The sequence below is a fragment of the Phyllobates terribilis genome, unplaced genomic scaffold (assembly GCF_046119375.1).
Source record: "Phyllobates terribilis strain yellow unplaced genomic scaffold, ASM4611937v1 Scaffold_3__8_contigs__length_932513732, whole genome shotgun sequence".
NCBI classification, from domain to species: Eukaryota; Metazoa; Chordata; class Amphibia; order Anura; family Dendrobatidae; genus Phyllobates; species Phyllobates terribilis.
The window spans coordinates 322882177-323026355 of NW_027362763.1; the positions used below are offsets into that span (position 1 = coordinate 322882177).

A 144179-nucleotide genomic window follows, 5' to 3' on the forward strand; every position below is an offset into this window, starting at 1 on the left:
CTGTATAGATGGATTAATAGAACAAGTCCCACACACAGCTAGAAGCCCAATATTTTTTCAGAGGTAGATGCAGAAAAAAAATATATTCAGTTTGCAACCTGATGGAGGTCAGTATAGATGGACTAATAGAGAAAGTCCCACACACTGCTAGAAGGCCAAATATTTTTTCAGAGCTAGATGCAGACAAAAAATTATTTTTAATTTGCAACCTGATGGAGGTCAGTATAGATGGACTAATAGAGAAAGTCCCACACACTGCTAGAAGGCCAAATATTTTTTCAGAGCTGGATGCAGATAAAAATTATTTTTAATTTGCAACCTGATGGAGGTCACTATAGATGGACTAATAGAGAAAGTCCCACACACTGCTAGAAGGCCAAATATTTTTTCAGAGGTAGATGCTAAAAAAAATTATATTCAGTTTGCAACCTGATGGAGGTCAGTATAGATGGACTAATAGAACAACTCCCACACACAGCTAGAAGCCCAAATATTTTTTCAGAGGTAGATGCAGATAAAAATTATTTTTAATTTGCAACCTGATGGAGGTCAGTATAGATGGTCTAATAGAGAAAGTCCCACACACTGCTAGAAGGCCAAATATTTTTTCAGAGCTGGATGCAGATAAAAATTATTTTTAATTTGCAACCTGATGGAGGTCAGTATAGATGGACTAATAGAGAAAGTCCCACACACTGCTAGAAGGCCAAATATTTTTTCAGAGCTGGATGCAGATAAAAATTATTTTTAATTTGCAACCTGATGGAGGTCAGTATAGATGGACTAATAGAGAACGTCCCACACACTGCTAGAAGGCCAAATATTTTTTCAGAGCTGGATGCAGAAAAAAATTATATTCAATTTGCAACCTGATGAAGGTCAGTATAGATGGACTAATAGAACAAGTCCCACACACAGCTAGAAGCCCAAATATTTTTTCAGAGGTAGATGCAGATAAAAATTGTTTTTAATTTGCAACCTGATGGAGGTCAGTATAGATGGACTAATAGAGAAAGACCCACACACTGCTAGAAGGCCAAATATTTTTTCAGAGCTAGATGCAGACAAAAAATTATTTTCAGTTTGCAACCTGATGGAGGTCAGTATAGATGGACTAATAGAACAAGTCCCACACACAGCTAGAAGCTCAAATATTTTTTCAGAGGTAGATGCAGAAAAAAATTATATTCAGTTTGCAACCTGATGGAGGTCTGTATAGATGGATTAATAGAACAAGTCCCACACACAGCTAGAAGCCCAATATTTTTTCAGAGGTAGATGCAGAAAAAAAATATATTCAGTTTGCAACCTGATGGAGGTCAGTATAGATGGACTAATAGAGAAAGTCCCACACACTGCTAGAAGGCCAAATATTTTTTCAGAGCTAGATGCAGACAAAAAATTATTTTTAATTTGCAACCTGATGGAGGTCAGTATAGATGGACTAATAGAGAAAGTCCCACACACTGCTAGAAGGCCAAATATTTTTTCAGAGCTGGATGCAGATAAAAATTATTTTTAATTTGCAACCTGATGGAGGTCAGTATAGATGGACTAATAGAGAAAGTCCCACACACTGCTAGAAGGCCAAATATTTTTTCAGAGCTAGATGCAGAAAAAAATTATATTCAGTTTGCAACCTGATGGAGGTCAGTATAGATGGACTAATAGAACAAGTCCCACACACAGCTAGAAGCCCAAATATTTTTTCAGAGGTTGATGCAGATAAAAATTATTTTTAATTTGCAACCTGATGGAGGTCAGTATAGATGGACTAATAGAGAAAGTCCCACACACTGCTAGAAGGCCAAATATTTTTTCAGAGCTAGATGCAGAAAAAAAATATATTCAGTTTGCAACCTGATGGAGGTCAGTATAGATGGACTAATAGAGAAAGTCACACACACTGCTAGAAGGCCAAATATTTTTTCAGAGCTAGATGCAGACAAAAAATTATTTTTAATTTGCAACCTGATGGAGGTCAGTATAGATGGACTAATAGAGAAAGTCCCACACACAGCTAGAAGCCCAAATATTTTTTCAGAGCTAGATGCAGAAAAAAATTATATTCAGTTTGCAACCTGATGGAGGTCAGTATAGATGGACTAATAGAACAAGTCCCACACACAGCTAGAAGCCCAAATATTTTTTCAGAGGTGGATGCAGAAAAAAATTATATTCAGTTTGCAACCTGATTGAGGTCTGTATAGATGGATTAATAGAACAAGTCCCACACACAGCTAGAAGCCAAATATTTTTTCAGAGGTATATGCAGAAAAAAAATATATTCAGTTTGCAACCTGATGGAGGTCAGTATAGATGGACTAATAGAACAAGTCCCACACAAAGCTAGAAGCCCAAATATTTTTTCAGAGGTAGATGCAGATAAAAATTATTTTAATTTGCAACCTGATGAAGGTCAGTATAGATGGACTAATAGAGAAAGTCCCACACACAGCTAGAAGCCCAAATATTTTTTCAGAGCTAGATGCAGAAAAAAAATATATTCAGTTTGCAACCTGATGGAGGTCAGTATAGATGGACTAATAGAGAAAGTCCCACACACTGCTAGAAGGCCAAATATTTTTTCAGAGCTAGATGCAGACAAAAAATTATTTTTAATTTGCAACCTGATGGAGGTCAGTATAGATGGACTAATAGAGAAAGTCCCACACACAGCTAGAAGCCAAAATATTTTTTCAGAGCTAGATGCAGAAAAAAATTATATTCAGTTTGCAACCTGATGGAGGTCAGTATAGATGGACTAATAGAACAAGTCCCACACACAGCTGGAAGCCCAAATATTTTTTCAGAGGTAGATGCAGAAAAAAATTATATTCAGTTTGCAACCTGATGGAGGTCTGTATAGATGGATTAATAGAACAAGTCCCACACACAGCTAGAAGCCCAATATTTTTTCAGAGGTAGATGCAGAAAAAAAATATATTCAGTTTGCAACCTGATGGACGTCAGTATAGATGGACTAATAGAACAAGTCCCACACACAGCTAGAAGCCCAAATATTTTTTCAGAGGTAGATGCAGATAAAAATTATTTTTAATTTGCAACCTGATGTTGGTCAGTATAGATGGACTAATAGAGAAAGTTCCACACACTGCTAGAAGGCCAAATCTTTTTTCAGAGGTAGATGCAGACAAAAAATTATTTTCAGTTTGCAACCTGATGGAGGTCAGTATAGATGGACTAATAGAACAAGTCCCACACACTGCTAGAAGCCCAAATATTTTTTCAGAGGTAGATGCAGAAAAAAATTATATTCAGTTTGCAACCTGATGGAGGTCTGTATAGATGGATTAATAGAACAAGTCCCACACACAGCTAGAAGCCCAATATTTTTTCAGAGGTAGATGCAGAAAAAAAATATATTCAGTTTGCAACCTGATGGAGGTCAGTATAGATGGACTAATAGAGAAAGTCCCACACACTGCTAGAAGGCCAAATATTTTTTCAGAGCTAGATGCAGACAAAAAATTATTTTTAATTTGCAACCTGATGGAGGTCAGTATAGCTGGACTAATAGAGAAAGTCCCACACACAGCTAGAAGCCCAAATATTTTTTCAGAGCAAGATGCAGAAAAAAATTATATTCAGTTTGCAACCTGATGGAGGTCAGTATAGATGGACTAATAGAGAAAGTCCCACACACTGCTAGTGTTAGAACCTTGCTCTTAGGTTTTTTTCCTTTGCTGGTCACATGACCTTGTTGGTCTATTTAATCCTGCTCCACCCTTCTGGCTTTGCTGGACTTCATTGTATAACTACTTTCTAGCTAGCCTGTACTCTGTATCTAACTCTGTTAGTTTGCTTGGTCTACGGAGCTCAGTGTTCTATATATTTTGTTTGTTTGTCTGTCTGCTACTATTTCTGTTAGGAGGTGTCCCATTTTCCTCCCAGTCCTTAGTACTTGTAGGGATTCCTTCCCCACATCTATAGGTCTCCGTACAGACTAGCTTAGGACTTTAGCAGGTCTGATTGCAGGATCAGGTCCCCTGTTACATCGTAGGGATAAAGCTGAGTTCTATCGTAGGGACAGATCTCCTCTCTTTCCTTAGCTCTGGTAGCAGAACATAACAGTAAGTCCAGCCTGCAAATTCTCTAAGGAAAGATTTTTCTGTTCCATCATGGTGTCGGTTCAGGATTTGGCTCATCGCCTGCAGGGACTCTCTCTGGAGGTGGCCGAGCTCCGTCAGCACGTGAGTAACTGTCCTGGAGCACATTTCTTGGAGCCTAAGGTATGTTTGCCGGATTTATTTTTTGGTGAACACCGAGAATTTTTTTCATTTAAAAATGCTTGCTTATTGTATTTTCGTTTGAGACCCAAGTCCTCTGGGGATGAATCCCAGCGCATAGGGTTCATAATGTCACTTTTGCGCAAAGAGCCTCAGGAGTGGGCCTTTTCTTTGCAACCTAGTGATACATGCTTCAGATCAGTGGATAGTTTTTTTTCTGCTTTGGGGCTATTATATGATGATCCTGACCGTGTCGCATCAGCTGAGACTGAGTTAAGAGGTTTGAGACAGGGATCAGGTAATGTGGAAAAATATTGTACTCATTTCCGTCGATGGTCTACTCAAACAGGGTGGAACGATTCTGCTCTGAAAAGTCTATTTCTTGCTGGGCTCAATGAAAGGGTTAAAGACCTGCTAATTGCTTATCCTACACCTGAAGATTTGCAACATACTATGCAATTAGCTATACGGGTGGATAGGAGACTGCGTGCAAGGGTTAATGAGAGCAAATCCTCTGCTATGTCAGTTTCTGGCTATGAGAATGTGTGTACTAACAGTGGTGAACCGATGGAGATTGGATCGGTGGCACCTCGCTCTCAAGAAAGAGACCGTAGATTTTTTGAAGGCTTGTGTTTCTATTGCGGAAAATCTGGTCATTTGATTAAAGGCTGTGAGCTTCAAATGAAGAAAGAAAAAAAAATGGTCAGTCATGCCCGTATTGCCTGTTTAAATTCCAAGGGTGTATTTTTAGCTGCTTCCACGATTGCTCAGGAAAAATTAATGGAATTTCGGGTGTTTGTTGATTGCGGGTCTACTTTGAATGTAATTGATGGGGGATTCGTGGAAAGACTCAATTTAAAACCCGAACCTTTATCATCCCCCATTGCTGTGGTTTCTGTGGATGGTTCCCCTTTGAAGAATATTACTCTCAAGGTCTGTGAATTTCCTCTCACTATTAATGGTGTTCACCATGAGAAATTGCATTTGGTAGTTTTGAATAACTTGCCTTCTCCAGTAATATTGGGATTGCCCTGGTTAAAATTTCACAATCCTGTACTGGATTGGTCTACAGGTGAAATTAAATCCTGGAGCCATAAATGTTATGACAAGTGTTGTAACGGGCGTATTGCAGCTTTGGATAGGGGAGAATTGCCTGTTCCTATTCAGGATTTTTGGAGAGTTTTTTCTGAGAAGGAATCGCAGGTTTTGCCTCCCCATAGAGACTATGATTGTTCTATTGAATTTGTCCCTGGAGCGACTCTTCCTAAAAGTCGTTTATTTAACCTTACTATTCCTGAGAGGAAGGCTTTGGAGGAATACATACAGACAAGTTTGGCCGCCGGTCACATTAGGCCTTCTAAGTCTCCTGTGGCGGTTGGATTTTTTTTTGTAAAAAAAAAGGACGGCGGTTTACGTCCTTGTCTGGATTTTCGTGAGATTAACAAAATTACTGTATGCAATCCTTACCCACTGCCATTGATTCCTGATTTATTTAACCAGTTAATGGGGGCCAAGTGGTTCTCTAAAATTGACCTTAAGGGGGCATACAATCTGTTGCGCATGAAGGAGGGTGACGAATGGAAGACTGCTTTTAACACTCCTGTGGGTCATTTTGAGAATCTGGTTATGCCTTTTGGTCTTACTAATGCTCCTGCGTTTTTTCAGAATCTTATTAATGACATCCTTAGACCTTTGATCGGCAAAAATGTGGTTGTGTATTTGGATGACATTTTGATTTATTCGCCGGATCTGGAGTCTCATTGGCGGAGCGTACGTGAGGTATTACAGTTATTAATGGACAATTCGCTTTTTGCTAAGCTGGAGAAATGTGAGTTCGCTGTACAGAGAATTAGTTTTTTGGGTTACATTATCTCCAGCGAAGGTTTTGAGATGGACCTGGTTAAAGTTCAAGCTGTACAGGAATGGCCTAGGCCTATTGGTTTGAAATCGATACAGAGGTTTTTAGGTTTCGCCAATTATTACAGAAAATTCATAAAAAATTTTTCTAGTATTGTCAAACCTCTGACCGATCTCACCAGGAAAGGTGCCGATGCGGTTCAGTGGTCTTCTGAGGCTATTGAAGCTTTTGTGTATCTCAAGGAGAGGTTCACCTCTGCTCCCATCCTTATGCAGCCTGATGTGACTAAGCCGTTTTTGGTTGAGGTTGATGCTTCCTCTGTGGGGGTTGGCGCAGTATTGTCTCAGGATAACGGGGATGGATTACATCCCTGTGCCTTTTTTTCAAAAAAATTTTCGGAGACTGAACTGAATTACGATATTGGTAATCGGGAATTATTGGCTATTAAACTCGCATTTGAACACTGGCGCCACTTCTTGGAAGGTGCGGAATTTCCCGTTCAGGTTCTTACGGATCATAAAAATCTGATATATCTTGATGCTGCCAAGCGCCTCAATGCCCGTCAGGCTAGGTGGGCACTGTTTTTCTCGCGGTTTAATTTCTCCGTTACTTACATCCCTGGTACTAAGAATGTTAAGGCGGATGCCTTGTCTCGCAGTTTTTCTCCCATGGATGGAGGTCAGTATAGATGGACTAATAGAGAAAGTCCCACACACTGCTAGAAGCCCAAATATTTTTTCAGAGCTAGATGCAGAAAAAAATTATATTCAGTTTGCAACCTGATGGAGGTCAGTATAGATGGACTAATAGAACGAGTCCCACACACAGCTAGAAGCCCAAATATTTTTTCAGAGGTAGATGCAGAAAAAAATTATATTCAGTTTGCAACCTGATGGAGGTCAGTATAGATGGACTAATAGAGAAAGTCCCACACACTGCTAGAAGGCCAAATATTTTTTCAGAGCTAGATGCAGACAAAAAATTATTTTTAATTTGCAACCTGATGGAGGTCAGTATAGATGGACTAATAGAGAAAGCCCCACACACTGCTAGAAGGCCAAATATTTTTTCAGAGCTGGATGCAGATAAAAATTATTTTTAATTTGCAACCTGATGGAGGTCAGTATAGATGGACTAATAGAGAAAGTCCCACACACTGCTAGAAAGCCAAATATTTTTTCAGAGCTAGATGCAGAAAAAAATTATATTCAGTTTGCAACCTGATGGAGGTCAGTATAGATGGACTAATAGAACAAGTCCCACACACAGCTAGAAGCCCAAATATTTTTCAGAGGTAGATGCAGATAAAAATTATTTTTAATTTGCAACCTGATGGAGGTCAGTATAGATGGACTAATAGAACAAGTCCCACACACAGCTAGAAGCCCAAATATTTTTTCAGAGGTAGATGCAGAAAAAAATTATATTCAGTTTGCAACCTGATGGAGGTCTGTATAGATGGATTAATAGAACAAGTCCCACACACAGCTAGAAGCCCAATATTTTTTCAGAGCTAGATGCAGACAAAAAATTATTTTTAATTTGCAACCTGATGGAGGTCAGTATAGATGGACTAATAGAGAAAGTCCCACACACTGCTAGAAGGCCAAATATTTTTTCAGAGCTAGATGCAGAAAAAAATTATATTCAGTTTGCAACCTGATGGAGGTCAGTATAGATGGACTAATAGAACAAGTCCCACACACAGCTAGAAGCCCAAATATTTTTTCAGAGGTAGATGCAGATAAAAATTATTTTTAATTTGCAACCTGATGGAGGTCAGTATAGATGGACTAATAGAACAAGTCCCACACACAGCTAGAAGCCCAAATATTTTTTCAGAGGTAGATGCAGAAAAAAATTATATTCAGTTTGCAACCTGATGGAGGTCTGTATAGATGGATTAATAGAACAAGTCCCACACACAGCTAGAAGCCCAATATTTTTTCAGCGGTAGATGCACAAAAAAAATATATTCAGTTTGCAACCTGATGGAGGTCAGTATAGATGGACTAATAGAGAAAGTCCCACACACTGCTAGAAGGCCAAATATTTTTTCAGAGCTAGATGCAGAAAAAAATTATATTCAGTTTGCAACCTGATGTAGGTCAGTATAGATGGACTAATAGAACAAGTCCCACACACTGCTAGAAGCCCAAATATTTTTTCAGAGCTAGATGCAGAAAAAAATTATATTCAATTTGCAACCTGATGGAGGTCAGTATAGATGGACTAATAGAATGATGCTATGCCCAAAAGATTTTACTTCACTAGGTGCAGTAAAAAAATTGGTATTCTATACACAGGTGGTATATCTTGCAACACAGATAGGCTACTCCACTGACTAACACACTCTGCAATAGGCCAAAAAGGATTAGCTTTGCTAGATTCAGCCAAATGCTGTGAAAAAAACTTGCACAGCACTGGCACAGACCTGCCTGGCAAAAACTGATAGGAACTGATGTAACCTAGTCCTGAAAAGGACTGCAATTACAATTAGTCTTTACTCCCACAATCTATCTATTTAAGAGCACAGACCTGCCTGATAAAAGTCGTAGGAAATGCTGTAACCTAGTCCTTAAAACGACTGCAATCACAACTATTCCCTACTCCCAAGCTATCTGTAGATTTGTGCGAAAATTGGCTTGAAATTAACAAGGTATAGCGCACACAGCAACAGCGGTGCCGTCTAACATGCAGCTGCAGCAGTGAGAAAATGGTGGCGACGGGGAAAATGGCTTGGTCTTATAGGGCAAGGACATGTGACATACACTGCCAATGACACATGCCCTTGCTTGTGTGAAAAAAGCACTTCGCTCCGTGTGTGCGCTGCTGATAGGCTGACAGATTGCACCTCCCCACTGTAAATGCGGGAAAGAGAAAAAAAAATGGAGATCTTCACTATTCCTGCAGAGATCCATCCCCTGCCCCTTCCCCCACCCCGCTGTACACTCAAACTGCGTATTAACATTAATTTTCATCATTACTGAGAAAAAATCCAGTTATGATTTTGGTGCACGAACAGTTATCGAACATAACCTCGAACAGCCGAATTTTTCTCAAATCGTTCGTGTTCGCCGAACGGCTCGAACACCGCCCAAAACAGCTCGAATTTGAGATTGGCGAACAGTTCGAGTAGAACAACGCTCATCTCTACTAAGAACCTCATGTTCAGTTTTATATATTTTTGCCAAGAGGCATTAGGTCAACGTATGTTTTTGGAGGTGCTATCCATTCTCTTTTTTTAGCTCAAATGGATAGATATGCATGTGTTTGCTGCAGCAAAGAAAACAAATGTGCGATGCACTGGTGCATTGGTTCTACAATTGCGGCAATATTTTTCTAATCTCCAGAACAGATTGACATTTTTCTCGCTTGGCAAGTGCTGAACTATTATGATGTGACTGCAATGTCACTAAAGATCCCGCGCCCCTCTTAATTGTGGTACTAACATGTTTCCGCCTTCATATTGGGAAAGCAAGGTTCTCTGATTTGTGGCAAATGGCACACACCACTAGGGCCAGTCCTGAATGAATATCAGGCATTGTTGGGTTTAAGCATTCTGATCCTTTATCCTGCCAAGACATAAGCTATCATTTTCTCCCCTCTAAGGTCTGGTGCAGACAATTGTTTTTCTCTCAATCTGAGAAAAACGGTTCTGTTATGCTGATCAGACACTGATTAGAGTTTGATGAGAGTGGGATATTTTTTTTCTTTTAGTTTTTCCACCTTCTCAATTCTGTCATATTGTGAACATTGGATCGGATGTCATCTGAGTGAGGTCCGATGTTTTCCACGGTCTCATAAACTTGCATTGCCGATTTTGATCCAACACTTGGATCAAAATCCGACATGTCACCGATTTTTTTCCTCGGACTGCTCATTCACAGGAAAAAATTGGACATGTGCACAGCCCTACTGAATATCATGGTCATGGGTACGAGTGGTATCAGTGAAAACTACGGATAGCACTAGTCCGATATTAATGGTTGTGTGCATTTGCCCTCATAAAAATGCATGCTTAGTCAAACAGCTGAATGATTGGAGGTGCATTGAGGTAAAGGGTGCATTGCTGGAAAAGGGAAAAAAAAAAAACTCTTTAAATCTCTTAGTTTGCGAGTGTGAACGAGCTGCGTGTGTCCGGAGCGTAAGTGCGAACGAAAGTAAGTGTGTGACTTGTTTTTCAGTGAAGAGGTATTGGGAATCCTGCGGAAAATACCTGTGTGAATTGCGGTGAGTGCTGCATTGTGACCTGCTGAGTGCTTTTCTTCCTGTTTAGATTTATTGGGCTTTTTAAAACCTATTTTCTCACTACAGTTTTAGTTTCTTAGTTTACTACCTGTGTATTTAAGGGTTAACTACATTGCACTAAAATCCTGAGGTGTAGCTTTACTCACAAGGGGTTAATTAAGGGGAAGGGGTCATAATTAAGGGTTTATAAAGGGCAGCTGGTTGGGCATTCAGTCCTTTGGAAGTGCATGAAGGGTGCATTGCTGGAAAAGGGAAAAACAAAAACAAAAAAAAACCTCTTTAAATCTCTTAGTTTGCGAGTGTGAACGAGCTGCGTGTGTCCGGAGCATAAGTGCGAACAAAAGTAAGTGTGTGACTTGTTTTTCAGTGAAGAGGTATTGGGAATCCTGCAGAAAATACCTGTGTGAATTGCGGTGAGTGCTGCATTGTGATCTGCTGAGTGCTTTTCTTCCTGTTTAGATTTATTGGGCTTTTTAAAACCTATTTTCTCACTACAGTTTTAGTTTCTTAGTTTACTACCTGTGTATTTAAGGGTTAACTACATTGTACTAAAATCCTGAGGTGTGGCTTTACTCACAAGGGGTTAATTAAGGGGAAGGGGTCATAATTAAGGGTTTATAAGGGGCAGCTGGTTGGGCATTCAGTCCTTTGGAAGTGCATGAAGGGTGCATTGCTGGAAAAGGGAAAAACAAAAACAACAAAAAACCTCTTTAAATCTCTTAGTTTGCGAGTGTGAACGAGCTGCGTGTGTCCGGAGCGTAAGTGCGAACGAAAGTAAGTGTGTGACTTGTTTTTCAGTGACTTTGTATTCAGGGAGTTTGGAAGGGAGGACTTTGGACTGAATTGCTGACTGTATTTCATTAATTTCTTTACTTTACTTTTTACTTAACATTCTGTATATTGCAATCCCCATTAGGAAATGAGCTCCATTATTGACAATGCTATCCAGTGTACATCTTGCCACATGTATGTATTCCTTGAACAGCCGGTCGAGGTTGCTTACTGCTGCGCGAGATGTGTGCACGTTGTGCGTTTGGAAGCCCAGATGCTGGATCTAAATGAGCAGCTGGCAACACTGAGATCCATTGACAATATGGAAAGGAGTTTGCTGCTCACTGAGCAGCAGCTCACTGGGGTAGATGTGGGGGAGGGTGGTAGTCGGGAGCTGCAGGACAGTGAGGTCGCTAGTTGGGTGACAGTTAGAAGGGGTGGTAGAGGGAAGAGTGCCAAGGAGGCTAGTCCTGATCTGGCACACCCCAATAAGTTTGCAAAGTTGGCAGATGAGGGGAGTGATGGTACAGGGGTAGCACTACTGCAGCAAGGCATGTCCCCTGAAAGCCGGAGGAATGTCAGCTCCAGTAAAGAGGGAAATAGGAGAGTAAGGCAGGCCAGGCAGGTGCTGGTAGTGGGGGACTCAATTATTAGAGGAACAGATAGGGCAATCTGTCACAAAGACAGGGATGGTCGAACAGTGTGCTGCCTACCTGGCGCTCAAGTCCGGCACATCGCTGATCAGGTTGACAGATTACTGGGAGGGGCTGGTGAGGACCATGGTGAGGTCATGGTGCACATTGGCACAAATGACAAAGTTAGAGGTAGGTGGAAGGTCCTTACAGATGATTTCAGGGAATTAGGCTGCAAGCTGAAAGCATGGACCTCCAAGGTGGTATTCTCTGAAATACTACCGGTACCACGTGCCACGCCAGAGAGGCAACGGGAGATTAGGGAGATAAATAAGTGGCTCAAGAACTGGTGTAGGAAGGAGGGATTTGGGTTCCTGGAGAACTGGGCCGACTTCTCAGTTGGCTACAGACTCTATGCTAGGGACCGACTGCACCTTAATGGGGAGGGTGCAGCTGTGCTGGGGGAGAAGATGGCTAGAAGGTTGGAGGAGTGTTTAAACTAGGGATTGGGGCGGAGGGTATTCATTTTATAGGTGGGGAAGATAGTGCAGATAGTGCCCTGGGCACAAATAAAGAAATTGGGGGTGGGGTTAGAACAGTCAATAAAGTAAGAAGGAATAGAGGTACAGAGAGATACATAAAATGCATGTACACTAATGCCAGAAGCCTCACCAACAAAATGGAGGAATTAGAATTAATTTTGTTGGAAAATAATTATGACATGGTAGGGATATCTGAGACGTGGCTGGGCGTGAGCCATGACTGGGCAGTTAATTTACAGGGCTATAGTCTGTTCAGAAATGACCGTACAAACAAGTGAGCGGGGGGTGTGTGTTTATATGTAAAATCATCCTTAAAACCTGTCTTGCGGGAGGATACAGTGCCTACAAGTAGTATTCAACCCCCTGCAGATTTAGCTGGTTGACACGTGCGGAATTAACTTGGCATTGTGACATTTGTACTGTAGATCAGCCTGGAAGTGGGAAATGCACTGCAGCAAATTTTGTTTTTTGTTTTTTTTGTTTTGTTTTTTTTAAAACGTAAAAAGTTAATTCAGAGTGTCATTTATTATTCAACCCCTCAAACCACAAGAATTCTGTTTGGTATCCCTAAAGTATTAAGAAGTAGTTCAGGCACCAAGAATAATGAGCTTCACATGTGTGGATTAAAGATCTCTTTTGCCAGCCTTTTCTGACTCTCCCCAAACTTGTGAACAGCACTCAGACATGGTCAACATGGGAAAGACAAAGGAGCATTCCAAGGCCATCAGAGAAAAGATCGTGGAGGGTCACAAGGCTGGCAAGGGGTACAAAACCCTTTCCAAGGAGTTGGGCCTACCTGTCTCCACTGTTGGGAGCATCATCCGTAAGTGGAAGGCTTATGGAACTACTGTTAGCCTTCCACGGCCAGGACAGCCTTTGAAAGTGTCCTCCCGTGCCGAGGCCAGGCTTGTCCGAAGAGTCAAGGCTAACCCAAGGACAACAAGGAAGGAGCTCTGGGAAGATCTCATGGCAGTGGGGACATTGGTTTCAGTCAATGCCATAAGTAACGTACTCCACCGCAATGGTCTCCGTTCCAGACGAGCCCGTAAGGTGCCTTTACTTTCAAAGCGTCATGTCAAGGCTCGTCTACAGTTTGCTCATGATCACTTGGAGGACTCTGAGACAGACTGGTTCAAGGTTCTATGGTCTGATGAGACCAAGATCGAGATCTTTGGTGCCAACCACACACGTGACGTTTGGAGACTGGATGGCACTGCATACGACCCCAAGAATACCATCCCTACAGTCAAGCATGGTGGTGGTAGCATCATGCTGTGGGGCTGTTTCTCTGCCAAGGGGCCTGGCCATCTGGTCCGCATCCATGGGAAGATGGATAGCACGGCCTACCTGGAGATTTTGGCCAAGAATCTCCGCTCCTCCATCAAGGATCTTAAGATGGGTCGTAATTTCATCTTCCAACAAGACAACGACCCAAAGCACACAGCCAAGAAAACCAAGGCCTGGTTCAATAGGGAAAAAGTCAAGGTGTTGGAGTGACCTAGTCAGTCTCCTGACCTTAACCCAATTGAAAACTTGTGGAAGGAGCTCAAGAATAAAGTCCACATGAGACACCCAAAGAACCTAGATAACTTGGAGAAGATCTGCATGGAGGAGTGGGCCAAGATAACTCCACAGACCTGTGCCGGCCTGATCAGGTCTTATAAAAGACGATTATTAGCTGTAATTGCAAACAAGGGTTATTCCACAAAATATTTAACATAGGGGTTGTATAATAATTGACCCACACTTTTATGTTTAAAATTTAATAAAATTCAACTGAGCAACATAACTTTTTGGTTTGTAAGATTTATGCTTCTGTTCATAAAACCTACTCTCGTTTGCAGTTTGAAGGCTCTAACTTATTTGCATCTTATCAAACCAGCTAAATCTGCAGGGGGTTGAATACTACTTGTAGGCACTGTATATGTGAATCTAATGAAAATGTAGAGTCCCTGTGGGTGGAGATAAGGGGAGGGGGAAAAAATAATAAATTACTGATAGGAGTTGGTTATAAGTCTCCAAAAATAATGGAAGTAGCGGAGAATATCCTCGTAAAGCAAATAGATGAAGCAGCGACTCAAGGAGAAGTCATTATTATGGGAGACTTCAACTACCCTGAAATACATTAGGGGACAGAAACATGTAGTTCAAGCAAAAGAAATAGGTTTTTGACTACTATGAGAGACAATTACCTTTCACAACTGGTTCAGGACCCAACAAGAAGGGGGGCACTGCTAGACCTAATATTAACCAATAGGCCAGACCGCATATCAAATATACGAGTTGGGGGTCACTTGGGTAATAGTGATCACAAAATAATACGTTTTCATGTAACCTTTAATAAGATGTGTAGTAGAGGGGTTACAAGGACACTAAACTTCAGGAAGGCAAATTTCCAACGGTTAAGAGATGATCTTAGTGCAATAAACTGGGACAATATCCTGAGACATAAAACTACACAAAGCAAATGGGAGACATTTATTAACATCCTGAATAGGACCTGTGTACAATATATACCCTATGGGAATAAACATGCTAGAAATAGGAGGAAACCACTATGGCTAAATAGAGCTGTAAGGGGCGCAATAAGTGACAAAAAGAAAGCATTTAGAGAACTAAAGCAAGTAGGTAGTGATGAGGCATTAAATAAATATAGAAAATTAAATAAATTATGTAAAAACCAAATCAAGACAGCAAAGATTGAGGCAGAGAGAATCATTGCCAGAGAAAGTAAAAATAACCCCAAAATATTCTTTAACTACATAAATAGTAAAAAACTAAAAAATGATAGTGTTGGCCCCCTTAAAAATAGTCTGGGTGAAATGGTGGATGAGGATGAGGAAAAAGCCAATATGCTAAATGATTTTTTTTCAACCATATTTACACAAGAAAATCGCATGATAGAAAACATGATTAGTGATAACAAAAATTCTCCAGTAAATGTCACTTGCTTAACCCAGCAGGAAGTACGGCGGCGTCTAAAAATCACTAAAGTTGACAAATCCTCGGGCCCAGATGGGATACACCCGTGAGTACTGCAGGAATTAAGTAACGTCATAGATAGACCATTATTTTTAATCATTAAAGATTCCATAATAACAGGGTCTGTACCACAAGACTGGCGTATAGCAAATGTGGTGCCATTATTCAAAAAGGGGACAAAAACTGAACTTGGAAATTATAGGCCGGTAAGCTTAACCTCCACTGTGGGTAAAATCCTGGAGGGTTTCCTAAGAGATGCTATACTAGAGTGTCTGAAGAAGAATAACCTCATGACCCAATATCAACATGGGTTTACGAGGGACCGTTCCTGTCAAACTAATCTGATCAGTTTTTATGAGGAGGCAAGTTCTGGACTGGACCAAGGAAATGCAGTGGATGTTGTGTATATGGACTTTTCAAAAGCTTTTGATACGGTTCCACACAAAATGTTGATACATAAAATGAGAACAATGGGGATAGGGGAAAATATATGTATGTGGGTTAAGAATTGGCTCAGTGATAGGAAACAAAGGGTGGTTATTAATGGAAAACACTCAGAGTGGGTCTCAGTTAACAGTGGGGTACCACAGGGGTCAGTATTGGGCCCCCTTCTTTTTAACATATTTATTAATGACCTTGTAGGGGGCATACAGAGTAATATTTCAATATTTGCAGATGACACTAAACTCTGCAGGGTAATCAATACAGAGGAGGACAATTTTATATTACAGGAGGATCTATGTAAACTAGAAGCTTGGGCTGATAAATGGCAAATGAGCTTTAATGGGGATAAATGTAAGGTAATGCACTTGGGCAGAGGAAATAAAATGTATAATTATATGCTTAATTGTAAAACACTGGGCAAAACTGTAACTGAAAAAGACCTGGGTGTATTGGTGGACGACAAGCTCACGTTTAGTGGCCAGTGTCAGGCTGCTGCTGCAAAGGCAAATAAAATAATGGGATGCATTAAAAGAGGCATAGATGCTCATGAGGAGAACATTATTTTACCTCTATACAAGTCACTAGTGCGACCACACTTAGAATACTGTGTACAGTTCTGGTCTCCGGTGTATAAGAACGACATAGCTGAACTAGAGCGGGTGCAGAGAAGAGCGACCAAGGTTATTAGAGGACTGGGGGGTCTGCAATACCAAGACAGGTTATTACACTTGGGGTTATTTACTGTGGAAAAAAGAAGGCTTAGGGGTGATCTTATTAATATGTAGAAGTATATGAGGGGTCAGAACAAAGACCTTTCTACTGATCTTTTTACTCTGAGGCCTGAGACAGGGACAAGAGGTCATCTTCTACATCTGGAGGAAAGAAGGTTTAAACATAATCATAGACGGGGATTCTTTACTGTAAGAGCAGTGAGACTATGGAACTCTCTGCCGCATGATGTTGTAATGAGTGATTCACTGTTAAAATTTAAGAAGGGCATGGATGCCTTTCTTGAAAAGTATAATATTACAGGTTATAAATACTAGATTCCTTGATAGGGCGTTGATCCAGGGAACTAGTCTGATTGTCGTATGGAGTCGGGAAGGAATTTTTTTCCCCAATGTGGAGCTTAGTGTTTGCCACATGGTTTTTTTTTGCCTTCCTCTGGATCAACAAGTTAGGCTATGGGTTGAACTAGATGGACTTAGTCTTCCTTCAACCTTAAAAACTATGTTACTGTGTATGTTACTTCACAACTCCCCTATGTGTATGGCCAAGTTTAACCCATTTACAACATATGATGTACTGTTATGTCATATGTCTGGTGTCCTATGTTTCGTATGTCAGAAGCTGAAACTACATTTTGCCGGCAGATTGTGGCTCAATTCAGCCCTCTTTCCCCTTATTCAAAAAAAAAATATATATATATACACTTGGTAACTTCCATAAAAGTCTATCAAAATATATAATTATATAACCCGATCAGTGAAGGTGATGATAAAAAATTTAAATTCCATAATTGAGTTTTTTTGGTTGCCAAAATACAGCAAAAATACATTAAGAGAAAATCAAAATTGGTATCAATAAAACATCAGCTAATGGTGAAAAAAACAAGCCCTCAAACAGCTCCATTGCCCAAAAAATGAAAATGTTATGGGCCTTGAAACATGGTGAAACACACAATTTTTTTAACTTTCAGATAAAATAAAAAATACAGAAGTTTGGTATCACAATAATCATACAGACCTGAAGAATCATGTTGCCAGATCATTTTAATCGCACAATAACTACTGCACAAACAAAACCCCGTAAAACAAGTGTGGAATTGGTTTTTTTTGTGTAGAATTTCACCACAATTGTAATTTTTCCAGTGCATTGAATGGTAAAATGATTGGTGCAGAACATTCCGCAAAAAAACAAAGCCCTCATATGGCTACAGTATATGGAAGGAAAAATAAAAAAGTTATGACACTAAGGAAAAGAAGAGGAAAAAAACAAAAGCGCAAAAATAGAATATCACCATGTTAAGAAAGGGTCAATCACAAGAGCTTTATGATCAGAAATGTATTGAGAAGAATGACCAATGCTGTGCTATTTTCTCACGCTCTGAGCATTGCTCATTTTTCTCGCATTCTTAGCATTGTGTACAATCTCTTCTGAAACACTGCAATTTAGTCCATTTGTAAAAGTATACATCTACGTGTATAGTGCTTTGACCTTTTAAAGAAGATACCTGATTTTTACTTAGTCTGGAATTCCTGGTGATTAGATGTTACTGATATATATGCTCTATCAAACTCTGGGCCAAATCAAGCCCGCAGGGTGATTATATTTGGCCCGCGACACCAGAACCATCACCCCTATGTAGGGCCATTATTCTGTATGGAGGACTTTGTGGGACCCATTACACTGTATAAAAGGCTATGTGGAGCCCATAATACTGTAAGGAGGACTATGTGGGGTCCACTATTCTGTATGGAGGACTATGTGGGGCCCATTATACTGTATGGAGGACTATGTGGGGCCATTATACTGTTTGTAGGACTATGTGGGGAGCAGTATTCTGTATGGAGGACTGTGTGGGGCCATTATTCTGTACGAAGGACTATGTGGGGCCCATTATACTGTATGGAGGATTATGTGGGGCCCATTATACTATATGGAGGACTATGTGTTGCCCATTATTCTGTATGGAGATCTATAAGGGACCCATTATTCTGTATGGAGTACTATGTGGGGTCCATTATTCTGTATGGAGGACTTTGTGTGACCCATTATACTGTATACTTGTTGGCCCGTGACTTTGTCCAAGTTTTTTATTTTGGCCTTCTGCGTGTTTGAGTTTGACATCCCGGTTCTAGAGGAAAGGGCTTATGAATACCTGTTGACATCAGTAGGCGTTCCATTTAAAAAAAATGGAAGGGACAAAGATAGATTAGAGATGTTCTGCATAATGGCTTTCTGCTGTAGGTAAGCGAAGGGTATACAACAGGACACCATGTTTATAAGCTCATATTCCATACTACACTACATCAAAATTCTCTAAACCACAATGTTAAAAAGTTGATTTACTCCAATCTAAAAATTAATATTCAATTTGATCACAAGAGTTCCCTACAAATGATGCAGATTTTTTTTTTGTTTTTTATTTCTCAATGGAGCCAATAATAACTTACCGGCAGGTAGTTGCTAATTACCTGCCTGTTCTGCTCTGCTCTTTCGAGGGGTGTCACTGCTGATTTCATGCTGATTGACAACTGGCTCCCCTTTGCCTACCTATAGGGAGCTGGCTGTCAATTAACATGACGTCGGTAGTGTCGCTTCATCGACAGAGCAGACTGAAAGAGAAGGAGCTGCTCTGTTGATGTGAGATCAAGTGAAGCCAGTCAATCGCTGTTTGAGCAGGGAAAGATGTCACAGGGCACAACAGCCAGTTAGTTCGCAAATTACGAGCCAGTAAGTTCTTAGTCACATCAAAAAAAAAATCCCAAAGTCCCACATAACCCCTATAAAAGAATGGTGAAGTTGAGATTGCCCTCATTGCCCTTTCAAACTCTGGGTAGTCAGTGTGCTGTTTCTTCTTCTCCAAGAAACTGACATTTTGAGAAAGAATTCAATTTGTATCAACATTATACTGTTTCTTTCTTCTAAAAGTTGTATTGAAGATTATTTTATTATTAGTAATATAAAAACCTGAATAAACCTGACACAAAAGAACATATACCCAATAAAAATTAACTTTTAATGATTACCCTTAAAAGTGTATTCAATAGTACAAATAGGACAAAAAATAACTACACATACAGTTATATGAAAAAGCTTGGGCACCCCTTTTAATCTTAAGCTTAATGTTTTATAAAAATTGGTGTTTTTGCAACAACTATTTCAGTTTGATATATGTAATAACTGTTGGACACAGTAATGTTTCTGCCTTGAAATGAGGTTTATTGTACTAACAGAAAATGTGCAATCTGCATTCAAACAAAATTTGACAGGTGCATAAGTATGGGCACCTCACCAGAAAAGTGACATTAATATTTAGTAGATCCTCCTTTTGCAAAAATAACAGCCTCTAGTCGCTTTCTGTGGCTTTTAATGAGTTCCTGGATCCTGAATGAAGGTATTTTTGACCATTCCTCTTTACAAAACAATTCCAGTTCAGTTAAGTTTGATGGTCGCTGAGCATGGACAGCCCTCTTCAAATGATCCCACAGATGTTCAATGATATTCAGGTCTGAGGACTGGGGTGGCCATTCCAGAACATTGTAATTGTTCCTCTGCATGAATGCCTGAGTAGATTTGGAGCGGTGTTTTGGATCATTGTCTTGCTGAAAGATCCATCCCCTGCGTAACTTCAACTTTATCACTGATTCTTGAACATTATTGTCAAGAATCAGCTGATACTGAGTGGAGTCCATGCGTCACTCAACTTTAACAAGATTCCCGGTGCCGGCATTGGCCACACAGCCCCAAAGCATGATGGAACTCCACCAAATTTTACTGTGGGTAGCAAGTGTTTTTCTTGGAATGCTGTGTTTTTTTGCCGCCATCCATAACGCCTTTTTGTATGACCAAACAACTCAATCTTGGTTTCATCAGTCCACAGGACCTTCTTCCAAAAAGAAATTGGCTTCCCCAAATGTGCTTTTGCATACCTCAGCCGACTCTGTTTGTGGCGTGCTTGCAGAAACGGCTTCTTTCGCATCACTCTCCCATACAGCTTCTCCTTGTGCAAAGTGCGTTGTATAGTTGACCGATGCACAGTGACACCATCTGCAGCAAGTTGATGCTGCAGCTCTCTGGAGGTGGTCTGAGGATTGTCCTTGACTGATCTCACCATTCTTCTTCTCTGCCTTTCTGATGTTTTTCTTGGCCTGCCACTTCTGGCCTTAACAAGAACTGTCCCTGTGTTCTTCCATTTCCTTACTATGTTCCTCACAGTGGAAACTGACAGGTTAAATCTCTGAGACAGCTTTTTGTATCCTTCCCCTGAACAACTATGTTGAATAATCTTTGTTTTCAGATCATTTGACAGTTGTTTTGAGGAGCCCATGATGCCACTCTTCAGAGGAGATTCAAACAGGAGAACAACTTGCAAGTGGCCACTTTAAGTAGCTTTTTTCATGATTGCATACACCTGGCTATGAAGTTCAAAGCTCAATGAGGTTACAAAACCAAAAAAGTGCTTTAGTAAGTCAGTAAAAAGTAGGTAGGAGTATTAAAAACAAGAAAATGATAAGGTGCCCATACTTATGCACCTGTCAAATTTTGTTTGAATGCTGATTGCACATTTTCTGTTAGTACTATAAACCTCTTTTCAAGGCAGAAACATTACTGTGTCCAACAGTTATTACATATATCAAACTGAAATAGCTGTTGCAAAAAAAACAATTTTTATAAAACATTAAGCTTAAGATTAATAGGGGTGCCCAAACTTTTTCATATAACTGTATCAATAAAAGCACCATATGAGGGAGGGATAATAAGGGTGGTAGGTAGTACAAACAGACTTGCCCTAAGCAGCCCTAATGGAGTATCTCTCCCTACCTAACAGCGGAGTGTTTTCACCCTAATAGTGCAGGTTGGTGTACCAGCTCCTCGGAGGCTGTCCCTTACTTATACCTATATACCTAAGTATCCCTAAACACACACACAAACAATAAACATATTGACCAGCAGCATATACTAGTCATAACATAATTGACATGCTAGACATCAAAAAATCACACAACATTTATGTCAGTGGGAAAAACAATAAATACACAGAGGAATGGATTCCATAAATAATTTGTCAGCAGATAAGGACCACTCCCCCTAATTTTTGCTCATATAGGTAGATAAATAAAAGCAACAATCACCCACTTGTACAAATAAGTACCATTACATGACAAAAATACTGGTCAAAACACCAAAAAGGAGAAATGGACTTATCTGATCTCTAGTCCATCTGAAGTCACGGTAGATGCCTTGGGCGATGTTTCTTTTAGACCCCTCAATAGGTAACTGTCCAGTCCCAATCCACAAAGGTTCCACAATACTTCAAAGTATGGTTCCAAACACACCAGGCATCCGCTTTTTCAATCCCTCAAAGAAGTATATAGCCATCAGCAAAGAACAAAAGTCCCTTCAAAACTGGTCCCAACACGTTTCACCCCCTCCTCGATATGGGGCTCATCAGGGGACAGGGAAGTGTTAGAGGAGAGAGACCATAATAGGTGCACCAAGGATAAGTGCTTCCATACCGGAGTCCTGCCGTGCATGGAATAACTGACAACATCTATTTATACCCCCCTCCTCCAGATAATGTGCGCCACAATGTTCAAGCACAGCCCGGAAGGGATTCACCTATAGCCATTTCTGGAGTAAGCTAAAGTGTGGAGCGCAGACTGCGTTCCAAGAGTGAGGTACTCCCCCATCGTCGCGTCATGCATATCACTTCCGGTATTTACTGGAAGGTGGAGCGCAAGCTGCGTTCCAAGGTACATGACTTCCCCCTTCGCGTATTTTCATATATTACATCACTTCTGGTTGTGCAACTACCGGTATTACACGGGATGTGGAACGCAAACTGCGTGCCAAATTTTATCCCATGACACACACAGAGGAAGTGAGGATGCGGAAAGGGTTAGTGATAGCATCAAATTGCACACGCTGTAGTATATATCACATAAGCTCATGGAGCAATGAAAGTCGATCAAAAACCTAATCATACATATTATGATGACCACATTCATGCCACCAGGATATGATAGAAAGACGCCCTCAATATTAAATTTCTTTTTCACCCCCAAAAAATGTTTTCATATAATTCAAGATGAATCATATCAGATCCATCTAATTAAGCCTTTAAAGTGGTGAAGAAATAGCCAACAATATGACACAAAAAGCTAGAGCGTTAAATAGAAGGGGGAGGGGGAAGGGGGGGGAGATAACAAAATGATGATAGTATTAAATATGCTGAACATTAAATACTCCACCAAGCAAGAGTGTGTATAAACCCATATAATAATAGGTCAAGGGATATTGATAGGTAGCATATTATATTTAAAATTCTAATAAAGAATCCATTGTTAACCAGATAGACAAAAGTGTCCCAAATAGCCAGTGTACAGATACTGCACACTAGAAATCTGCTATAAATATGTTACATGTAATAAAAGGGGCCAATCATGATTTTGACCGTAGAGGCTAATAAAAAAGAAGGGCTACACAAAGCTAGAGAAGTTTATCTGTTCATTGATTCCTCCAGTGTTCAGAGATTCGAGCCAGAAAATCCATCTGGACTCCCGCTGTAAAATTCTCCTGTCCCAGTCCCCCTGACGAACTGCGGGACTGACCACTTCAATTGAGCGAAACATAATAGAATTTAAATCTCCTCCATGGTGTACATTAACATGTTTTGCTAGTGGGTGATTGTTGCTCTTATTTATCTACCTATATGAGCAAAAATTAGGGGGGGTGGTCCTTATCTGCTGACAAATTATTTATGGGATCCATTCCTCTGTGTATTTATTGTTTTTCCCACTGACATAAATGTTGTGTGATTTTTTGATGTCTAGCATGTCAATTATGTTATGACTAGTATATGCTGCTGGTCAATATGTTTATTGTTTGTGTGTGTGTTTAGGGATACCTAGGGATAAGTAAGGGACAGCCTCCGAGGAGCGGGGACACCAACCTGCACTATTAGGGTGAAAACACTCCGCTGTTAGGTAGGGAGAGATACTCCATTAGGGCTGCTTATGGCAAGTCTGTTTGTACTACCTACCACCCTTATTATCCCTCCCTCATATGGTGCTTTTATTGATATGTGTAGTTATTTGTTGTCCTATTTGTACTATTGAGTACACTTTTAAGGGTAATCATTAAAAGTTAATTTTTATTTGGTATATGTTCTTTTGCATCAGGTTTATTCAATATCGTATACCCTTGTTGCAAATTTGTTTGGTGTATTTTTTCCGGTTTTTCTATGATATAAAAACCTGCTATGGTATGAATAATTATAACATTCAGTAATTGATTAGACCCAATGTTGCATGCATTTGCAACTTTTCAGTTGCTTAGTAGCATTAACATTTAGAAAATTCTTGTTTGGCTGATTAGTTTCTTTTTCAAAGGTTTTGATTTATTCATATTACAACTCCATTGGAAATGAACTAAAAGTCCTAATGTGCAGCAACATGGCAGATCAGCAGGAAAAGCAAAGAAATGAACAAACCTTAAAGCATACATCAAATTAAAAACATTTTTCTTCTGCTTCACAGCTATACAAAAGTAATGAGCTGTACAGATGTTCTTAAAAAATCTTGATCAATTAAACAGTATTGTTCTATGTTTTTATTGTGCTTTGTTTCAGTTTATTTATTCTACGTCAATATTGTCCTTGTCTTGATTTATTTTGAAATATGCCAAGAAGTGAGAAAGCTCCAGCAGCTGCAGTCACAAACCCGATGGCACTGATAGCTCTGTTGGCCTGAAAAAGAACACATGTTCATGTAAGAATATGTGACTCTGCAGAATTTGTTCTTTTTTATTGTTCCTCTTGGTCCAACATGTCCCTGAATGCTCATCACAAAACAGACAAACAAAAAACCATAACATTGTGAAACTCAAAGTAGAGACACTGCAAGATGTTTATCCTATTAGTGGCTATGTGTGGCCACCCAGTGGTTGTGATTTGGACTGCAGCCTCTCAAGGGTTTTGCTACCTTGCAGAGATACTGAATTTATTTATTGAGAAACTGAAGTCATTAAAAGGGTTGTACAGTATATAAAATATACTAATCTCTTTTGGAATTTCTTTACTTGAAAATTCCTTACTGTTCTCCCTATGCATCTAATCCCAATAATATTTTTTCTCACTTTAATTTCTATGATGTTCTGATTGAGTCCCAGCATTCACTGGGGATCTTCACATGGGACTTCATCAGTTTGATGGACCTGCAGCCACTTACACACAGGTTTGATCATTGTCCCTGAAACAGGACATCATCAGGGGCGGCACTTTGTTCACTTATCACAGCTTATTTCACAGCTGAGCAACATCCTGAATAAATCGCAGTGAAAGAAGCTGAGAGAAGTGATCACTGTCACAGACCTGAAACTGATCATTTATCAGGAGGCGGTGCTGCGATCACTGCCCCCACTTCTAGTTCCCCTGCCCCTGTTTACCATCCATTTGAGGTCACTTCTCTCTGGTTCTTTCAAAGAAATTGTTTTGAGACATCAGTGGGTGGTGATGAACGCATCATTGCTCACTGATGATGTCTTGGATCTGGTGGGTTGGGGGGTGATCAAAGCTGTGGGGAAGTGACTGCAGGCCCACCCTCCTGATGATATCCTGTCTGAGAATCCCCAGTGAAGGCTGAAGCTTGATTGGAACGTTACAGGACGTAAAGTAAGAAAATTGATATAGGGATTAGCTGTGCAGGGAGAAAAGTGAGGAATTTTCAAAGAAAGCGAATCACAAAAGTGGTTAGGGATTAAAATAAGATATTTATACAAGACATTTTATCTATCAGACAATTCTTTTAACCAAATTCAAGATACAAATCTGTGTGTCACTTACTAATATGAGCTCTGTCAAAAATATAATAACATTTCAATGTATTGAACTTAGTAAAAAAAAAGTAATAATTTAAAACTTTAGAGACCAGTTTTTCTCTGTTGACATCAATAGGGAGCAGGTTAAAAACAATAACAAAAATGTGCATTAGTTAGCTAATTGTCCATTGACAATGGCTTCAACTGATCTGACTTTGTACAGACAGAGAAAATGTACAGACATACAGCACTATTCAAAAATTTTAGGCAGATGCCAAAAGAATGCTGCAAAGTAAGAAGGCTTTCAAATTTAAAAGCATTAATAGTTTATGTTTATCAATTACAAAGGAAAGGGAAAGTAGATTTAAAGAAAGAAATGTAAATATAAATCATTGATGCTGTTTTGAATATTTGGTGTGACCACCCTTTGTCTTAAAAACAGCATTTATTCTTCTAGATTCACTTGCACAAAGTTAGGCATTCTGCAGAAGTATAGTCAGATATACGAGAGGCGTTCATTAAAGATTTCCTCTGACCCACTTCAAGGGAACTGAGAGCAATTAAACTTGGCACAGTTATTAGTCCTTTTAGCCACCTAGGGACATACACTTCTCCTATCTCTTTAAGCAACTGTAAACACCTCGCTTGTAGAAGTCGACAGATTGCTCCAAAAGTCACGTTGTAACTTCGAAAATCAGAGTCTTATCATCTGGAAAATGCTTGCCCTTCAAAAATAACTTCATTTTTGGAAAGAGGTGGAAGTCCGATGGTGCCAGGTCAGGTGAATAAGGGGGATGCGATAGAATTTCAAAGCCACAGGAGCATGCTTCCATTTGGGCAACATTTGAGTTGTGAGCTGATGCACTGTCTTGCAGAAGGTGGACAACTTTGATGAGCATGCCACGTCTCTTGGTTTTGATGGCCTCCCACAATTTCCGCAGCAGTGAAGCATAGTATGCCCCAGTGATCATGGTACCCTTTGCTAGGAAATCAATCAATACTATTCCATGCTGGTCCCAAAATACTGTGAGTGTGACCTTGTCTGCCGAGGGTTGGGCACATACCTTCTTTGGAGGCAGTGAGTCATGATGCTTCCATTGCATAGACTGGACTTTAGTCTCTGGATCATAGTGATGGACCCAGCTTTCATCCTGTGTGATCAGTCTGTTGAAAAAGTCCTCCTGGTTTCCATGGCACATAGTCAATAGAGCCTGAGAGCATTTGACTCGTTCCTGATTCTGGAAAGGGGTGAGCAGCCAGGGAACCTAGCGAGCGGATAACTTATGCATGTGAAGATGGTCTTGGATGATTTTTTCCACGGACCCCACACTAATCTTGACATTTTGTGCTAGGTGGCGAATGGTTACGTGACAATTTTCCAAAATGGCGACCTCCAATTGCTGGATGGTGTGTTCATTAATAGCAGAGTGTGGTCACCCTGGAATTAGAGCTGTTTGCACCGAAGTCCGACCATATTCCAATTGGCGATGCCAGTTCTTGACTACATCATATGATGGGGAATCATCACCATAAACCTCTTTCATCTCATCGAACGTCTCCTTTGGTGTGCGGCCTTTCAAGTAAAGGAACTTGATGACTGCTTTGTATTCCACTAGGTTCATTACCACACCTCACACCACTTTAGCACCTGTAAAATCAAGACCGTTATCAGTTCTGGGTTGCAAATTGGCATGTAACCTATAGAGACTTATATCATTACACATGTGAAGTTGCAGCGTCCTGTGATAAATAGAAGTGGGTCAGGGGAAATCTTTAAAGAACGCCCCTCGCATGAATAACTGAATTCATACCAGTTATACCAAACACGAGATAATGATCATAGTTTTCACGCATAGGTTGAAACACACTCATTGAGTAAAACAGAAGCATAAAACTGAGTGAAGAACTGCCAAATTCTGCTACAAAGGGCTCTGGAAGATAGGTTCATGTCATAAGTCATATACCATGGCAAGACTGAGCACAACAACAAGACTTGCGGTATTAATATTGTATCAGCGGGGTTTCTCCCAGATTTTATGATTTAAGATTTTAAGGCAGAATAGGGTTTAAAGATGTACTGTTAAGGGTCTTTTGAAAAAGCAATGGAAAATGTTGAAGACCATAAATGCAGTGGACAGACAAGGAAACTTAGTTTAGCAGAAGAAAGACACATCATGCTTATTTCCCTTTGAAACTGAAAGTAGTCCAGCAGTGCCATCAGCTTAAAACCAGCAGCAAACCCAGCAACACTGATATACTGTATAGAGAAATCTGGCCAAAAAGTGGTTTTCATTGAAGAATTTCAGCCAAAAGCCATACCTTCTACATGGAAACAGGGTCAACTGACTTAACTAGGCACAAAAACATAGAAACTGCATGGGGTGCAGAAAATGGCAGCAGATGCACTAGACGTATCAGTCAAAATGTGAAATATCTGGCTACAACAGAAAGCAGTTTATTTGGCAAAGGGCTGTAGAGTGGTATAATAATGAGTGTCTACAGTCAACACTAAAATATGGTGGAGGATCTTTGTAAATTTGGGACTGCATTTCAGAAAATGTAGTTGGGGATTTGAGCAGGATTAATATTGTCCTCAAGGCTGAAAAATACAGACATATACTTATCCATCATTATTCTGCAGCAAAACAACAACGTCAAACATACAACCAATGTCATTAAGAATTATCTTCAGCATAAAGAAGAAGAAGTTCTGAAAGTGGTTATATGGACTCCACAGAGTCCTGATCTCAACATCATCGAGTCTGTCTGGGATTATATGAGGAGACAAAGGGATTTGCATAAGCCTTCATCCACAGAAAATCTGTCTGTCATGAGTTCTCCAAGATACTTGGAAAAACCTCCCTGTTGAGTTTCTTCAAAAACTGTGTGCAAAAGTACCTGAAAGAATAGATGCTGTTTTGAAGGCAAAGGGAAGTCGCATCAAATATTGGTTTCATTTAGATTTTTCTTCTGTTTAATTTCATTACATTTTGTTAATTGAGAAACAAAAACTAATAACACTTGTATTTATAAAGAATTCGTAATTTGCTGCATTTTTGTACAACTGCTTAAAACTTATTCAGTATTGCACCTCCCACCTTTGAAGGATAAAAATCATGAGAAACATTCTGCTTCACGAAAATAATTTTACGCTAAGCCAGTACCCTAACGGCATCCCAGTCTGTTATATGTCTCCACAAAGAATTTCTCTTACTGAAGGACATAATTCTTCTCACACTATATTGTACTCTTTTCATTGCTCCCACAGTGACTCCCATGCACAGTATGATACCCCACAGTCAGGGCCGGCGTCAGCACCTGGAAAACCAGGGCAAGTGCCGAGACCTTGGACCACCTAGGGAGGCCCACCCGCTGTCGGGGCCCTGGCCGCTCCCCCTCATCTGTGCAGGGCCGCCTGCGCTGCTTGATTGCCGGCACTTCACCAGACATGGCCGCGCAGTGCGCTGTGCCTAGTATTAATGACATGGCAGGGATGACACTGTGCCTTTAATTGTGCTTATGTGTCACCCCTGCCACATCATTACTACCAGACACAGCCATACAGCGCACTGCATGTGGCCATGTCTGGTGAAGTGCCGTCAATCAAGCACCGCCAGCGGCCCTGCACAGGGGATGGGTAAGTGGCCTGGGCCCCGACAGCAAGTGGGGCCCTCTGATGGTCCAGTGCCATGCCTGTGATGGCCATCAATGGCATGCCAGTGACCCTGCACTGCCACATACCTGAGGGCTGGATGGGAGATAGGTCGGGGGCAGGTGAGCAAGGCTTGTTGCCAGCTTCCCCAATCCCCATATTAAACATTTTTCTAATGTGTGTGTATGTGTGTGTGTGTGTGTGTGTGTGTATATGTGTGTGTGCATGTATGATGGCAATAACTATGTATGTCAGTGTGTATGACTGTGTATATATATTTATGTCTGCTTTATATGTGTTTTTAAGAATTTGTATTCAAATACGTGTCTGTATGTGTATATATCTGTGTATGTGCGTATATCTGTGTACCATGTGCATGTGTGTATGTGTGTGCATACCTGCATGTGTGCACATGTCTGCATACTGTGTGTGTGCAGGCATGTTTGCATACTGTGTGTGTGCATGTCTTCTTACTGTGCATGTGCGGGCATATTAATATACTGTGTGCGTGCATATCTGCGTACTGTGGGCGTATGTTAGTGCATGTCTGCGTACTGTGTGCATGTATGCGGGAATGTCTGTGTACTGTGTGTGTGTGCAGGTCTGCGTACCGTGTGTGCGTGTGCATGCATGTCTGCGTACTGTGTGCATGTGCATGTCTGCGTACTGTGCGAACTGTGTATACTCTGCATACTGTTAATGTCTTCGTAATGTTTGTATGTGTGCGTGCATGTCTGCGTACTGTGTGCATGTCTGCATACTGTGTGTATGTGCGTGCATGCATGTCTTCCTACTGAGCGTGTGTGTGCATGTCTGCCTAATGTGCATGTCTGCATGTCTGCATATGTTAAGGAGGAGGGGATAGCCTGGGCCCTGTGTTGTATACCTAATTTCTCTGTCGTATCTGTGCATCATGAATGGTGCTTTGTATTAAAGGGGCCCACTGAGACTTTTTTGCCCTGGGCTCACGAAAACCTGGAGCTGGCTTTGCTCACAGTACCCAACATACAATATGATTCCTGTAAAGCACATTCCCGCACACACAGTATGGATCCCACTTGCTTGTGTACTGCTTCTGTGCTCATCCAGTCTCTGTTGCCTTTTACGTGACCTGAGAATGTCACTCAGAGACCCTGTAGTCTCTAACCAGATTGCACGGTGGAGTAGGGTTTTAATAGATCACTTACCCACCATTGTATTCAACTATATGATATTTGTGTCCCAAGGACACATATAAAGTTGAAGTAGGGACATAAACCCAACTTCCCAGGATAGTGGTAAGGCTCCCTTAATTTGTGACTGTCCTGCTGGACCCAGAATTGTTAGAAGGTATGCGTACTGATGTCAAATTATTACCTTTTCTTAAGACTCGCTATACAGTACTTTGAGATAAGTGGTGCAACATCGGGAGATGTGGCCTCCCAGCGCTTGTGATGTAATTTTCAACCTGTCAAGTATTTTGCTAATATGTCTTGATAATAGCCTACAGAAAAAAAGGGGAGTGAATAACCCCAAGAAACTAAGTAATAATGATAGAGACTAGTGATGAGCGAGCGTGCTCGCTATTGCTCGATACTCACCCGAGCATCCCACTGCTTGAGATGCTCGGCGCTTGGTGAGTATTTCTGGCATGCTCGAGCGAGAGCTGGGGTCCCCGCTAGAGATGAGCGGTGTTCGACTAGAACTGTTCGCCAGTCTCAAATTCGAGCTGTTTTGGGCAGTGTTCGAGTCGTTCGAAGTACGCAAACGATTTGCAAAAAATTCGAGGTTATGTTCGATAACTGTTCGTGCACCAAAAGTGTAACTAGATTTTTTCACATCATGCAGGGATTGTCTGCCACTCACTGTAATGCCACAGCCATGGTGGTTGTGGCATTACAGTGATTGCCCAAATCGATGGGAACAGTGCTCACAGTGAAACATGAAAAGCCGGCAAATCAGCAGCGGCATACACCGGTCCCCGACAATTTAGAACATCAAGAATAGAGCATCACACATAGATTAGATAGATAGAAACATGTCAGTCACATATATAAGAAGTACAGTGACAGTGTTGGTTACTGTACTTGTCATTTAGTGTTAAAGGATTTATTAAAAAAAATAATAGTGTTTTCATGCACCGTCTCTTTAAAAAAGCCGGCCGGCAATTCAGCATCGGTACCTGACAATTTAGAACACAAAGAATAGAGCATTACACATAGATTAGATAGATAGAAACATGTCAGTCACATACAGTTATATGAAAAAGTTTGGGCACCCCTATTAATCTTATGCTTAATGTTTTATAAAAATTGGTGTTTTTGCAACAGCTATTTCAGTTTGATATATGTAATAACTGTTGGACACAGTAATGTTTCTGCCTTGAAATGAGGTTTATTGTACTAACAGAAAATGTGCAATCTGCATTCAAACAAAATTTGACAGGTGCATAAGTATGGGCACCTCACCAGAAAAGTGACATTAATATTTAGTAGATCCTCCTTTTGCAAAAATAACAGCCTCTAGTCGCTTCCTGTAGCTTTTAATGAGTTCCTGGATCCTGGATGAAGGTATTTTTGACCATTCCTCTTTACAAAACAATTCCAGTTCAGTTAAGTTTGATGGTCGCCGAGCATGGACAGCCCTCTTCAAATGATCCCACAGATGTTCAATGATATTCAGGTCTAGGGACTGGGATGGCCATTCCAGAACATTGTAATTGTTCCTCTGCATGAATGCAGTAGATTTGGAGCGGTGTTTTGGATCATTGTCTTGCTGAAAGATCCATCCCCTGCGTAACTTCAACTTTGTCACTGATTCTTGAACATTATTGTCAAGAATCTGCTGATACTGAGTGGAATCCATGCGTCCCTCAACTTTAACAAGATTCCCGGTGCCGGCATTGGCCACACAGCCCCAAAGCATGATGGAACCTCCACCAAATTTTACTGTGGGTAGCAAGTGTTTTTCTTGGAATGCTGTGTTTTTTTGCCGCCATGCATAACGCCTTTTTGTATGACCAAACAACTCAATCTTGGTTTCATCAGTCCACAAGACCTTCTTCCAAAAAGAAATTGGCTTCTCCAAATGTGCTTTTGCATACCTCAGCCGACTCTGTTTGTGGCGTGCTTGTAGAAACGGCTTCATTCGCATCACTCTCCCATACAGCTTCTCCTTGTGCAAAGTGCATTGTATAGTTGACCGATGCACAGTGACACCATCTGCAGCAAGTTGATGCTGCAGCTCTCTGGAGGTGGTCTGAGGATTGTCCTTGACTGATCTCACCATTCTTCTTCTCTGCCTTTCTGATGTTTTTCTTCGCCTGCCACTTATGGCCTTAACAAGAACTGTCCCTGTGTTATTCCATTTCCTTATTATGTTCCTCACAGTGGAAACTGACAGGTTAAATCTCTGAGACAGCTTTTTGTATCCTTCCCCTGAACAACTATGTTGAATAATCTTTGTTTTCAGATCATTTGACAGTTGTTTTGAGGAGCCCATGATGCCACTCTTCAGAGGAGATTCAAACAGGAGAACAACTTGCAAGTGGCCACTTTAAGTAGCTTTTCTCATGACTGCATACACCTGGCTATGAAGTTTAAAGCTCAATGAGGTTACAAAACCAAAAAAAAGTGCTTTAGTAAGTCAGTAAAAAGTAGGTAGGAGTATTTAAAACAAGAAAATGATAAGGGTGCCCATACTTATGCACCTGTCAAATTTTGTTTGAATGCAGATTGAAACATTACTGTGTCCAACAGTTATTACATATATCAAACTGAAATAGCTGTTGCAAAAAACACCAATTTTTATAAAACATTAAGCTTAAGATTAATAGGGGTGCCCAAACTTTTTCATATAACTGTATATAAGAAGTACAGTGACAGTGTTGGTTACTGTACTGGTCATTTAGTGTTAAAGGATTTATTTAAAAAAATAATAGTGTTTTCATGCACCGTCTCTTTAAAAAAGCCGGCCGGCAATTCAGCATCTGTACCTGACAATTTACAACAGAAATAATAGAGCATCACACATAGATTAGATAGATAGAAACATGTCAGTCACATATATAATAAGTACAGTGATAGTGTTGATTACTGTACTTGTCATTTAGTGTTAAAATAAAGGATTTATTAAAAAAAAAAATTGGCGTGGGGTTCCCCGTAATTTTAGTCTCTAGCGGAGGTTAAGCAGACAGCTGGGGCAGATGTTTGAAGCCTGGGAAGGGGGTAATACCCACGGAGCTTCCCAGGCTACTAATATCAGCCCCCAGCTGAATACCTAGCCTTTTCTAGCTATTAAAATGGGGAACTCAAAAAAAATGACGTGGGGTCCCCCCTATTTTAATAGCTAGCAAAGGCTAGGCAGACAGATGGGGGCTGATATTGATAGCCCAGGAAGGGTGCCATGAATATTGGCCCCCTCCCAGGCTAGAAACACCAGCCGTCAGACGTCCAAGAAATGGCGCATCCATAAGGTTCGCCAATTCTGGCACTTAGCCTCGCTCTTCCCACTGCCCTGTAGCGGTGGCAGTGGGGTAATAGGGCTAGGGTTGATGTCAGCTTATAATGCCAGCTGACATCAAGCCCAGGTTAGTAATGGAGAGGCGTCTATAAGACACCCCCATTACTAACCCCATAGTCAAAGTTTAAAAAAAAACACAAACACCCAGAATAAAGTCCTTTAATTGAAATAAACACACAATTCTTTAATTTTCTATATTAAACCATACTACACTGTGTTCCAAATTATTATGCAAATAATATTTTCTCAGATTTTCCCAAATTACCTATATGAATTGCAGTGTATACACAGTGTATAACAGGCAGGAACAAGCAGTGTGGTAGCCACAGGCACAAGGCAGTCAACCGTTCCACAGAACACAAACACAATGGAAGTTGCCAGTACGACTGTTAGGTCTTCTGAAGTCTGGTTGTTTTTTAAAGACTCTGCAGATAACTCCAAAAATGCCATTTGCACCATCTTCCAAGTCAGCATCAGCAGGGGTAGCAAAACTACTAGCCTGATGCTCAGCATGCTCAGGCACTTGACAGCAAAGCACCCAACAAGGTGGTCTGAACGCCAGGGTCCAAAAACAGTGTCTGCAGGTGACACCACTGCTTGTTCCCCTTTTGTGCGTGCACGTCAATCCCCTATGGCGAAGATGCCTCCTGCCCTACACCTGTCGTTGCACACTAGCAACTACCACCATCAGCAACCACGTCCACGTACTTGTCTCAGAGCAGCGTTCAGTTGTCCCTATCCTGGTCCTTGGAATGCAAGTGCAAATACACAGCCAACGCCCCACAGACCACCCTACTAAACACACACATTTTGCGAATGCTTGAGCTCGAACTGTTGCCTTTTAGGTTACTGGAGACGGAAGCTTTCCACAACCTGATGTCGGTGGTCATTCCTTGGTACTCGGTCCCCAGCAGCCACTATTTCTCCCAGTGTGGCGTCTCCGCATCACACAAGCACGTGTCCCAGAACATTAGCAGTTCCCTCAACAATGCAGTCACTGGGAAGGTCCACCTAACCACAGACATGTGGACAAGTGCTTGTGGGCAGGGACGGTAAATCTTGTTAATGGCATACTGGATTAATATAGTCGAAGCCGGGACCCAGTCGGACCATGGGATGGAACATGTCCTCCCAGCTCCGAGGATTGTGGGCCATGGGTCAATCAAGGTTGCTCCAACATTCTACAGCTCCTGCACCTCCTCCTCTTCAGCCTCCATCTACAAAATGACCACATTAGTCACAAACTGGAAGCACTGCAGCACTGCCTCGGCCAAGCAGCAACAGGCTGTGCTGAAGCTAATATGCTTAGGTGACAAACCGCACACCGCTGAAGAAGTGTGGACAGCTCTGAAAGAGCAGACAGATCTGTGGCAGTCGCTGCTGAACCTACAGCCAGGCATGGTCGTATGTTACATTGGTCAGAACCTGGTGGTGGCTCCGAACTGAGGCGAGCTCACACACGTACCATGACTGGCCCATGTGCTCAACCTCTTGGTTCAGTGGTCTCTTAAAACCTAATTGGACCTGCCAGATCGGCTTGTCAAAAAACGCCACGTGTGTGCCCATTTTAGAACGTCAGCTACAGCTTTTGCCGCCCTCACTATGTTTCAGCATAGTTTGCAGTTTCCAGCTCAGCGACTGGTGTGCAATGTCCCCACCCATTGGAACTTAACCTTACTGATGTTGGGAAGGATTTATGAGCAGCACAGGACAGTTGTTGACTACCAGCTTCAAAACGCCTGTCGGTATTCAGGTCAGCCTCGGGACATAAGAGCTCAGGAGTGGGAATGGATGTGAGACATCTGTGCCATCCTACAAAACTTTGAAACAAAGATGATGAGCGGTGATGACGCCATGATTACTGTCACCATCCCTCTTCTCTGTCTTCTGAAACACTCTCTGCTCTCAATTAAACAGAAGGCATTGCAAGCGGAGCACTATTAGATGGAGCAAGGAACCATACAGGGTGATTCCACACAGCCCAGCCTCATCTCATCCCAAAGTGGATTGGGTAACCATGAGGAAGCAGAGGAGGAGGAGGAAGAACAAGAGCTAGTTTCTTGCGCTATAGACAGTACTACCCACACAACTGTCATACCATCTGTTCAGCGTGTATGAGGAGATGGAGGAGGAGGAGGATGAGGAGGAGAGCATGGTCAGTCGTATTCTTGGTGAGGACACAGAAGTCTTGCCTGTTAGCAGTCTGGCACACATGGCTGAGTTTCTGTTACACTGCCTTTCCCGTGACCCTCACATTGTCCAAATTTTGGGTCACAGTCATTACTGGTTGGTGACACTTCTAGACCCATGCTACAAGGAGAACTTTCTATCTCTCATTCCCACGGTGGCCTGGTCTACTAAAATGGTGCAGTATCAGAAGGCCCTTGTTGCTGAATTATTTAAAAAATTCCCATCTGAAAATGCTGGCGGCAGAGGTCACAGTTCATTGGGCAATCAAGGAGTACAGGCGAGAGAGACAAATACGATCCAGCAGAGGCAGGGGAACACTGTCAAGGGTCTGGGAGAGTTTTTTCAGACCCTCCCATCGCACAGGCCCAAATGTGCGGGGTACTCTCACAAGGAGGGATCATTTTACAAAGATGCTGAAGGAGTACCTTGCTGACCGTACCAAGTCCTAAGTGATTCCTCTGTGCCTCATAATTCTTGGATATGCAAGCTGGATACGTGGCATGAACTGGCTCTCTAGGTCGTGAAGGTCCTGGCCTGCCCTGCCGCTAGCGATTTGTCAGAGTGGGTTTTTAGTGCCGCCGGGTGAATTATAATGGACAGGCGCATCCGCCTGTCAACTGAAAATGCTGACAGGCTGATTCATAAAAATAAACAAAGTCGGCATTGGGCCAGACTTCTCAACACCACCGAATGATAGCAGCGTAACAAACTCAAATACAGTGTCTTTTTTTTAGGAGGTCTATTCCTATACATATCTTCACAACCAGACATGGGTATATGCTTCATGATTTTGCCTCTTTTCTTTTGTCCTCCTCCTTCTCCTCATCCTCATCCTCCACCACCATATCAGCAGGGTAACCATGATGCAACACCCACATTTTTTTAAGGGTGTTTATGACGCCCGTAGGAAATGTTTGTTATATAGTATGTTCATGCATAGCTCCCAGGAATAAATGTTTTTCAGCCCATCCTCTTAGTGCATGGAAATTACAATTATAGGAGACCCACTCCTTCATAAAGGGAACATTTTTTTCATGAGGCCCTCCTTTACGTCTCTTCAAAGAGGTATTGGAGTGCGTCCAAATTTTTGGCAGCCCTTGCAGTCACTGCATATGCAAGAACAGTATTGGAGACCTGCTCCTTTATAATGGGAACATTTTTTTCATGATGCCCTCCTCTACGTCTCTTTCAAGGGGCATTGGAGTGCGTCCAAATTTTTGGCAGCCCATGTAGTCACTGCGTATGCAAGAACAGTATTGGAGACCCACTCTTTTATAATGGGAAAATTTTTTTCATAAGACCCTCCTCTAAGTCTCTTCCAAGGGGCATTGGAGTGTGTCCAAACTTTTGGCAGCCCATGCAGTCACTGCATATGCAAGAACAGTATTGGAAACCCACTCCTTTATAATGGGAACATTTTTTTCATGAAGCCCTCCTGTACCTCTCTTCCAAGGGACAATGGAGAGCGTCCAAATTTTTGGCAGCCCTTGTAGTCACTGCATATGCAAGAACAGTATAGGAGACCCGCTCCTTTTATAATGGGAAAAATTTTTTCATGAGGCCCTCCTCTACATCTCTTCAAAGGGGCATTGGCGTACGTTCAATATTTAGGCAGCTATTGTAGTCACTGTATACGCAATAACTGTATAGCAGAACTGCTCCTTTATAATGGGAACATGTCGTTACGGAGACCCTCCTCTATGTGTCTTTAAATTGGTATTGGGGTTTTTCCCACATTTAGGCAGCCGTTGCAGTCACTGCATACAAAATAACTGTATAGCAGAACTGCTCCTTTATAATGGGAACATGTTGTCTATGTGTCTTTAAACTGGTATTGGGGGTTTTCCCACATTTAGACAGCCGTTGCAGTCACTGCATACACAATAACTGTATAGCAGAACCGCTCCTTTATAATGGGAACATGTTGTTACGGAGGTCCTCCTCTATGTGTCTTTAAATTGGTATTGGGGTTTTTCCCACATTTAGGCAGCCGTTGCAGTCACTGCATACACAATAACTGTATAACAGAACTGCTCCTTTATAATGGGAACATGTTGTCTATGTGTCTTTAAATTAGTATTGTTTTTTTTTTAAATTTAGGCAGCCGTTGCAGTCACTGCGTATGCAATAACTGTATAGCAGAACCGCTCCTTTATAATGGGAAAATGTTGTTACGGAGGCCCTCCTCTATGTGTCTTTAAATTTGTATTGGGGTTTTTCCTACATTTAAGCAGCCATTGCAGTCACTGCTGTAAGGCGGCGGTGTTCACGCCATGCAGTAACTGAGGCAGTGACCCAAGCAAGTCCAACATAAACAGCTTTTATTTCAGCAACTCACGGGTTAACAGAAAGTCCTCCGGTTCGCAGCCGGGTTACCAGAAAGTCCATACACAATGGTTGCTGGGGACAATGGCCACACCGGGCCGCTCAGAGCCTGACAGGTGCAGAGCCTTCCCAGGCAGTGGTTCATCCACACTCAGTCCTGCAGAGCTAACCTGCTGTGCTCCAAGCAGGTTGCAACATAGAACAACACTAATAGTTAGAGCAGGAGTTTTAAAGGACCTGTGGCAAGAGCCACTGGAAAACCCGGGTTGGAGGGAGGAGGCCGCCCCACTGCCTCCTGTGATCTCCTCCAAGAAATGAAGGCCCTGCCGGGTTTTACTTAATCTGCCTTAGCCAGGTAGTCTGACCAGGTCATTGCTCACCTTCATTCCTGCATTGCAGCCGCAGCTGTGTGTGTGACTGCAATGCACTCCAATGGATTTAATAGGTCTCTGTACACATTCTGGGGGATATATAACGTCCCTCGTATACGATCCCGGTCACTGCCTCACATATCCCCCCCCTCTGTTCAAACTTGTGGGGTTGAACATTTGCCACCATACAGGGTGCCCGGGACAGGGCATCCGCGTTTGCTTGCAACTTCCCAGGGCGATGTTCTACAGAGAAACTGAAATTTTGCAGAGACAGGAACCACCTGGTGACTCGCGCATTCCTCTCCTTGGCATTGCTCATCCATACCAAGGGTGAGTGGTCCGTCACCAAGCGGAACTGACGCCCGAGTAAATAATAACGTAGTGATTCCAAGGCCCACTTAATAGCCAAACACTCCTTCTCTACCACGCTATAGTTTTTCTCTGCCGGGACAAGTTTTCTACTCAAGTAGGTGACCGGGTGCTCTTCACCATTCACTTTTTGTGACAATACCGCCCCTAGGCCTACCTCCGAGGCATCTGTCTGTACAATGAAGGTTTCCTTGAAGTTGGGGCTCATGAGGACCGGCTGTCCACACAGAGCCAACTTCATGGACTGAAAAGCTTCTTCTGCCTGAGGGTTCCACCGAACCATTACCGATTTTTTTCCCTTCAAGAGATCGGTCAGGGCCGCCGTTCGCCCAGCAAAATTAGGTATAAACCGGCGGTAATACCCAAGGATGCCAAGGAACGCCCTCACCTGTTTTGTACTTGACGGTTTAGGCCAGTTTTTTATAGCCTCAACTTTATTGATTTGGGGCTTGATAGCTCCTCGGCCTATCACATACCCCAAATATCGGGCTTCCTCTAGCCCTATCGCACATTTTTTGGGGTTTGCCGTTAACCCTGCGGCTCTGAGAGAATCCAGCACTGCCTGTACCTGTGATAGGTGCGTATGCCAGTTGGTGCTAAAGATGATAATATCATCTAGATACGCGGACGCGTACTCCTGATGAGGCTTGAGCATTATGTCTATCAACCTCTGAAATGTAGCCGGGGCCCCATGTAACCCAAAAGGTAAGACCACATAGTGGTATAGACCCTTTGGAGTTACGAAGGCGGTCTTTTCCTTCGCCGAATCTGTGAGGGGTACCTGCCAGTAACCCTTGGTGAGATCGAGCGTGGTAAAGTACTGGGCCTGACCCAGTCTCTCAATCAGCTCGTCCACCCGGGGCATTGGATAAAGGTCGAACTTTGACACTTCATTTAATTTCCGGAAATCGTTACAGAAGCGTAATGGTCCGTCTGGTTTTGGAATCAGTACGATGGGGCTAGCCCACTCACTCCGTGATTCCTCTATGACGCCTAACTGAAGCATTTGTTTTACCTCAGCCGTGATGGCTTGCCTCCGAGCCTCAGGTACCCGGTACGGTCTTATTCGTACCTGTACCCCAGGTTCGGTGACAATGTCATGTTGGATAACCGTAGTCCTACCTGGTAGCTCTGAGAACACGTCGGTATTGTGCTGCACCAGCGAGCGAGCCTCCCGTCGCTGCTGTTTCGTGAGGGCATCACTTATCCTGACCTCCCCCTCGGATGCTTCCCTGGCTGAAGGTGGAGAATTCTCTGGTGATATGCCCGGGGTGACGTCTGTAACTAAACACTCTCGATCTTTCCAATGCTTTAGCAGGTTTACATGGTAAAGCTGCTCAGGTTTCCTCCTTCCGGGCTGATACACCCGGTAATTTACCTCCCCCACTTTTTCTCGAATCTCATATGGTCCTTGCCACTTGGCCATGAACTTACTCTCGGCTGTGGGTACCAGTACTAACACCCGATCACCCTTGTTAAAAGTTCTGACTCTGGCTCTTTTATTATATGTGCGCCTCTGAGCTGCCTGGGCATCTAACAGATGCTCTTTCACGATGGGCATGACCGTCGCGATCCGGTCCTGCATACTAGCCACATGTTCAATTATACTCCTATGCGGAGTTGGCTCTTGTTACCATGTCTCTTTGGCTACGTCCAACAGACCCCTAGGGTGTCTGCCGTACAATAACTCAAAGGGAGAGAACCCTGTGGAAGCCTGGGGTACCTCACGAACGGCGAACATCAAATAGGGTAACAACATGTCCCAATCCCTTCCATCCTTAGAAACCACCCTTTTTAACATGGACTTGAGGGTTTTATTGAACCGTTCTACTAGCCCGTCGGTTTGAGGGTGGTACACCGAGGTGCGCAATTGTTTAATTTTTAGCAATTTGCATAGTTCCTTTGTCACTTTGGACATAAAGGGGGTCCTCTGATCCATCAGGATCTCCTTGGGTAGTCCAAGGCGACAGAACATGGCAAACAGCTCCCGTGCAATCAGTTTTGCCGAGGTGTGGCATAGTGGTATAGCTTCCGGGTACCGAGTGGCATAGTCGACGACTACCAGTATATGTTGGTGTCCACGGGCGGATTTTACAATGGGTCCAACCAAATCCATTGCAATCCGTTCAAAAGGCACCTCTATCACTGGCAGAGGTACCAATGGGCTACAGAAACTTGCAGTGGGTGTGGTCAACTGACAATCGGGGCAGGATTCGCAGTACCTTTTGACCTCCGCGTAAACCCCAGGCCAAAAGAACCGCTGCAAGATACGTTCTAGCGTCTTTTTTACCCCTAAGTGTCCACCCAGCAGGTGTGAGTGTGCCATCTCGAGAATCGCCCGACGGTACGACTGAAGTGCCACTAACTGATCCACAACCTCGTCCCTTATCTTATCTATCCTATAGAGCAATTCACTGTTGATTATCATGCGTGGAAATACAGTATCGGCACCGGGCTGTTGAGCTACGCCACTTACCTCTAACACCCTTTCCCGCGCCTGAGCCAGGGTGGGATCCTGTAGCTGAGCCGTCCCAAACGTGGCCCGGGACACTTCCAGCTCGGGGATCGATGGGATCTCCTCGACCTCTCCTGCCAGCACCTCTAAGGGAAACCTATCGGGGTCACACTCTGTCCCTAGGTTGGACACCCCTACAGCAGGTTCCCCTGACTCTGTTTCGTCGGGTACAATGCCTGTAATACATTTTACCGGGGGAGAGTGGATTTTGTTTTTCCACAGAGTCCAGAAGAGGGGCAAGTCTCTTCCCAACACAGTCCCATAGGGAAGAGTTTTTACCACCCCTACCACATGTTTTATTTCTCCACACGGCGTGGACAGGACTACCTCCTCAGTTGGGTACTCTCGAAGGTCCCCATGGATACACACAACCCCAACGGGCCGTTCACCGGGGTTGTCTCCTGCCACCAATGACCCATGTACCAAAGTCACAAGGCTCCCTGAGTCCAGGAGGGCCTCCGTGGGGTACCCATTAACCAGTACCTGGCATAGTTGGAGTTCACTGTCCCGGGATTCGGCGCTCGCTGTGCAGACGGTCTGGGCGTACATTGAGACCCGGCGGTTATATCCGCAGTCCATGGGTTCCGTAGTCAGGGGACAATTAGCAATCACATGTCCCAGCCCCTGACACCGCCAGCACCTAAGGGTGGTGGCACTGTTAGGTCTTATGACAGTTTGGGAGGGAATCGGTCTCCTGCCAGTCTCACTCCGGGGTTCCCCTTCAGCACGGGTACGGTGCTGACTGTCCCCAGCAGAGGGACGCGACCCCTTTCCCGACTCCTGGGTTGGCAGGGATCGGCGTGACAGCCGAGAGGGGGCGGAGTCTCGAATGAAGACCTGAGTAGCGCTTGACCAAACTGACCACCTGGTCGAGGGTGCCGGGGTCCCCTTGCCCCACCCAATGTTGGATAGCGACTGGCAGAGTCCTCACCAGCCGGTCAACCACCACCCTCTCCACTATCTGGGCTGGGGACAAAGTCTCAGGTTGGAGCCACCTCTTTACCAGCTGCAGGAGGTCATAAGCCTGAGACCGGGCAGGTCGGGTCTCCACATAGGCCCACGAAAACATACGCTGAGCCCTCACGTATGTATTGACCCCCAGCCGGGCAAGGATCTCACCTTTGAGCCTCTGGTAGTCCCGGGCGTCCTCCTGACTGAGGTCGAAACAGGCCTTCTGGGCATCGCCAACCAAAAACGGAGCCACCACTTCCGCCCACTGGTCGGCTGGCAGGTTTTCCCGCTCTGCTGTGCATTCGTAGATGGTAAGGAAGGCTTCCACGTCGTCCTCCGGTCCCATCTTCCTCAACGCTGAGCGAACCTTGACCCGGGCGTCTCGACGTTCCGGGGCTGATGCCGTCGGCATCTCCCGCAGGGCAGCAATCTGTTGCATCATCAGTTCATTTGTTTTTTGCTGCTGCTGGTACAGTAGCTGCTGAGACTGCATCTGCTGCTGCTGGGTGAGTACCAGCTGCTTAAACAGCTCCTCCATTTTGTCCATGGGGTGGAACTGAAAGGTGGCAGGCCGAATTGTGGTCATGCAGCGGCCGGTGGGGTATGCCTCAGTCACTATGCCCGCATTCTCCACCAAGCTGTAAGGCGGCGGTGTTCACGCCATGCAGTAACTGAGGCAGTGACCCAAGCAAGTCCAACATAAACAGCTTTTATTTCAGCAACTCACGGGTTAACAGAAAGTCCTCCGGTTCGCAGCCGGGTTACCAGAAAGTCCATACACAATGGTTGCTGGGGACAATGGCCACACCGGGCCGCTCAGAGCATGACAGGTGCAGAGCCTTCCCAGGCAGTGGTTCAGCCACACTCAGTCCAGCAGAGCTAACCTCCTGTGCTCCAAGCAGGTTGCAACATAGAACAACACTAATAGTTAGAGCAGGAGTTTTAAAGGACCTGTGGCAAGAGCCACTGGAAAACCCGGGTTGGAGGGAGGAGGCCGCCCCACTGCCTCCTGTGATCTCCTCCAAGAAATGAAGGCCCTGCCGGGTTTTACTTAATCTGCCTTAGCCAGGTAGTCTGACCAGGTCATTGCTTACTTTCATTCCTGCATTGCAGCCACAGCTGTGTGTGTGACTGCAATGCACTCCAATGGATTTAATATTTCTCTGTACACATTCTGGGAGATATATAACGTCCCTCGTATACGATCCCGGTCACTGCCTCACACTGCATACGGAATTACTGTATAGCAGAACTGATCCTTTATAATTGGAACATGTTGTTATGGAGGTCCTCCTCTATGTCTCTTCAAAGGGGTATTGGGGTGCATCCAAATTTTTGGCAGCCCTTGCAGTCACTGCATACACAATAATAGTTTAGGAGACCTACTCTTTAATAATGGGAACAACAAAGCATAGCCGGCTGATGGCCCTCTAACAATAGTGAGGGCCGACTGCTAATGGCCCTTTAAGAATAGTATGGGCCGTCTGATGGCCCTATAAAATAGACTTTGTGACTTTCAGAGTCCCTCCTTCATAAATAAAACAGGATGTGTCTGATTATGTCTCACACACTATATGGCCAGATAAGGTAGTAAAATGTTAAAATTACATTTACTGGTAAATTTATTTTTCACCATTGAAAGCAATGCAAAAGTGCAAAAATGCATCAAAATCGCTACGAATCAACATTGCCCAAGGTGTGGAGGAGCATTTTTGTTTTTAGTTATTCATTTTGCCTATACAAGTCATTACCCTGGAAAGGATGTTCCTTAACATATTTACCAGGAAAATCCATTTTGGTTTCATTTTTGTATGTTTTATTGTGAGTCCGTAAAAGTGGCAGAATACTCTGACAACATTGTTCAAAGCAGTGGCCTGGGAGTCAGAGATGCTTCTAAGGCTCTTTGTCATGAAGTTCCAATGTAATTTGAGAGCTGTTCCCATCGATTTGGGCAATTTTTAGGCCCCCTGCAGATTTCTGGGGGGGCTGCCGGAAAAATGCTCGAGTTTCCTATAGACTTACATTGGGCTCATTGCTCGGATCGAGCATTCCAATTTGCTCGACTCAAGCAATGAGCACCCGAGCATTTTAGTGCTGGCTCATCACTAATAGAGACCTATTTAGGTATATAAAGTATAAATATTTATTGCATACAGTATATAAAAAAAGCAAAATATAGTTTTTGTCAATAAAATATAAATAGTAGTGGATCAATGTGAGTAAACAAAAAGAGACCAAGATGAAAAAAATATAATTAGCAAGTAATTGGTAGCAAAAAATGAATGTAAACATAGTTATATGTCGCTAACAGTAAAAAATGCACAGAATATTTACTTCAAGGAAATAAAGGTAATGATGTGGTAAGACCACTTAGTGGCCCCCACACAAAGGCACAAGGCTTATATAGCTAACACATAACCCAATGAAATATAATGAAAAAAAAACAGCAGTAGAGAGAAGGCGCCTGCCCCTCATGGGCCCGATTTTTGCAGTTTTGATCCTCTACAACTGATGGGAAGCCCCCCTAGGAATCCCACACTAAACACGTGCTGGGCTGCAGACACATGCAGGGACACACCACTCTACAGTATGGGTAAGCACTTGTCACTTTACACGTATACATGGTTTTCCTTCTCTTTATTGCTGCTTTTGCTTTTGCACTGGGTTATGTGATAGCTATATGAGCCTTGTACCTTTCTGTGGGGGCCACCTTGTGGTCACACACATCATTGCTAGTGATGAGCGAACGTGCTCGCCACTGCTCAGTACTCGCCCGAGCATCACTGTGCTCGACAAGCTCAGCGCTCGGCAAGTATTTCTGGGTTGCTCGGGCGGGAACTCGGGTAACCTCCCAGCCAGTTTGGCACTCTTTAAAGAGCCAATGAACATGCAGGGATTGCCTGCCATGCACTGTAATGCCGTAGCCATGTTGATTTTGGGCATTACAGTGCTTGACTGGCTGCACAGCATCATCAGGTATATAGTATACAAGACCGGGCGCCACCATGCTTGTCACAGTCTACTCCGGAACCAGACAGAGTAGGGAGAGCTGCTGCTGCATCATGGAGAGATTTGCTTTTTCATAGTTAGTATAAATATTCCACAACATATATATATATATATATATATATATATATATCTAAACTAACAGTTCTTCTGAAAACTAATCGAGCTGAATATATTCAGTGGTGATAGCAGGAATTAGGCAGGCAGGCAGTGCATGTGGCAGACTGCAGTGCATACAGTGCAGCAGGGTCCATTGAACGTTCCTGCTGCTGTTCTTACAGATATTTGTAGACATAGCCACAGATATCAGGGCCAAGGAATTTTTTTTAATCTTAATCCTGGTTAATTTGCTTAAAAAGCAATCCAGAGTACACCAGACAGTACTACCTGCACAATTGTCATAGCGTGTTATGCGTGGATAGCCCAAAGACAGGGAGGAGGAAGAGGAGGAGGAGGAGGATGAGAAGGAGAGCATGGTCAGTCATCCTCTTGGTGAGGACACGGAAGTCTTGCCTGCTAGTAGTCTGGCACACAAGGCTGAGTGTATGTTACGCTGCCTTTCCTGTGACCCTCGCATTGTCAAAATTTTGGGTGACAGTCGCTACTGGTTGGTGACACTTCTAGACCCACAGTACAAGGAGAACTTTCTGTCTCTTATTCCCTTGCAGGACAGGCCTAATAAAATGGTGCAGTGTTGAGCGAGCACTAAAATGCTCGGGTGCTCTAAGCTCGGGCCGAGCTCACCGTGATACTCGGGTGCTCGACCCGAGGAACGAGCCCAATGTTAGTCGACCCGAGCATTTTTGCGGCGGCACCCCCGGCAGTCTGTAGAAAGCCTAAAAAGTGCCTAAAACTATAGTGCCAGTGCTCAAATGACATGGGGACTGCATGGGGAATGCCCCAGGAAGCATTTCTGACCCCCAGGTCACTGCTGTCAACAACGTGGTCAGAGGTATTAAGCCACTTTTACGGGCTCACAATAAAACATTCAAAAACGAAACTGAAATTGTTTTCCTGTGAAATATGTTAAGGAACATCATTTCCAGGGTAAAGACTTGTGTGTAAGGTAAAATAAATAACCAAAAACAAAAATACCCCTCCACACCTTGGGCTATGTTCACAAGTACCATTTTTTATGTGTTTTTGCACTTTTGTATTGCTTTCAACCGTGACAAATGCATTCACCGGGAAATGTCATTTTAACATTTTACAACCTTATCTGGCCATGGGCTGTGTGACACATACATACAGTGCTGAAAAGACATGGGAACAGCATGGGGAAGACCCCTGGAAGCATCTCTGACACCCAGGTCACTGCCTAAAAGTGTGCCCATCAGATGTGGTATAACCACTGCGTCTCCTATACAGCCTACCTGCCTGACATCTGGGATGGACATTAGTACTCAGAAGGACTGTTTGTTTGATTTTGCAGGCTTTAGAGACCCTACACTACCTATTTCGCAGTTTAAATCTCTCCCTAGCTCAGCAGCACTCTCCCTACACTGTCTGATTCGGAGCGACTGTGTCCAAGATGGCGGCGCCCGGTTTTAAATACTCGAGGTGACTGGCTGGCAATCCCTGAATGTTCATTAGCTCTGTAAAGAGCGCCAAACATGCAGGGCGGAGACCCGAGCTCCCGCCCGAGTAACCCGAAAATGCTCGGTGCTCACCGAACATCCCGAGTAGTGAGATGCTCGGGTGAGTACCGAGCAGTGTCGAGCATGCTTGCTCAACACTAGTAATTATTTAAAAAATTCCCATCTGAAAACGCTGGAGTACAGGTGAGAGAGACACAAATGGAATCGAGCAGAGGCAGAGGAACACTGTCAAAGTTCTGGGACAATTTTTTCAGACCCTCCCATCGCACAAGCCCTGAGGCGCGGGGTACTCTCTCAAGGAAGGAAAAGTTTCAGAAGATGGTGAGGGAGTACCTTGCCGACCGTACCAACCTCCTCCGTGATTCCTCTGTGCCTTATAATTATTGGGTATCCAAGCTGGACACGTGGCATGAACTGGCTCTCTACGCCTTGGAGGTCCTGGCCTGCCCTCCCAATAGCGCTTTGTCAGAGCGAGTTTTTAGCGCCGCCGGTGGAATTATAACTGATAAGCACATCCACCTGTCAACTGAAAATTCTCACTCTTATGAAAATGAACAAGGGCTGGATTGGGCCTGACTTCTCAACACCACCGAATGATAGCAGCGTAACATAAACTCAAATACAGTGTCTTTTTTTTGGGATGTCTAACTCTATTCCCATGCACCTCTGTCTCCACACCCAGACATGGGTATACACTTCCTGATTTTGTCTATTTGCTCTTGTTCTCCACCTTCTCCGCATCCTCATCCTCCACCACCATAACACCACGATATGTACCATATCAACATATCTACATCTCTTGCAAAGGACATTGGGTTACCTCCAAATTTTTGGCAGCCATAGCTTCATTGCATAGGCAAACAGTATGGAAGACACACTTCCTAATAATGGGAACATTGTTTTCAGGAGGCCCTCCGACCTCTATGTCTATTGCAAGGGGCATTGGAGTTCCTCCAAATTTTTTGGCAGCCATTGCTTCATTGCATAGGCTATCAGTATGGAAGACACACTTCCTAATAATGGGAACATTGTTTTCAGGAGGTCCTCCGACCTCTACGTCTCTTGCAAGGGGCATTGGAGTTCCTCCAAATTTTTTGGCAGCCGTTGCTTTACTGCATAGGCAAACAGTTTGGGAAGCACACTTCCTTATAATGGGAACATTGTTTTCAGGAGGCCATCTGACCTCTACATCTCTTGCACGGGGCATTGGAGTTCCTCCTAATTTTTGGCAGCCATTGTAATCACTGCATACGCAATAACAGTATAGGAGACCCACTCGTTAATAATGGGAACAATAAAGCATAGTCCTTTAAGAATAGTAAGGGCCACCTGATGGCCCTATAAAAATAGTCTTTGTGACTTTCAGAGTCCCTCCATCATAAATGAAACAGGATGTGTCTGATGATGTGTTACACACCACATCACCAGATAAGGTAGTAAAATGTTAAAATTGCATTTACTGGTAAATGTTTTTTCACTGTTGAAAGCCATGCAAAAGTGCAAAAATACATCAAAAACGCTACATGTGAACATAGCCCAAGGTACGGAGGAGCATTTTTGTTTTTGGTTATTTATTTTGCTTGATATACAAGTCATTACCCTGGAAAGGATGTTCCTTAACATTTTTCCCAGGAAAATGCATTTTGGTTTCATTTTTGTATGTTTTATTGTGACTCCGTAAAATTGGCGTAATACCTCTGACAACGTTGTTGAGAGCAGTGACTTGGGAGTCAGAAATACTTCCAGGGGTCTTCCCCATGCTGTTCCCATGTCATTTGAGCACTGTTCCCATCGATTTGGGCAATTTTTAGGACCTCTGCAAACTGCCATGGGGAACCTCCGGAAAAATGCTTGAATTTCCCATAGACTTACATTGGGCTGTTTACGGGGTCCGAGCACTCGAGCATTCCAATCTTCTCGACTCGAACAAAGAGTACCCGAGCATTTTAGTGGTCGCTCATCACTAATCATTACCTTTATTTCTCTGAAACATATAATCTGTGCGGTTTTTTTACTGTTAGCGACACTTAACTATGTTTACATTCCTTTTTACTACTCAATTATTTGCTGATTATATTTTTTGTTCTTTGTGCTGTCTCTTTTTTTGTCTTCACCATTGATCCACTACTATATATATTTTATTGTCAAAAATTATATTTGGCCTATTTTTTTATATATGTAATAAAAATGTATATGTTTTATACTTATATAGGTCTCTATCATTATTTCTTAGTTTCTTGGGGTTATTCACTCCTCTTTTTCAATTACGAATTCCTTCGTAATTCAAGAGTTATGGTTCCTTTATTGTTTTGGTGTTTTTAAGTTTTATGTCTTGATAATGGACTAAATTAGAATCATAATAAATTGGAGAGCTTATCAAAAGTCACAGAAAGGTAGGACACATCTGTACAACACAACATGAAAAATAATACTTCAAAAAATGCCATATGTTGTAACAACAGTTGTAAGAACAGTTTTTTTCCACTTCACCTCTTTTACATCCTTTCACTAAACTACACTATATACATACAGTTTACAAATATACTGTATATATATATATATATATATATTGTATGTATGAAAATTGTCAGCACTCCCATTTCAAAGAAGTGAAAAAAAGTCATAAACACTATATTTATAAACAGAACTGGAAGAGGCATGGCTATGGACCACGGATATGGCACATTATCTAGATTTCTAGGGATAATGGTGCCTTGTCTCTCTTGCTGAGCATTAGGAAGCTAATGATATATTTAATTCACTTATGTGGACAAATTGATAGCGGAAAATTTGCCACGCATATGTCCATTTTCCTTTCCCTTCAACAATCCTATATCCATTTTTAACTATTTTTTCAACTAAATTAAATTATCTAGTGAATATCCTTCTTCTTGTTAGATATTCCCTATTCTGTCACATTTGAACATAAGCTGCAATATCTTTGTGTGCTTGCTAGAGGGCGATGCACACAACATGATCCTATATATGCCTTTTGATATGTATCACAAGTGGTGTGGTTGTGGTTTTTTCCATAACTAATATGGCACCTTTAGGATCTGGAAGCATACTGAGCAGGCATGCATTGTGGAATGTGCTCTGTGTGCAAGTCATATACCCTGATTTTTTGCAGTTAACTATTCTGGTCTCGACATGCACAGTAGATACAAGAAGATGACAGTAATTGCATCTTTCACAAATATTTAGGAATATAATACATAGCCTATGAGCAGTTTTTCCATCAGGGCATTACTGCCATTACTAGTTTATGGGGCCTAGTGAGCAAAAGCAAAGAGGGAGGGCCCGGACTGGGTGAGACACGCTGCGCAGCTTACGCTGAGGCAGCACAGCCAAGCCACTGTATAGAAGACCTGGCATCTATACGTGGCATGCTGGGACTTGGGCTAATTACTTTACTTTGGTTTATTAAGCCCTGGGGCTTCAGTCATTCACAGCTGCAAATACTTACATTGTATGTGACTCGCCCCCTGGGCCAGTGCTGTAGTGCGGCGCGCGTGCGCGCGGGGGATACCCGGAGCCGGATCCGATGGGGGTAGTAGTCTTCGTGTGGCGGTGACCCGGTCCGCGCCCAGGGTGGTCAAACTAAGTGGCGGTTATTGGTATGATGGTATTAGTGTCCGACTACGCCACCCGTTGAATGCGGTTATGAAACCGCCGCTGCAGGGCAGACCGCTGAGGCCGGTGGTATAGGTGTGCAGCAATGTTGATATAACCCCCAACGGGAGAGGTATGGCCTCAGGGCAGCGGATGTGGATGATGTTGGGAGTGATGGTGTGGATGTCCCAGCACTAACGGTGCGACAAGGAAGCACGGAAACGCGAGGGTACAGTTCAGGGCCTTTACTGATGGTACAAGGCAAATTCCCCTGGGAGTACTGGCTAGTAGTTGGGGCCTGGTTAGTCTGCGAGTAAGCCGGAGTTCCCCTGGCCAGGTGGAGTTGTAGGCCTTCCCGTTAGTCTGTACCCTTCCTGGCTACCCTGCTTTCGGCGGTTACAAGTAGCCCACGTCCCTGGGTATACCGTGTGGTGCTCACCCGTATGGCTGGTGACCTGGGGCCTCCTGTTAGCCTCCGCTCCGGGATGGCGGTGCTGGTCCCTTCGTTGTGACTGAGCCTCCGGGCTTTTATGGCCAGAGGACCTGGAATCCCCTGCCGGATGGATTCTGCTGCTGGGTATATCTTAGTCCCCACAGCCTCGGACTCCTGTGTCCGATTTTAGTACCTTCTCCCAGGGCGAGCTCTGCACAGCTCCAGCCCCTGGCGCTTCTCCTTGGCTCCTACAGAGCTCCTGATGTCTATCTATCCCTGTTTCTGCGTGTCCAGACCAGACTCCGTCTCTGTCTGGAACTCCTCTCTCTAACCCTGCCTCAGCCCCAGTTTATGTAGGGGAAGTTCTTCCCCTCCCAGGACTGGGCAGGAGGTGTGGTATGCTTAGGATTCCTGCCCAGGAGACCTCCCACCTGCTCACAGACGTAATACTGCTATTACTGTGGAAACCAGACCCCTGGGGTGCCACATTCCCCCCTAGTGAAATTTAGTACTCCCGGACTAAACATAACAGGGTATAAACAATAACAATTAAATACATGAGATGGTCACGGCGTGTCCGTAACCGGGAAGCAATAAGGGTGTCCATTTCACCAAAGAACAGGGAGCCGTAACCAGGTAGGGGTCTGTCCTGCCCCGAGTCTTTAACAGTCTTTAGTCCTTTCCTGGGTTACGCTCCAAACATATTTACAACAGAGTTCCGGTTACTCACTGTCCATAACCTGTCAGTCCATATAAAGAAATCTGTAACTGAAAAACATAATTAGCAATGGCTACAACAAAAACAGGTAAACATAAAATAGTTAAAGCAACTAGCCAACTTAGATTCTCCAACGTACGGGCATCTGGCCTCTGGTAACCCTAGTGGACCTACAGAGCTCACTAACTGGTCCTGCACTACAGGGTGTAGGAGGTGTTATGGGCAGGCTGGGCAGCTTTCTGCGCACTCTTTGGCTCACTAGGGGCACGGCAGGCTCACTACTAGCAGAGGGTTGATCCTCCTGTACTGCTGGTGTGGACTCTTCTGCCTCTTGGGCCGGCTGCTCTTCCAGCTCTACTGGTTCCTCTGTAGGCACTTGCGGGGCTGGCTGGAGAAAGGTGAGGACGGGTACCACGACAGCACCGTTTACTTGTGTCCAAGACCGGGGAAAGTCTCCGAGTACAGTCCTGATCATTTCTTCCCTTTCCTCTGCTGGTCGAGGGTTTTCTTGATCTTCTTCTTCAGGGCTTTGCAGCTGCTCGGGACACTTCTTCAGGTGGTCTCTGGAGACAACGGCTGTGGTTTCTCCTCCATCCTTACTGATCACGCAAATCTTTGGGTTCTCATGGCTTGATGGCAGTACGGTGTACGGGTCCTTCTCCCACTGGTCGTCCAACTTGTGGAGCCGTCTTTTCCTCTTCAAGACCTGCTCTCCAGGTACCAGGGGAACAGCGGGAGCATACTGATTATAAGCCCTCTCTTGCCTTTCTCTAGCTTGAGACAGACTTCGCTCCACGCTCTCCTGCACTTTCCGATACTGCTGCTGCCGTCCTGTATCCCAGTCTGCCTCTGGCGAGGTGTCCTCGGGCGTCAGGACTCCCATATCCAAGTCGATAGGCAGCTTACCAGGTCTCGCTCTCATTAGGTAAGCCGGGGTACAGTTGGTAGAACCTACAGGGATGTGGTTGTATAGGTCCACCAGATCAGGCAGCTTCTCAGGCCACATACTGCGTTCTTCCAGGGGCAATGTTTTCAGGAGGTCTATCACCACCTGGTTCATCTTCTCGCAGAGTCCATTAGTTTGTGGGTGATAGGGCGTTGTTCTTATCTTCGTGCAGCCATACAGGTTGCAGAACTCCTGGAAGACTTCCGCTTCGAAGGCTGGCCCTTGATCTGTCAGCACTTGGTCCGGGTACCCGTGTGGACGGCAGAAGTGCTGCTGGAAGGCTCTAGCTGCTGTTTGAGCCGTTAAGTCCTTCACCGGGACCACCACCAGGAACCGGGAGTAATGATCTACGATTGTGAGGGCGTAGACATACCCAGATCTGCTTGGAGCCAGTTTCACATGGTCCAGGGCTACCAGTTCCAGTGGCTGTCGGGTGATGATGGGCTGCAAGGGAGTCTTCTGGCTGGCACGGTCCTTCCTTCTTAGGTGGCACGGTCCACAGTCTCTGCACCACCTATCGATGGCTCCTCTCATGCCTACCCAGTAGAACCGCTCACGCAATAAGAACTCCAGCTTCTTCCACCCGAAATGTCCTGCTCCGTTGTGGTACGCCTCCAGAATCATAGCCGCGTCTCGTCTGGGGACCACTACCTGCCAGGTCAACTCATGTGTTCGAGAGTTAACCATTCTCCGGCACAACTTCTCCCTGTAGAGGAACAGCCTATTTTTCTCCTTCCACAGTTGCTTAGTCTCCTCTGGGGCGTCTGGGTCCAAACTGGCATCGGCTTGGGTCAGCATTTCCTTCACCAGACGGACTGCAGGATCACTGTCTTGCGTCTCCGCCCAGTTGTAGTGGGGCAAGGGATTGAACGTCGCGGAGCGCCTGTCCTTCACACGGTGGGAATACAGGGTAATCCCATGACGGTGGAACGCAGGGAGCTCAACTTCTTCCAGATCTTCTGGATCTTCCCCTACGTCCGGTAAGTTCGGCATTCTAGACAGGGCATCCGCGTTGGCATTTGAGCGTCCTGCCCGGTATTTGATGGTGAATTCAAAGTTGGACAGGCGAGCCATCCATCTCTGTTCCAGAGCACCGAGCCTTGCAGTGTCCAGGTGTGTCAACGGGTTGTTATCCGTGTACACGATGAATTTGGAGGAGGCAAGGTAATGCTTGAAACGTTCGGTCACTGCCCACACTACTGCCAGGAACTCCAGCTTGAATGAGCTATAATTCTCAGGGTTCCTCTCGGTGGGTCGTAGCTTTCGGCTAGCGTAAGCGATTACCCGTTCTTTTCCTTGCTGGATCTGGGACAGCACGGCTCCTAGCCCGATGTTACTTGCGTCCGTGTGGAGGATAAAGGGCTGGCTGTAGTCTGGATATGCCAGGATTTCTTCCCCCGTGAGGGCCATCTTCAGCTGGCAAAAGGACTCCTCTTCCAGCTTTTCCCACCTGAAGGGCGGCTTCTGGTTTTTGGCTTTTCGAGATTGACCTATCAGGAGGTCCTGCATAGGGGCTGCCATTTTGGTGAAACCAGGAATGAATCTTCGGTAGTAGCCTACCAACCCGAGGAACTGCTGCACTTCCTTTATGCTGGAGGGTCTTGGCCAGTCCTTAATCACGGTGATCTTATCAGGGTCAGGAGCCACTCCGTCAGCACTCACCACGTGTCCCAGGTATTGCACCTTTGGTTTCAGGAGGTGACAATTGGAGGGTTTCACCTTTAGGCCGTAGTTTGCCAGAGCTTCGAACACTTCTGCCAGGTGTTTCAGGTGGTCCTCGTAGGTCTTGGAATAGACGATGACATCGTCCAGGTATAACAGGACCGTCTCGAAGTTCCGGTGTCCCAGACAGCATTCCATCAACCGTTGGAAGGTTCCTGGTGCGTTGCAGAGCCCGAACGGCATGCAGTTAAATTCGCTGAGACCCATCGGGGTGGTGAATGCGGTCTTCTCCCGGTCTGCCTCTGCTACAGGAACCTGCCAGTACCCGCTAGTGAGATCCAAAGTAGAGAAGAAGTTAGCAGATTTTAATGCAGCTAAGGACTCTTCTATCCTTGGTAACGGGTACGCATCTTTGTGTGTGATACGGTTGACCTTCCTGTAGTCTACACACATTCTCATAGTGTTGTCCTTCTTTTTCACTAAGACTAGTGGAGCTGCCCAGGGGCTACAGCTGTCCCTGATTACCCCAGCCTCCTTCATGTCTCTAAGCATCCCCTTGGCGTGTTGGTAGTGTGCAGGGGGTACGGGTCGGTATCTCTCCTTTATGGGAGGATGGTCTCCCATGGGGATGTGGTGTTCTACCCCCTTTACTCGCCCGAAGTCTAACGGGTGTTTACTAAACACTCTCTCGTACTCCTGAACCACCCGATAGACTCCTTGCTTCTGGTGTGAGGGAGTGGAGTCAGTACCCAGATGTAGTTGCTGACACCAGTCCTCCACTGGTTTCTTAGAGCCGTTACCTTCCTCTGGTTGAGATGGAGGCAAGGGTTCCACGGCCTGTACAGAATTCTGGTTTATGGTGAACAATTTAGCTAGCGTGGCATACCGGGGCAGGTGTACTTCTCTCTCACCGATATTTATGATGCGAACGGGCACCCTCCCATGGCGTACATCGACCACCCCCCGTGCTGTCAAAATGGTGGGCCTACTGTCTGAGTAGACGGGTTCTACCATTGCTTGGTAGTCTCTACCTCTTAGACCAATAGCTGCCCGGCACCAAATCATCATCTCACTTTTTGGGGGCATGGCAATAGGGAACGGGTCACACATTCTCACGCTACCTATCTCACCACCAGATAGTTCCACCTGTTGCCGCTTCATCAGTGCCCGGATCTCGTTTTGGAGCACACGCTGCTGGCCGGAACTGGCGTTCTTGGCAACCTGCTGTAAAATGAGAATCACCTCTGCAAGACAATTTTCAATTACATTGGTTCCCAGGGTGATTCTAGGGTGACTCTCATGACGGTCTATGTCCACTATAATCAGTCCTTGTGCCGCCAGTTCGACTTTACCGATTTTAATGGTCACCTCCTTGAATCCCACCTGCGGCACGGGCTGACCATTGCTGGCGATGATACTCAGGTCGTCGTCTGGGTAGCGGGTTATGTCCGAATCATTCCAGTACTGCTTGAAGAGCACGTACGGGATGGTGGTGACCTGTGACCCAGTGTCTAGTAGGGCACTCATTGGAATGCCATCCAGTACCACAGGCAAGATTGGACGTCCCCCTACGTATTTATCACGCCAGTTTGATGGGCCTGATGGTCTTATGCCTGGGGGTTGGCCCTCTACCCCAGGTTGTGCCCGTTTAAATGACAGTACCTTGCCACATGTCCGGGTTGATTGCAGCGGCGGCAGATGGGTCGTCCGTCCTCGTTGTATCTGTCGCTGGGTCTTCCTCTGGCCGGTGGGGTCCTCCTTGGTCGGCGCCACGGGATGTCCTCCGGTCCGGATGCCAGCTCGATCTTTCCTGGAGAAGAGACCTGTAAAGACTGCACAGTTCTGGTTAGCGCGGCAACGCTCTTAGTCAGCTCTTGGACCTGATGGTGCAGGTCTGTTGCCGGGTCATTGTTCAAAGCCTGCGCATCAGCCCCCACAGGCCCTGCAGACAAGGGCGCCGTCTCCTGGTGATAAGTGATAGCAGGGCGCCTGTGGGTCACAGCGCCACCTGGTGCCGGTTCTCGGAGCACCCGGATGGCTCTGTCCTTGAACTGTGCAAAGTCCAGGTCAGGGTCCTGTAAGGCCATTGCCCGCAACTGGGTTCGGTGGGCATTGCACAGTAGACCCTCAATGAATTGTTCAGTCAACAGCTTATCTTCATTTCCCACGCTGTCAGGGTCTGCCTGCTTAATGGCTCTCAGGGCCTCTTGTAAGTTTAAAGCATAGTCTCTTATACTCTCATGTGCTCGCTGTTTGCACCCATAAAATCTTAGTTTTATTTCGGCTGAGGTGCGGGTGTCAAATGTGTCTTTCAGCCGGGTTAGTATGTCTCTGACAGTCCTCTTCCTCCCAGGTGGCCAGGACTTTACCTCCCTTTGGGCTGCCCCGATTAATTGGGCCACCAGGATGCTCACTTTTTGCTCTTCTGTGAGGGGGTACACCTGGAAGAGGCTATCCAGTCTTTCTCTAAAGTCATTTAGGGTATGTGACTCCCCTGAGTACTGGGGTAGCCAGGCTGCCCCCGGGATATAGGGCATGGTGAATGGCATGACTGTTGCAGCGGTTGCGCTGGCGGTGGCTGTGGCAGTGGAGCTCCCCTCGGTGTCCAGCATCCTCCTCCCCCCTAGTGGACCGTGGCCTACCTTGCGATGCTCTTCTTCCGTAGGCCGCGGCTCCGCAGTCGATCGTCGGGGTTGAGGACCTGGCGTCGCGCTCCGATGACGTCAGCGTCGCTCTTCCTCCCTTCCAGGACCTTGCGCAGCGTCAGAGCGTGGGGCGGAGCTTCGGATCTCGCGCGCTTTCGGCGTCCACGCCCCTCTTCTTCCTGTGCGGCGTCCCGAAGATGGCGTCCGATGGCGGGAAGCAGCTGCGGATGGCGGGAAGAAGGCAGAAGACGGCGGGAAATGGTCCAAGATGGCGTCTGATGGCGGGAAGAAGGCAGAAGACGGCGGGAAATGGTCCAAGATGGCGTCTGATTGGCGGGAATCGGCTCCAGACGGCGGGAAACTTCACCACAGGTAAGTTCAAAAAGTCTTTTTCAGGCACGCAGTACCCGGTGGTTGCAGTCACGAAATCCTGCCGACTACGCCAAAGTTGACTCGCCCCCTGGGACAATGCTGTAGTGCGGCGCGCGTGCGCGCGGGGGATACCCGGAGCCGGATCCGATGGGGGTAGTAGTCTTCGTGTGGCGGTGACCCGGTCCGCGCCCAGGGTGGTCAAACTAAGTGGCGGTTATTGGTATGATGGTATTAGTGTCCGACTACGCCACCCGTTGAATGCGGTTATGAAACCGCCGCTGCAGGGCAGACCGCTGAGGCCGGTGGTATAGGTGTGCAGCAATGTTGATATAACCCCCAACGGGAGAGGTATGGCCTCAGGGCAGCGGATGTGGATGATGTTGGGAGTGATGGTGTGGATGTCCCAGCACTAACGGTGCGACAAGGAAGCACGGAAACGCGAGGGTACAGTTCAGGGCCTTTACTGATGGTACAAGGCAAATTCCCCCGGGAGTACTGGCTAGTAGTTGGGGCCTGGTTAGTCTGCGAGTAAGCCGGAGTTCCCCTGGCCAGGTGGAGTTGTAGGCCTTCCCGTTAGTCTGTACCCTTCCTGGCTACCCTGCTTTCGGCGGTTACAAGTAGCCCACGTCCCTGGGTATACCATGTGGTGCTCACCCGTATGGCTGGTGACCTGGGGCCTCCTGTTAGCCTCCGCTCCGGGATGGCGGTGCTGGTCCCTTCGTTGTGACTGAGCCTCCGGGCTTTTATGGCCAGAGGACCTGGAATCCCCTGCCGGATGGATTCTGCTGCTGGGTATATCTTAGTCCCCACAGCCTCGGACTCCTGTGTCCGATTTTAGTACCTTCTCCCAGGGCGAGCTCTGCACAGCTCCAGCCCCTGGCGCTTCTCCTTGGCTCCTACAGAGCTCCTGATGTCTATCTGTCCCTGTTTCTGCGTGTCCAGACCAGACTCCGTCTCTGTCTGGAACTCCTCTCTCTAACCCTGCCTCAGCCCCAGTTTATGTAGGGGAAGTTCTTCCCCTCCCAGGACTGGGCAGGAGGTGTGGTATGCTTAGGATTCCTGCCCAGGAGACCTCCCACCTGCTCACAGACGTAATACTGCTATTACTGTGGAAACCAGACCCCTGGGGTGCCACATATGGCCACAGCAGAGGGGGCCAGCTGCATCTGACATCAGTGACGTCAGCTGCTGCCAGTCCACCTTCTGTTCCTAAGCTGCTGGCGCACCCTGGGCCCTTGTATCATGTTATATAAAGGAGTTGAGGGCCCGAAAATGATGAGTTGCATGCGAACACCCGTGCACTTGCTCATCCTTCCTTCCACTCCCCCATTCAACCTCCCATTAGCCCACCGCTGGCCTACCCACACACTACACTGCCTCACTGCTCATGCAGTGTGAAGTTGGAGGCCCTTTACAATCGAGTGGCTCCAAACATGCAATATCAGCTTGATTACAATTAGAGATTACAGAATCCACCATTCACAGTAGGTAATGTCACAGCTCACCTTTTCCCCTTTCCTGAACAATGATGACTGCATGTCACTAAACATGAGAACATGTATAGAAAACTGTCCCAAGGAAATAAAGTCTCCTATAATGTCTTGTGATATATATATACACATGCATGTAGCGTCTGCGTCTCTGCCTCCTGCCCGGTAGAGAAGCCGATCATCAGTCCCGGTCCTCCAGCTCCCTCGCTGCATCTGCCCAGGGTGCGCGCTCCGCGCGCATATCCCCAGGCACTGTACTGAGAGCGCACATGCTCCCTCCCTCTTGAAGGGGCTGCGCGCGCTGTCCTAAAAAGACCCCTATTTAAGGCACCTCCTCCAAAATGGAGGTGCCTGTGCAAAGTCGTTGTTTTTTGCTCTAAACACTTCTCCAGCCCTCAGGTTCCAGTGCTGCCCGCCAGCCTGTCTATCAGCCATGCCCACCAGTCTGTCTACCAGCCGTGTCCACTTATCAGTCTGACAGCCAAGCCTGCCTGACTGCCTGCATCACCTGTCTGTCTGCCTGCCGTGCTCATCTGCCATGCCTGTCTGTTTCGGCCATCAGTCCGGTGGGAGTCGCCTGCTCTCACACGAGGTCGGTCCCAGAGTGGCACCTGGTCCACCTTCCCGGTCCCTCCTTGGTTCACGGAGTCGATTAAGCCGCCGTGTAGCTAGGGTCAGTCTGGGTAGGCACTTAGTTATGCACCTCTGGTCCCTCCTTGTATCACAGCACAGAGGTTTCACCACCCAGACCCGTAACATTGCATATTTCCAATGTCTATATCTCCAAACAGGCAAAAGAGCAACTTTCAAAAATGTACAAAAAACAGAATACAATAATCTCCAATCAGAAATACCGATTATAAAAAAAATATCATAATCTGGTTTCAATTAGTTTAAAAAATGTATGTGACATATTCCCTTAAAGAGAAATAAATACAAATATACCTAAAAAGAGTATTGGATAGTTAAGTGTCTACCTTGTCATGGTGGCAGGCATAAAAAATCTTTTGGCCAAAGCCAAAGCTAATGACTATGTATGTGTTATAGTGTTCAATGGTAACTGTTAATGTGTTATTTGTGAGGACGCGGTGCAGAAGTGGAGTTTATCCATGGGATGGAGGAGGGGTTGGGTGAAGCCTGGGAGGAGTCTCAAGGGGGCCCGAAAATGTTTTTAGCATGGGGCCTTGAAATTCCTGGTGGCAGCCCTGCCAATGACTTAAGCCTTTATGGATTATTATTCAGCACCTGTCTTTTAATTGATTAACTATTCATGATAGTGTAAGGATGGTGGACTGCTGTGGGTGCATTCCTACCCCTGAAGACACGAATCGCGATATGTCTTGTAAGGTGAATAATGTCTTGCATCTTTTGTCTATATATCGTGTCATGTGAATTGTAATATATTGTTAGTATAGTGTGTAGTAAATATTATAACATAAGCAATGTAGTGTGTAGTGTCAGCTATATAGTTGAATATAGCGTAAGATAGAGTTAATGTTTGGGACTAGCCCATAATAGGAGGGTATAAACAAAACCAAAACTTAGTAGCATGAATAAGTGGTCTAAATGTAGATAATTGTAAATTAATTACCTTTATTATGATTACAAGTAGCTACATTGTGGCAAAAAGATGGAGCATACACACACAATAAATTGGGTAACAAGAATACCCAGAAAAGGGATAAAAACAAAGTAATAGCAGACACAAATCAATGATTATCAAACGTTGTAGATAATATGATGTGACCCATGTATATGGTAAGTATTGAATACACCTATAATGTGCTATGAAGTAATAGCACAGTCCCTTAGCCTAGTGGAGATTAACAGAATACTTACCATGTGTTGATAACCCATTAAATATTGGCCCATTTACTCTCGCCAAAAATACATGCTACATATCCATCCTAATATCTTTAGCATTTTTTGTCCTAAATTTATTTACATACATACATTTGGATCACATCTTGTTATCTACAAGGTTTGATAATCATTGATTTGTGTCTGTCCTGCTATTACTTTGTTTTTATCCCTGTTCAGGGTCTACTTGTTACTCAATTTATTGTGTGTGCGCTCCTTTTTTTTGCCACAATATACCCACTTGTAATCATAATAAAGGTATTTTATTTACAATTATCTACAGTACAGACCAAAAGTTTGGACACACCTTCTCATTTAAAGATTTCTCTGTATTTTCATGACTTTGAAAATTGTACATTCACACTGAAGGCATCAAAGCTATGAATTAACACATGTGGAATTAAATACTTAAAAAAGTGTGAAACAACTGAAAATATGTCTTATATTCTAGGTTCTTCAAAGTAGCCACCTTTTGCTTTGATGACTGCTTTGCACACTCTTGTAGGAAATTTTGGAGGAAAATGGGGGGTGCGTCTTATAGTCCGAATGTTGGGGAGGTGTATATATATATATATATATACGGGGTGAGGGGGGAGTGGTAGCGGTGGAAGAGCGGGGCACAAAATGCAGCAGCTACCCGCTGCAGCCTATACTGTCCCCTGCTACTTAATAGCGGCACACAGCGGAGCGAAGCACGGCTCCTGCTGCTGCCGGAACCGCGTGTGCCCACTGTTAAAGGACATGAATATTCAACCTCTCTCCACGCCCATGGAGGGGAGGGGGTGAATATTCATGCCCTTTAATGAGCGAGCACAGGAGTTAGCCAGCAACAGCCGCAGAGCGGTTACACTGTGTGCCGGCTATGAAGGAGAGTGAAGTCACTGCTCCCCGCGCACACAGTCCCGGCATGGGGAGCAGTGACTTCCGGCAGCTGATCTCTCCTTGTGAGCCGGGCATGGCAGTGACGTCATGCAGGGCTCACATGGAGAGATCAGTGCAGGCAGACCGGATGCAGTGCTGGAGGAGAGAAGAGAGGTGAGTAGGAGTGTTTATTTTTTTTTGTATGTGCATCTTGATGGGGATTAGGGGAACCATGCATACCAGGACAGGGATTAGGGGTGCCATGCATAACAGGATAGGGATTAGGGGTGCCATGCATAACAGGATAAAGATGAGGGGGCCATGCATACCAGGACAGGGATTAGGGGTGCCATGCATAACAGGATAAGGATGAGGGATGCCATGCATACTAGTACAGGGATGAGGGGTGCTATGCATATCAGGACAGGGATGAGGGGTGCCATGCATACCAGGATAGGGATGAGGGGTGCCATGCATACCAGGATAAGGATGAGGGGTGCCATGCATACCAGGATAGGGATGAGGGGTGCCATGCATACCAGGATAGGGATGAGGGGTGCCATGCATACCAGGATTGGGGATGAGGGGTGCCATGCATACCAAGATGGGGATTACTGTGCCATGCATACCAGGATTTGGGATGAGGGGTGCCATGCATACCAGGATAAGGATGAGGGAGCCATGCATACCAGGATTGGGGATGAGGGGTGCCATGCATACTATGATTGGGGATGAGGGGTGCCATGCATACCAGGATAGGGATGAGGGGTGCGATGCATACCAGGATAGGGATGAGGGGTGCCATGCATACCAGGATAGGGATGAGGGGTGCCATGCATACCAGGATAAGGATGAGGGGTGCCATGCATACCAGGATTGGGGATGAGGGGTGCCATGCATACCAAGATGGGGATTACTGTGCCATGCATACCAGGATTTGGGATGAGTGGTGCCATGCATACCAGGATAGGGATGAGGGGTGCCATGCATACCAGGATAGGAATGAGGGTGCCATGCATACCAGGATAAGGATGAGGGGTGCCATGCATACCAGGATTGGGCATGAGGGGTGCCATGCATACCAGGATGGGGATTACTGTGCCATGCATACCAGGATTTGGGATGAGGAGTGCCATGCATACCTGGATAAGGATGAGGGAGCCATGCATACCAGGATTGGGGATGAGGGGTGCCATGCATACCAGGATTGGGGATGAGGGGTGCCATGCATACCAGGATGGAGGGGTGCCAGGCATACTAGGATGGGGACCACGTATTAAAGGAAAGGGGGGCATATATACCAGGATGGGAGATATTGTCAGAATTGGGGGACATTACCCCTATACCAGTGTCAGCAGAAGACCCCCTCCCCCTTAAAAGTGCATCATGACCACATTTTTTGCTATATTTTTTTTTTTTAGTATTTTCCTCCTCTAAAGTCTAGGTGCGTCTTATGGTCCGGTGTGTCTTATAGTCCAAAAAATATGGTAAGTAAAGAAAAACGAGTGGCCATCATTACTTTAAGAAATGAAGGTCAGTCAGCGCGAAAAATTGGAAAAACTTTGAAAGTGTCCCCATGTGCAGTTGCAAAAACCATCAAGCGCTACAAAGAAACTGGCTCACATGAGGACCGCTCCAGGAAAGGAAGACCAAGAGTCACCTCTGCTTCTGAGGATAAGTTTATCTGAGTCACCAGCCTCAGAAATCGCAGTTTAACATCAGCTCAGATTAGAGACCAGATCAATGCCACACAGAGTTCTAGCAGCAGACACATCTCTTCAACAACAGTTAGGAGACTTTGTGCAGCAGGCCTTCATGGTGAAAAGCTGCTAGAAAACCACTGCTAAGGACAGGCAACAAGCAGAAGAGATTTGTTTGGGCTAAAGAACACAAGGAATGGACATTAGACCAGTGGAAATCTGTGCTTTGGTCTGATGAGTCCAAATTTGAGATCTTTGGTTCCAACCACCGTGTCTTTGTGCGATGCAGAAAAGGTGAACGGATGGACTCTACATGCCTGGTTCCCACCGTGAAGCATGGAGGAGGAGGTGTGATGGTGTGAGGGTGCTATGCTGGTGACACTGTTGGGGATTTATTCAAAATTGAAGGCATACTAAACCAGCATGGCTACCACAGCATCTTGCAGCGACATGCTATTCCATCCGGTTTGCGTTTAGTTGGACCATCATTTATTTTTCAACAGGACAATGACCCCAGACACACCTCCAGGTTGTGTAATGGCTATTTGACCAAGAAGGAGAGTGATGGGGTGCTACGCCAGATGACCTGGCCTCCACAGTCACCAGACCTGAACCCAATCGAGATGGTTTGGGGTGAGCTGGACTGCAGAGTGAAGGCATTTCCGGTGACTACCTCTTGAAGCTCATCAAGAGAATGCAAAGCAGTCATCAAAGCAAAAGGTGGCTACTTTGAAGAACCTAGAATATAAGACATATTTTCAGTTGTTTCGCACTTTTTTTGTTAAGTATATAATTCCACATGTGTTAATTCATAGTTTTGATGCCTTCAGTGTGAATGTACAATTTTCATAGTCATGAAAATACAGAAAAATCTTTAAATGAGAAGGTGTGTCCAAACTTTTGGTCTGTACTGTACGTTTAGACCACTTATTCAGGCTATTCAGTTTTGGTTTTGTTGGTTCTCTTCCGATTGGTCTTTATGACCTGTCCAGTAAATATACATCTGTCACAATGTGGGTGATTCCCCCTGAGGAACTATTATTACGGTCTTAGATCTATACTATTTACTTGTCCTTTATATCATTTGCTTAACCATAGTGGGAGGGGATAGAATTAAGGGAGAGTGAATGCTTCCAGCTAGGAAGGCAGATAGAGTCTGGAGTGCAAAGTGAGCAGTGCTACATAGGAGGGTGACCCTCAATGAGAGGAGATTGAAGAAGGAGGGATAGCAAGAACCTGAGGAAAAGTGACAGAGAGAGACAGAGTGGCCTTCTGGCATTGGGTCCTAGGACAGAACGCCTAGCCACGAGACCTCGAGCTTGTAATGTTGAAGGTAACGAGCCTTAATAGGACTGAGAAATGGGGACTAAAGAAGGGTCCAGAGTGGGAGATCCATGGTGCCAACAGTGGAAGAAATAGGATGTGGAACCCCTGAGCAAGTAAAGGAGACTTGTTAATCAGGACTGTAGTGTTAAAGCTGGGTTGTGGCGAAGTAGGGAGAAACAGTGTGCCTTCAAAGCCCTAGAGTAAACTACAGAGGAAGGATACTGTGTGGAAAAATGCTTCATACAGTAAAGCAAATGTCCATAAGACTTTTTACCTGCTATCCCTAGTATACAACCTTTATCAAGTTACCGTTCAGTAAAGAGTTTATTTTTGGATGGTGGTCTCTCTCATTGAACCTTGACACACCTGGTCCTGGCAAACCAACAATATTGGTTATATGCGGCCTGCACGGGCATAAGGTCCTCACAGCACAAACACTTCCAGCCTGGACCTCCATTTTAATAAAACGTGCTGGGGTGGGGAAGACGAGTGCCTTGCCCACAGCTACTGCCACGCGCCACACTGCAATAGCACATATCATGTATAGTTTCGAGGTTTTGTACACTTTTATATGTGTAATGAATGTTTACCATAATTTACTACACGTTGGCACTTTGTTACTCTGAAATGTGAATGCACACATATGAAATCTTTTGATGTTTTTATAATGAATGTAGATACTATTTTCCTCACTTGAAAAAGACTCTTTGCCAGAGCTGAAACTTTGTGTACATGGGCTTTGAATAAACAACTTTTCACTTTTTTGTAATGGGAGCACTGCCATTCTTTTTTGTCTGCATTTTTGTCACGCTGTCTCTGTATACTGGAGGTAGGGGGCCTAAGCTGACCCTAAGCTGGGGCCCTGACTAATCCCTCAACCTGGAGGTACTGTTAAAGGTACAGAGGTCCAGGCCGCCAGCGTAACCCCTACCTCCTGAGGATCCCTGCACCTAAGTAATCTAGTCCTGAGAAGGACCCCGATCACAACCAAAGGGAACAAGAAATAATATGCCCAAACACAGTATTTAGACGAACGAGACAGTACAAGGGAAAAACCAAAACCACCTTGCATACAAACAACTTCTCAACTACAACAGAGGGAAAACCAACGGGAAAGGAGATAAATGATAAAGCGAGGAAAGGGAAAAAAACACTTCCAAATACACTTATCTCAGCAACTCCAAACACCACGATCCGCTCTGTCAGTCTGAATGAAATGCTTTCACCGACACCTCCCAAACAGACCAGCAGGTATATGAAGGAGTCTCACTACAGAAATATTGATTGCAGCTGGGCGAGGCTGGACCTCATCTAGCCCAGAGAGAGAGAGAGAATTAACTCCCTCACTGCCGAGAAACACAAAGCATCAACAAGTCAGCTGCGAGAAGTCAGGCTGTGTACTCGTGACGATCTTCGTGGCAACACACCCATGACAGTACCCCCCCTTCTACGAGGGGCCTCCGGACCCTCAGGGCCAGGTTTATCCGGGTGAGTCGTGTGGAAGGCCCGAACTAATCGGTCTGCGTTAATATCCGACGCAGGAACCCACATCCTCTCCTCAGGACCATACCCCTTCCAATGAACCAGGTACTGAAGGGACCGGCGATTAAAGCGTGAATCAATGACCCTCGATACCTGGAACTCCAAGTTACCATTGACAACCACTGGAGGGGGAGGTAAAAGTGACGGTACCACCGGCGCCACATACCTCTTAAGCAATGATCTGTGAAACACGTTGTGAATTTTAAACGTAGGGGGGAGGTCAAGACGGAATGCCACCGGATTAATAATAGAACTGATTCTGTACGGCCCGATGAACCTGGGACCCAGTTTCCAGGAGGGAACCTTAAGTTTTATATTCCTGGTAGACAACCATACCCGATCGTTCACACTTAGGTCCGGACCAGACACTCTCCTCCTATCAGCCATACGTTTGTATCGGTTCCCCATAGTATTCAGATTCTTCAGCACCCCTCTCCATACTGAAGCGAGTGATGAGGAAAATCGTTCCTCCTCAGGAACCCCCGAAGAGCCCCCCCCACTGAAAGTACAAAACTGGGGGTGAAAACCATATGCCCCAAAAAACGGGGACTTACCAGTGGACTCGCTCCGCCTATTATTAAGAGCAAACTCTGCCAGAGGTAAAAAAGAAGCCCAGTCCTCCTGGTTCTCTGACACAAAACACCGGAGATATGTCTCCAAGCTCTGGTTCATACGTTCCGTCTGACCATTGGTCTGAGGATGAAAAGCCGATGAGAATGACAACTGCATCCCCCGCCGAGCACAAAACGCCTTCCAGAACTTGGACACAAACTTAGACCCCCGATCAGACACCACCTCGGAGGGTACCCCGTGAAGCCTCACAATCTCCCCAATGAACACCTGCGCAAGAGTTTTAGCATTAGGGAGAGCCGGAAGAGCGATAAAATGTGCCATCTTGCTGAACCTGTCCACTACAACGAGTATGACCGTTTTACCCGAAGACGGAGGGAGGTCCGTAATAAAGTCCATAGACAGATGAGTCCAAGGACGCTCTGGGATCTTCAAAGGTAAGAGGGCCCCAGACGGACGGGTATGTGAGGTCTTAGAGCGCGCACAAACCCCACAGGACGCGACAAAAGTTACCACCTCCTTATGTAAATTAGGCCACCAAAACCGACGCGAGAGGAGATCCACAGTAGCTTTACTCCCCGGGTGTCCTGCAAAAACTGAGTTATGGTGTGCCTCGATCACCTTTTGTCGCAACTGATCTGGAACAAACAATCTCCCTGGAGGTCCAACAGGGGCGTCCCCCTGAGCCTCCAATACCTCCTCCTCCAGCTCAGAGCATACTGCCGAAACCACCACCCCCTCCTGAAGGATAGGAATCGGGTCGTCCGTATTCCCGGCCCCCGGGAAACTACGAGATAAGGCATCCGCCTTTACATTTTTTGACCCAGGACGATATGTAACGACAAAATTAAACCTGGTAAAAAACAATGACCACCTAGCTTGTCTGGGATTCAGACGTTTCGCGGACTCCAGATATAGCAGGTTCTTGTGATCGGTGATGACGGTGACCGGATGAACAGCCCCCTCCAGAAAATGGCGCCACTCCTCAAAAGCTAACTTAATGGCCAAGAGTTCCCTATTGCCGACATCGTAATTCCTCTCAGCGGACGACAATTTTTTAGAGAAAAAGGCGCACGGATGCCACTTACCAGGGGACGAACCCTGTGACAATACTGCTCCCACCCCTACCTCGGAAGCGTCTACCTCTACAATGAATGGCTGAGACGCAATAGGTTGAACGAGTATGGGCGCCGAGGCAAAACATTTTTTCAAAGAGGAGAATGCTTGACAAGCCTTGTCAGACCACCTAGAAAAATCCATCCCCTTTTTAGTCATGTCAGTGAGAGGCTTAACCATGGACGAGAAATTACGAATGAACTTCCGGTAATAATTAGCAAACCCCAGGAAACGTTGTAGTGCCTTAAGATTCTCTGGCCGATCCCACTCAAGAACTGCCCGCACTTTCCCAGGGTCCATACGAAAACCGGACGCTGAAACCAGGAAGCCTAAAAACTGGAGCTCCTGTACGGCGAACACACACTTTTCCCACTTGGCATACAGTTTATTATCCCGCAAGATCTGTAACACCTGCCTAACGTGCTCCTGATGAGACACCAGATCCGGCGAGTAAATTAGGATATCATCCAGATATATGACAACAAACTGTCCCACCAAGCGGCGAAAAATGTCATTAACAAAGTGTTGGAACACCGCCGGGGCATTAGTCAGACCGAATGGCATGACAAGGTTCTCATAATGCCCCTCCGGAGTGTTAAACGCCGTCTTCCACTCATCCCCCTCCTTCATCCTAATCAGATTGTACGCCCCCCTGAGATCCAACTTAGAAAACCATTTGGCGCCCACGATCTGATTAAAGAGATCGGGAATAAGTGGGAGCGGATACGGATCTCGGACCGTAATCCGATTAAGTTCACGGAAATCCAGGCAAGGGCGTAGGCCTCCATCTTTCTTCTTAACAAAGAAGAACCCCGCAGCCACTGGTGAAGATGAAGGTCTAATATGCCCCTTAGCCAGACTTTCTGAGATATAATCCTTCATGGCCTGCCTCTCAGGACCAGAAAGGTTATACAACCTAGCTTTAGGTAACTTGGCCTCAGGGAGCAGTTTTACAGAACAGTCATACACGCGATGAGGAGGTAGTTCCTGACACCCTTTCTCCGAGAATACATCCTCAAAGTCCGCCAGAAATGGAGGTAAGACCCAAGGAGTAACCGCACCAATGACCGTGTTCATGCAGTTTTTATTACAGAATTTACTCCATTGGCTTATCTCCCTGGTTTGCCAATTAATAACCGGGTTATGCTTAGCTAACCAAGGAAGGCCCAACACAATAGGAGTGGGAAGACCCTCCAACACGTAGCAAGACAACAGTTCTTTATGTATTGCCCCCACTTGAAGTTTTACGTCATGCACAACTTGCAAAAAACTTCCCTGCCCGAGAGGCCTGGCATCGATCGAGAATATGGGGATGGGTTTAGCCAACTCACTCAACCGCATACCTTGAACCCGGGCAAACCGAGCATCAACCAGATTGGCCCCGGCCCCACTATCCAGAAGAACAGATATCCTCTCAGTTCTCGTACCCACCACCACCTCCGCCGGTACGAGAAACTGAGACGAACCTAGGGACGAAATACCTACTCCCAGATTGCCGTCCACCACACAACCTGGGATCAACAGTTTTCCGACGACTCTTCACTCTGCAAGGGACGGGATGGACACCCCCCAATAAAATGTCCCTTTCTCCCGCAGAAGAAACACCTTCCTGCCTTATGGCGCACCACCGGTCCCCTCCCCCGAAATGATGTCCCTCCTAATTGCATAGGCTCCTCAGGACTGACCAGGGGAACCACCATATGAGGGGACCTTGTAGGAGGTGGAGTCATCACAGGGGGTAGAGTTATCCCGCACCTCTCCCGAAGCCGTCTGTCCACGCGAATAGCGAGGGCCATAGCGGCTTCCAGAGACACGGGAGAGTCATACTGTGCCAACACATCCTGTAATTTGTCGGATAAACCATGACAAAACTGGCTCCTAAGAGCCGGGTCATTCCACTGGGTGTCCGTGGCCCACCTACGGAACTCCGAACAGAATTCCTCCGCCGGACGATCTCCCTGCTGGATCCTACGTAACTTAGACTCAGCAAGGGAGATCCGATCTGGGTCATCATATACGAGTCCCAGGGCAGCGAAAAACCTATCCACTGACTGGAGAGCCGGGGAACCCGGGGGAAGAGAGAACGCCCAAGATTGTGGGTCCCCTTGTAGGAGCGAGATGACAATTCCCACCCTTTGTTCTTCACTCCCCGATGACCGAGGCCGCAGCCGAAAGTACAATTTACATGCCTCCCGGAAAACAAAAAACTTGTCCCGCCCCCCAGTGAACCTATCAGGGAGAGCTACTTTAGGTTCTGGTCCGGCTTGCTCCTGAGGATGCCAAACCTTGGACCTAACGTCCGCCAGCTCCATGGACAAACTCTGCAATTGCCGAGCTAGACCGGCTACTGGATCCATAGTAGCTGGAGAAAAACTAAGTGGGTCGGTGAAAATGTCACGCTGTCTCTGTATACTGGAGGTAGGGGGCCTAAGCTGACCCTAAGCTGGGGCCCTGACTAATCCCTCAACCTGGAGGTACTGTTAAAGGTACAGAGGTCCAGGCCGCCAGCGTAACCCCTACCTCCTGAGGATCCCTGCACCTAAGTAATCTAGTCCTGAGAAGGACCCCGATCACAACCAAAGGGAACAAGAAATAATATGCCCAAACACAGTATTTAGACGAACGAGACAGTACAAGGGAAAAACCAAAACCACCTTGCATACAAACAACTTCTCAACTACAACAGAGGGAAAACCAACGGGAAAGGAGATAAATGATAAAGCGAGGAAAGGGAAAAAAACACTTCCAAATACACTTATCTCAGCAACTCCAAACACCACGATCCGCTCTGTCAGTCTGAATGAAATGCTTTCACCGACACCTCCCAAACAGACCAGCAGGTATATGAAGGAGTCTCACTACAGAAATATTGATTGCAGCTGGGCGAGGCTGGACCTCATCTAGCCCAGAGAGAGAGAGAGAATTATCTCCCTCACTGCCGAGAAACACAAAGCATCAACAAGTCAGCTGCGAGAAGTCAGGCTGTGTACTCGTGACGATCTTCGTGGCAACACACCCATGACAATTTTATAGTCCAGTGGTCTAGCCTTCATGGCTTGCACCTGCACTTTTTGATTGGAAGAAGGAGAAAAAAAATAGTAATCAGCTCACCTTCTAGGGGGGACAATTCAGGGTGAAAACCACTTGCATTCACATAGCAACACTGGTAGACCTTGTTTGGTCAGGGTGTGGTGCATGGAGTGTAGGAACACACCAGGGTGGTTTGAAGAAAGAGTCCATGAGGACGGAGCTATAGAACCAATGAGAAAATGTTAAAACATAACTTTAATGTGCAGTTAAAACATGCTGACAAACAGTAAAAAGGATAAAAAAGATTAAGGATCCATAAGCTTAGGCATTTTGGATTAGCAACCTGTATTCATAGTTGTTGTAGGAAGATATGAGGTCAAGGTTTAAATAGTAAAAGGAAAATGTGGAGTTTTATCAAAAAGTTTGCGGTAACAAATGACAGATCAGCATGAAGGAAAAAAAGAAAAAGGTGATAAATGTATCCTATCCTGTGTGTAAATTTCATCACAAAAACTTAAGGCTCTCCCAATATTAGCAAAATAAATGAAAAAAAATAGGAAAAAAATAACAAATAATAATTCATGTCAATTCGTGTAATAAAATTTACACACAGGAAAGGATACAACATGTGTGCAATAAAACTGCAATGTGTACACAGACTCTTATTGATATTCATTATTTTTTTTCTGCAACATATGCATGGGGCTCTGGGATTCACATTTATTTTGCTAATATTGGGAGAGCCCTTAGTTTTTGTGATAAAATTTACACACAGGATAGTTATCTCCTTTTTTTCCTTCATGCTGAACTGTTATTGGTTCACCTCATATCTTCCTATAACAGCTACGAATAAAAGTTGCTAACCCGAAATGCATAAGCTTATGGATCTTTAATCTTTACCCTTTTTGCTTTTTTTCCACCATATTTTTAATTGCACAGTAAAGTTATATTTTAACATTTTCTTACTGGTTCTGGAACTCGGGCCTCATGGACCCTTTCTCTACTTTTTGATTGCCACTCATTTATCCCCCTTTTTCAGAATTATATATGTACACTTTGGAAGAACAGACTGTGCAGCAGATTTAACAAGATGGATACTGGATTTCACTAGTCAGTGTTGATAAAGAGGGAATGGTTTTCCATTAATAGAAAATCTAGGGTAGGGGAATATACTCAGCAGAATTATGTCACATGGAGTGTACAAAGGTGAACCTATTGAATCTATGTTTAAGTCTCCGGTGTTATAAGAGCAGATATTCAAGAAACTTGTCATTTAAACAGCTATTCATGTATTAAATACACTGATCAGCTATAACATCAAATCAACTGACAGGCAAAGTGGATAACATTGATTATCTGGCTACAATGACACCCGTCAAATGATGAGATATATTCAACAGCAAATAAACAGTCAATTATTGAAGTTAAAATGTTGGAAGCATAAATGGTCAAAGGCAAGGATCTGAGCCAAATTGTGATGGCTAGATCAGAACATTTCCAATTCTTGTGGTTATTTCTAGTATGCAGTGGTTAGTTATACTGTATTATAATGTAATATAGTTAGTATAATGACAGTGGTATAACGACAGAGAACCAGCAGAGTGATGGGTTTCCAAAGCCCAATAATGCACATAGTAAAGAAACAATAACCCTTCTGGTTCAAAGTAAGAATAGAGCTACTGTAAGGCTGTGTGCCCACGATGCATTTTTCAAGCGTTTACGCTGCGGAATTTCCGCAGCATAAATGCTTGGGAAACACTTGGTAAACCTTCCCCCATGGTCTCCAATGCAATTCCGCACTTTCAATGCCCATGCTGCGGATTTTTCCGCAGCGTTTATGCTGCGCTCAAAAATCCGCAGCATGCCCATTAATTTTGCGGAAGCGCTGCGTTTTCGCCGCCATTGACTAGAATTAGAACGCGTCAATTCCGCAAGACTGCATCTGTACTTGCGTAATTGGCGCGTTCTAATGTGCGAATGGTACCCGGGTGTGGAGGACAGGAGACTCTCCTCCACACCCAGGTACCATTAAAAAAAGAATAAAATAAAAAATAAAGATTATATTCACCTTCCGACGGCCCCCGGACCCCTTTTCTTCGCTTGCCAACAGATCGTGCAGGACTGAAGGACCTGTCATGTGACGGCAGGTCTTTCAGTACAGCGTACCCCGATCTGCCGGCAGCCAGCACAGGAGCGCAGCAAGTCTCGGGGGCCATCGGAAGGTAAGTATAGGTTTATTTTTTATTTTTAACCATTCTCTCGGGTCACACTATATAAATCCATGCCGTTTGCATGGATTTATATAGTGTGACCTAGTTGTCACAAGCACCTTCCAAGTGATGCTAATCGCTTGGAAAGCGCTTGTCAACCTGCATGCGGAAATGCATGTGAAGAACTCTTCACATCCGCATGTCCCTGGCAGGAAAACGCATGTACAATCCGCATGCGTTTTTTTCTGCCAGGGAGATGCAGAAATGCTCAGGAAAAAATCCGGAGCATTTCTGCATCGTGGGCACATAGCCTAACACAAATTGTTGAAAAGTGACTAAACTTTAAGTTTTGTTTTATAACATGGAAAATTATGAAACTTTGTAAATCACTTTATTAAGGAATTTGTCTTCATATCTGTAAAAATAAAAAAAATAATGTAAGTATCTATCAAGCCCCTGCTTTTCCTCAGCATATTTGCCTGTCTTGGGAGTACTGAGTGCTGATGCTGGCAGTGAAGTGTTCAGCTCCTGTGTCTATTTCTGAGAGCTTTTCAGAGCAGCAGCAGAATACTTAGAGGAAGATACAGGCCCTTTCACTGCCAGCATCAGTTCTCCAGTACTCCCAAAATTGGCAAATAGAATGGGAAAAAGTTGGGATTTAGAAAACAATTGCATGTATTTTTTACATAAATGAGGACAAAATCCCCTAATAAAGTGATTTGCAACGTTTCATAATTAAAACATAATGAAAGTTTAGTTATTTTTTAATGGGCATATTTTGGAATTGTTTTCTTGTGCAGACCATGCTTTGTAGGCTCGGAATTGTTTTTAGCAGCGTTAATGAATAATGAGATCTAGCAAACATCAAAACAACCGCTGGATCACGATGCTAAAATATAAAATTGTAAGTTTCTAGAATAGCATGATATTTTTTTTATTCAGCTGTGTGTCTGATTCTATTAAGACTTCATTCACACTTGTGGGTCTGATCAGTATTTTAGCCATAATATCTTTTATAGGGCCTAACTCAAAAATGCAAATAACATTTCATTGAGTCTTAAATAATCCATTAAGGTACATTTTATACATGAAGGCATAATGTTATAGCAGGATGATGACATATTACCTGGTCAGATACACCTTCTCCATAACGAAGCAGTGTGACAAAATGTTCACAGTTATTTCCCAGAAGGTCGTAACATATTTCTTGTCCAATAAGAATCTCTGCCCGCTGGATGATTTCTTCTGCTGGCAGTGGAGTGTACTTATCATCATACTTATTGTTCACTTTGTAAGTGTCGTCTCCCACAACATCTTTGAGGAGCTGCATCTTTACAAGAGCCTTTCTGCTGAAGACAGACTTTGCGCTTGAAAATGAAGCAACTGTGTTTTCTTCTGTCAATGTAAGATTGAGCAAAATTTGAGGGTTAAAGAAGGTTACGGGTAAAAATATTAGTAACACTGTTGATTGTTAGATGATGGATGCTTATTACTTCATCTGTCATAAGAGTGGAAGTCTATGAGAATTAAAATTGTAACTTTTGAATTTGGCATATAGAATATAACATAAGAATACTATGTTGTTGAAATATTGGAACATCAATGGGGCTTGGATCAGTTCCTTGTCTGTTTGTTGACCCCTAAGATGAGACATCAAAAAAGGTACTATTGTTTTTTTCATTGTCTTGTCTCCCACTAATAGTGTAAATAGCCAGTTGATTTTAAAATAATTTAGATGGTTTGTGATTCTTATATGTATTGGATGAAAAAAAAAATAGGATCATAAGATGTAGCTGCATTCCTTCAATTACTGATTAGGTGTATATATTTGCTATATGATGAGTTACATATACCTCACATGATTTTGCTGTATTATACCACAACAATCAGTACATATTCACCAATTGGCAGTCATTATGTGACGCCTCTTCTCGGAAGCACTTTTATCTTACCCTGGGTGATGGGGGACTCGGAGTCGGGTCCTGTGATGAAGAGATGGGGTGCAGCCGTGGCCCGGACCCGACCCGTGCTCAGGGCCGTCACATTAAAAAGGATGGTGTGGGCTTGTCCGGGTTGAGTGGCTGATTAACGACTACGTCACCTGTGGCACCTGGTGAAGGCCACCAGCGCCGCTGCAGTCCGCTGAGGCATGGTGTTATGGCGGCCAAAGTTATTACTACTCACCACAGGCGGAGCAAGGCCTCAGGGGAGAGGGACAGGATGGAGGGGGCAGGAGTAGAGGAGAACGGGCACCGCGTCGTGCGGTGTAGCGCAGAATAAACAGTCTGGAGGCTATAGGGGTGAACTTCCAAGGCTTTACTCACTTTAGAGATGGCAGAGGGAAGGCGACTCCCTGCTCCCCACGGAGTCCTGTGGTCACCAGGGATGGGGGTCCGACAACCTCCGAGTAAGTCCAGCATTCAGTCGGGACCCTACACCAGAGTGTTCCTGAACTACAGACCGAATCCTTTCCTGTTCGTGTGTGTGCAAATAGGCCGAGACTCCCTCTGAGCTCCTCTCAGAACAAGGGCACGGGTGGCAGCTCCGCTCCGTCCGATACCCGGTGGGATCCTCTGGGCCTACCGGGCTTTCCCGACCAGGACATGGAGTAGCAAGGTCGAGTGTCGGGGGCCGGTACCCCTCTTGCAGCCGGACTCCCTCTGAATATATCAGCATGGCGAGGACAGGTGGCATACACTGCTCCGTCTGCATCCTGCCTGGGATCCATTTGCTATGGAGCCACACTCTTAAGCTCCAGGCCTTCTTGGTCCTGGTCCTTGGCCGGGTTGAGACATTCCTGGTCTACAACCTGCCTCTCATCCCAAGGCCGGGGTACGAGGGCCGCGTCTCCCTGCCCTGCAGGTCCACACAGGATCCACGTTCAGGGAGGGAGATCACAGTAACACACAGTATTTGACAGCACAAAGACCAAGACCAAAGATGGCTTTTTATTAAATATGAAATTTAAAGTGTAACTAACTTGTAGGTCCTCCACCCTCACCCACTAACTGGTTCCCCTAACTCTTGGTTCCCCAGTCTCCCTGTAACCAGGGGAGCAGCACCTGGTGCATATTAGCTCCCTCTGGTGGAGAAATGTGGTGTTGGATGCAAAGGTTGGGTCACGACTATCACACTATTCTTACCTCAGACGAGGAACACTACACTCCATTAAAGAAATGCAGCATCCCTGTGGCGGTCGAACCCTCAAGGGCTCCACAATTAAATAGTTTGTTAACACAAGCAGACCGTGCTACGCTATTTACACAATTAGTATTTGGACCATATAATAATTTTTCTGCATCTATTTGTACTCCAAACTGTATAAACTTATTGGATGAAACAGATCAGGTGATGTGTATTTGTGTAATGAGGAAGGATGTGGCCTAAGGATATCAACGCCCTTTATCAAGTTGTACAAAATTAATACTCAGCTTGTTTTCCTCAGGCAAAATGGGCCAAAAAGATTTAACTGACTCAGAAAAGTCAAGGTTTTTTTAAATTATTACAGAACATTTCAGCACTCTTAGAATTGCTAAGACACTGAAGAGTGATTACAAAACCATCAAAAGTTGTGTTGCAAATAATCAACAGGCTCGCAAAAAAACGTATTGAGAAAAAAGACGCACATTAACTGCCAAAGATTTGAGAAGAATCAAACGTAAAGCAACCAGAAACCCATTAGACTCCAGTGCTGTCATATTCCAGAACTGCAACTTCCCTGGTGTGGTCAGAAGTGCAAGATGTTCAAGACACAGAAGGTGAAACATTAAGACAGGGGCCAAGAACTATCTAAAGACAAATTTGTCAAAGGTTTTATGGGCTGTTGAGATGAGAGAGACTTTGACAAACCAGATGGATGGACCCGTAGCTGGATTAATAACAGGCATGGACCTCTACTTCAACTGAGACACCAGCAAGGTGGTGGTGGAGTATTGCAATAGGTTGGTATCATTAAAGAGGGTCTAGTTGCACCTTTTAGATTAAAGATTTAGATTTAGGTTAAAGATGGACTCATAATAAACTCCCAATCCTAGTGCCAGTTTTTAGAATCACTTTTTTCAATCAATGGTACAGGAAAAAGTCAGCATTTTTCAAGAAAACATTATTATGCCGGACAATACACCATCAAATGCATTAAAGTCTCCACTGCTTGGCTGCCAGTAAAGGCCTTAAAGATGAAGGAATAATAACTTGGCCCCTTCCTCACCTGACCTAAACCCAAATGAGAAATTGTGAGCCCTTCTTAAATGGGAGATTTATGGTGAAGAAAGACAATACACCTTTCTGAACAGTGCCCAGGAGGCTGTGGTTGGTTCTTCCCAAGAAGTTGATCATCAACAGATTAAGAAAGTGACAGACTGCATGGATGGATGGATGGATGGATGGATCGATGAAAGGCTTACGACTGTTGTGGAAAAGAAGAGTTTTTTGAAATGTCAGAAATGTCAGAAATGTATTTTTGTAAATTTTTAGCTGTATGATTATTATTCTCACGTTAATAGATGAAAATAAATAACAGAGATCGGAAAATTTACGTTTTTCATTTAGTTGCGTAATAATTCTATACACTAAAGGTATGTGCACACAGTCCAGATTTACTGCTGTTTTGACGCTGCGTTCTTATGCAGCATCAAAACCACAGCGGCCTGATGTTATGGTAAAAGGCCTGAAGTTAAAGATGACACATCTCCTTTGCATTTTAGGCAATATACATATATATATATATATATATATATATATATATATATATATATATATACTGCTCAAAAAATTAAAGGGAACACTCAAATAACACATCCTAGATCTGAATGAATGAAATATTCTCATTGAATGCTTTGTTCTGTACAAAGTTGAATGTGCTGACAACAAAATTACACAAAAATCATCAATGGAAATCAAATTTATTAACCAATGGAGGCCTGGATTTGGAGTCACCCCCAAACTTAAAGTGGAAAAACACACTACAGGCTGATCCAACATTGATGTAATGTCCTTAAAACAAGTCAAAATGAGCCTCAGTATTGTGTGTGGCCTCCACGTGCCTGTATGACCTCCCTTCAATGCCTGGGCATGCTCCTGATGAGGTTGCGGATGGTCTCCTGTGGGATCTCCTCCCAGACTTGGATTAAAGCATCCGCCAACTCCTGGACAGTCTGTGGTGCAACGTGACGTTGGTGGATGGAGCGAGACATGATGTCCCAAATCTGCTCAATCGGATTCAGGTCTGGGGAACGGGCGGGCCAGTCCATAGCTTCAATGCCTTCATCTTGCAGGAACTGCTGACACACTCCAGCCACATGAGGTATGGCATTGTCCTGCATTAGGAGGAACCCAGGGCCAACCACACCAGCATATGGTCTCACAAGGGTTCTGAGGATCTCATCTCGGTACCTAATAGCAGTCAGGCTACCTCTGGCGAGCACATGGAGGGCTGTGCAGCCCTCCAAAGAAATGCCACCCCACACCATTACTGACCCACTGCCAAATCGGTCATGCTGAAGGATGTTGCAGGCAGCAGACCACTCGCCACGGCGTTTCCAGACTCTGTCACATCTGTCACATGTGCTCTGTGTGAACCTGCTTTCATCTGTGAAGAGCACAGGGCACCAGTGACGACTTTGCCAATCCTGGTGTTCTGTTGCAAATGTCAAGCGTGCTGCACGGTGTTGGGTTGGGTTGTGAGCACAACCCCAATCTGTGGACGTCGGGCCCTCATACCACCCTCATGGAGTCGGTTTCTAACTGTTTGTGCAGACACATACACATTTGTGGCCTGCTGGAGGTCATTTTGCAGGGCTCTGGCAGTGCTCCTCCTGTTTCTCCTTGAACAAAGGCGGAGGCAGCGGTCCTGCTGCTAGGTTGTTGCCCTCCTACAGCCCCCTCCACGTCTCCTGGTGTACTGGCCTGTCTCCTGGTAGCGCCTCCAGTCTCTGGACACTACGCTGACAGACACAGCAAACCTTCTTTGCACAGCTCGCATTGATGTGCCATCCTGGATGAGCTGCACTACCTGAGAAACTTCTGTGGGTTGTAGAGTCCGTCTCAAGTCACCACGAGTGTGAAAGCACATTAAAAAGTGATCAAAACATCAGCCAGAAAGCATTGGTACTGAGATGTGGTCTGTGGTCCCCACCTGCAGAACCACTCCTTTATTGAGTGTGTCTTGATAATTGCCAATAATTTCCATCTATTGTCTATTCCATTTGTACAACAGCATGTGAAATTGATTGTCAATCAGTGTTGCTTCCTAAGTGGACAGTTTGATTTCACAGAAGTTTGATCTACTTGGAGTTATATTCTGTTGTTTAACCGTTCCCTTTACTTTTTTCAGCAGTGTATATACATACTGTATATATATGAATATATATATATATATATATATATATATATATATACTGTATATATATGTATATATATATATTTTTTTTCATTTTTTACATTTTAAAAATTACAAAAAAGAAAATGAACTAAAGCAAAACTTTAGGCACCTTTGGAGATTTGTGTTCTCAGATAACTTTGACCAAGGTTTCAGACTTTAATTAGCCTGTTATGGTTATGGCGTGTTCACTATTATCATTAGGAAAGTCCAGTGATGAAAATTTTCCAGCTTTATAAAAACACTGCCATCTCTATCTTTGTGGCAAAAATTAGCAGCCATGGCTTCTTCTAAGCTGGCGCCTAGCACTCTGAAAATGAAAATGGTAGTGGCTCATAGGATTGCTAGAGAGGCAAATCACAACCCCAGGTTGACTGCAAAAGACCTTCAGAAAGATTTCACAGACTCTGGAATTGTGGTACATTGTGTTACTGTTCAGAGACACCTGCACAAATTTGGCCTTCATGAAAGAGTTATCAGAAGAAAACCTCTCGTGCGTCCTCACCATAAAATTCAGTGTCAGAAGTATGCTAAGAACATCTAAACAAGCCTGATGCATTTTGGAAACAAGTCCTGTGGACCGATGTGGTTAAAATAAAACTCTTTGGCCACAATGATCAAATGTATGTGACGCGCCCCCTGGGCCAGTGTTGTTTGGGGAATACCCGGAGCCGGATCAGATGGGGGTTGTAGTCTCCGAGTGGCGGTGACCCGGTCCGTGCCCAGGGTGTCAAGCTCAGTGTGTGGCAGTCCTACAGATGTTACTGGATGTTCTTTAGTGTCGACTACGCCACCCGTTGATTTGCGGTCACTACGGCCGCCGCTGCAGCAGGGTCCGCTGAGGCTGGTGGTGTGCGTGCAGCTCAGGTAGTATAACCCCCAACGGGAGGGGTATAGCTTCAGGGGGTCAGTTGTAGAGGGTGGTGGTTGTGGTGGTGCAGTGAGAGTGGTAATAAGACTCCGAGTCGGGCTGTGCAGTTCAGGGTTTTACTTACTGCTTTTGTGTTGGTCACTCCGGCCTTGAGTGACCACCCGAGCCGTGCTGCGTCCACCAGGTCCTGGACTCGGCCAACCCCCAGGTGATTCTGGAGCGTGGTCCTGAGCTCCCTTTCTGACTTGTCCTTCTCTCTGGCCTTCCCCACCAGGGATCCACCTAAGTCCGGCTCCCTCGGGCCTCTTGTTGGTAAACCCTTGTCTCTGGGTTCCCTGACCCTATTCTTGGTTTGCCTTCCGGGTGGATTTAGTGGGTGGTCGTGGCAGATCCTGCCCACGACCTCCGCTCTCTGGCTAAGGATTAGGGCCCTCCACCAGCTTGGGATCTGGTACCCTTGTGCCAACTCTTCACCCTCTGGTCTAATTTTGGGTTCTTGGAGTTCCCTCTTCTCCCCCTCTGGGTCCTTCTTTCTCCTCTCTCTCTCTCTCTCTTGGCCTTGGAGCTGGCTGAGCTGTTCTGCTTGTCTGACCAAACCTCTACAAAAGACCCTGTTCTAAGATGGTTCCCACCTTATATACTCCCTCTATGTGTGAGCTCAGGTGACCAGCACCCAATGAGCTCCTAGCATTACCCAGACTGCTCCCCCTATCTGCCCCTACACTACTGGGATGTTCCACCCCCCTCCCACTCCAGCCAGGGACAGACACTGTCGTACCTGCACATTTCTCTAGTGGGAGTACCATTGGTCTGTCCCCGGGAAATGGGATGTGTGTAGTGCATGCAGCCTACTGAGCTCAGTTCCACACTCCATCCTTACCCGGGAGTGGAATACCACACCTCTGGCTTGAGGTGTAATACCCCTGTAGCAGCCGAATCCTCAGGGTGCTACATATGTGTGGAGAAAAAAGGGCCCAGAATTTTAAGAAAATAACATCTTGCCAACCATTAAGCATGGGGATGGATAAATCATGATTTGTGGTTGTGTTGTAGCCAGTGGTAATACAAATTGATTAATAACTGTGCACACAGTGTATATATTATAAGCTAAAGCTACCAGTGTTCCCGACAATGAGTCCTGTTCACAAAAAATGATGATCTTACAAGAAGTATGATTTTTTGTGATGTACAAAAGATCATTTTACTCAATGAACAAGCATTTTGCTGTATTTCACCCGAACATCGTCAGCCTGTTTAGACTGCAAGATTATTCTCTGAATACTCATTAACAATAATTTTACATAATAAATGGACCTATAAACACTATTTCAAAATACAATATGATTCCGGAACTGGTACAATTGAGATTAGAAATTAGACTAAAAATGTGAAGAAGGACATGTGGCTGTCTCATAATGTTTAGCTTTATGCTGCAGCAGATCCATTACTGAAACTCATATTGGTAAATGATTGTAATACTCCAAAGATAAATGAAATAAAACCATAATATGATTATTTTCACACCATGTTACACAAGAAAGAAATTAGAATCAATGAAGTCGCCACTTAACCATCTGGGATAGCTTTAGAATTAGTCCAACAGAGATACACTTTATCCACACCGTGTCTTCACCCAAGATTGAGACTGATCTACAGCATCATTAGAGAAGAACATTAGATAATGAAGATTACATAGATTACAGTAGATAACAACTTTCCAGTAGCAAGGGTCATCTGCAGTCTTCTTAATTATATGCAGGATAAGTAATAGGAAAGTTTTCAGCAGCAGGGATGAGCAAAGGGCAACCTGTACTGGCTACAGAACCATCAGACTAAGGGACAGACACCGAAAGTAGAAGGCTTTTTGTGCAAGTATTATTTATGGGCCTGACAATCATAAGGAGTCTAATTACATCTATATGAAAATCCACCAGTAGTTGTGAGCTATGAAATGCATTCATTTACGACTTTCATGCAATCTAATTGATGGTAGGAAACTGCTCTAAATAAGTAAGTGGACCCCCTAAGCTATTGGGCCTTTGTGCAACTACACAGGTTGCAAGACTGATAAGTATGACCCTGTACAGACCACCAGTGATACATTTAAAACAAATCATATGACAACCAAAGAAACATTATTTTACACTGGTTCATTATTGAAATACAATTAAACACTGTTAAGACTACAGTGTCATTTTCTAGCATCCCTACAAAGTAGAACTGAAAGATGGAAAAGTAACAAAAAGTATTTAATTGGAAAAGGCATTCTGCATTGATTCTTCTACTATTAGAACAGAGAAAAAAAAAGAAAAGGATCATTTGCATACATACCCATTGGTGCAACGTTGATGACATAGCCATCACCAAGATACAATGCCCAGTGTTGGTATGCTGGACGAAATATTTCAATCAGGTCCCCAGGCTGGAGATTATCGGGAACCTCCTCATTGTTTTTGACACTTGAGGCCATCTGAAAAAAACAGGAATTACAACCAATTCTTATTAAACCTTCGAAATTGTGACAAATGTTTAATGTCACTATGCAAGTGAGGGGAAAGGGTATATAATGAGTGTGGACAGTGCTTATAATAGACAATGAACATATCATAGTTCTCTGCTTCTGTATTCTCCAACAACTTTTTACAGCAGCCTGTATCATTCACTATATCATACATGTCAAACTCTGGCCCGTGGGCCAAATCTGGCCTGCAGCTTGGTTATATTTGGCCCGCGACACCAGAACAGCCACCCCTATGTGGGGCTATTATTCTGTATGGAGAACTATGTGGAGCCCATTATACTGTATGGAGGACTATGTGGAGCCCATTATACTGTATGGAGCAAAATGTGGGGCCCATTATACTGTATGGAGGACTATGTGGGGCCTATTATTCTGTATGGAGGACTATGTGGAGCCCATTATACTGTATGGAGGACTATGTGGAGCCCATTATACTGTATGGAGGACTATGTGGGGCCTATTATTCTGTAAGGAAGACAATGTGATGCCCATTATACTGTATGGAGGACTATGTGGGACCATTATACTGTATGGAGGACTATGTGGGGCCCATTATTCGGTATACAGGACTTTCTGGAGCCCATTATACTGTATACTGGTTGGCCCGCGACTTTGTCCAAGTTTTTCATTTTGGCTCTCTGTGTGTTTGAGTTTGACATCCCTGCACTGTATCCTTCCAAAGATCCTTATGTTCAATATTTTTAGTGACCACAAAGTCAATTTGTCAAATTATAGACATGATAATTTCTCTTGAGTTCATGGTTATTTTACCTCAAGGTTTCTAATAATGTACCAACCTCTGAAGCATCATATTATTAAAAATTCTGAACAACTGAAAGTTTGGATGTGATACAATGTACATAGGAACATAGTAATATATAGATAGAAGGGTATGCATACCCCATTACCACTGACAGTGTGTGGGTCATGCCATTGATGTCTGTGAGGTTGGAGAGACCCAGTGCAGGAAGTAAAAGTGTTGCTGAATTGGAGCCTGTAGAGCTGACTTAGGACCCACACATCCGTTGGTGCTTATAACCAACTGCCACAACAGCCTCCAGTACTGCAGTCATGTCAACGTCATGCTAACTTTCCCAATCTGTATGGACTGGATCACTATAATTGAGACCATTGCTATTTCTTTATATATTTAGTGATACATGACTTGATTTTGAGGTTTTGGTCAATGTTTGCTAACCTGGTCAATTGCAGCAGTATTTCATTATTTACATAGCGGATATAATTATATACAGTATAATCATATATGAGTATATATAAACATATAGGCTCTGCGGAGCAGAAATGCTGCTTTTTTGCACCCATGTCAAATTTAAATTTTGTTCACCTTTTTGTTATTCCTACCGTTTGCTGACTGCCTTCACACATATATATATATATATATATATATATATACATATACATATATATAAAAGCTATTGAACCCGTTCTACGCCCGGGTGGAGAGCATTTTTATTGGTATATGGTCTCCTATGCTGGTATGTGCTGCCACCTTCCTGGTATTTGTGCTGCCCCCATTCTGTCCCTCTATCCCTCTATCCTGGTATGCATTGCAACCCTCATCCCCATCCTGGTATGCATGGCACCCCTCATCCCTATCCTGGTATGCATGGCACCCCTTATCCCCAATCCTGGTATGCATGGCACCCCTCACCCCCAATCCTGGTACGCATGGCACCCCTCACCCCCAATCCTGGTATGCATGGCACCCCTCACCCCCAATCCTGGTATGCATGGCACCCCTCATTCCCAATCCAGGTATGCATGGCACCCCTCATCCCAAATCCTAGCATGCATGGCTCCCTCATCCCCAATTCTGGTTTGCATGGCTCCCTCATTCCCAATCCTGGTATGCATGGCACCCCTCATCCCCAATCCTGGCATGCATGGCACCCCTCATCCCCAATCCTGGTATGTATGGCGCCCCTCATCTCCAATCCTGGTAAGCATGGCACCCCTCATCCCCAATCCTGGTATGCATGGCACCACTCATCACCAATCCAGGTATGCATGGCTCCCTCATCCCCAATCCTGGTATGCATGGCTCCCTCATCTCCAATCCTGGTATGCATGGCACCCCTCATCCCCAATCCTGGTATGCACGGCACCCCTTATCCCCAATCCTGTAAGCATGGCACCCCTCATCCCCAAACCTGGTATGCATGGCACCCCTCATCCCCAATCCAGGTATGCATGGCACCCCTCATCCCCAATCCTAGTATGCATGGCTCCCTCATCTCCAATCCTGGTATGCATGGTACCCCTCATCCCCAATCCTGGTATGCATGGTTCCCTCATCCCCAATCCTGGAATGCATGGTACCCCTCATCCCCAATCCTGGTATGCATGGCACCCCTCATCCCCAATCCTGGTATGCATGGCTCTGTCATGCCCAATCCTGGTATATATGGCTTCCCTCATCCCCAATCCTGGTATGCACGGCACCCCTCATCCCCAATCCTGGTATGCACGGCACCCCTCATCTCCAATCCTGTAAGCATGGCACCCCACATCCCCAATCCAGGTATGCATGGCACCCCTCATCCCCAATCCTAGTATGCATGGCTCCCGCATCCCCAATCCAGGTATGCATGGTACCCCTCATCCCCAATCCTAGTATGCATGGCTCCCTCATCCCCAATCCTGGTATGCATGGTACCCCTCATCCCCAATTCTGGTATGCATGGCTCTGTCTTGCCCAATCCTGGTATATATGGCTTCCCTCATCCCCAATCCTGGTATGCATGGTTCCGTCATCACCCATCCTGGTATGCATGGCACTCCTCATCCCTATCCTGGTATGCATGGCACTCCTCATCCCTATCCTGGTATGCATGGGTCCCTTATCCCCAATCCTGGTATACATAGTACCCCTCATCCCAATCCTGGTATGTATGGTACCCCTCATCCCTGTATGCATGGCAATCCTCATCCCTATCCTGGTATGCATGGGCCCCTCATCCCCAATCCTGATATACATCATCCCTATCCTGGTATGTATGGTACCCATCACCCTGGTATGCATGGCACCCCTCATCCCTATTCTGATATGTATGGTACCCCTCATCCTGGTATGCATGGCACCCCTCATCCCAATTCCCCAATTCTGGTATGTATGACCTCCTCATCCCAGAAACCTGGTTTGCTTGGCACCCAATCCCTCATCCTAGCATGCATGGCACCCCTCATCCTTATCCTGGTATGCATGGTACCCCTCATCCTAGTATGCATGGCACCCCATCCCTCATCCTGGTATACATGGTGCCCCGCATTCCTATCCTGATATATGGTACCCCTCATCCCTATTCTGGTATGCACGGCACCCCTCACCCCCCAATCCTGGTATGCATCGTCCCCTTTCCCCCCAATCCTGGTATGCATGGTCCCCTCACCCCCTCATCCGGGTATGCATGGTACTCCTCATCCTAGTATGCATGGTCCCCTCATCCCCCAATCCTGGTATGTGTGGTACCCCTCATCCCCCAATCCTGGTATGCATGGTCCCCTCACCCCCAATCCTGGTATGCATGGTCCCCTCACCCCCCAATCCTGGTATGTGTGGTACCCCTCATCCCACAATCCTGGTATGTGTGGCCCCCTCACCCCCCAATCCTGGTATGTATGGCACCTCTCATCCCTTTCATGCTGCACACATACAAAAATAAACACTTATACTCACCTTTCTTCCCTGTGCTACAGCGCTGCTGCGTCCTGTTCTGCCGGAGGCCCGGGGAGGAGTGTGGCGCCGGAGTACGCGCATGCCCATACCTTGCTGTCCGGCGCCATATTGCTGAAGACACACTGCAAATGTGTCTTCAGTAAAACGGTGCCAGATAGCGCTATGCGCATGCGCCGATCCGACGCCTCACTCCTGTCCCGGTCTCCTGCGAAGAGAGGCGGCAATGCTCCTCCCGGTCAGGTAAGTATCTAAGTATGGCGCTGGAGATCGCGGTATGTGTTCAGTGTCTATGCATACCCCGATCTCCGGCGCCATACACTCCTCTTACCTGTAACAGCTGGATGCGTCCTTCTGTCCAGAGCCAGACTGCACGTCGCACATGCGCAGTCTATAAAGGCTTCAGACAGAGACACACATCCCCAGTTATATTATATATATATATATATATATATATATATATATATATATATATATATACATATGACAAAAAAATGTCAGCACTCCTATCCTAAATTCATTTTACTTGAATTTGAATCTTGAAGTCTCTACTATGGTCCTGCTTCAACTTTCTTTTATATGTAAATACCTAATTGGCCAATTCATGGGAGCCCACTAGCCACAACAAGGCATACCTTTCTTTGATAGGACCCCAAGCCTAGTATTTATCGAACATGCCTCTCCCCGGACTAAAAGCCTACAAACTTACAGAACGGGTAGTCACCACCTTCAACAGTACTCTACAAAAGGCTGACCAGCACCTCTGAACACAATAAAGCAAGTATGAATAGGTGCAAGCTGCTATGAGTGAATGCCATACAAACAAAAGAATGCAGCAGCATTCTGTATACACTAAAATGTATGCAGACATTGAATATATGACTGAGCCCCCCTCCCATCATCCCAAATCAATATGTTTAGGTAATCTGGCATCTAATCAGGCTAACAAACTACTATACTCGTACTTTATATAGGGTATTTACATTTCATTCATGTTAGATGCTCTACAATTTAATAGATTGCTTGTATTCGCTGTACAAATAGGGAACAGCATTGTGATGTGCACATGCATTTGTCTGTTTTTACTCAGCGTGTTATGCATTATATTTAAATACCATTCATTTATTCCATTCGCTCTCATTTATTGTCCACTCGGTTGTTTAATTATCTGAGTCTGCACAAAATCTCTTCTTTTATTTCAGCAGATGGTGCCCACCTAAACCTATTTTATATTTTGAATCACAAAAGTGCAATTGAACAAATGTGTAATTTCTATTTAGCAATATTAAGTGGACGTTAAATTGAAAATTGTTTTTAATCAGTCCTTTTTTATGATAAAAATGGCAGTAGAGTGCTTGTAGTGTGAGGATGCCTGAATTACCAAGTTCCCCATAGGATCCCACGTGCCTAGGTTAAATAACAGGTGTGTCCAAAATACATGTTTTTAAATGTAAATAATCTTGTGACTAACAGATTGATAGATTTGCTAAAATATTTGTCTTTTTGAGCCAAAGATAATGTAGCAAGTCACTGGTCTCATTCCAAAACTTTACTTGTACTAGCATTTGCTTTAATGTATAAAAAGGTCACTGACCCGTAACAGCGTGTTTGGATCTGAAGCAGCATGGTGGCATTATTGGTTTGCTCTGTAAGAAATGCTGTATTATTCCTGGCTGATAGTTCCACATCTAAGATAAACACATTAGGTGCCATATCAGCATTTGTAAAGGTGGCTGTAGTTACACTTGTGAAACTTTGAGGAGGCAAGGGACTTGTTGATAACTACATTTCCATATTTTTCTCATCCTGTATTTCAAATGCTTTTTATAAGGAAATTAAAATTTCCCTTAAAATATTACAATGCACTTATCTTACTGATTGCTCAGCTAGATCCTGCATCCCTCTAAAGACTACAAACATTACCTTTCTAGGTAATAATTGGAGATCATTACAATTTGCATGTTACATGTTTTACCAAAATTATTATATGTTATCAATTATTTGTTCATATGTTCATATACCATATCAACATTAGAATCATAGAATCATAGAATGGTAGAGTTGGAGGGGACCTCCTGGGTCATCTGGTCCAACCCCCTGCTCAAAGCAGGATTCACTAAACCATCTCAGACAGTTGTCTGTCCAGCCTCTGTTTGAAGACGTCCATTGAAGGAGAACTCACCACCTCTCGTGGCAGCCTGTTCCACTCATTGATCACCCTAACTGTCAAAAAGTTTTTCCTAATATCTAATCTGTGTCTCCTCCCATTCAGTTTCATCCCATTGCTTCTAGTTTTCCTTGTGCAAATGAGAATAAAGATGATCCTTCTACAATGTGACAGCCCTTGAGATATTTGTAGACAGCTATTAAGCCTCCTCTCTGTCTTCTTTTTTGCAAGCTAAACATTCCCAAATCCTGCAACCGTTCCTCATTAACAGAAATAAACACCTGAAATAGATCACTCTGTGTGTAATGACTCTATATAATATAGGAGTTTCACTTTTTGTATTGAAGAACTGAAATAAATTTACTTTTTGATAATATTCTAATTTAATGAGATGCACTGGTATATTAATCTGTACATGGCAGCAAACTAGAGGAAGTACAGATGTAGATACAACAGGACACAATTTGTCTTTTGTGTTCTAATATTGCATGGGTTTAATATGTTTATCTAAAGAAAGACCTTTAATTTAACTGTAAATATTAATTGTCAATTGTTTCATTGATTTTTTTCTTATATTTGGCAATCAGATAGCAAATGCAAGACCGCCCAATTCATAGTTAGGAAATGAAAGTGTCAATAGATCTTCATCTGAATTATCATGTAATTTGCCCATTAAGTGCTTTATCCAAAAGAAAAAAATGTTTTTTGTACCATGTTAGCCAGTTGAAAAAAGGAAAATAATAATCTTGCAGTTATAGTTTTGGACGCACCTCACCTGCGCTGCGTCTAAAACGCTGTGTTCTACTTTACAAGCACAGTGGATGGATTTATAGAAATCCCATGCCCATGGTGCTTCTATTTAACGCTGCGCAAACTCACGAGCCGCAGCATGTTAATTATCTGTAGCGGAGATGCTGGTCTCCACTGTGTAGTTTCACCCATAGTCATTCATTACATGCCGTAAATCCGCATGTTTCAATAAACACATGTGGATTTAACTGCTTGATTAGAACACAGCATTTTGGACGCAGCGAAAATACGTTGCTTCCAAAACGCTGCTATTTCCTGATCGTGTGCACATAGCCTAACAAAATTAAAATAGATTATGTTACAAAGAGAACTTTTGAGATTACTTAGGACTCTTCATCAGGTATAACAAAGTATCTGATGAAACTTAAATATATACAAAAAAGAGCAGAGACATGACATAATAAATGAACGATTTTTTTAAAAAACAGCTCATAGAGTGAACTCTTCATTAGCTTAGAATAACTGGTGTGAAAGTTTTATTGTCCCAATATCCATATACGATCAGAGACGTGGTGCCCTCACTGTCTCTGGAGCAGATTCCTCAGATTTTGTAGTAATAATAATTGTTGCCATAAATTCTTGTGATAGATTTAATCCTGTGTGTAGGGTATCAAAGACTGCCATTCATTTTTGTCACAGACCCTTTGGTGTTTTTGTGATTTGAAGTTTCCTTTTAATATAACAACTTTCATATTGTTATATTGAGTCTTGGATCACAGAAATATTTAGCCACAGGTTGATTTTTCTTTGTTTGCAATCGCGTGGTGATGAGATTTCATCATTGCTCTCAGTTTCTGTCCTGTTTCTCCAACATAGAGACCCCTAGTAGTACAAATTGCACAAAGTGCACAAAATTAAGTACACCACATTGGAAGAGAAACATGTGAATGTGCCAGGAATCTTAAGGTCCTGCTGCCTTGCAGATCTATATACGGTCTGTGGTCATTACATGAGTGCAGGTTTTGCAACTCTACACATTGCAAGGATAGGTTCCTCCTTGTGTATCAGATGGCACTGAGCGTCTGATCAGAATATTTCTTAAATTTGAAGCTTGTCTTTAATATAGCAAGGGTCTTTGAATATTATTTTTAGCCAGTCATCTTTGTGTAGGATACCGTGAAGTTTTTTTGTCAGTTTATCTGAGCATTTCAAGCTGTGGTCTGTAGGTCACCACCAAAGGTAATAGATTATTTTCCTATTTTTCTCCATATTGAAGTAGTTGACTTCTAGGGATCCTTGTGGATCTATTCATCTGATCATCAATAGAAATGGGGTGTTACCCTTGGTTTAAAAATGTCTTTTTAAGATGAGTTAAGTGTTCATTATCTCTTATTATATATATTATTATCTTAATTCGGACTGATTTCATGCACTGCTCTGGTCATGTGCTTTATAAAGTCACATTGACAACGTGGGGGCACCATGAAAAAAAAACCGAAAGAGGTCTCACTATCCTTTAGGTCCCACTATTGTATTTAGTCAGTATTTGGTCAGTATTTTTTCTCAGGAGTGGGAGCCAAAACCAGGTGAGGAACAATAAGAGAAAAGGTATAATAGAAACAAGTGCACCAATTCTGTATTTATCACCCACTCCTGGTTTTGGCTCCCACTCCTGAGAAAAAATAGTGTGTCAGTGAAGCAATTGACCCCAGATTGCTGTTCAAAATAGTTACCTACAGGCCAGGTATTTAAAACTGTGTTTTCTACGTCACACGGATCACATATACGTGTCCAGAAAATACTGCCATTTCTGGCCTCCATTAAAAATTTGTTTCAGTGTGTCAGTAAAGCAATTAAAACCAGTTTGTTGTTCAAAATAGTTACCTACAGGCCAAGTATTTAAAACTGTGGTTTGTCCGTCACACGGATCACATATAAGTTTGCTCCAAATTCAGTCATTTGTTGAGAGCGTGGAAGATATTGTCCTCCATTTAAAATGGGCAAGGCACGAGGCAAGGGACGGGGAACTGGACGGGATGGTGATGATGGTGCATGCAGAAACCAAGGCCGTGGGCAAGCTGAAATTGTGCCACAACAAACACCCACATCTTCTCACTCGACCTTCCTGACCCAATTAATAGAGGATCGCAGAACACCAATACTGAACACAGAGCAGTGTGAAAAGGTTATTGGTTGGATAGCAGATAATGCTTCCAGTCACTTAGCCACCACCACCACCACCTTGTCTTCCACACTGTCAAGTCTCAGTGGCTGTGAGTCTGGACAGCATATTCCTCACCCTAAACCTTCCTCCCACCATGCCGAGTGCCCAGAGACAACTTATCCCACACTTGGACACTCCGAAGAGCGGTTCACTTTCCCATTTATAGATCGGGCCTCTTGACCGGTCCACTTGAAGCGGGGCAAGAGGGGATCGCACGTAGCAATGCCCAAATATTTGAACAGCCACGGTCACACGAAGGCGACGGTGGGAAACTGTCACAAGAGGTGGACGATGATGAGACACAATTGCCAGAAAGTCAGGAGGAGGACCAGAGTGCGGAAGTGGAAGACAAGGTGGTGGATGATATAGTAACTGACCCGACATGGCAGGAGGACATGCAGAGCGAGAAGAGCAGCACACAGGGGGAGGGAGGCAGAGCACCTCAACAAGCAGGAAGAAGCAGTGTGGTGGCTGCAGAAAGAAGGCATGCAACCGTTCCCCGAAACACCAACACGAAGGAAGTTGCCAGTACAACTGTTAGGTCTTCCCAAGTCTGCTTGTTTTTTAAAGACTCTGCCAATAACCTCTAAAAGGCCATTTGCACCACCTGCCAGGCCAGCATCAGCAGGGGTGGCAAAACGACCAGCCTGACCACCACCAGCATGATAAGGCAAATGGCAGCAAAGCACCCGACTTTGTGGGCCGAACGCCAGAGTCCAGGAACAGTGTCTGCGGGTGGCACCATTGCTTCTTCCGCTGTTGTGCATGCAAGCCAATCCCCTGTCCATGGGAAGATGCCTCCTGCCCTGCACCTGTCGTTGCACACTCTCAAGTAGCAGCATCAGGAAGCATGTCCACATCCTTGTTCCAGCGCAGCGCTCATTTGTCCATACCCCAATCCTTGGAACGCAAGCGCAAATACACAGCCAATGCCCCACAGGCCACACTACTAAATTCCCACATTTCACGACTGCTTGCGCTTGAAATGTTGCCTTTTAGGCTCATGGAGACGGAAGCATTCCGCAACCTGATGGCGGCGGCCGTCCCTCGGTACTCGGTTCCTATCTGCCACTATTTCTCCTGTTGTGCCGTCCCCGCATTACACAAGCACGTGTCCCAAAACATTAGCAGTTCTCTCAACAACGCAGTTACCGGGAAAGTACACCTAACCACGGAAACGTGGACTAGTGCTTGAGGGCAGGGACGGTACATCTCGCTGACGGCACACTGGGTTAACATAGTGGAAGCCGGGACCCAGTCAGACCTTGAGATGGAACACGTCCTCCCGACGCCAAGGATTGGGGGCCCTAAGTCAATCAGGGTAGCCCCCACAGTCTACAGCTCCTGCACCTCATCCTCCTCAGCCTCCTCCTCCTCTTCAGCCTCCAACTCCGATATGACCACATAAGTCTCAAGCTGGAAGCACTGCAGCACTGCCTCCGCCAAGCGGCAACAGGCTGTGCTGAAGCTAATATGATTAGGTGACAAACCGCACAATGCTAAAGAGTTGTGGACAGCTCTGAAAGAGCAGGCAGATCTGTGGCTCACACCATTGAACCTACAGTCAGGCATGGTCGTGTGTGACAATGGCCAGAACCTGGTGGCGGCTCTGATGCAAGGCGAGCTCACACACGTGCCATGCCTGACCCATGTGAGTAACCTCGTGGTTTAGCGGTTTCTCAAATCCTACCCGGAGCTGCCGGATCTGCTTGTTAAAGTACGCCGCCTGTGTGCCCATTTTAGAAAGTCACCTACAGCTTCTGCCGCCCTTGCCGTATTTCAGCAGTGTTTGCAGTTTCTGGCTCACAGACTGGTATGTGATGTCCCCATGCGTTGAATTTCTACACTGCAGATGTTGAGAAGGATTTGTGAGCAGAAGAGGGCAGTTGTTGAGTACCAGCATCAACAAGGCTGTCGGTATACAGTTCAGACTCCACACATAAGACCTCAGGAGTGTACATGAATGTCAGACATATGTACCATTCTTGAAAACTCTGAGGACTCCACCAAGATGGTGAGCGGCAATGACGCCATAATTAGCGTCACCATCCCGCTTCTCTGTCTTCTGAAATGCTCTCTGCTCACAATCAAAGAGGATGCATTGCAGGTAGAGCACGATGAGATGGAGCAAGTAACCATACAGGGTGATTACACACAGCCCAGTCTCAACTCATCCCTACGTGGATTGGGTGACAATGAGGAAGAGGAGGAGGAGGAGGAAGAACAGGAGCTAGTTTCATGCGCTATAGACGGTACTACCTGCACAACTGTCATACCATCTGTTCAGCGTGGATGGCCAGAGGACAGAGAGGAGGAGCAGGAGAGCATGGTCAGTCATCCTCTTGGTGAGGACACGGAAGTCTTGCCTGTTAGCAGTCTGGCACGTATGGCTGAGTTTATGTTATGTTGCCTTTCCCATGACCCTCGCGTTCTCAAAATTTTGGGTGAAAGTCATTACTGGTTGGTGACACTTCTAGACCCACGCTACAAGGAGAACTTTAGATCTCTTATTCCTGAGGCGGACAGGTCTACAAAAATGGGGCAGTACCAGAAAGTCCTTGTTGCGGAACTATTAAAAATATTCCCATCTGAAAACGCTGGCGGCAGAGGTCACAGTTAGTTGGACAACCAAGGAGTACAGGCGAGAGAGATACAAATGCAATCCAGCAGGGCAGGGGAACACTGTCAAAGTTCTGGGACAGTTTTCTCAGACACTCCCATCGCACAGGCCCTGAGGTGTGGGGTACTCTCACAAGGAGTGCAAAGTTTGGAAAGATGTTGAGAGAGTGCCTTGCCGACTGTACCAACGTCCTCCGTGATTCCGCTGTGCCTTTTAATTATTGGGTATCTAAGCTGGATACATGGAATGAACTGGCTGTCTACGCATTGGAGGTCCTGGGCTGCCCTGCCGCTAACGTTTTATCAGAGCGGCTTTTTAGTGCCGCTAGTGGAATTATAACTGATAAGCGCAACCGCCTGTCTATTGAAAATGCTGACAGGCTGACTCTTATAAAAATGAAAAAGGGCTGGATTGGGCCAGTCTTCTCAGCACCACAGAATGATAGCAGCGTAACATAAACTCCAATCCAGTGTGTTTTTTTGGGAGGTGTATTCCAATGCACCTCTTCACACCCACACATGGGTATAAGCTTCCTGATTTTGACTATTTGCTCTTGTCCTCCTCCTTCTCCTCATCCTCATCCTCCATCACCATATCACCAGAGTGAATGTGGTCCGTGATGCAACACCCACATAATTTTTTTAAAGGGTGTTTATGATGCCCGTAAAAAAAAAAATTATTCAGTATGTTCATGTATACCCCCCAGGGGTAATTGTTTGCCAGTCCATACACTTAGTGCATGGGCATTACAAGTATAGGAGACCCGCTCCTTTCTAATGGGAAAATTTTTTTAGGAGGTCCTCTAAGTCTCTTCCAAGGGGCATTGGAGTGCCTCCCAATTTTTGGCAGCCCTTGCATTCATTGCATAGGCCAACACTATGGGGAACCCTCTCCTTTCTAATGGGAATTTGTCGTTACTGTGGCCCTGCTCTTTGCGTCTATAAATTCTTAGTGAGATTTTTCCTAAATTTGGTCAGCCGTTGGACTCAATGAATACCCTATAACTGTATAGCAGACTCTCTCCTTTCTAATGGGAATTTGTCGTACTCGTTAAGGTGGCCCTACTCTATGTGTCTTTAAATTCTTTGTAGGGTTTTTCCTAAATTTGGTCAGCCGTTGGACTCACTGCATACCCTATAACTATATAGCAGACTCTCTCCTTTCTAATTGGAATTTGTCGTTACTGTGGCCCTGCTCTATGTGTCTTTAAATTCTTAGTGGGGTTTTTCCTAAATTTGGTCAGCCATTGGACTCACTGCATACCCTATAACTGTATAGCAGACTCTCTCCTTTCTAATGGGAACATGTCGTATTTGTTACTGTGGCCCTGCTCTATGTGTCTTTAAATTCTTAGTGGGGTTTTTCCTAAATTTGGTCAGCCGTTGGACTCACTGCATACCCTATAACTGTATAGCAGACTCTCTCCTTTCTAATGGGAATTTGTCATTACTGTGGCCTTGCTCTATGTGTCTTTAAATTCTTAGAGGGGTTTTTCCCAAATTTTGGCAGCCCTTGCAGTCACAGCATGGGCATTACCACTATAGGAGACCCACTCCTTTATAATGGGAACATTTTTTTTACTGAGACCCTCCTCTATGTCTCTTCAAATGGGTATAGGGCTGCTTCCAAATTTTTGGCAGCCCTTGCAGTCACTGCATACGCAATAACAGTATAGGAGACCCACTTGTTAATAATGGGAACAACGAAGCATAGCCAGCTGATTGCTCTCTAACAATAGTGAGGGCTGACTGCTGGCCTTATAAGAATAGTAATGGCTGTCTGATGGCCCTATAAAAATAGGCTTTATGACTTTCAGAGTGCCTCCATCATAAATGAAACACGATGTGTCTGATGATGTGTCACACACCACATTGCCAGATAAGGTTGTAAAATGTTAAAATGACATTTCCCGGTGAATGCATTTGTCTTAAAAAATAATATTAAAAAAAAAACAAAAAAACAATAAGATCTTTCTTTAGTATAAAAAACAGCGTCACCAATTGAGCCTCAATGTAATCACATTGTTCAGCTCCTGCACCTCCATCTCCGAAATAACCACATCAGTCACATGCTGAAAACACTGCAGCACTGCCTTGGCCAAGCGGCAACAGGCTGTGCTGAAGATAACATGCTTAATGCTTAATTGACAACCCGCCCAGCGCTGCAGAGTTGTTGAAAGATGTAACACAGCAGCCTGATCTGTGGCTCTCACCACTGAACATACAGCCAGGCATGATTGTGTGTGACAATGGGCGGAACCTGGTGATGGAGAAATGACAGCCAGAGTAGATACGGTTTCCCTCTATGCCAGTCCTTTCTCCGAGCTAAAGAATATGGCTGTGGGGAAATACAACTCCCACTGAGAAGCTGTTTCAGATTGAAAAACATCGTGCCCACCAGAGGATTTGATTCCGAGGGCTCACCTTTCTCCCCCACTCAAGAGCCCCATAGCAGCTGCAAAGTTAGCGCTATCATGAACTCTCTGGAGGTAGAGACCAGGGCACACCAGAGGATTCTCTGGTGGGACCGTCCAACCCTGCCGAGAAGCAGTCCTGGTAAGAAAAGTGTGCGGGATGGTTGCCGGACAGTCTATGGCTGCTTTTTTACTGAGGAGGAAACACACACAAACACGGGGAGAACATACAAAGTCCGTGCAGGTGTTGTCCTTGCTGGGATTTGAACCCAGGATCCCAGCTCTCCAAGGCTTCAGTGCTAACCACTGATCTAATGTGCTGCCATTCACCCTCTAATATCTAACAGGCTGGAGAAACTTGCACCTACTGCCACTCTATCTTCAGCTCCTTTGTGAGAAACGAATGCATTTGGGCAGCCACTCAGTCTACCAGATAAAATTCCTGAGAAGGAAATTGGGGATGGCTTCGCTACTGGTACTGGGAGCAGTGCTAATATCATGGCGTTGTACCATAGTTTACTGGAAATATTCCAGGCTAGTAGGAGGCAAGCAAATTCCCACAGAAAAGTACCAGCAGTAATGATCAGGGACCTGCGCTTGTAGAAGGTGGAGACAACTCCGGGAGAAATAGTGATGGCTGGGCACCGAGTATGGACACGAGGCTTGAGGCATGAGGTTGTGAAAAGCTTCTGCCTCCACAAGCCTAAAAGGCCACATTTCAAGTGCAAGCAGCTGCCCAGAAATCTGGCAGTTTAGTATTGCGGCCTGTGGGTGGGTGGCTGGCTGCATACTTGCGCTTGCATTCCAAGTAACAGAAAACTAAGCAGATGGTGGTCTCTATCATCATCATGGCCTCACCTCGGCACTATGAGCTCTCCTGAAGGAGAAGCCAGGGCCCACCGGAGGAGTCTCTGGTTTTCTGGTGGGTCTGTCCATCCCTGCCGAGAAGCAGCTCTGGCTAAGAAAAGTGTGGGTGAAGGTTCGTAGACACTCTATGGCTGCTTTTTTAATGTGGATCGGACGTGCTTATGCATGTTATTTCTCAAACCGCATTGCAGATCAGGCCATTGCCCAACTCTGTAGTTATGAAATTAAATGCGGAAAGAAAGATGTTTTTGTGTCAAAGCACCACCGACAAGTGTGAGTTGATGTTGGATGAGCTGCCATTGCTTCTGCAACAAGCTGCATTAGAGGACTTCCTGGGAGAAATGACACCCAAAGTAGATACGGTTTCCCTCTATGCCAGTCCTTTCACCGAGCTAAATACAACTCTCAGCAAAAAAAGCTGTGGACTGGCTCTGTAAAGTCCCTGGCCACATTCACCTGTCCAAGTGTTTGTGGTTAGGCGGTCCTTCCCAGTAAGTACACTTGGGAGGGCACGGGTAATGTTGTGGGACCCGTGCTTGTGGAAGGTACCGGGAAAAATAATAGTGGCTGAGGACAGATTATGGATACCCGGTCGCCGCCGCCATAATATTGTGGACAGCTTCTGCCTCCACGAGCCTAAAAGGCCACATTTCAAGTGCAAGCAGCTGTCAAAAATTTGGCAGTTTAGTATTGCAGCCTGTGGGTGAGTGTGGGATTAGCTGCATACTTGCGCTTGCATTCCAAGGAATGGGGTAGGGAAAACTGAACGCTGCACTGGGACAAGGACGTGGACGGTGATTGTTGCTAGTCTGCAATGACAGGTGCATGGTGGGAGGCATCTTCACATGCGCCAAGGATCACTTATGATGGGCACACTTTTAGGCAGTGACCTGGGAGTCAGAAATGCTTCCAGGGGTGTTCCCCATGCTGTTCCCATGTCTTTTCAGCACTGTAGTCAGAAAAGGCTACGTGGCACTCCTATTGATTTGGGTGCCCAGATAGGATTCCACTCCACATGCAGATAACAATAAGAACCTGGCACTCCCAGATAAGGTGAAAAGATTTGAAGAAAATATTTTGAGTGAATTTTTACAAATTCCTCCACATGAATTCCGTGTACGGGATTATGAACGTGATTCCAGACATATGATAAATTTGGAACTACATACTGCAACTATTGCGGAATACCTCAAAGCTCAAAGAATTCCCAGAGGTCTAAGGGTCTCATTACGTCCCACTATTTTTAAAGAAAATGAATAATTCTGTAAGAAGTTCGAACAAATCTTGACTAAATACTTCATTGATCTTATGACTTTAACACTGGACTATTTACAAAAATCTACAGTCACCAGTAAGGAACGCATTGAATCTATTGAATCTCAACTATCTTCCTCTATGTCCAGAGAAGACTCTAAAGTCACTAAGGAAAAGGTTCAGATTGGACTAATCCAACATCGCCAAGAATCAGAAAAAGAAAAGATCGAAGTTCTTAAGAGACGCAGAGGATTATAATAACAAAAGAGTCTATAGATGGCAAGACTCCTTTCCATCACGAGGCTCCTACTGGAGTCGACGAGACGCATCGGATACTACTTACTCTAGCTCGGACACAGATCATCATCCACAACACCAACGCCCTTCTTTTTTAGGAGACAAGAAACGCAGATATCAAAAAGGAAGACGAGAAGAGGGGGACAGTGCTTCAGGAACGCCGTCGACCTCGATACAAACAAGATCACAGGTATGGAGACCCCATTAGTAATGAACATTTCATCCAAAAATTTGAGTTCCACCCAATTATCCCTTCTACAAAAGGGCCTTTCCTTATGCACAACGCTTTTATAGAGCCTTACGATTGAAAACACATTTTGTCATGGATTATACCTCTGCATCTGTTCCAACTACTACTGCCTCTACACTTTTTAATTTAAGTAATTTAGGTCTCAGACTCAAGAGTAGTTTCATGCCCCCAAAGAATAGTCCACCGGTAGAGACCTTTATTGGTCTGATCAACCGGGAAGCTGACTCTTTTAAGAAAGATTTATTTCGTGGCAAGTTCCATTGCCCTACTAACATGTCCAATCCTGAGCATTTGGCCCTGCAACCCCTGATCAAAGATAAGGAATTAATCATAATGCCCGCAGATAAAGGTGGAGCAGTGGTTATAATGGATCTCAAGGACTATATAGAGGAGGTTACTCGCCAATTATCTGATACTAATATATATCAACCATTAACTTCCAATCCCACATCTAAAATAGCCTCCAAGATAAGGGCAACTGTGGAAAAATTTCTAGGGAATGGTACAATTGATAAAAAAGTGGGGGAATTTTCAAATTAATCATCACCCCATTACTCCGGTTTTTTATGTGCTACCTAAGGTGCATAAAAGACTTCACAAAGACGCCGCATTGTAGCATCCACAGATTCTATTTTATCGCCACTGAGTATCCTATTAGAAAAAGTTTTGTCTCCTTTAGTCAGAAACACCAAATCATTCATTTTAGATACAGGTGACTTTATTAAGATGATTCATAAGTTGAAACTAGTACCCATCCACTCCATTCTGGTAACCTGGGATGTCAGTAGTTTGTACACCTCTATAAAACACCACAAAGGTTTAGAGGCCGTGGTAGATTTGCTCTCTTCCTCTTTTGACAGCAGGAATAAAGTGGATTTCTGTATAGAACTTTTGAATTATGTTCTAAAGGAGAACTTCCTTATGTTCAGTGATGACTTTTTTCTCCAGGTGCAAGGTACAGCGATGGGGTCCAATGTAGCCCCGCCATATGCTAATTGTTTTATGGCCTACTTTGAAGAAAAATGTATCTATACGAACCATATATTTCAGCAAAACGCCATATTATGGCGACATTATATAGACGATATATTTTGCATATGGCGGGGCTCGTTGGACTCCCTTCTCACTTTTCATACTCAGTTGAATCAAATATGGCTTGAATTACAATTTGTTTTACATTACGATACCGAGACAATCAGTTTCCTGGACACAAGGGTCATCAAAAAGACTAACGGACAATTAGAGGTGGATCATTTTGTGAAGGAAACCGATCGCAACAACCTGCTGCATTTTTCGAGTTGCCACCCTAAAGCAACAAAAGAATCTATCCCCATATCTCAATTTAGTCGAGTAACTAGGATCGTTTCAGATCCCCAGACCAAAACCACATGTCTAAACGAGATTGAGACTAAATTTTTAAATAAGGGGTACCCGCAAGCTTTATTAACCAAAAGTAGGTCCAAACCTAGCTCTCGTAGGGAAAAACCGGGGAAGAGAATACCTTTTGTACACACCTTCCACCCATTTATGTATAAGATACATAAGAGTATACGCAAATTTTGGCATATTTTACAGGATAGTTATCCGTCAATTCAGGAATTCAAATTACCTATCATGCCATGTTTTCGGCGACCCACTAACCTTCGAGACAGACTGGTACGGGCAGACATTGGCTCTAGAAGGATACTCTCTAGACAAACATTCCTACACACTCCCAAAAGGGGAACGTTTCCTTGCTTGCACTGCCCACAGTGTAACAATGTTCAGAAGGGTGATAAATTCTTTCACCCCCATACGGGGGAAGCTATCAATTGTACAGACTTTTACACATGCGACTCCTCATTTGTTATTTATGCCATAAAGTGCCCGTGCGGTCTCGTGTATGTGGGAGAAATTACCCAACATATACGAGACCGCATATCGCAGCACAAATCGATTATTCATTGTTGTAAAACTTATTTGCCTATTCCATTTCATTTTGAACATAAGAAACACAATATAGCTCAGCTTAAATTCCAAGTCCTTGAACATGTACCAGCTCCGTGGAGAGGCGGCAACAGAATTAAAACATTGAAACACCGCAAATCTTTTTGGATACATAAATTAGACACTTTGAAGCCAAGGGGATTGAATAGGGATTCCGAAATTTTGAGTTTTATCTAATAATCTTTTTCTCTTTCACCTCTCTAACAGAGCCGCTTAAATTGAGCTCCATCGTCAAACTGGTTGGTATGATGATATTTTGGTAACTATAAGATTTTTCTAGAATTTTCTATTTTTTATTTTTTATATTTCTTATTTTTTATTTTGTAATTTCTTTATTTTATTTTTTATTTTATTTTTATTTATTTATTTTATTTTATTATTTGTCTCCCTTTATTTTGCCTTTTTTCTTTTTCCTTTTATTTTTTATTAATTATTATCTTTATTTTTATTTTTATTTTTTTTATTCTTTATTTTTTTATTTTTTATTTCTTTCTTTCTTTCTTTTTTTTATCCTTTTATTTATTTATTTTTTTGTTTGTTTCATTTATTTTTATTTTTAATTTTATTTTTATTTCTATTTCGTATTCTGTCTTTCCAGACTCGTATCTTTGTCCCTCATTCCATGAGCTCTCTTATTGAATAGTGTTTATGTAGTTATTGTAATTACATTCCATTATCATTCTCTAAATTAGCATATTAAAACATATCCCCCACTTTGCTGCCCAGCGTATTACTCCTTCCTTAGTTGCACACTGCATTGGCACGTCACTTCCGGGGCTGCGCCCTACTATACACCACGTGATCCTACTCGTAGCTCTCCAATATGGCGCTGAGCGGCGACACATTTCCCCCGGCGCGTCATTTCCGGTGACGCGCTTAAAAGTTAATCATGTGACCTCCTGGCGCCTGATCAGCGCCACATACCGGAATTACAGGAAACACTATATAAGCATGCTTTACACCCCAGTCACATAGCGCATTTCTTATAGCACGATTGTGATTCTTTCCACATAGCGCCATTTACCTATGCTCTTCTCTCCTGTGACCCTGGTGAGTAACATTTAGCTGCTATGGTTGTGCATATATGTTCTAATGCGGTAGTGTACACATGTATAGTGATTTGTGCTGTTTCATTCTCTCCTTTACAGCCATTGGTTGGTTTCCCACATAGCTACTGGGCAGAACCCTGTTAACAATGACATATGTTGCTAATTTTTGCTGCCATGTCTACTATTCAGTCTTATGTTTGTGAGTCACACCTAATATATTAAGCCATTATCCTCTATACTATGAATTGCTCTCACTGATTTATTATTTTCTTTCTGCACTTATTATACAAAATTAGATTCTTGTATGAATTAACTGTTATGTTATATATTCTGAGAAATGTGGTCTATACCTACATCTAATTATGTGTATTTTGTTGATTAAATTCACAGTTCTGATGAAGGCCGTATGAGGCCCGAAACATCAATTTTATTTTGAAGAATCATGTAAATAAATTTCTTGAAATCTTTTCACCTTATCTGGGAGTGCCAGGTTCTTATTGTTATTTTCAGCACTGTATGCATGTGTCTGATGATGTGTCACACCACATGGCCAGATAAGGTTGTAAAATGTTAAAATGACATTTCCTGGTGAATGCATTTGTCTTGGTTGAAAGCAATACAAAAGTGCAAAAACGCATCAAAAATGCTACGTGTGAACATAGCCCAAGGTGAGGAGGAGTATTTTTGTTTTTGGTTATTTATTTTGCCTTATATATAAGTCATTACCCTGGAAAGGATGTTCCTTAACATATTTCCCAGGAAAATCCATTTTGGTTTTGTTTTTGTATGCTTTATTGTGAGTCCGTAAAAGTGGCGTAATACCTCTGACAACATTTATCTGGGAGTCAGAAATGCTTACAGGTGTCTTCCCCATGCTGTTCCCATGTCATTTGAGCACTGTTCCCGTCGATTTGGGCAATTTTTAGGCCCTCTGCAGACCGCCGGGGGGAGCCGCCTGAAAAATACTCGAGTGTCCCATAGACTTACATTGGGCTCGTTGCTCGGGTCGAGCACCCGAGTATTCCAATTTACTCGACCCGAGAATCGAGCACCCGAGCATTTTAGTGCTCGCTTATCACTATTCACTATGATTGGACCACCAGGGATGCTTCAGTAAAGGAGTTTTAAAAAAAATATCTTAAATAATTTTAAAGTTATATAACTTACTAAAACAGTTCAGTTACAGCAGCTACCCCCATCATCTGGTACCCATTCCATCCCCGGTCCTAGCAGCTTTACTTACAGCCCTATGTTGGATACAGTACAGTGTTTACTATGTTGGCAAGTGATCAGAACAGTGTGTGAAGGGGGCTGGCTAATTGCTTTTCTCAGTCTATGTCTTGGCTGTAAGTGGAAATGAGCAAATGGAATCGTCCCCATTTTACCCCAAATTTTAGATTTTAATAAATCCTAAATTTTTGAGACTCGATTCCCATGAATCCAATAAAATGTCAGTCCGCTAACCACCTTTTTTTTTTCAGCGCCAGGAAGGGATTAAAATAATAAAATACATTATACTCACCTGTCCTAGGCAAGACAACCTGACTATGTGAGGGCAGTCACTGACTTCAGCGCCAAAATGGAGCTCAAAAGAACCAAATATCTGCTTGAAGAACCAGGGAGCTTTGGTGGAATAGGGGCTAGTGTTGGCCTATGACAGGTGATTATAATGTATTTTATTAGTTTTATACACCCTCCTTCCTCTCCGTTTATTATGTTTTGGGAACTGGCGAGATCTCAGATGATAACAAAACTATTGTTTTTTTTACCACAATTGAGGCACATTTAATTTGGACTAATTATATACACTGCTCTACACTGGCAGAGGAAATGCAGTACTGTGTTAAAGGGGTTTTCCCATGATTGAAAGTTGATTTTAATCAATAGATCTTGGAATAATAAAAAGTTCCACAATTGGATGTATTTAAATCAAATGTTCCTGTGCTGAGATAATCTTATAAATGTGCCCCTGTATGTACTGTGTAATGGCTGTGTCTGACCGTGCAGGAGCATGGTCTGATCATACCACATATCCTGGGCAGGGGAGGAAGCAAAAGAGAATATAGACATTACAGCAGGGGATCCGCAGCTTATTCTTTATGTGAGGTAAAGCATTTCACTGACTGTTTTTAAACAATGTTTTACTTCAAAGAAAGAATCAGCTGTGATCCCCTGCTGTAATGTCTGTATACTCTCTTGCCTCTTCCCACGCCCAGGAGATGTGGTATGATCAGACCATGTTCCTGTAATGTCAGACACAGCCATTACACAGCACACAGCAAGGGCACATTTATAAGATTATCTCAGCACAAGGACATTTTATTTAAACACATCCAATTGTGGAAGTTATTATTATTCCAAGATCTATTGATTGAAATCAACTTTCCTTCATGTGAAAACCCCTTTAACCCCTTCGCAACCTTGGGTTTTGTCGTTTTTGCTTTTTCGGTTTTTGCTCCCCTTGTTCCCAGAGCCATAGCGTCTTTATTTCTTGGACAATATGGCCGTGTGAGGGCTTATTTTTTGCGGGACAAGTTGTACTTTTCAACGCCATTACTAGTTTTACCATATCGTGTACGGGAAAACGGGAACAAAAAAATTCCAAGTGCGGTAAAATTGCAAAAAAATTGCAATACCACAGTTGTTTTTTATTTATTTTTTTTACTACGTTCACTGAATGCTAAAACTGACTTGCCATTCTTATTCTCCAGGTCATTACGAGTTCGTAGACACCAAACATGCATAGGTTATTTTATATTTAAGGGGTGAAAAAAAAATCCAAAATTTGGTAAAAAAAACTAAAAAAAAATAGCGCCATTTCCGAGACCTGTAGCGTCTCCATTTTTCGGGATCTGGGGCTGGGTTAGGGCTTACTTTTTGCACGCCGGGCTGACGTTTTTATTGATAACATTTTGGGGTAGATCCGATGTTTTGATCGCCCGTTATTGCATTTTATTGCAATTTTGCGGCGACCAAAAAACGTAATTCTGGCGTTTAGAATTTTTTTCTCGTTACACCGTTTACCGATCGGATTAATTCTTTTTTTATATTGATAGATGGGGCGATTCTGAACGCGGCAATACCAAATATGTGTATGTGGGTTTTTTTTTTTTATATTTTATTTTGAATGGGGCGAAAGGGGGGTGATTTAAACTTTTATATTTTTTTTATTTTTTTTATATTTTTAAAAACATTTTTTTTCACTTACTGCAAGGTTCAATAGTCTCCATAGGAGAATAGAAGCAGCAGTTGTCTGATTGTCTCTGCTACATACAGGGGACCAGCAGATCCCCTGCATATAGCAGAAATGGTCCTGTGCTATGAGTGCCAACCACTAGGTGGCGCTCATAGCGACGAGATCATGACAACCACAGGCGTCTGCTGCAGACCCTGGGTTGTCATGCACGCCCATCGGTGACCCGTGATCACGTGACGGGGTCGCCGGTGGGCGGGGCTTATGACGCGCAACCCGGAAGCGAGCGTTAAATGTCGCTGTCAGAGATTGACAGCAGCATTTAACATGTTAACAGCCGCGGGTGGATCGCGATTCCACCCGCGGCTGTTGCGGGCACATGTCAGCTGTAAGAATCAGCTGACATGTGCTCAGTTCAGTGCGAGCTCAGCGCCGGAGCCCTCACTGAACCGGGGGTACGCAAATGTGCGTACTAATACGGCAAGGGTTGGAAAGGGGTTAAGTACAAGTCTGGAAGATAATCTGCTGTCTACTAGACCACTCTATACTCTGCTCTGATCAAGTACCAGCGGACGAAATACAGTACTATGGTGAAGTTAAATGGGTTTTCCCACAAACAAAAGTTAATTTTAATCAATAGATCTTTGAATAATAATAAGTTCCACAATTGGATGTGTTTAAATAAAATGTTCCTTTGCTGAGATAATCTTATAAATGTGCCCTGCTGTGTACTGTGTAATGGCTGTGTCTGACTGTACTGGAAGATGGTCTGTTCATACCACATCTCCTGGGCAGGGGAAGAAGCAAAAGAGTATACAGCACCCACACTGGAGAATCCTGACAGCATGTACACTGGAACACACTTTTTCAAGCTACTTAACTCCTTCACCCCCAGGCATTTTTCTATTTTTTGTTTTCATTTTTGTCTCCTCTTCTTCCAAGAGCCATAAGTTTTTTTTATTTTTCCAGCCATATAGCCGTATGAGGGCTTGTTTCTAGAGGGGCGAGTTGCACTTTTGAATGACACCATTCATCCTGCCACATAGTGTATTGGAAAATGGGAAAAAAAATTCCAAGTGTGGTGAAATTGCAAAAAATACTGCAATTCCACAATGGGTTTTGGGTTTTTTATTTACAATGTTCAATGTATGGTAAAACTGATTGGGCAATATGATTCCCCAGGTTAGTATGAGTGCAAGATACCAAACATGTGTCGTTTTTATAATATATAAGTGGTGAAAAAAAATCTGAAATTTGACAACTTTTTTTTCCGCTTTTGTCACCATTTTCCGTGAGCCTTAACATTCTCATTTTTTGGCATCTGGGTGAGGGCTTATTTTTTGTACCATGAGCTGTCATTTTTACTGATACCATTCTGGAGTAGATAAAATGTTTTGTTCGCCTTTTATTACCATTTATTACAATGTTGCGGCAACCAAAAAACTTAATTCTGGCGTTTTGATTTTTTTTCTCATTTGCTGTTTACTGATCAGATTAATTTATTTTATATTTTGATAGATCAGACCTTTCTGAACGCAGCGATACCAAATATATATATATTTTTAATCATTTTATTTTTAATGGGGCAAAAGGGGGATGATTTGAACATTTGTGTTTTTTGGGACTTTTCACTGTATTTAATAGTCCCCTCATGAGACTTGAAGCTTTGATCGCCAGTTGCGTGTGCTATACATATTAGTGCTACAACACTGCTCTGCTTAGCAAAAATCACGAAAATCATGATCTCCTATGAACACCTGCCACCAGGCGACATTCACAGGAGGATCATAATGACAGTCACGGGGGGTCTTCAGCAGACCCCCGGCTCTCATGATACCCCATCAGCGCCCTGTGATGACATGACGGGTGCACCGATGGGTGGGATCAATAACGCGCTTCCTGTCCACGCGTGTTAAATACTGCTGTCAATGAGTGACAGCCGCAATTAGATGGTTAACAGCGGCAAGTGGATCTCGGAGATCAGTGTGTGAGCCCACATTAAAGGCAGGGACACAGTGGATGACGTAAATATACATCATCGGTCATGAAGGGTTTAAATATGTATATATATATATATATATATATATATATATATATATATATATATATATATATATATACTTTTGCTATTGGGTCAGGTAATAAGTCTGATTTATTGCAGCTACTTGTTTGTGTATAGGGGAGTAACTATAGCGGATGTAGGGTCTGCAGTTTGAGCATGGAGGGGCCGAAAAGGACTCTGAGTATTTTGAGAAGACCAATACTATTAAAGGGAACCTGTCAGTCGATTCACGCTGCCCAAAGAGCGGACAGCATGAATCGCAGCCTGGCTGAATGATTGTAGCAAGGTACATCATTCTCTGCAGTGTTCTGGGGTTTCAGAGAAAATATAACTTGAAGGTCAAGTGCTGACCCAGGTGATTGACAGGTCTCTCCCTATCTACACGCGAATGAGAGACCTGTCAATCAACTGCAGCGGTGCTACGAAGAGCCGCCCGATGACCTTCAAAGTATATTTTCTCTGAAACGTCATAGCATTTCAGAGACTGTTACAACTAGCTCCGATCGAGCAGTCAGGCTATGATTCATGTGGCTTGTGATTTGGGCTGCATGAATTGCCTGACAGGCTCCCTTTAAATACCCTTGACAGTAAGAGACCCTGTTAAAGATTTTTCATTGGGTCCCACAAGCATCATATTGTACAACATGAGCTTAATCCCTTACATGTATATAGAATTTCCTAGAGAATGAACACGAGGGGATCAAAAAGATAAAGTAAAATGTTGACAAAATATAGGAGGTTCTGGAATCTTAGCGGTCAACTGTGGCTTTTCCATGACAGATAAAGATACAGAATAACAGATCCATGTACCTGTCAACTTGAACATTCTCTATGCATTAACACAGGCCTAAACAATTGAAGCAGAACATTCCCATGGAAACAGGGTTAACAGTTTAGAGCATGGTGAATAGTGAGTACTGAAGGCAAACACAACAGGAATTCTGTATTTTTAGAAGATATTATCCAGTATGCACAGTGTACTCTCATGTAAGGAACAACCCAATTCTGTATAATACCATTTTTAAAAATAAGGTTTTTTTATTGCATGTACCCCAGACATATTAGTGTCTGTCTTGTTTGATCCTTATATCAATACACCTTAAAAACATATTATTGTCTCTTTTACCCTGGTCCAATCAGAAGCTGCATCTGTCAGGTCACTGATGGTCAGTGACATCAATACTTCTGGTCAAGCAGAGAGCGGCAGAGTGGAAGTGCTGGGGTGGGGAGTGGAGTCTAGGGGTGAATATACTTTATTTCATTGTTTTACCGTCCTAACACCCATCTGGTAAATTTCACATTTCAGCTGAGAACCCCTTTAATGCACAGTGTAAGGACTCGTGCAGACAACCGTATTATCGGTCCAAGTGCGATCCGACAAAACATCAGATTGCACTCGGGCCAATGTTAGCCTATAGGGCTCTGCACATGTCAGATATCAGAGCAGTCAGAGGAAAAAACTGCTACAAACCCGAGTTGAATCCGATATTTGGAACGCACTCGGCCATGAAAGTCAATGAGTCTGTGGAAACCATTGGACTGCACTCAGATGGCATCTGAGTGCAATCTGATTTCTACGCACTGACACATTGAAGGAGATGGAGAATCTGACAGAATCGGACCACACTATGCTTTGATCAGAGTTTGATCACAGTGTGATTTGCATAATTGACGCAATTCTCTCGGATGACACATGGTTGTCTGCACCTAGTCTAAGGGCCAGTCTTGTCTGCAAATTCCATGTGCAGCTCTTTGCACTCAGCTGTATTGCAGGCGGGTACAAGAGCTGCCTGCTGTTCCATGTATTCTTCTGCTCCATAAAATGCAAAAAAAAAAATTGTATGCAGTAATTTATTTCTATGTAGACCACTACTTAAGTGCAGTTGCATATTAAGTTACACTGGGCCAAAACCAGGAGTGGGAGAAAATGCAAAAGTGAAACACATATTTCTATTATACTTTTCATCTGATTGCTCCACTACTGTTTTTGACTTGGAAATACTGATGTCAAATACTGACCAAATACTGAATTGATCCTGCCAGTAGCATATGCTTGTCTCAAAGATTAAGCCATGCACGTGTAAGTACACACGGACGGTACAGCGAAACTGCGAATGGCTCATTAAACATGGCCTTACGAAAATTTTTGGTTAAATTAAATGAAACCACAGACTAAGTCAAAAATAGTATCTGTACACAGTGGTGTAACTTGAAACTCGTAGGTCCCAATGCAAAATCTCCAACAGGACCCCCAACTATCACAGGTCTTTAATAGCAAAAGTCTTTTCATATGGGCCAAAGGGACCTTTTGGGTCCCCTAGGCTCCAGAGTCTGGGAGCTATTGCAACCCATAATCCTATTATAGTTACGCTATGTCTGTACAGTTTCATAATTGTCTGGGGCTAAGTTGGTAGAAATCGATCTGACGAGGCATTTTCCTTAAAATGGTTTAGAACATAGTGATTTTTGGTCAAATGCCGTATTTTTCCTGCATTTTTTCTTGCATTTATTTACAGTAAAAAATGTCACAGTCAAATGTTACCTTGACGTCCGTAAAATGCAGTGCATTTTTTTGTGGTTTGGATAGGTTTAGTATATTTTGGAGTAATTTGTATTTTTTGTTCTAAACACAATATATATAGACTAGATAAAGCAGTTTTTCACACATTTTCTCATAAGCTTCTCTATAAGAAAAAATACATGAAAGACACATTTAATGTCCCCGTCACCATTATTCCATTGTGACCATCACTCAGGTATACACACGTAGGACCTTTCATACATAGCATGCATTAAATCAAATCATTTATCATTTCTAATGGTAAATAAAAATAAAACTAGCGATATGTCCTTCATTTATTTTTGATCTAGAAATCACGATTTAGCTAAATCACTCAGCATTCCCAGAGTCCTGAGTGGCAAAGCAGCATCGTTATATAGAGAGACGTCCATCTGTTCTAGCGTTTGATTAATAATTTGGTAGATTTGCCATTTAGAACTAGTTGCCAACCATTGTTCTAGGTTTCATTGAGATTTAATGGAAACATATATATCTGAAGAAACACCTGGAATAAAATGAACATCTAAATGTTTGTATACCACAGGTATTCCACGTGTGCCCATGTTAAATCTTCTCGCTCTATAAGCTTCAGCTTGGCTTTGTTTCATCTAGTTCAAAGGTTCCGTTTATTTCCCTATCCCTGTATCTAATGTGTCTGACCTAACCCAAGAGACTTCTTATTGTGCTTGTCCTGGCACTCAGCAGCTGTGGCACATGCCCCGCTTGCCACTTTCCAAGCTATGTCTCTGCTAGCCTGGAATTTGGAGCAACAAAATCTTAAGGTAAACTAGGAACTCTTATATAGGTTGTGTTGCTTCTTCTGCATTTGTAGCTTCTCAGCAGCTCTCATTCATTATTTTCTATATCATCATCATCCTCAAACATTCTTGGCAGCTGGCGTTGTAGTGTTGCTTACCGGTGTGTGGCGAGCATGTCATCCCTGTGGGCCATGTACAGGAGCTGCGTTCTCCTGAGAGACAGGTGCCTGCTCACACCTTATGGCTACAACCCCTCCTTGTCATGCGCAGCAGCAGGAATTGTTGTGCAAATTAGATGCTGCCCAACAGCCAATCAGAAGCCAGGGATGCTTATACATCCAGGCAAAAGAGCTGCTTCTGGATATAGCGTGGCCCCCAGTCATGTGAGGAGTGGCACATATAAAAACAGAAAGTCAGCTCACCCCCTCGCTGATTGTTTGGCATGTAAAGCAAATAGCAGGGCTTCTGTCTGAGTGCACGGAGCGCTGTCAATGGCTGCACACATAATACAGCTACTGAGGTGAAGGGCTTCCGTATCCTTTATGTAGCCCAGCACAATCACATATAGAGAATGCTTACGCACATTGAGCTGATGAATGCCTCTTAGCCAAGGCGTTCATAATGTGAACAAACACTTAAATTGACAAAAAGCAGTGAAGTTTCCATGTACTAAAAACAATGACAGCACACATCTCCATGACAGCAGCTGAATAGTTAATCGAAACTTGTAAAGGGGCCACTCTCCTTACTTTACTTTCCTTGAATAATTCATGCACTATTGATCAAAGGAAACAATCAATAATTGATGAAAATAAATATTTATGATTTAAATTCTTATCAAAGTAATGTATCCATCCACCTTGAAAGGGTATTTTACCTAAAACTTTAGGCTTGTATTTATCACAAAAGTTTAGTATGTTGCTCAAGTTAACAGAACCTTGCTTCATTACTAGAGATGAGCGAACGTGCTCGGTGATATCACTCAAGTATCTGGATGCTCGGATGTGCTCGGCACTCGGCAAGCATTAGCCGGTGCTTGAATTTAAAGGTCGAACCCCAGCCTTGCATTTTTTAGCCATCTTAGTAGTGGCATTACTGTGATTGGCTGGCCGTATTACATCATCAGGGGTTATAAAATAACAGGCATCGCCATGGTCAGATACATTCTGCATTTAGCCTTGTAAGGGACAATTGCAGGAGCAGGGAGAGTGGCAGAATTCAGCCTCTAAGCAGGATTTAGGGCTTTGCAGTCCATTGCTAAATATATATCTGCTGCACGTGACCACATTCTTTTTTTTTGGGTGACAAAAATTGACTATATTGTCATCAATAGAGTATTACGTTCTTTCTATTAAATTTTGGTGGTATATAACACTCCAAAAAAGTGTTGAAATTTTTTTATGGATTCAATTGTCATGCATAGAGTATTATGTATTTTCTCTTAAATTTTGGTGGTATATGAGATGAGAGTTCGCAAGCTGCGAAAGGCCAAAGGAGGAGGTTAGAGATAAAAGGTGAGTGGCAGATGGGGAGTGGGGATTACTGATGGGGATGTTGAAGTCCCCCATGATGAGGGTGGGGATGCCACAGGATAGAAAGCAAGGAAGCCACATGGCAAAGTGATCCAGCTAGTGATGGGAGGGGCTCGGAGGGTGATACACAACTGCCTCTCGCAGGGAGAAGGGCTGGTAAAGAGTGTCAGCATGGACCTCAGAAGAAGGGAAGATAAATGAGGGTAATGGGGTAGAGCCTGAAAAGTACATTTGGCTGAAAGGAGCAGACCAACATCTCTACCTTGTCTTCTCTTAGGTCTGGGGGTATGTAAAAAATGTAGACCATTATATGAGCGAGCAGCCGCGGCATTGGTGTCCGACTGCTGGACCCAGGTTTCAGTAAAAGCCAGAAAGTTAAAGCAATTTGAAAAGAAAAAGTCATGGAAGTTGGAGAGTTTGTTATATGCTGAGCATGAATTTCAGAGGGCACAATTAAAAGAGACAGAAGGCATGCAAATGTGGCACCCCAGGGGTCTGGTTGCCACAGTAATTGAAATATTATGTCGGAGAGCAAGTGGGAGGTTTCTCTGGTCAGGAGCCCTAAGCATGCAACACGGCCCACCCAGACCTGGGAGGGGAGGAATCTGTCCTTATAAACTGGGTCTGGGGCGGGATTAAGACAGACAGAGCCTGCAGAACAAGCAGAGCAGTCAGAGCCTGGAGAGGGAAAGCAAGAACTAGGAGCTCTGTAGGAGCAGGAGCGAGTGCCAGAGGCTGGAAGCTAGAAAGCTTGCCTTGGCTGAAGACACTAAACCCGGACACAGAGTCCGAGGCTGTGGGGACATCCAGGTCCAGCAGCAGAATCCAACCGGCAGGGGATTCCATGTCCTCTGGCCATAGAAGCCCGGAGGCGCGGTCACAAGCAAGGGACCAGCACCGCCATCGTGAAGCGGAGGCTAACGGAAGGCCCCAGGTCACCGGCCATACGGGTGAGCACCACACGGTATACTCAGGGACGTGGGCTACTTCTACCCGCATAGAGCAAGGTAGCCAGGAAAGAGTGCAGATAGTCGGGGAGGCCTACAACTCCACCTGGCCAGGGGAGATCCTACTTGCTTACAGACTGACCAGGCCCCTACTGCTAACCAGTACTCCCGGGAGGGTCTGCGTTATTCCATCAGTAAAGACCCTGAACTGCACTACACGTCTCTGTGTTTCATCGCCGCACCAGCACCATCAGTACTGGGACGCTCACACCATTACTCTCATCATCCACACTAGCTGCCCTGAGGCAATACTTCTCCCGTGGGGAGTTATCCCATACTTGGCTGCGCATACAACATCAGCCTCAGCGGTCTGCAGCGCAGCGGCGGTCCCCACTGACCGCAATCCACGGGTGGCGTAGTCGGACATTTGTTATCACACTCAGACTGCCACTGGTTTGACCGCCCTGGGCACGGACCGGGTCACAGCCACGGAGGACTACAACCCCCAGCGATCCGGCTCTGGGTATCCCCTGCACAGCACAGGCCCAGGGGGCGCGTCACAAGAAATATTAATGAGATTTGCAGGGTTTGTGAGTGTGGCATGTGAGGGGTTCAACTTACTATTACAAGAAAGGTCAATGTTGGGAGAGGTATCTCATGCAACTAGGAGGAGGATAGAGAGAGTGAGCAGATGGTTATGTAATTTGTAAGAGCATTTCTTGTGTTCTATGGTGGGAGTGAATGGATCCGGGCAGTGAGTGCTGTACATAGGAGAAGAGAGGGGCTGATATTTATGGAGTACAAAGAGTGTGTGTAATTGTAATACAGGTGTCGAGTTGCAAGGCACTGATAACACAAGGCAAGGCCAGTCAGTGATCAATACAATTCTATTTAAATGCAGTAGTAATTTTACAGTAATTTAAAGTAACTTTGAACAATTAGTGATAATAACTGTTAGGATCATTCAGCCATGGAGGGTCCTTGTTGGAGTCGGGGTATCCCCGTAACAAGAAATACACAGACACGTAGTGTATAATCAAGTACTGGGAAGCCCCTGAGCGCGCCTGCCTCTATAGGTGCTGTCCCTTTATTTATACTAATAATCATAGTTTTTTTTGTCACTCATGCGCAGTAAAATGCCTTTGTTTCACAAGCAGTGAAGTGATGATTCATAACAGTGGAATGTTGATAAGAAAGTTTCATAAACAGAAAAGTGATAATTCATAGCAGTAGAAGGTTGCTGAGACAGCTAAAAACAAGTTACAATCTAATTTCTGGGCGTCAGTCCAAATGTCCAGATAAGGGAAGAATAACTTCATCTGTGTCTTACATCGTAGTCTTGGGTGAAGTATAACTCCTATCATCCTCTCAGTCCCCCCTTTGATTCTTCCTTATGGACTTTTGGTAGAAAACCTGGTCCGGGAGTTCTTTTCTTTCATATTCTTGAGTCCGTGTTACAAAGCTTATTTATGCATATTAAAATAATTTTTAATCCTATTTTAAACACTACATATATGACTACTATAATTAGCACAATCTGTAATATACCTTGCAGAATTCCAGCTACCCAACCTCCAATACCCTTAAACCAGTTCTTTGGGTTGAGAAAGGAGAAGGTGTCTGACCAACAGCTATCTTTATTTTGGTCATTGTGTCTGTCATATTCATCCCGTAATCGTTGTATATCTGCCAGCTTGAACCTCATACTCATTGTACTGTTTGGATCTATGTAATGACAACAGGTTGGACCAATAATTTGACACATTCCTCCCTGGGCCGCAGTTAGGTAGTCTAACACTACAGTATGTTGATTAGTAACAATTATAAGTTGATTTTGGACAGCTATACTAGTATTAAGTATATCCATAATATCCCATATCTGATCATCTAGATAGTCGGTGGCCTGAACTAATTTATCCCACATCTGCATCAACATTGGATACACAAAGAAAGTGCTGAATATTTTATTAGGAATTCCCATTTGGACCACATGTGGCCTACCTGAAGGTCTAGGCGAGTTGTCGGCTGCTCTTTTGTATAGTGTGTGTTTAGGTACTGCTTGCATATCTACCTGCTGATTCTGAACTATAAATGTGGCCGGTGTTAAGCGTCCTAGAGTACATGCACCTTTTATTCCTACTGGGAGCCATTTGTATGCTCCATTTCCACAAATCCAGAAGGTTCCTTCAGGCAGATCCCATATTGCAGAGTGTTGGAGCACCAACCTATGTACCAAATCTAAAAATTTAGATACATTCTGAAGTATATACCAAGGGGGTTTTTGACCTAATGGACTACAGTATCCTGCATCTGGATTTTCACAAGTCGGTGTACCTGGGTCATATGCACTTGACTCATTACATAATATATTACCTGGTATCTTTGAACATGTATCATTGTTTCCATCGGGGAATAATTGTGAATATTTCCAACCATTATTGTGTATGTATTTTTCTACTATATCAGGTTTAAAAGGTTGAGAAGAAGATACTGTGCTACTAAAACTGAGTTGTATATTTTCTGTAGGAATTAACCCTAAGTCTGTTAGTCCCGTCTTATTTCTAGGAACCCATACACCTCCTTTAAACGCTAAATATTGTAAGTTGTTTATTTTTCCGGTCATATTACCTTGCCACCAGGGAAATCCCACCCACCCCACAACTGGGATGGCAACAGTGGTGTTCCATAATCTAGAATTAACGGTTTGGTTATTTGCTAATTTGTCTGAGCAATTAGTCCATGTAAACACTTCCTCAGGGGTCATGGGTACGGCCAGGAAGGGTATGCTTGTGGCTGATATTGGAGAATGCGTACACATCCAACAGTCTGCTATTTTCTGTCCGCCATCGAGCAGCCCGTTTACCAATGTCTCATAATTAGTGTTGAGCATTCCGATACTGTAATATCGGGTATCGGCCGATATTCGCAGTATCGGAATTCCGATACTTAATTCCGATACTTTTACAATATCGAATACCGGAATCGGAAGTTCCCATAATGCCTGCGCTCTGCAGTGTCTGTGAAGGATGACAAGCTGGATGGCAGCGCGATCCAGCCTGTCATCAGAATACCATCCCAGCGGGGGAGAATTCTCCTGATTGTTTAAAAGCCGGCGCGCGGTAAAAAGCCGCCGGCTTTTAAACAATCACACAGCCCCATACTGCTTCCCCACAGCCTCCCACCCCGATCCTCCGCTCCCCTCGCCACCTCCCATCCCGATCGTAAGTTAGGACCGGGCAGGGAGCGCAGCACCAAGGAGCGAAGGACCCGGGCGGGGAAGCCGGCAGTGAAAAGACTTCACCGCCGGCTTTCCCGTTCTGTGCTGCGCTTTCCCGCCGGTTATTTCAAATGAACAGCTGAGGTATCAGGTGATGCCGATCAGCTGTTCATTTGAAGTAGCCGCGGTGCCCTCAGAGGGTTCATGTGAGTTCATGCTTGACTGCATGAACTCACATGAACTTTCCCACGACCGCACAGGTCAGCCTCACCTCCCAGACCATCAGACCGGTCATGATTAGTGTGTGTGCGGGGTGTCTGTGCGGGGTGTCTGTGTGCGGGGTGTCTGTGTGCGGGGTGTCTGTGTGCGGGGTGTCTGTGCGATGTTTGTGCGGGTGTCTGTGCGGGTGTCTGTGCGTGCAGGCAGACATAGGCCGATGTGACACTACTACTCCCATCGGCCTATGTCTGTCCCCCGTCCACTCGTGCCAGCAGGATCAGCTCGATGGGAGCAGTAGTTCCCATCAGTCTGATCCTGCTATTTAAATTGCCCTACTGTGCCCCAATAAATGTTAAATACATGTCATTGGTGGCCAGTGGTTACCTACAATAAATTAGTTTATACATTACCTGTCCCCGCCGATCGCCACCTAAAATAAAGTAAAAAATAAAAAACTACACCTATACTCACCTAGACACCTAATTCCCCGAAGCCATCGATCTCCTGTAATAAAATATAAAATAATAAACCACAACCTTATCCTTACCCCTCCGGAGTAGTCCACGAGTGTCCCACGAAGATCTCCAGTTCAGAGCAGCCACATAGAATGTGACCGCTCTGAACCGCTGCCGCCGCTAGAATGACGGGGCCGTAAAGCAGCCCCGTCATTGCATAAGCGGGTTCACCGGAGTTCAGGCAGCGCTGCTCCGGTTAGCTGCTTTACGGCCCTGCTGTATCGTGAGAAATTCCCACGGTACAGCACTGCCGTAAAGGAGGTCTCCGGAGCTGCGCTGCCTGAATGCACTCCGGTGACCTCAGTCAGTGGCTCCCGCTGCCGGGAGCGGACGTGTTCCCGGCAGTGTGAGCTTACAGCAGCCATGCACAGCTGTCACCATCTCCAGATGTGACAGCTGTGCATGGGAGATCAGCACAGGAACGTGGACAGGTAACTATTATTTTTAGTGAACTAAGAATTAAATAAAATGGTGTGTTTTATTTCAAATAAATTATTTTTTTCTGGGTGTAGTGTGTTTTTTCTTTTTAACACTTTGTAGGTTAGTAATGGGGGTGTCTTATAGACGCCCATCATTACTAACCTGGGCTTCATGGCAGCTGGCGCTGACATGAACCCCACCACTATTACCCCCTGCCACCGCACCAGGGCAGCGTGGAAGAGCGAGGCTAAGTGCCAGAATTGGCGCATCCTACGGATGCGCCATTTCTGGGGCGGCTGACGGCTGGTGTTTCTAGCCTGGGAGGGGGCCATTATTCATGGCACCCTTCCTGGGCTATTAATATCAGCCCCCAGCTGTCTGCCTAGCCTTTGCTAGCTATTAAAATAGGGGGGACCCCACGTCATTTTTTTTGGGGGGGTCCCCCATTTTAATAGCTAGTAAAGGCTAGGTATTCAGCTGGGGGCTGATATTAGTAGCCTGGGAAGCTCCGTAGGTTTTACCCCCTTCCCAGGCTTCAAACATCTGCCCCAGCCGTCTGCTTAACCTCCGCTAGAGACTAAAATTATGGGGGATCCCACGCCATTTTTTTTTTAAATAAATCCTTTATTTTAACACTAAATGACATTTGAGGAGTTAATAAAGATGCAGTCCCTAAATTATTATTTATTTTTTAATTAATTTTTCCCAAAACTTTTGACGTGGGCTTCGCCATATTTTTGTATGCCAGCCAGGTACAGCATCCAGCTTCTATGAACGCGCCATTTTCCGAGGCGGCTGCGGACTGCAATTTTCAGCGGGGGGGGGAGGGGGGCAGAAAGCTTGGGCCTCCCTGCGCTGCGGATTCCAGCCCCCAGCTGCCTAGTTGTACCTGGCTGGACACAAAAATAGGGAGAAGCTCCACGTTTTTTTTTTTTTTCATTATTTCATGAAATTCATGGAATAATTAAGAAAAAAAGGGCTTCCCTATATTGTTGTGTCCGGCTAGGTACAAATAGGCAGCTGGTGGTTGGGGGCAGCCCGTTCCTGCCTGCTGTACCTGGCTGGACACAAATATAGTGCAAAGCTCCACGTCAATTTTTTTTAATTATTTCAGGAAATTCATGAAATAATTAAAAAAAAATTGACGTGGGGCTTCGCTCTATATTTGTGTCCAGCCAGGTACAGCAGGCAGGAACGGGCTGCCCCCAACCACCAGCTGCCTATTTGTACCTAGCCGGACACAACAATATAGGGAAGCCCTTTTTTTCTTAATTATTCCATGAATTTCATGAAATAATTAAAAAAAAAAAATGCGTGGGGCTTCGCCCTATTTTTGTGTCCAGCCAGGTACAACAAGGCAGCTGGGGGCTGGAATCCGCAGCGCAGGGAGGCCCAAGCTTTCTGGGCCCCACCCGCTGCAAATTGCAGTCCGCAGCCGCCCCGGAAAATGGCGCGTTCATAGAAGCGCCATCTTCTGGCGCTGTACCCAACTCATCCAGGGCCCTGGTGCGGTGGCTCACTGGGTAATAAAGGGGTTAAGGCCAGCTTGGCATTATCAGCTGGCCCTAAGCCCGAAATTCATGGGGTCACGCCAATATTAGACATGACCGCCATGAATTTCTAGTAAAGTATTTAAAAAAAACACAAACACCCAGAAAAAAGTCCTTTAATTGAAATAAAGACACAATTCTTTATTGTTCTAAATTAAACCATACTTACCGTCACGCCCATTCCAGCTGAAGCCAACGATCTCCTGCAATAAAAGTAAAATAATAAAGCAACATCATCCTTACCTTTCCATGGCTCCCACGACAGCTTCAGCTCTGCTTCATCGAGATGACAGCCTGGATCGCAGCAGAAAGTTGCCATCCAGCCTGTCATCCCGCAGACACTGAGAAGCGCAGGCATGCTTGCGCTCCTCAGTGTCAGGCTGTGACGGCATCCCGATAAGCCGAGTCTCTCACGCTCACCGCATGCGCAGGAGAATTTTCCCACGCTGTCAGTGACGTGCATGAGGTGAGCTGAGTTCATTGGACATGACCTCGGCTCATCTGGATGCCGTCACAGCCAGACACTGAGGAGCGCAAGCATGCCTGCGCTTCTCAGTGTCTGCGGGATGATAGGCTGGATGGCAGCGTTCTGCTGCGGTCCAGCCTGTCATCTCGATGTAGCAGAGCTGAAGCTGTCGTGGGAACCATGGAAAGGTAAGGATGATGTTGCTTTATTATTTTTCTTTTATTTCAGGAGATCGTTGGCTTCAGCTGGAATGGGCGTGATGGTAGGTATGGTTTAATTTAGAACAATAAAGAATTGTGTGTTTATTTCAATTAAAGGACTTTTTTCTGGGTGTTTGTGTTTTTTTTAAATACTTTACTAGAAATTCATGGTGGTCATGTCTAATATTGGCGTGACCCCATGAATTTCGGGCTTAGGGCCAGCTGATAATGCCAAGCTGGCCTTAACCCCTTTATTACCCAGTGAGCCACCGCACCAGGGCCCTGGATGAGTTGGGTACAGCGCCAGAAGATGGCGCTTCTATGAACGCGCCATTTTCCGGGGCGGCTGCGGACTGCAATTTGCAGCGGGGGTGGCCCAGAAAACTTGGGCCTCCCTGCGCTGCAGATTCCAGCCCCCAGCTGCCTAGTTGTACCTGGCTGGACACAAAAATAGGGCGAAGCTCCACGTATTTTTTTTTTAAATTCATGAAATTCATGGAATAATTAAGAAAAAAAGGGCTTCCCTATATTGTTGTGTCCGGCTAGGTACAAATAGGCAGCTGGTGGTTGGGGGCAGCCCGTTCCTGCCTGCTGTACCTGACTGGACACAAATATAGGGCTAAGCCCCACATCAATTTTTTTTAATTATTTCATGAATTTCCTGAAATGATTTTAAAAAAATTGACGTGGGGCTTCGCACTATATTTGTGTCCAGCCAGGTACAGCAGGCAGGAACGGGCTGCCCCCAACCACCAGCTGCCTATTTGTACCTGGTTGGACACAACAATATAGGGAAGCCCTTTTTTTCTTAATTATTTCATGAATTTCATGAAATAATTAAAAAAAAAAATGCGTGGGGCTTCGCCCTATTTTTGTGCCCAGCCAGGTACAACTAGGAAGCTGGGGGCTGGAATCCGCAGCGCAGGGAGACCCAAGCTTTCTGGGCCACCCCCGCTGCAAATTGCAGTCCGCAGCCGCCCCAGAAAATGGCGCGTTCATAGAAGCGCCATCTTCTGGCGCTGTACCCAACTCATCCAGGGCCCTGGTGCGGTGGCTCACTGGGTAATAAAGGGGTTAAGGCCAGCTTGGCATTATCAGCTGGCCCTAAGCCCCAAATTCATGGGGTCACGCCAATATTAGACATGACCACCATGAATTTCTAGTAAAGTATTTAAAAAAACACAACACCCAGAATAAAGTCCTTTAATTGAAATAAACACACAATTCTTTATTGTTCTAAATTAAACCATACATACCATCACGCCCATTCCAGCTGAAGCCAACGATCTCCTGCAATAAAAGTAAAATAATAAAGCAACCTCATCCTTACCTTTCCATGGTTCCCACGACAGCTCCAGCTCTGCTACATCGAGATGACAGGCTGGACCGCAGCAGAACGCTGCCATTCAGCCTGTCATCCCGCAGACACTGAGAAGCGCAGGCATGCTTCCACTCCTCAGTGTCTGGCTGTGACGGCATAAAGATGAGCCGAGGTCATGTCCAATGAACTCAGCTCACCTCATGCACGTCACTGACAGCGTGGGAAAATTCTCCTGCACTCAGCACTTCAGCGTGAGAATTTTCCCACGCTGTCAGTGAAGTGCATGAGGTGCGCCGAGTTCATTGGACATGAGCTCACCTCATGTACGTCACTGACAGCGTGGGAAAATTCTCCTGCACTCAGCACTTCAGCGTGAGAATTTTCCCACGCTGTCAGTGACGTGCATGAGGTGAGCTGAGTTCATTGGACATGAGCTTACCTCATGCACGTCACTGACAGCGTGGGAAAATTCTCCTGCACTCAGCGCTTCAGCGTGAGAATTTTCCCACGCTGTCAGTGACGTGCATGAGGTGAGCTGAGTTCATTGGACATGAACTCGGCTCATCTGGATGACGTCACAGAGAGACACTGAGGAGCGCAAGCATGCCTGCGCTTCTCAGTGTCTGCGGGATGACAGGCTGGATGGCAGCGTTCTGCTGCGGTCCAGCCTGTCATCTCGATGTAGCAGAGCTGAAGCTGTCGTGGGAACCATGGAAAGGTAAGGATGAGGTTGCTTTATTATTTTTCTTTTATTGCAGGAGATCGTTGGCTTCAGCTGGAATGGGCGTGACGGTAAGTATGGTTTAATTTAGAACAATAAAGAATTGTGTCTTTATTTCAATTAAAGGACTTTTTTCTGGGTGTTTGTGTTTTCTTTTAACTTTGACTATGGGGTTAGTAATGGGGGTGTCTTATAGACGCCTCTCCATTACTAACCTGGGCTTGATGTCAGCTGGCATTATAAGCTGACATCAACCCCAGCCCTATTACCCCACTGCCACCGCTACAGGGCAGTGGGAAGAGCGAGGCTAAGTGCCAGAATTGGCGCATCCTATGGATGCGCCATTTCTGGGGCGGCTGACGGCTGGTGTTTCTAGCCTGGGAGGGGGCCAATATTCATGGCACCCTTCCTGGGCTATTAAAATCAGCCCCCAGCTGTCTGCCTAGCCTTTGCTAGCTATTAAATTAGGGGGGACCCCACGTTATTTTTTTGGGGGGGTCCCCCATTTTAATAGCTAATAAAAGCTAGGTATTCAGCTGGGGGCTGATATTAGTAGCCTGGGAAGCTCCGTGGATATTACCCCCTTCCCAGGCTTCAAACATCTGCCCCAGCTGTCTGCTTAACCTCCGCTAGAGCCTAAAATTAAGGGGAACCCCACGCCAATTTTTTTTTTAAATAAATCCTTTATTTTAACAGTAAATGACAAGTACAGTAATCAACACTGTCACTGTACTTCATATATATGTGACTGACATGTTTCTATCTATCTAATCTATGTGTGATTCTCTATTCTTTCTATTCTAAATTGTCGGGTACAGATGCTGAATTGCCGGCCGGCTTTTTTAAAGAGACGGTGCATGAAAACACTATAATTTTTTAAATAAATCCTTTACACTAAATGACAAGTACAGTAAGCAACACTGTCACTGTACTTCATATATATGTGACTGACATGTTTCTATCTATCTAATCTATGTGTGAAGCTCTATTCTGTCTGTTATAAATTGTCGGGTACCGCTGCTGAATTGCCGGCCGGCTTTTTTAAAGAGACGGTGCACGAAAACACTAATATTTTTTAAAATAAATCCTTTACACTAAATGACAAGTACAGTAAGCAACACTGTCACTGTACTTCTTATATATGTGACTGACATGTTTCTATCTACCTAATCTATGTGTGAAGCTCTATTCTTTCTGTTGTAAATTGTCGGGTACCGGTGAATGCCGCTGATGAATTGCCGGCTTTTCATGTCATTCTACATTATTCTTAGTTGTTTTACTTCATGTAGAATTAACCTACAAGGAAAGAAAGGGTTTATTTTCATTCCGATATTTGTGTCCCATTGACTTGCATTGGTTTCCGGTATCGGAATCGGCGATATCCGATACTTTTTGGGTATCGGCCCGATCCAATCCGATACGATATTTCCTGATATCGGAAGGTATCGCTCAACACTACTCATAATGTTTTATAAATTTATTATCTGCAGGTTTTGGGGAACTTAGTTTATCCCACAGGTCTCCCTGATCTATCGTTATAGCTAACACAAGTACAATCACCACTATTTCTTTTTGCAATGGCTTGCATGTACCCATGCTGATTTTCCTTCCAATTTTACTGCAGTTGGAGTTGTCAATAACACCTGATATGGACCCTCAAATCTGGGTTCTAGCGTTCTTCTGTTATGTCTTTTTACGTAAACTTCGTCTCCTGGTTGCAGCTTGTGCGTTCCCTCAATGGAATCAGGATCTGGAATGGAAGAGAACACTAAAGAGTGTATTTTAGACACATGCTTACATAAATTTTGTACATAAGCAGTTAAGCTTTCAGTTTCTAACATTAAAGTCTGTGGGAAATACAATCCTGTATTGGCAACTCTACCAAACAATATTTCATGGGGGGTGAGTTTGCTCTTTCCCTGGGGGGTGTTTCTGACTGAATACAATGCTATTGGGAGACACTCAGTCCATGGTTTCTGTGTTTCTGCCATGGCTTTCTGTATTTTTAACTTAAGTGTTCCATTCATTCTCTCAACCTTACCAGAACTCTGTGGGTGGTAAGGGGTGTGTAGTTCACTTTTTATACACAACATTTTCATTACATTCTGAAAGATCTCTCCAGTAAAATGTGTACCTCTATCTGACTCGATCACTTCTGGGATACCATAACGGGGTACCAGTTCATGTGCTATTTTTACTGCAGTGACTTTAGCCGTGGCTGTATGAACTGGATAAGCCTCTGGCCACCCCGAAAACATGTCCACACATACCAGTACATACTCATAGTGTCCATGCTTAGGCATCTGGATGTAATCGATCTGAAGTCTCTGGAACGGATATAGTGGTCTTACATGGTGCTTCTGGGGGGTCTTAACAGTCTGTCCTGGATTGTGGGCTAAACAGATTTCACAAGAACCACATTTTGCTCGAGCTACCTGGCCGAACCCTGGGGCTAACCACTTCTGTCTGACCCGCTGTATCATACCGTTTGCAGACACATGTGTAGGTCCGTGGGCTTCACTGACCACAACAGGGTACCACGCTCGGGGGAGACAAAGCTCATCTCCTTTTCTCCATAGTCCTTCTTTTTCTTCTGCCCCCTGTTTCTGCCACTCTTCTTTTTCTTCTCTACTCACCTGCTGGTGGGCTTCTTTGAGCCGTGTAATTAAGTCAAATTCTGATACTGCACTAATAGTGTGGTCAGTTGTCAGAGGTTTTACTGCAGCTCGCTTAGCAGTCTTGTCGGCTCGGTCATTACCCCTAGCTATCTCGGTGTCGAGTCTTACATGTGCAGGTACTTTTATTACTGCTACTTGTTTGGTTGAGGCAGCTGATTCTAGGATTTGTCTAATCATCTGTCCATGTTTTACTGGTTGACCTGAAGCTGTCATGTAACCTCTAGCTCTCCATATACATCCAAAATCATGTACAATACCATATGCATATCTAGAATCAGTAAAAAATATTAGCGGTTTTTTCTTTTGCTAACTGTAATGCTCATATTAGAGCTAATAGTTCAGCTTCCTGGGCTGAACAGCTGGCCTGCATTGGCTCAGCTTCAATAACATCATGATCTGATACAATGGCATAACCTGTGTGAAAGTTACCAGTTTCATCTGCATACCTACTACCATCTATATACATATGTAGGTCTGGATTGTCAAGAGGGGTGTCCTGTACATTAGGTAGCCCTTGTGTTTCTTGTTCTATACACTGTAAGCAATCATGTATTATATTGTCTTGTTCGTGGTATTGTAAAAAATTTTCATCTTCGTCTTCCTGACCTCCTTCCACTCCCCCCTTTGTCTCTAGTGGTAACAGAGTGGCTAAATTTAGAGACAATATGCGGCGAAAAGTGAGGTTTGGTGGCATTAGTAAGGAGCATTGTAATCTAAGATGTCTAGCCATTGAAATGTGTTTTGGCAATACCTGATTCAGTATGCCATGTACATCATGTGTAGTTTGTACTATTAGGGCATGGTCTAGTACTATTTCTGAGGCTTTTTCTACCAAAAGAGAGACAGCTGCTACTACTCTGACACATGATGGTGCAGCTTTGGTAACATTATCTAATTGAGCAGAATAGTATGCGACAGGTCTTTGTTTATTTTCATGTTTCTGTGTTAGTACTCCTGTAGCATGATTAGACATTTCCGCAGCCATTAATTGGAATGGTTTGGCGTAGTCTGGGATTCCCAAGGCCGGGGCTGACATGAGACCTTTCTTGAGGTCTTGAAAGGCTATGAGCGCTGATTCAGTTAACTGAAAAGGCTCGATTTTTAAACAATCATATAGAGGTTGCATAAGCTGACTAGCATGTATAACCCATTGTCTGCAGTGTGATACTATTCCCAAAAATGCTCTTAATGTTTTGTAGTTCTTGGGAGGAACAAGATCTCTAATGATTTTTAGTCTGTCGGCGGTGAGGTGCCGAATACCTTGTGAAATGCAGTGTCCTAGAAATACTACCGTAGTCATACAAAGTTGTACTTTTTTCTTGTTAACTTTACAGCCCATGTCTGCTAGAAATATTAACAATCTTATTGTGTTGCTGTTTGCGGACTCTTGAGCAGGGGCACATAACAATAGGTCATCAACATATTGAAGAATTACAACCTCATCCGTAGGTTTGAAATTTTGAAGAACTGATCTCATAGCTTCTGAGTACAAGGTAGGTGAATGTATCATACCCTGTGGTAATCTTGTCCATGCTAATTGTCTATTCTTAAATGTAAATGCAAACAGTTTGTAACAGTCTGGGTGTAATGGTACTGAAAAAAATGCATTTGATAAGTCTATGACAGAAAATACTCGTGCTGTTGCTGGGATCTGTGATAGCAACGTGTGTGGATTTGGCACAACAGGAGTAATAGGTTCCAAAATTTTATTTATCTCTCTTAAATCATGTACCATCCGGTATCTAGCAGCTGACCCCTCAGTAGATTTCATTTTTTACGGGGTACAACGGTGTATTGGCTGGTGACTTTACTTCTATCAGTACTCCAGTTTTTAGATAATCTTTTATCTGTTCTCCTATGGCGTGTTCTTGTTGGGCACTAATAGGATACTGTCTCAATTGGGGTAGTGTCACACCTGGAACAGGAGTGACTTTTACTGGAGCTATTGGCATTAGTCCTACATCAGTGTCATGTTGTGCCCATAATTTTTCTGGTACCTCAGAAAGATCTAAAATAATTTGGGTAGGGGCAGGATCTTTCTCATCCTCTAAGGCTTGGACTTTTACAATGTTTTCTAGAGACTCTTGGTCATCAGGCACCAAAATTTGGACTCTACCATCCTCCAAAAATTGGATATTCATTTCTGTCTGCTTTAATAGGTCTGTACCTAGAAGACAAGTAGGTGCCCCTTTGACAAAAAGAAATTTAGATAAAAAAATATTTTAGATCCTATCTTTGTTTCAAGGGGAATACTATATGGGAGTGGCCTGATTCCTCCATCATACCCTTCGGTATAGGTTACATCATCTGATAAACAATCAGCATTTGGTAAGGCGTCTTCATTGAGGACGGAGGAAGTTGCTCCGGTATCTATTAGAAAAGGGCATTGTTTTCCTGCTACTTTTACCTGAATTATTGGGCGCCTTCCAGTCAAAGTGGTTTGCATCACGTCTAGTCACTCGCTTGCTGCAGGAGCAGAAGCCTGTACTGTCTTTTCTTGTGATTCTCTTGGGACATAGGTACCATCTTCTATATCCCTGGCTTTTTTCCTGCATTCTCTAATCCAATGTCCTCCCATAGTTTCCTGTTGAACCTGTCATGCCTTGCTACCTGAAAAGTTTTGCAAACTTTCCCTAAATTCTTAGTTGCTTCTACACCACACCTTTCTTTCACGATTGTATAGACATCTTGTTCATCATTTGTGGTCTTAGTCTGTTTGTTGCCCATTTTTCCTGACTATTCCTACCTTAGGAGGCTTTTTGGGTTAGATAAAATATATTCTATATTTTACCTTTCCTCGTTACCTATTCTGTCCTAAGGAGCCAGTATCTGAAACGGTTTCTCTGGACCGTTTTGTCTGAAGTTTGTTGCCCATTTTTCCTGACTATTCCTACCTTAGGAGGCTTTTTGGGTTAGATAAAATATATTCTATATTTTACCTTTCCTCGTTACCTATTCTGTCCTAAGGAGCCAGTATCTGAAACGGTTTCTCTGGACCGTTTTGTCTGAAGTGTAGAGTAATTCTAACACATATATATATGGCAACAAGGGCAAGACCAACAATACATAAAATGAACCATACAGTCTCCATTATATATCGTGTCCCTGGAGTATTATCATTACTTCCATGGGCTCATTCTGTCAATCTCTTATCCGTCAAAAAGGAGGACAAAGGTTCGGGAGTTAAGCGTGAGCGAAGGTTTCCCCGAAAGGACACAACCTTATGACTCAGTTAGGCAATCTCCGTAATACTTATGTCATCTACCTTAGTGCGGCTTATGAGGCTATTCCCGACATCCACATCTCTTTCATACCATCCGTTTCATAACCTTCTCTGACCTCTCCTTCGGCAGATCCTACAGTATATACATGAATGACCCGAGCTATAGGTATCCTTCTCTACTAGTTCCTCAATCCCAACACAAGATATGCATGAAATTTACGGACTATCGCAGAGCAGATGTAAGAGAACTAACAGTGTCTCTTACCTGGCCAGGTTTGTCATCTGCTGTTCCGATGTCCCAATCTCAGCGGTTACTCGTGCCGGTCGATGAACTTGAAGGAATACGCAGACCTCGGGTCCCTGTTTCGGGCGCCAGGAATTGTTAGGATCATTCAGCCATGGAGGGTCCTTGTTGGAGTCGGGGTATCCCCGTAACAAGAAATACACAGACACGTAGTGTATAATCAAGTACTGGGAAGCCCCTGAGCGCGCCTGCCTCTATAGGTGCTGTCCCTTTATTTATACTAATAATCATAGTTTTTTTTGTCACTCATGCGCAGTAAAATGCCTTTGTTTCACAAGCAGTGAAGTGATGATTCATAACAGTGGAATGTTGATAAGAAAGTTTCATAAACAGAAAAGTGATAATTCATAGCAGTAGAAGGTTGCTGAGACAGCTAAAAACAAGTTACAATCTAATTTCTGGGCGTCAGTCCAAATGTCCAGATAAGGGAAGAATAACTTCATCTGTGTCTTACATCGTAGTCTTGGGTGAAGTATAACTCCTATCATCCTCTCATAACAATGCAAATCAACAGTGCAACGAATAACAATAAGCTTGAAATATCAAATTAACTATTTAAGTTTATGTTCCTTTAACAAAGGTGATGCACCCATTCTTGGGAGTCACCACGTAAGTTCTTTCCGCAGCTCTGGCCCTAGTGTTGGTGCCCGGGTTTTCCCACTAGGCCACAAGTCTCTCTCTGATGTAATCTATTAAAGCACGTTGAGCCTCCCACACACCAATCGGCCTCCTCCCAACCTGTTGTCCCGGTACTACCCGACCCCGGTACCATAGGTTATAGCTGGAAATGACTTCCCTGCTCACTCGCGCTGTCCCTCCACAATCGCAGGAGAGCCTCTCCTGTCCCAGTCTCCTTGCAGATCTTCTCAGCTAGACCATCATACAGTGTGGAGTTCAAACAGCTTTTCTATGCGCTCTTTCTTTCGTCGTTCTTTCGACGTGGTTGATCAGCAGCGCAGAGAAAAGCCGTTTGAACTCCATATTGTATCTTGATCTGATCTCTTGATCCGCGGTTTTGCTGCAGCTGGTATATGAGTTCATACTGTTGCAGGTTGAATCTCATCAAGGTGAGTTCCTCACTACTGTCACATCCTGCAAGGGTTCTTCAGGGGTTATCACTGCTTCCTCTTACATAAGGACGGTGGATGTGAGTGAATGCAGCAAGCAGAATATAAATGATAAAACACATATGGTAAGGTGAATATTTGTTGCAATGCAATGTTGTGAAAGTAGGTTACTTTGAATGTTTTACCTGTCTAACTGCCATGTTTCGACACGATGTTTTTAGAACATTACATTAAGGATAACATAATTTGAGAATGAATCTTAATACATCCTTTCCTCAGGATATTGTTTTTACTGAAAGATGGGACAGGTGTATTTCTGATTGCTCAACAACACTGATCAGATTGTTGATTGACAAAAGGAATACTCTGGCTATGTATGCTTTAGAAACAATAGCTAAAATGAAAGCGGATTTTGAGTTCTTTTCCTCATCTGCGGAATATTTTGCCACAGATAATGAGGTAAAAATAAGATTGGCTAAGTTTGAAAACGATTTAATAAATAAAAAAGCAAAAAAATATGAAAGAGATATAAAAGACTCTAAAAAAGAAAAAATTCAATCACCACCTCAAATTTCACCAGTTCCCATCATCTCTATGCAGAGAAAAACTAGGGATAATCCATCATCCCCTATTCTAAGCAATGATACTGATAACCATACAAAACAAGTGAATAGTTTTCAAAAACAGTTTTTTATGAAGAAAAAACAACAAGCAATATATGAGACTCATAAGAAGAAGTTATCCATTAACAATAATTACATGAAAAATACTGGATTTAATTCTAATTTGGAAAAAAATAATGACCTTATAATAGAGGGAATGTGTATGGAAATTACTCCTCCCCCCGTATTGAGTGCTGATCCACTTATTCTATCCACACAAGCAGCAGATGTAGAATTTATTGCTAATCCGCCTACTATTTCCACACAAGTAGCAGATATTGATGAACTGAACTTCACATTACATATTAATAAACAGGAGATATCCCATAGTGGATCTAATATCTCAGAGCTTTCTAGTGCAATACAGATTCCTATTGCTGGGGAGTCATCTGGACAGATTCCGATAGCGGATACACTGAATATTTTAAATCAAGGGAGACCCTCTGATATAACAAGTGGTATAAACCACATAAAACCCCCTATAAACAGAATGACATCCTTGGAATTATCTCCGATTTTGAATGAGAATAGTATCTTGATAAATCCTCAAACACAGAATGCAGTTGCATCCCAAACTAATAAAACGAAAATTACACATTTTTTTCAAGTGGTCCCCGGACGTTGTCCAAAACGAAAAAGAAATTTAGGGGATGTAGAGGGAGTGGAAAAACCCGAGGCCTCAACAACAAAAATAGTCCAAATGCCGAAATTGAGACACAATCCAAATATAAAGAAAATGAAATCTTGCCAATGAACCAGAATACAAATTCCCTGCAGATAGAAACCCCTATCGGTTGTGGGGGTATTTTTAATATTTCTAGCTATGTGCTATCTGAAGCTGAACGATCCTTGTTAGTTCGAGGATCATCTTTCTGTCCAGCTGTCCCATTTAATAATTTCACTTTGTTCTGTGATTTAAATTAATTTATAAGGAAATTGACACTAAAAAGGCATTTTCTATTGGAAGATAAGAGAAAATCACATCCTATTAGTTCATGCTCAACAGTATCCCCCTCCATTCAAGAATCTAATATACCAGGCCGCCCATTACTGGACCCTTTCACTCATATAAATGTGAAGGGGAAAAACAATTTTTATCCATTACATCACAAAGGTTCACACCTTGAAACTTTCCAACAATTAATTTGGAAGGACCTTAGGACATTCCCCCCAATTTCTAAAAAAGTGAATAACTTGAGCTACCAGGAGAAATGTGCATTAAAAACCCTTCAGGATAATAAAGAAATAATTATAAAGAGAGCAGATAAGGGAGGGGGGACTGTGATAATGAACAGAGGCTGGTACATCAAGGAGGGCCTCAGAATCTTAGACGACTCAAACTACTACATGAAATTAGAAGCAGACCCATCTGTAACCATTTTTTTTTTAGTACAAAGGACTTGTAGCAGGGGCCTCTACAGCTGGCTTCCTCAATAAAAAAGAAAAATCCTTTTTGAACATTAAAAAATTCAAAGTCCCTTATTTTTATTTTTTACCCAAAATTCATAAAGATAAATTTAATCCCCCTGGACGTCCTATTATTTCTGGTATCAATTCTATCACATCCAACTTATCCCACTATATTGATCTTTTTTACAGAAGTACGTTTTATCCCTAGATTCTCATTTAAAGGATTCCACACATTTAATTAGACTGTTGAGAGAATTACCTCCTCTTCCAGGCTGTCTTCTTATTACACTCGATATAAGCTCTCTTTATTCCAATATCACACATATATTGGGCTTACAGGCAATTAAAAAATTTCTAGATGAAGACCAAAACTTACAAGATCCTCAAAAAACCTTTTTATTGAGGGGTATAACTTTCATTCTTGAGAACAATGTATTCTCTTTTGAGGGGGTGATGTATCGGCAGCTGAGGGGCTGCGCGATGGGGACGAGGTTTGCCCCAGTTATGCAAATCTATATATGGGGGCATTCGAGTCTATCCACATCGCGCAATCCCTCGGCGCCGATAAACCCATCATTATATACCGCCGCTTTATAGATGATCTGTTTATCATATGGAGGGGAAATACTGTGGAGGCTGCCAAATTTATTGATGAATTAAATTCTAACGACTGGGGTCTTTCCTTTACCTCTACCATATCTGAGAGTAATATTCAATATCTTGACCTTCAAATAAATATAGACGATTCGGGCAAAATATCCACATCTACCCACTTTAAGGAAGTGGATGTAAATAGCTATCTTAAATTTGACAGTGGCCATCTACCCAGTTGGATTAGAAATATTCCATACGGTCAATATTGGCGTGTCAGAAAAAATTGTACACATGATTCAGATTTTTTTCTGGAATCTAAGGTTTTACAAAAACATTTTAGAGCTAAGGGATACCCTCAGAAATTATTAAACGATACTTTCTCCAAAACTAGATCCCTATCACAGAACTTGTGTATCAACAAATCCAAGAATACCAGCCAAGAGCCAAGCAACGATTTCAGTTTAAATCTGATTACTACCTATGGTAAACCTGCGCAAGTGTTATCCAGTTTATTAAAAAAATACTGGTTCATTTTAAGGAACGATCCAATATTAACTGGTCATTTACCGGAATTTCCTCATGTCATATATCGGAGGAGTAAAAATCTAGGAAACTATATAGCCCCTAGCAATACAACAATTGGTAGAAGATCTAACCATTTAAATTTAGCTCCTATTAGCAATAATGGATGTTATAAATGTAACGTCCCTAAATGCTTATGCTGTCAATCCATTGATAATGGAGCTAAAACATTCGTCTCTGCGGTCACTGGAGAGATATATCCCATTCACTTTAGACTTACATGTCAGTCCTCATATGTGATATATTTGCTCCAGTGCACCTGCGGCCTGCAATACATTGGCCGCACTATCCAGGAAATGCACTCCAGATTAAATAAACCGCCAAAATATTAGAAACTGCTTTCCCCTACATGGTGTTTATAATCATTTCTTAAAAGAACATCAAAAAAATCCTAATAACCTAAAACTAACTATCATTGATCATATAGTTGATACACATCATGATAGACTAAATCGTCTTATTACACGCGAAAATTATTTGATTTTCAAAATGGGAACCTTGTCTCCTGAAGGTTTGAACCTTAATATAGAGAAGACAACTTTTTAAATAATTGTTTTTTATATTTTAGCAAATTTATTATATATATATCTTTTATATGGGGGAGGAGGGGGGAGGGGAGAGAGAAGGAGAGAAGAAAGGAAGGGAGGGAAGGAAAAAAGGAAAACAATTTTTTATTTTTTTTATTTTTTCTATTTTTTTATTTTTATTTTTTATTTTTTGGGGAAATTATTTTTTTTTATTTTTATTTTTTAAAAAGTTTTTTTTTTTTCCCTCTTTCCTTTCTTCGTCTACTATATTTCCCTAATTATATTGATAGAAACTGATTGTAATTTTATGACTTTATATTTATACATTGTCTTATGTTTTATGCATTTTTTTTTATAATATAAAATATAGGGTGGTAGATAACAATATATCCTATTAAGTATTATGATTATAGGATTCGCAAGTTTTTATACTGCGAATCCTTTTCATGAGAACCCTATATGCTTCATTAGGTATTAATTTATAACAATCCTTTTTACTCTATTGAGCATAAATGAACTCAAGGGGTTAATATAGAGGTATTACTCTGTATCTGGCCCCCCCCTTTGAAGTAATTGTATACCTGGTCAAATGTATATAAGGATCAATTGTTTGCTGCTTGTCACACCTGATGAAGGTGGCTGTGTCCACCGAAACGCGTTGTGTGTATTAATAAATCAGTCCTTTTAATATTTTTGCCCTGTTATTGGCGCTCTGGTACCGCTATTCACATTTACTGAATGTTTAACTTCCAGACACTCTGAAAAATGGTACTTGGATAAAATGGACACAAATGCCCCCTGCATTGCTTGTTTTCTGTTACATTTTGGTGGAATATAACACTCCAAAAAAACATAGAATTTTTTTTCTGGATTCAATTAGTCATCCATAGAGTATTATGTGCTTTCTGTTAAATTTTGGTGGTATATTAAACTCCAAAAAAAAAGCTTTGACTTTATCAGGTGACCAATTTTTTTTTTAAATAAACTTGGTTTCCAGAGACCTACAGCAGCAATTAGAAAATGCGTAAGGCATGCGGTAAGGGACGGGGAAGTAGAAGTGCCGATGCACGCAGATGATGAGGATGTGGGGCAGTGCGACTACACCTGTTGCTGGTGCATAAGAAACACTCCCATCCATGACACATAAGTTGCTGTCACACTTTGCAGAGAGTCACGGTACACCACTTCTGAAGCCAGAGCAGTCCGAAAAGGTGGTTAGTTGGATATCAGATAATGCTTCCAGCAGGTTTGGCACTACCTCCCAGTCTTCCACACAGTCCGCCTCACCAGCCTAAAATCTGGATCACTTAATCTTCACCCTGATCCTCCTTCCTCCCACCATGTTGAGTAACAGGAGATTAGTGATCCCACGCTAGGGCACTCCTAAGAGTGCTTTACAACATAATTTATTGATTGTGGCTTCTCATCATGCATGGTCCAAGAGGGACAGGAGGAGATGCTGTTTAGTGATGCACAAAACTTAGAGCAGCCATGACCACAATAAGATGACAGTAGGGGAACAGAAAATTTTGTCTAAGGAGGAAGATGATAATAAGACACAGTTCCCGATAAGTCAGGTTGTTGTTAAGCCACCAAGTCAGGAGGGCCAGGGTGGAAGATGAGGTGGTGGATGACAAAGTCACCGACCCAAACTTTGAAGCTGGCATGCAGAACAAGGCCAGCCACGCTGAGTGGAATAGACCGGCAGCACTGAAATAGGCTGAAAGAGGCAGTGGGTTGACCAGAGAGAGAAGGCAGGCAACTAACTGTTCCTCAGAGACCCGACACTCGTGAATTTCTCCATCAAAGAGGTAGGTGTTTCCCAGTCTGGGACTTTTTTAAAGAAAGTTCTGAGACCAAAAAAATGGTCATTTGCAAAATGTGCCATGGCAAGATCAGCAGGGGCCTGACCACTAAGAGCCTAACCAGCACCAGCATGATCAGGCACATGACATCTAAGCACCTGACTCAGTGAGCCAAACGCCTAGGTCCACGATTGGTGCCTGCGGGTGACACCACTGCCCGTTCCCTTGTGCTAGGTTCTTCCCAATCCCCTGTGGGATTATGACACTGATGCAGATGCCTCCCGTCCTGCACCTGTCCTTGCACATTCTGACACACCATCATCTAGCAATTCCAAATCAATGTCCCAGCACAGAATTCAGCTGTCCCTATCCCAGGCCTTGGAAAGGATTTTTACAGGATGAAAATGGTGAAATGGTAAAAAAGGATGTTGAGAAGGCCAAACTTTTTAATTCCTATTTTGCATTTGTTTTCTCTCAGAAAGAAAATGTAACATCAACTGATCTTCACTGTCCTATTAAAGGAAAAGAAGAATCCAATTTATCTGTAAACAGAGAGATTGTGATGGAATATTTAGCTAACATAGATGAGTTCAAGTCTCCAGGTCCAGATGAATTACACCCCAGAGTACTGAAGTAGATCGTAGAAGAAATATTAGAACCACTCTCCATAATCTTTGAAAATTCTTGGAGAACAGGATAAGTCCCAGGGAACTATAGGCCGGTGAGTCTGACTTCTATACCAGGAAAGATCTTTGAACAAATTATTAAACAACATGTATGTAAGTACCTGGATAAGAATGAAGTGATTAACCAGAGTCAGCATGGGTTTGTAACTAACAAGTCATGTCAGACTAACTTAATTTCCTTCTATGACAGAATCACTGACTGGGTGGATCAGGGAAATGCTGTAGATATAGTTACATAGTTACATAGTTACATAGTTTATAAGGCCGAAAAAAGACAAGCGTCCATCCAGTTCAGCCTATTTCTTGTGCACTGCAGCTATTCCACAGCGTTGATCCAAGGGAACGCAAAAAAAAAACAAAACAAAAAAAAAAAAACATGCGGTATAGGCCAATTGACATCATTGAGGAAAAAATTCACTTCCCGACACCAATCTGGATTAATTAACTATCACTAAGCATAAGATGTAATTTTATTGTTCTCAAGAAAGGCGTCCAGGCCTCTCTTGAACTCATTAAGTGAGTTGGACATCACCACTTCCTCTCCCAGAGAGTTCCAGAGTCTCACGGCTCTGACCGTAAAGAATCCCCTTCTATGCTGGTGCAGGAACCTCCTTTCCTCCAGACGCATAGTGTGCCCCCTCGTCTTTGTCACCATCCTTGGTATAAACAGGTCATGGGAGAGATCTCTGTACTGCCCCCTGATGTATTTATACATGTTTATGAGGTCTCCCCTAAGCCTTCTCTTTTCCAACGTAAATAGGCCTAATTTTGACAACCTCTCTGGGTATTCTAGTCCCTCCATTCCCTTTATTACCTTAGTCGCCCTCCTTTGTACCCTCTCTAGCTCCAATATGTCTTTCCTGAGCACCGGAGCCCAGAACTGTGCACAATATTCTAAGTGCGGCCTTACCAGCGCTTTATACAGAGGAAGAACAATGTTCTCATCATATGCCCCTATTCCTCATCTGATGCATGCCATGACTCTATTTGCCTTCGCAGCTGCTGCCTGACACTGGGCACCCCAATTTAATTTGCTATTAACCAAGACGCCCAGGTCCTTCTCCATGTCAGATTTCCCCAACGTTTTCCCATTTAATATGTATGGGTGACTGCTGTTTTTCTTTCCCATGTGCATGACCTTACATTTATCGGCATTGAACCCCATTTGCCATTTTTTGGCCCAACTCCCCAATTTATCTAAATCCTCCTGTAGCTGTGCCCTATCCTCATCTGTGTTAACTACTTTACAAAGTTTAGTATCATCTGCAAATATTGCTATTTTACTATGCAACCCTTCCACTAGATCATTAATAAATATATTAAATAATATAGGGCCCAAGACAGACCCTTGAGGCACCCCGCTAGTAACCCTGACACACCCTGAGCTTACTCCATTGATAACCACCCTCTGCTTTCTATCACTCAGCCAGCTATTTACCCACTTGCACACATTATCCCCCAGACCAAGCATTCTCATTTTATATACCAACCTTTTGTGTGGCACGGTATCAAACGCTTTGGAGAAGTCAAGGTATACAACATCCACTGACTCTCCCTGGTCCAGCTGTGAGCTCACCTCCTCGTAGAAGGCAATCAGGTTTGTTTGGCAGGAGTGATCTCTCATGAATCCATGTTGATATGGAGTTAGACAGTTATTATCATTAAGATATTCTACAATAGCATCTCTAAGAAATCCTTCAAACAATTTACCCACAACAGACGTTAAGCAGACTGGTCTATAGTTCCCAGGGTCACTTTTAGACCCCTTTTTGAATATTGGTACCATATTTGCTTGGCGCCAGATAGTATATCTTGACTTTAGCAAAGCATTTGACAAAGTGTCTCACACCAGCCTTATTGAAAAAATGACCAAGTATGGAATGGACAAGGCAACTGTTAGGTGGATTCATAACTGGCTTAGTGATCAGACTCAAAGAGTGGTCATAAATGGCTTCACATCCAGTTGGATGAATGTCTCAAGTGGGGTACCACAGGGCTCTGTCCTGGGACCTGTATTGTTCAACATCTTTATCAATGATTTAGATGAAGGAATTGAGGGTAAACTGATTAAATTTGCTTATGTCACAAAGCTATGAGGGATAGCTAACACTAGAGAAGAGAGAGAGAGGATTCAAAAAGACCTAAATAAACTGGACCAGTGATCAGTAACTAACAGAATGGTTTTTAACAGGGAAAAATGCAAAGTACTACATCTGGACAATAAAAATGAAAAAAAAGCATATACAAAATGGGAGGAATAGAGTTAAGCAACAGTACGTGTGAAAAAGACTTACGGTAGGTATACTAATAGATCATAGACTGAACATGAGTCAACAGTGTGATGCAGCAGCAAAAAAGGCAAATACAATTCTGGGATGTATTAACAGAAGCATACAGTCTAGATCACGTGAAGTCATTATCGGACTTTACTCTTCTTTGGTCAGACCTCATCTGGAATACTGCGTCCAGTTTTGGCACCACATTTTAAAAAAAATATCGACAAACTGGAGCAAGTTCAGAGAAGAATGACCAGAATGGTGACCGGTCTGCAAACCATGTCCTATGAGGAATAGTTACAGGATTTGGGAATGTTTAGCTTGCAAAAAAGAAGACTGAGAGGAGACTTAACACTAGAACTACTGATGGAGTCATTTTGACTCCTTTCGTTTTTTATTTCTCTTCTGTGACTACATTTTTCAGAATTCCGGCTTGAAACTCGGTGACTTTTCCTCAAATATGATGTGAAAAAAGATTTTGTGAGAATAAATAATTTTGGTGAAAAATTTGCGCGTTTTTTTCAAAATTTACCAAGAACTACTGAAGGGAGTCATTTTGACTCCCTACTATATTTTGAGGTCCTTTTGTCACTAAATGTTGCTATAAAGTTTTGTGCATAATTTTTTCACTCTGTCTTATTTACCCTGATGTTCATATAGATGTAGTTCAATTTACATGTCAACTTTTCACATTTTCCTTGTGTTTTACCTGCTTGTATTACTGTGTAATGCTGAACAAAATAGCTTGTTTACTCTAGGCTCTTATCTTATGCTAATGAAGGGTGGTGTTTTTCTAAGGTCCTAGCAGGAGACAGTATTCTGGATAGTAACTTTACTTTCAGTTCAGCTGAAGAGACAAAGAGAACAGACGCAGACATACGAGCTCTGAAGACTCATACAGGTATGAATTGTTATGAAATAGTTTAGCTGTCTGTCAACTGATTCAGCCCACCTACTTTTGAAGGTGGCAGAACAGTTATTATTTCTTTTAGTTTTCATTTCATTTCTATTTTTCAGCAGGGAACTATATAGAATTATGGAATTTGTGAGGAATATGGAGAGAAGACGTTTGATAAAGCCTCAGGATATTCTGGCTACTTTGCAATCCATACCGGAGGATGAATCGGAATCCGAATTGCAGGAACATGTATTTGATTCTGACAGTGATGAAGATTTCATTCCTCAGAACATATCAAGTGAATCTGAAGACTCAGAAGGAACAAATCCAGAAGGTAAGTAGTTATGTGTATTTATTTGTTCTTCCACACACTGAGTTAGGGCCTGTGCACACTAGCAGAATTCTGGCTGAATAGCCATCTGGATATTCTTGCCGCAATACAGGCCGTACCTGCCCGCTCATGCCTGAAGCTCCGCTCCGAACCCCGGGCTGGAGCCGCTGTCAGGGACAGAGCAGCGCTTGCTTACGCGCAAGCACGGCTCCGTCCCAGACAGCGGCTCCAGCCCGGGGTTCGGAGCGGAGCTTCAGGTATGAAACTCCGCTCTGTACCTGAGCGGGCAGGTACGGGCCGGATTGTGGTGAGAATATCCGGTCGGATATTCCGCCGCTAATCCAGCCAGTGTGCACGGACCCTTACAAAACAAAAATTCTAAATATTCATCAACTTTTTTACAGATATTCCAAGCACATCAACTGGGGATCGGGCTCATGCAGTTATGTTGCCTCGTGACCATCCTCCTGGTCGTGGACAGAAAAAATCAGCAAAACGTCCCAGAAATGAAAGAACAACAGATAACGATGGCGGCGAAGGTAATGCAACAACAAACACCAGAGAAGGCGAATCTGAAGGAATACTAGTTTCAGCGGATGGTATTCAATGGAAACCTGTTGAAATTGGAGAACACTTGCCTGGTAGGCGTGACAGCCAAAATATTCTTCGAGAAGCACCTGGCCCTACAGGATACGCCAGAAGAAATATCATTATCGATAGTCCTTTGAGCGCATGGCGTTTATTTTTTGATTCATATATATTGACACATATAAAGAACTGTACGCTTGCAGAAGCATGGAGGAACAATAATTTACAGTTTACTCTATCTGATGAGGAGCTAGATGCATTCATTGCGATATTGTATGCTCGTGGAATATCTGGCACGAACCGTCACTCGATTAGCAGTATTTGGTGTAATGACTGGGGAATACCGTTTTGCAAAGCGACAATGTCTAGGGACCGCTTTGTTGAAATTATGAGGTTTCTCAGATTTGATGAGAAATCTACTCGATCGGAGAGACTGCAAACGGACAAGTTTGCTCTATTTTCTACTGTGTGGGACAGGTTTATTGAAAATTGTATTGCGTGTTACAAACCTGGCCCATACATAACGGTGGATGAGCAACTTTTCCCAAGCAAAACTAGGTGTCCATTCACGCAGTACATGCCTTCCAAACCAGATAAATATGGCCACAAATATTGGCTAGCTGTTGATAAGAGGAGCAAATATCTGGCAAATGGCTTCCCTTATCTAGGCAAAGATGACACACGCCGTGCTGAGGACCGTTTAGCTGACCATGTGGTAATGAAGTTATTGGACCCGTTTTTGAAAAAAGGTCGCAATGTTACAACCGATAATTATTTTACTTCAGTAAAATTAGCTAAACAGCTAAAAAGCAAAGGAACAACCATCGTGGGAACACTGAACAAGATAAGGCGAAAAGTGCCTAAAGAAATAAAATCCATGAAAGAGGAATTGTACAACACTAAAGTGTTTAGAAATGAAGACAATTTTACACTTACAGTATATCAAGGAAAGCCCAACAAAAATGTTGTCATTTTGAGTTCCGTCCATCCAGATGTTGTTGTTGCGTCTGATTCCGCTAAAAAAACTCCAGAAACGGTAAAGTTTTACAATGAAACAAAATATGGAGTAGATGTAGTGGATCAGATGGCACGAAAATATACCACACGAACATGCACAAGGAGATGGCCTGTTCATGCATTTGAAAATGCCTTAGACTTTGCAGGTATAAATGCATGGATAATATTCAAGGAGATTACCCACCAAAAAATGTCACGCAAGGCATTTTTGCAAACGCTTGTGAGAGAGTTGAGTGGTCCTTATGTCACAGATAGGGAAAAGGGTTCCACGTCCCAAGTTTCTACATGCTCAGACGTGATGGTTCAAACAAAATTTTGCCAGATCAAAGAAAAGTGCAAGAAAAATAGATCTGTCGGAAATTGTAAGACTTGTGGTAAGTCTTTGTGTGGGCAATGTACTGCCATAAATCAAAGGCAATGCCTAAAATGCGAAACACCAAATGTTTAGAAGGTGAATTCTGCGCCATATTTTCATTTTTATGCTCCTCCACCTACATTTTCTCTGCTTTTTGTTCTTCAGTTGTTGTTTATATGTGTGCACTTGAATAAAAAAAAATGTTTGAAAAACGTCTATTATAATTATTGTTATTTTCTGTAGAAAAATAAGAAAAGCAGAAAAAAAACAATCAAAAGCATTACTGTTGGATCTCACAATAATAATACATTACAAAAAATATAATTATTAATAAATAACCACAAATGAAACTCTAAAAATAAACGAAAACAAGCAAGGAGTCAAAATGACTCCTTTCAGTAGTTCTAGGCGGGGTCACGAGTCCAGTAGTCCTAGTGTTAATAGCTGTCTACAAATATATCAAGGGCTGTCACATTGAAGAGGGATCATCTTTATTCTCATTTGCACAAGGAAAGACTAGAAGCAATGGGATGAAACTGAATGGGAGGAGACACAGATTAGATATTAGAAAAAACTTTTTGACAGTTAGGGTGATCAATGAGTGGAACAGGCTGCCACGAGAGGTGGTGAGTGGACATCTTCAAACAGAGGCTGGACAGACATCTGTCTGAGATGATTTAGTGAATCCTGCTTTGAGCAGGGGGTTGGACCAGATGACCCAGGAGGTCCCCTCCAACTCTACCATTCTATGATTCTATGAAAGAGAAAGTTTCCAGCCACCCACCCACAGGCCCAAATGCTAAACGGACACATTTCCAGGCTGTTTGCCATGGAAATGTTGCCGTTTAAGCTTGTTGACACTGAGAATTTCTGCCGACTCATGGTGGCAGACGTCCCTTGGTACTCGGTCCCCAGCCACCACTTTTTCTCCCGGTGTGGCATCCCCGCCTTGTACTCTCATGTGTCCAGGAACATCACCTGTGCCCTTACCAATGCACTTACTGGTATTGTCCACTTAACGCCGACATGTGGACAATCACTTGTGGCCCGTAACGCTACATTTCCCTGACGGCTCACTGGGTGAACATTGCGGAGGCTGGGGCCGAGTCCCACTCTGGCATGGCACATGTGTTCCTGAAGCCAAGGATTGCTGGCCCTACTTCTATCGGGGTTCCCACATCAGTTCCTGCACCCCCTTCTGCTTCTCCTCATCATCCATATCCGATGTGTTATCTCAAAGCACTTTGTCCACATCAGCTGGAAGCTAGAAGCTCTGCAGCACTGCCTCAGTGAAGCGGCAACAGGCTCTGCTGAAACTAATTTGTCTTGGAGACAAACCACACACTTCAGCGTTACTTAAAGAAATAACAGACCAGATAGATATGTCGCTTTTGCCACTGAACCTCCCACCAGGCATTGTTGTAACCTGCTGGCTGCTGTGAAGCTTGGCAAGCTCACACACATACCATTCTTGTCACACGTGCTCAACTTAAAACATATCAAGATTTGCCAGAACTTCTGATCAAGGTATGCCACGTCAGCATCCATTTCCACAAGTCGGCTACAGCTGCTGCCGCTGTGGAAGTGCTGCAGCAGTGAATGTGAGTGCCAGCTCACCAACTCATGTACGACATCAGCATCCACTGGAACGCCACACTGCATATTCGGGCAAGACTTTGTGAGCAGCAGAGGCCAATTGTGAAATACCAGCTCCAACATGCCCGTTGGTATTCTGGGCAGCCTCCACACATAACAACTTAAGAGTGGGCATGAACGCCTGACATTTGTGCAGTTCTCCAAGACTTTGAAGGCACAACAAAGATGATGAGCGGCAATGACGCCATAGTTAGTGCAATGATCCCGCTTCTGTACACAATCAAACATGAAGCTATGCATGCGGACAAGGTGGAGCTGGAGGAAAACATGAGACAGGGAGATATTACCCAGCCCAGCCTCATCTCATCTGCACAGTGCGGAATGGATAACAATGAGGAGCTGGAGGCTGAGGAGGTGGAACAGGAGCTGGTTGATAGTACAACAGAGGCTAGTACCCACACAACCTTCATCCCGTCTCTCCTACGTGGATGAACTGAGGAGGCAAATGAGGAGGAAGAGAGGGAGGAGGAGGAGATGGAGAGACAGGGAAGTATTGACTGTAGAGAGCTTAGCACATATGGCTGAATTTATGTACTGCTGCCTTTCCCGTGACCCTCGCATTATATTTATCTTGGCCAAAAAAGAGTACTGCTTGTTTACCCTGCTATACCCACGCTACAAGGAGAACTTTGCATCTCTCCATCCTGAGGCGGAGAGGTCTTCTAAAAGGGTGCTATACCTGAAGGCCATTCTAGAAAATATGTTGAGAAAATTCTCAGCAGACAACGCTAGAGGCAGGGGGCAAATTTCCTTGCCCAACCAAGGAGGAGAGGCAAGGCCGACAAACAGCAGAGGAAGGCGTACACTGTCAAAGGCCTGAGCCAGTTTCATGACACCAGCCCAGCTTCCAGGGCCTGATTACTGGGTATTTTTGACAAGGAGGGAAAACTTTTTAAAGATGGTCAAGAAATACCTGGCAGACTCAACCAGCCTACTCCCTAATTCCTCTGTGACCTTCAACTATTGGGTCTCAAAGCTGGACACCTGGCATGAGCTGTCCCTCTATGCCATGGTAGTATTGTGCTGCCCTGCTGCTAGTGTCTTTTGCCTGTCAACAGAGAATGCTGAGACAGGCTCACTCTGATAAAAATGAACAAATTCTGCATTGGCCCCCACTTTTCCACCCCACCAGATGACAGCAGCACATAAAGTGTTTTTAACATTCAATATTTGAATGAGGCCCTCCCGTTGTTCCCTTCAAGGGTGTATGGATGACCATCCTTATAATTTATTTCTAGCTTTGCACTATGTGCAAAGCCTTTGTGAGTGTAACCGTACCATAACTACACTTTGTTTGCAATATTTGAATGAGGCACAACAGTTGGTGCCTTCAAGGGTGTATGGATGATCCTGCTTGAAATTTTTGGCAGGTTTTGCATTGTGTTCAGAGATTTTATTTTAGAGTGTAGGAGTTCCACTACATGACAATTTGAACAGAATGTGTATGAGGCCCTCCTTTATGTCTAATACAGGGTGTATCTGAGTCCATCTTCCTTACATTTTTTGGCAGTTCTTGCTTCCTTAATAAATGACACTGAAATTTCCAATGACTTAATATAAATTTAAATTTTGGTTTACTTAAATTATTATTTTTTTAATCCTTTTTAAATTATGCCTTATACTCAAGTCATTATACAGGAAAGAATGTTCCTAAACA

The 144179-nt window shown here is 43.8% G+C and overlaps 1 protein-coding gene across 2 annotated transcripts; it reads right to left on the reverse strand.

Moving 5' to 3' along the window:
- Positions 1 to 23620: 23620 nt before the first annotated feature.
- Positions 23621 to 111049, reverse strand: PLAAT1 (phospholipase A and acyltransferase 1). Of its 2 annotated transcripts, none has more exons than XM_073673097.1 (4): positions 110914 to 111049; positions 82422 to 82560; positions 73970 to 74238; positions 23621 to 24203 (listed from the first exon to the last, which is right to left on the reverse strand). In XM_073673097.1, exons 2-4 carry the CDS (start codon positions 82558 to 82560, stop codon positions 24102 to 24104), a joined length of 510 nt encoding a protein of 169 aa, XP_073529198.1. In that variant the 5' UTR covers positions 110914 to 111049; the 3' UTR covers positions 23621 to 24101. The 2 variants fall into 2 exon arrangements, with proteins under 2 accessions (XP_073529198.1, XP_073529199.1); XM_073673098.1 differs by lacking the exon at positions 23621 to 24203 and adding an exon at positions 25758 to 26921.
- Between the last annotated feature and the right edge of the window lie 33130 nt (positions 111050 to 144179).

Excerpts from the sequence above, each read along its gene's own strand:
- PLAAT1 (XM_073673097.1), bottom strand. The coding sequence starts at position 82,560 with ATGGCCTCAAGTGTCAAAAACAATGAGGAGGTTCCCGATAATCTCCAG. Across the intron at positions 74,239-82,421 it reads CATCAACGTTGCACCAATGG|AAGAAAACACAGTTGCTTCA; the intron begins GTATGTATGCAA and ends TTACATTGACAG. Across the intron at positions 24,204-73,969 it reads GAGAAGGTGTATCTGACCAG|GCCAACAGAGCTATCAGTGC; the intron begins GTAATATGTCAT and ends GTTCTTTTTCAG.